Below are 144179 nucleotides of genomic sequence, written 5' to 3'. Positions count from 1 at the left end.
CTTAAAATGTCTTTAATTGTAGGCATTTTAAGACGGTTATTTGTAATAACCTTCTTAGAATGTATATATTTTAAGATGGTTATTTCTTATTAATCGTCTTAGAAAATATATATTCTAACACGGTTATTTCTAATAATTGTCTTAAAATGCCTACAATGAAAGACATTCTAAGACGGCTATTTTTTAATAACCGTCTAAAAATGCCTAAAATAAAATACATTCTAAAACGGTTATTTCTTATTAACTGTCTTAAAAAGTATATATTCTAAGACGGTTATTTTTAATAACCGTCGTAGAATGCCTACAATAAAAGACATTCTAAAACGGTTATTTTTTATTAACCGTCTTAGAATGCCTATAATGAAAGACATTCTAAGACGGTTATTTCCTAATAACCGTCTTAGATAGTACATACAAATTAAATTTATTTCTACAAGCCAACCAAATTAAAAATCCTAAAACCAGGGTGAGCTACACACTAACACAATATTATATGAAATCTAAGAATAAGAAACCTCTATTTAAAAGTAGAGCTAAATGTAAACTAAAAAAGACATGTATAGCCTTATAAATTAAGCCATTGGAACACAATTTTCAACTCAATAGCATCTTAAATATAATATAATCTAAGTAACCTATTTTTAACAACATATGATTACAACCAATGACAAGTGAAACCAATGAGATACTACATTAGTGAATTATCTGGGCAGTGATACATGCTTTCTTTCAAGTGGCATAATTGGATAAAATTTATGTGCATAAAACAAACACACTAATTCATTGAGAAATATTGCAGATTCTTACCAACTTTGCTAAGAAGACTAACGCCAACATTGTGTGCATCTTAACCAGCCATTGTAACACATGGGGCTCCCATGTATAAAGATTCACAAGTCGTGGTTGTTCCAGCATATGAAAATGTGTCCAAACTAAATGACAAAGACAGAAAAGAAAGATTACCATGGGCATAAGACAAGTTATTGAACAAACACACAATATTGCATTCTTCTTATCATCATAAGTAATACTTGATCACAAGCACTTGCCCAACATTCAGTAGTTAGAATAATTATCATATTTCATATGCATGTATGTATTATGTGCAAGAAATACAAACAATCAAAATAATAAAGTGGTAAAAATGTATAATACATGTTTAACATTCACCAAAACAACCAAGAAATAACCTAGTAATATATATTTGTAAACTATCTGGTGCTTCTGTAGATGTTATTCATATAATCTTGTTTAAAAAATAGCTAAATAACTACATAACTATGACACTGAAATACATATGAAGTTAGATTTTGACAACAAAATGTAAATTCCAAAATCTAATGTAAATTTTATTGTTTTCCTACTATGACGTGATTAGCATCACAAACAACCATCCTTAGCATAACTAGTTAATTACTAGATTTCAGGATGCAAACAAATTAGTAAGAACATTCTTTGGCTTTGCTATTTTTTTTTCATAAAATAGCTTTTCGGTAGAAGTTCTCAAGCAGTTTGACTGACAGCATTTCCAGATACAAAAATAAACTAATTCAAACACACACCAAGTTTTTAATTTACACGATGCTACTACCTACATGTCTAGTTGAGTCACTCTTTTAGCCTTTATACTAAATTGTAGTCATATCCAATAATCACCAACGGTATGGAAAAGGTTAAAACTTAATAGAGAAACAAAAAGTGGTGCCACACATAATACAACATTCATAGTCAACAAAACCAACATATGTATGAATAAATAATAACAAAGCCAGAGCCTATGCAGGACCAAAAAAAAAGGAATACAAAAATATATATTATCTTATGTCCAATAGAGAATAAGCTTGCATATGATCGTGGTTAAGAAGAATAAGTGGCAGAATATCAACTCGTAGTGGTTCCAGACCTAACTTCTCTAGTGTTGAAAGAAACCTCTGTCTCACACTATCACAACAAAATAATTTACATTTAAGCACAAGAAGAGAATTTGGAATTGCACATAGTATCTTTGGCCAGACTTGTAGTACCTTGGGTGTAATCTAAAGAAATAAAACAACATAAGTCAGGGGATACACAACTTACCTTTTACAATGTTATTGATAATCAAAATAAAATTACATGATATATTTAAGAATATTACTACCTTAGCAAGATTTTTAAAACTACCAAATGTCAAAGCCATTGCAAAGAGCAGGAGTTAGACAAACAGGACCAGCCTTAGGGGAAGGAGTGTAACAATGGAAGCTATCTGGTAATCGAACTAACTCTTCAACACGCCTGTAATTTGGGAAAGCCTCAATCCATTTAAAATAAGCATTATTAATCAAGTATTTCAATTTCTATTACAAAAAAAAATGAAAATCACATTAATTTGTAGCATAATACAACAAAAATTGAAAAAGTTGGTTAATAATATGATAGATGGGGAAAGGTGTTTGTTAGGAGATATCCTAGGATCAGCTAAAAGCCTTAGTAGTTGTCAGCTAGTTAGGACAGCTAGGATAAGTAACTGTTAGTTAGTTAAGAAACTATAAATAGTCAATTGAGGGAAATTAGTAAAGATTACAGACAGAGAATTTGGAAGTGGAGGGTGCTAAGACCTCAAAACTCATTTGTATTATGTCTTGGGTGTTGGAAGCACCATAATAATAATACACATTTTTTCCTCTATTTCTAGTCCAGTTCTATCATAATACAATGGAACCTTCAATTTTTATTACACAACATGACTAACATTAAAACTCTAGAAATTCTAGAATTGTCCAATAACATTTCCAGTGATTGTCACAATTTCCCATGACTAACATAAAAAATAATGTTGAAAATTGTTTCAAAACAATATGCATCAAAATTGTAAAATACATTTTTGTAGAAGGAAAAAATTAACTTCCAGGTTCCAATTATGACAGCAAAGCAACAATAATATGCTAGGATATCCTTATACATAAAAAAGGGCAGCAAAGTAAGATGTGGTAAAATACATACTAATCCAGCTATCTTCTTAACTACGGTAGCTGGATTAGAGTTTAATCCTCTAACTAATGCCATAATTAATTTCTTTAACATGGATAGCTTTTTATCTTTCTCTGAATCCATAAGAATGATATCAGCCTTAAAACCCTCTCCACCCAGAGCATGAAGCTCGTCCAAGGTAGGAATACAATCAAAAAGTTCCTTGAGTCTTGTCTCCTGCATGTTATCAAATTAATTAATGAAAATGCAATGAGTTAGAAAAATCATTTTAGCTACACATCAAGAACCAGGATACCATCAACAAACTCAAACAACAATACATGTCACAATCCATGAATGAGCAGAGGTAAGTGTCCTGCGTTCAATTTTATGAGTTGCATCAAGTTGATGGCCACTATCATGAAGCCATGGATCTTCGAATTAGTGCATATCGTCTATAATGCTTACATACAGCGAGGAAAACACAAGCATTTGCATTACATAAATAAGAATGTTTGCTTGCATTCGACTTCACTGACCTACGTAACTATCATAATTGAACGTTAAGTTAAGCACGTGTTTGTTTGCACATTCAATGTGTGCATCTAACAAGGGTAAATGCATAAACAACTAACTATTTGTTGCTTCAGTCAGGACGCATATCCAATTTTGTTAAACATAGAAGCAAACATGCACTAGAAAATATAACATGATTAGGGAGACATGGAATAAAAAAGAAAAGAAAAAAAGTGAATACATTCATAAATTGATTTATTGGGTGTCCCAAAGGCCAGATTCTCCATACCTAGGTCAATTGTCAAACAATGTTAATATAAAATCAATCAAGAAATGTCTATCTATCTTTTGTTGCAATTCTTAAGTCACATTTAGTCATAATTTATAAATGATGCAACAAATTTTCATGAAATCCAAAACACTAATGTTCATGACATTTTAAGAAAACTTTTTCTTGTAGAATGTATCCTAATTACATATTCTTACCCCTTTCCCCTTTTTTTTGTTATCAAAATAGGGACAATTGCACATAAATCTCACGGGACCCACCCAAATAAATACTCTCAAAAATCTAAATGGTGGGATGTTCTTTCATAGCAGTTCTTCAAATTTTAAGTATTTGAATTCAAATTTTGGTTCCTTCTGCACTATTGACATCAACGATAAACAATGAACACACACTCACACAACAACCTTTTTAAAATATGACATCACCCCAATAGATACATAAAGTCAATCTTTTGGATGGCTTCGAGAAAACAAAGGAAAGCACCGTGCAATGAAATGCTTCAAAAGTGAAAATATAGTAATCTAACAAAATAGCAGGTATCATAATAAAGTGAAGAACAATTGTTTGACACAGAATAATTTGAACCTGAAACTACCATCATAGTCATAATTGTATATTAACAAGCCTCAACTTCTGAAGTGCCTAGAATCTAGTTGAATTAGATTCATTTTATTTACACTATCACTAATTTCTCTCCATACAATTTGATGTGGATTCATTATATAGGAGAGCATAAATTTATGCTGCTTTTATATCAAACCAAATTTTTTGGAGAATTGCGTTCAGATTTTTTAAGATGAGAACATTCATATAAAAATAAAACCATAGTCAATATAAGGTTGAAATATATGTGCTTAAGCTTAACTCTGTAAATGAGTGTGGATGCAGTGGAATCAAATACTATCACAACATTCTTCATTCCACAGTTTCTAGTGGAATTAGCAGCTTAGATTGCCTTATCACCTAACAGGTAAGCATGCATCACAGCAGCCATCATAACAAACTATATCCTACTCAATTTATAGCATTAACAAAACTACTTTCCAAGTGTCCTATTATTATCACTTACATGTTATATCATATCACATCTGAAAACATCAGTAGCAAGCAGCAAACACAATAATCCACCTATATCAGATATTGATGAGATACCAAAAAAAAAGGATGCATTTGAAATTCATGCACAAACTGCATCTATGATGGTACAATCAAAATCAGGACAATTCCAAGGGAAGCAACAAACATAAGAGATCTCCCAATATCATAGTATCTTTTTGCTTCAGCAGAAGCTGTATTTATAAACCACTCCCATATTTGGAGAATATATTTCAAAGCTATTGGATACAGCAGAAGACCAAGCACAAGTCCCTACAATAATAGAAGTAGACAACTTTAATTGATCTAGCTATACCATTAATGATAAATTCGTAACTTATGGACAAATACCTGATTTATAATGCTTATCTCACTTCTACTTATTTCATATTCTGCAGTAACTAACTTTGATGACATCAATAGTCCATGTAGTTGTTCAAACAGTTTAATCACCAATTATTATGCACATACATACATATACGTAGGTCATCTGGGAACAATATCATGTTAAGAAGCCCTAACCTTTTTAATAGAAAGCAACAACATGTCACCAAAATAGAGAACAATACTGGAAATCACAAAAAATGTTTCGCTTGGTATCAGAGGCAAAAATAGGATTATTAAAAGAGTAGATGAACCAATTTCAATTGATATGACAGGTCAAGATGATCAGATTAAGCAAAATAGAAAGTGCATTCATCTTCCATAGTTAAGTGAAGGAATCCATGAACTATAAAAACAGATCAATTCTAAGCATTTCTTCCTCTTTTTTATGAAACTTTTAATCCCATATCAGTTGTGACAAAAGTAAATCCCAAACACCAAGAAGAATAGGTGACTAAGACCACAAGTATAAAATAGAAATACCAATGGAAGCACATGAGGGAAAAGTTCTAAGGTAATGCTGAATTAGTTTCACAGATGCCAATCCATGACAAAGGGCCCACACTAGCTTCAGTGCTAGGTGCAACCTTGCGAAGGAAGAGACAATGAAATTTAAGCAGAAGGTGCATCCATAACCTATATTGAATGGGTTTCATACCAACTTAGGTTGTTCCAAGGTCTAGTTCTTAAAAGATAACAACAAATTTCCCTTACGAACTATACATCTAATCCCATTTTGTACATTCCTTTTTTCTTTCAATTGAAAACCTACTTTAATATTTTTAAATATTGATATTTTTATTACATATATGTTTCAAACAATCCAAACCTTAACAACGCATCAAGCAGTCAAAATTAAGAAATAGCAACTGACCTGTTTGTAGCTAAGTCAACAATGTAGCAATTGTTGGTCACAAAGAACTCATTGATTACCTGCGTCTTCCCTGCAACGACCATTACCATATATCAGCACTAAAACAAGCTTAAATCATACCCGTGACATCTCTTCAACACTACACAAAGCTTAACCTACCTAACTAAGTAAGTGACTAACGTACCGTGGACAAAGCCCTGCTTTTCACGAACTGTCACTCCTTGATTCAAATGAACTTCGAGCCAGGAAGAGTCATCCACGTCATTGGGTTGAATGGAATAACAATGAAATGGGGCTACGAGGTTTGAAATATCTAAGTGTTCACTCAATTACGACGAAGAGGGGCTAGGGTTCAAATTGTAACGAAGAAGGGGTACGAGATTTGAAATGTCTAAGTCTTCACTCAATTATCACGAAGAGTGGCTGGGGTTCTAACGATGAGGGGCTAGGGTTCAATTGTAACAGCAATGAAGAGGCTAGCTAGCTGCTTCAATGCAAGGTGGGAGGTTCAGAGGCTATTCACGCTTTTGTTTTTTTTTTCCAATTACAACGGTCTTTAACTAAAACACGTTGTAAAGTTTATTACATATAACATTCTAAGGCGGTTTTTAATAACTGTCTTAGAATGTGCGTCGTAAAATGCAATTTTTTTACAATAATTACAAAAATGCCACCGCACCACTTTCTAAATCGGTTCTCTAAATAACCGTCGTAAAAAACGCGTCGTAAAAAGTGATTTTTTTAGTAGTGATGAAAGCAAATATGAATGTTTCAGCAGTTAAGAATATGCAATTGCAAGCAGACATTGGAATTAAGCTTTTATTATATGAAGAATCGAAGTGATGAGAGGGAGGGGGTCCTTAGATCCATCGAACACACACACACACACACACACATAAACAAGTAACAACATTTTGGATACTTTGAAAATCAGTAGGTTTTGACTATATAAAAAAAGACTTGAAATATGTCAGGAAAGCATTTTAAGTTATTTTCTATTTCTTTTGTCGGTATAAAAAAGCTTTTCTGACAATATTAACAACAATTAGTAAATAAGTTTATTTTAATAACTTGTATTTGTTTTGTGAGACATTACTTTGAGTAATGTTTTAATTTCTAAGAGTTGTAGTGATCCTTTTACATCCAATTTTGTTCATTGAAAAAGTTTGTAACATTATTTTTAATTGTATATCTTCCTTTGGTTTCTGGTCAGTCGTCATCAACTTGTAGCGTAAGAGTTATTAGTTAAAGATGTACTTAGGTCAACCAGAAGCCTTCCTTATATTAAAAGCAATAAATTCAAATCTTTAATTTGGTATTAAAAAAACATTAGACATTGCTTCTCATTTCTCTCACATAGCATACAGATGGTGGAGACATATAAATGATGTAGCTCAATCTAGTCATCAATCATGGAATAATGTATTTATATATACACTGCACAATTCTTATGTAATTGAATCTTCTGTCATTTGACTAGATATATATATAATTAATTTTCAATGTTCAATATAATTTGTAGTGACTTTTTTGTTTTCTTGTTTGATTCTTGATCACAACATTTTTTGTTGGACATTATAGTGACCATCATCACAAGTATAAATGTTTTTCATAAATTTTTTATGCTTTTTTTTGTTACCAATGCTTTTATAACTTATTGACTGTGATTAATGACTATTGTTTTATATATAAGTTATGTTCATCATGAGTGAACCTTAGATTCCCATTTGAGATTTAATACAATGATTCTTGCGGATAGTTTGTATTAATCATTGTTTTAAATCTTGAATTGTTCATTTGGATAGTTTGGGAAGAATCATTTATTTATAGTAGATTCATACGTAAAGGTTAACTTTTTTTTCTTAAATTTGATGAAATTTTGGTTAGTGCATTTTACTTTGTTCTTTGGGTGCATACTTGATTGTGGTGAAATTCATGTCACCACTTTCATGTCGTGTACTTGAAGATCAATGTGAAATACTGCTGAAATGTCATCATATCTAAGAAAATAAAGTTAACCTTTATGTATAAATATACTAAAAATAAATATCTTCCTGAATGGGATAGGGCCACACCTTCAATGAAAAAAGTGAGGTTTTTCATGCATGGAATCACTAGCTTTGTGAGTATGATAGTGTTATTAATTAGATGGATCGAAGATGGATGAATGCAAGTCACATCAGCCATGCGTATAAGGAAGGCATTGAAGAGTTCTTATAATTTGCTTCCGAAAGAAGCCGGCCGGATGAGGATGGAAAATATTTTTTTTCTGGTATAATTTGTTTGAATAGAAGACGAAAAGTACTAGACAATATACAGGAACATCGGCTGTGTGATAGGATTAAGAAGAACTATACGACATGGATATGACATGATCAATTGGCAGGCATGCAGAGGGGTCTCAAATTGAACCAGTTGATGTAGAAATGAGAGATCGCCTAGAGGAAATGATTCATGATCTTGGAAAAGAGTCTTTTCAGCAAGCACATGCCCCTATGTATAATACATTGGAAAGTGATTCTAAGAAGCCTTTGTATCCGGGGTGTAAGAAATCTTTGACCTTGTTGTCGGCGGTGTTAAGTTTGGTTAATGCCAAGGCCAAATATGGGTGGAGTAACAAAAGCTTCACTTCACTGCTTCAGGTAGGGCAGGAAATGCTTCCAGAAGAAAACACGTAACCAAAAAGTTATTATCAGGTGAAGAAGATACTGTCTCTGATAGGTATGGAGTATCAGAAAATGCATGCATACCTAATGAATGTATATTGTACATACAGAGTATGAAGAAATGCATAAATGCCCTAGGTGTGGGGTATCACGGTACAAAGTGAAGGATAATAATGAGTGTAGCAATGATGAAAGCAAAACCAAAGGCCCCCCAACGAAGGTGTTATGGTATATTATGATCATTGCAAGGTTCAAGCATTTGTTTGCTAATACAAATGGCACAAAAGACCTTAATGGCATGCACGTGGGAGAAATTGTGATGGAATGGTTTGCCATCCAACTAATTCCTCCCAATGGAAGAAGATTAATAGTCTATATCCAGATTTTGGGAAAGAGACAAGAAATCTTAGGCTTGGACTTGCCACTGATGGAATGAATCCCTATGGCAGTTTAAGCACTCAATACAGTTGTGGCCCATTTTGCTAGTAATTTACAACTTGTTTCCTTGGTTGTGCGTGAAGCGAAAATACATGATGTTATCTATGATGATGTCAGGCCAAAGACAACCAAGAAAGTTATGATGTCGGGCCAAAGACAACTTGATTGAAGACTTGACAAAGTTATAGGACAAGGGGGTTGTTGTGTTTGATGGGTATCAAAATTAGACATTCAAGTTGTGTGCAATACTATTTTTTACCATTAATGACTTTCCAACATACGAGAATTTGAGTGGATACAATGTTAAGGGTCATCGTGCATGTTCTATCTGTGAAGAAGACACAAGCTACATACAACTGAAACATGGAAGAAAAATAGTATACACTCGACATCAACGTTTTCTGAAAGCTTATTGTAACACCTCATTTTTAGTGAAATAAATTAAAAGGTGTTTTATTTAAAAATAAATAGAGTTTTAGAAAAATAATGAAGTTTTTATAATTAAATAAATCAAGAGAAACAATTTTATTAATTAAAATAATGGTTTGAAGGCAAATAAAAAAAAGATGTTTTTATTTATTCATTTGATAGGAAGTAAAATAAAGTTTCCTTTTATAAAACAATAAAATAAAATAAAAATAGAGTAAATAATAGGCTAAGAGTACCTTAGCAATAAATAGACATATTAGGTCAATTTTTACATTTTACTATACGTCTCTATTGTCCATTCCTCTCAAATTCATTTTCCCTTTTCCTTCTCCCAAAATCCTCTCTTTTTCTCGCATACACTAGAACTTATCCCAGTGAAATTTTAATCCCGGACTCGTTAACCGTTGGATCATCGTGAAATTTGAACACAGGTTCAGAACTCATTTTCTCACATCCCCACCATTGGGATTTTCAAAATAATGTATGTGCTGAGAGCAATGTCCCTCGCACAGTGCTCTATTTTTCCCACATACACCAAAACTTGTCCCATTAAAACTATGATGTTGGACTCGTTAACCGTTGGATTATCGTAAAATTTGAACACCAGGTTAGAAACTTGTTTCCACACATAACCACCATTGGGATTTGCAAAATAATGTATGCAGTAAGAGAAATATCCCTTGCACAGAGAGAGTGAAATGGAGGCTCCAATCCCTCCTCCTTCTCTCTAATGCTTGGAAACCCTAGCAGAGAAACCAAAGTAAAAGCTTGAGGAATCTTAGGGAACTGCTAGAAACGCTGCTATTGCTGTCGGACTACACACATGAGCTTGCTTATAGGTAAGGGATGAATTTATCGCAATTGGGGTTACAATTAATATGTGTAGAGATCTTTAAGGGATTAAATTAAGGTTTATTTTGGGATGTTTATTGAATTATAATTCTTCCTTTACGATTATAATTATGATATTATTGTGTTTGAAAAACCAATTGATGTCCTTGATGTGAATTGGTTGATAAAATTGAGTGCTTTTGGTGTTTTTTACCTATGATTTTGATTCCTTTGATTTTGATGTGATTATATGAAATTGTTTAAGGGGTTTTACTCCCCATGTTGTGAGAAACATTTTTGTATAACTCATTTGTGTTTTGGACAAGATTTACTAGATTAGTGTGATAAATTGTTATATTGTGATTGAGATTGAGTGTATGTGATAAATTGAGTAGTGTTGAATTGTAACATGCATGTGTATTAAGATGTTGTATCCATTGAGTTGTGAGCTATGAACTGTACAATCACATGACTATAAGACCCTTTAAGGGCGACAAGTTAATGCGCGACGAGTATTGTGATGGGAACCATTGTGGGAACCTGACGAGTTTAATCACTTTGAGGCACGATGAGATAAAATTATTTTGAGAACAATTGAGGAGTCATTTGTTTTGTACAGTTCATAGATAGAGTCTGTGTGCTAAAATGTTTTCTAGGTTGGAACTAAATCAGGAGGGAGAGGCCCTGACGGACTCTTCAGAGTGTAGGCCTCGGGGTTAAATACACTTGGTTTGAATGTTCCTTGAAGTCTATGTTGATCCCATATGATTGGAGCGTTCTCGCAAAATAGAGTAACTATGACTGGTCTCCCTATGATTTTACCTAGTGAGAAGACCTAACTTACCAGTGTATGGTCTGTCTTGTCATGTACTTCTAGGCGCCCGACGAGGTTTTTCACTGATATGGTACCACATTGCATATAGGATTGAGTCTCAATATATATGTTGCATAACACTTGTGTATGGGTCGATAATGATTGGCTGAGTGATATTGTGTTTTGATCCTTTAGTACGTGAATGATGTGAAAATATGTGAGACGTGTAGTGTTGAGATGTGATGTTACGCAATAAGTGGTGGAATAACGTGATCTATCTTTAAGTAAGTTATATTTCATTTATATGATATGCATATCTACATGTTGTCTCATTTCTCTTTATTAGTTAGGAATGTGATAACTCACTCCCATGTGTTGTTTGTGTTTGGATCCTTTGATGATCTCGAACCTTGTGTTCATGAGAGCAGATGACTTGGTGGATTGCTTTAAGGAACCTTGTGCTGGAGGATGTCGGGACACAATGCTCTGATAGGATGTGACATTGGGGCATGGGTTTCTGTTTTAATTGCATGATGTTTTGAGCTGAAAATGTTTTTGACAAGTTTTATTTGGTAATAATGAAGTGAATGTGAACCTTTTACTCACGTGAACTCTTTTATGCTTAAAATAAAATCTCATTTTATGTAATTCCGTATTTTCATATATCTTATTATATAAATATGCATATCGGGGTAAAGGGTGTCACACTTATCACCCTTACCAGCAACTGAAAAAAGCTTTTAATGGAATCCAAGAGCATGAAAATGCGTCGATACCATTAATTGGTCAGTAGGTTCTTGAGTGGGTTGAGGACATGAATACTATTGTTGGAAAGACCCAAAAGAAGGAAAAAAATTAAAACTTGCATATGGAAGAAGAGATCGATATTGTTTGATCTTCCATACTGGTTTGATCTAGATGTTAGACATTGTATTGATGTTATGCATGTGGAGAAAATGTGTGTGATAGTGTCATTGGCACGCTTCTTAACATTCAAGGCAAGACAAATGATGGTTTGAATACTCGTCAAGATCTAGTTGAGATGGGTATACAAGACCAATTACATCCAAGGTCTAATAGTAAGAAAATATACTTGCCTTCAGCTTGTCATACTTTGTCCAGAAAGGAGAAGATAATTTTTCGTTAGTGTTTGTGTCGTGTCAAAGTGTCACAAGGATACTCTTCAAATATTAAGAGTCTTGTGCAATTCAAAGATCTAAAGTTAGTTGGCTTAAAGTCTCATGATCGCCACGTCTTGATGCAACAATTGTTAGTCGTGGTGATACGAGACAAGTGTTGAATTCATAGGGACTTTGTTTGTACTTAGATTGATTCAAATCCAATTTACAAGAAATAGATAAAGAATTTAAAATAGAAGATAAAGAGAGGTAGGAGATAAGATAAAGATTTAAAATAAAAGATAAGAGATTTAAAGATAAAAAAAGTAGAAGATAAAATAAATAAGAGATTTTAATGTAAAAGATAAGAAAGGTAAAAGATAAAAATGATGATAAAAAGATAAATTCATAATTCAAATATGTTGAGCCTAGCATGCCAAAACTACTTGTGATGCAATGTTAATAATTTTCTCTATCTAATGACATCCTCATTTCCACCCACATCTATTAAGACACTCTATCTTTGGTTTCCCGCATGAAGAGCCTAATTTATCTATTATTTTCTCCCAAATTTCTTTGCAAAGATAAAAATAATAAATCGCATTAAGATTAAAGATGCATGAAATAGGCTAAACGAATATCAATCTATTTCTAGCAATGATTTCATTTAGATACTCTTTCCCAGTTCTTTAGAAAATAATCATTTTTCAATGCATTATCCCCTAAACACTATATGGATGGCCATACCATAATAAACTGTTGGACAAGTGGCCTCAATAACTTAAGAAATGGGGTGAATTAAGTTTTAAAATTTTTCCACTAACAAACTTTAACCCCCTTTTAAATGATAGGTTAAGAATGCAGAAGAAGAAGAAGAAGCAATCAATTTAACAATGTTCTCTTAAATGTGCAAGTCAAAGTGAACTGCAGTAAAATAACTGAGATAAGGGAAGAGAGAAATACAAACTCAATTTATATTGGTTCGGCCACTTCTCGTGCCTATGTCCAGTCCTCAAGCAACCCACTTGAGATTTTCCACTATCTCTGTAAATCCTTTATAGACATTGAACACACCTTCGGATCCCTCACCCTTGTGTTCAAGATTCTCACAATCCAAGAGACAAACAATCTCTTGATTACAACTGAGTTTATGAGATAAATAGAAAGATTTCTCTCCTTTAGAGTAGATGATACAAATTGAAGTTCCTAGAAGAATTCTCAATAGATTTGCAAGAGTTTGGCCAAGAGTTGTTCAGAGAGCATTTGAAAATTAAGTTATCTTAGAAAAATCTCTCTCTTTTACTTTTTGAAGTCAGACACACATATATATAGGCCCATCGTGCCTTTTCAAAATGGTTTGAAGAGATGAGTTTTTTCAAATAGTTTTTCTGAAGTTTTCTCACTCGTAATCGATTACAGGTTTCTGGTAATCGATTACACAGTTATATTTTGAAGGGTCATGACTTTTCAATTTGAATTTCAAGAGTTTTGTTACTGGTAATCGATTACAAACATCTGGTAATCGATTACAAGATTTAAAATTCAAATTTCAAAACCCTTTTTGAAAAGCCATTTGCAATCTTGTCTCTGGTAATCAATTACCAGTGCCTTTGAGTTGTTGAAAATAATTGTTCAAGGCCAAAAACTGATCCACCCGTGAGATTCTTTTAACAAATAAACTTAAGACCTTATCTTTTTCTTGATCTTGTTTGCTTGACCTTAAATTAATCTTGAAGCAACCTCTGTTTTCTTAACCTTGAATGTTTGTTGAAACAATCTTGTTTGGTTATACTTTTGGCATCATCAAAAACCTGTATTCATACATTTACATTCTCTCCCTTTTTGATAATGACAACCATTATCAAATGAATTCTTTTCAGCATCATCAAAACCTGCATGATTCACATAAACAATTAGGCACAGAAAAGAGCAATAGAAACAAAATTGCATTAAATAGATAATAAGAAAGACTTACATTACAAGAGTTGGTTTGTCAGACTCCTAACAATAGGGGTTTAGCCTATCGCCATGAGAGGCTTTACACTCTAGGGGCTGATGTGCATAGAAGAAGGAAAGAGATGGATAAAGGAAGAGAATGAGATAATGGGCATAGAAAGTGGGTTTCCTTTATTTGAGATACTCAGGCTTAGGATGTATTTATTAGATTGCTTTGAGTCACGGTCTCTTGGTGTGTAGGGATATCTTTCTCCTTTACTTCCTACTCCTTTTATAGGCCTAAGGTAGCTTAATTTCCATGCGACCTCACGCTTAGCATGGGCTCTCGTGCTAAGCGTGCCTTTAGGCTTCTTCATGGGCTTTCTACGTGCTAAGCGTGAACTGGCCGCTAAGCGACGAAATACGCTGGGTCTGTCTTGTGTGCTAAGCGAGCTGTCCCAATCTTCAACATTTTCTTCAAGGCTTTTTCTTCACGTTTTTGCATCAATTTTCCTCTAAAGCACTTAAAATTTTCTTCTTTTGATTCCTGCTGGTCAAAAATGATAATGATATTAATTTTTTTCATTATTTCATTAAAAACAATGATAAAGTGAAGAAATTGTAATCATTCTTAGCTTAAATTGACAATCAAATTAAATCAAATTTCATAGTTATCACCATAAGTAGCAAAGTCATTGATCCTCTCAAGTTAGATGAGCTGGAAAATGAGGTTGTTATTATCTTGTGTCAGTTGGAGATGTATTTTCCTCCTTCATTTTTCGACATCATGGTTCACTTAATTGTTCACCTGGTGAGGAAAATTAAATAGTGTGGGCCCGTTTACTTGCAGTAGATGTATTCGGTTGAGCGATACATGAAGATCTTAAAAGGGTATAGAAAGAATCTACATCATCCTGAAGCATCTATTGTGGAAAGGTACATTGTAGAAGAAGCTATTGAGTTTTGTTCAAAGTACATTGAAAAGGCAAAACCTGTTGGGCTTCCTAAGTCTCGACATGACGAAAGAGTAGGAGGTAAAGGTTCAAAAAGACGACATGTTATCACTCCAAGTCTAGAAAATTTGCAACAAACTCATTTGTATATACTGACTAATAGTAATGAAGTTTTGTCATACATAGTTTGTCACAAAGCTTTAGTCAAAGGAAGTAACCCAAAAATGACCAAGAATAGGGTGTTGAAAAAGCATAACAATACTTTCCTAAATTGGTTTAAAGATATAATCTTTGGTGATGATAATGCTTCTAAAACGTTAAGGAAGTTAGCAGATGGGCCTAAAAGAAATGTTATAACTTGGCAAGGATACAATATCAACAAGTATGTGTTCTACACGAAATCACAAGACAACAAGTGTACAATGCAAAACAACGGGGTTAGTCGATTTAAAGGCTAAATCTCAACACTTTGCTACTATACATGATGACAATCCCCGTGTAGCTTCCATGCCTTACTTTGGAGTCATTAAAGAAATCTAGGAGCTTAATTATGTAAAATTCAATGTTTGTGCTTTCAAGTGTAAGTGGGTTGATAGCAATATTGGTGTGCGAACCGATGATTTCGGATTTAGTTTGGTAGATATGAAGAAGCTCGCTTATCAGAGTAAATCTTTCATCATGGCAGAACAAGCTAAATAAGTGTTTTATGTTCAAGATCCTTGTGATGAAAGGTTGTCAGTGGTTCTACACGGAAAAACAATTGGTGTTAATGTTAAAGATGATGATTCAATCGTTGATACTTGTCTCAGTCCTTTCTCCACACAAATGCTACCTAACGTCACTGGAGAATAAGTTGACGACGTCCTCGCAAATCATAATGATCATGATGAAGGAGAATTAATTAACATCGTATAATGTAATTTATTTTATATTTACTTGCTTTCATAATTTCAATTACATAACTTAATATAGTTTTCAGTTGAGTTTAATTAATTTTGTTTTTTAACAGGCAGATGGCTACACCACCCAGTTGCCCTCCTCCTCGCATTTAGTGGGCAAGATATTATCTAAAAGTTAAAAATGAAACAATAGGTGTTTAAGTAATTTTAAAATTGTATAGCTATGTTAATTTAGATTATTGGGTTACAAATGATTATGTGTATTGACTTTCATTACTTTAAATATTTCTTTTAATTGATAGTAAATATTCAATTATTATGGACAAATTTGAATTGCCTGATAAAAACTGTCTGAAAACTGTTTGGATTGGTTCTGTTTTTCAATTTATAGGTTAATTTGAGGTAATTAAAAAACAAATAAGATATTAAAAAAATTCCAAAAAACAACATTAATATTTAGAAAAATCGATGTTGTTGCACAAAAACAACATTGGTTTTTAGAATCAACGTTAACATTGATTTTTGAAAACCGGTGTTAACATTGATAGTTTCAACATTAATCAATAACCGATGTTGAAAGTCCTTAATAATCAATGTTAAAAGTCTATTTTCTAGTAATGACTAGTTTTCAAACTTATTCAAAGTTAAATATTTTTTATACCCTTAATTTATTGTTAATTCTATTTACCAAATATCCACTCATTAGACTATGAGTTTTAACATTAAATGAGATCATCATTACATCATTTAAACTTAAGGGTCCTTTTGGAATAAAATTTAAATTTATGGTAGTATTAAATGTGACCACCACTTTCCTTGATCTTGATGATTTGTACTGGGTTGCTTATATATAGGATCGGGGGTAGTATTTTAAAAGAATCTTTAATTCACAAGAAACATATTAAGACTAACCAAACGTACTATACACATTTCCAGGAATCGACTTTCTCATGAATCATGTTTCCCATATATGAAAAAACTTATCCCTTACCAAACAACCCCAAGTCTTAACTTCAAAGAGTAAAAAACATGTTATAAAATAAGGTTAAATTATTTTTTTAGTCCTTTAATTTATTAATTAGTTTCAATTTGGTCCTTTAATTTTTTTTTTGTTCAATTTGATTCTCTAATTTTTAAAACTTATTCAATTTGAACTTCTAATTTTTAAAATTGATTCATTTTTTTTTGGAAAATATGTCTTTTGTGACGATTTAAAATCACTTAGTGATAGTTTTAAACATCCACATAATGTGATTTCTTATAATTTAGACTAAAGTAAATCAGTTTAAAAAATTAAAGGACCAAATTGAATCTAAAAAAATTAAAGAAAGAAATTGAATCTAAAAAATAAATTAAAAAACTAAAAAGCTAATTTAACCATAAAATAATTAGGTACATGCATCATTCTATATTTTATTATAACTAATTAACTGATCATCAATAATTCTTAATAAGTAGCTTTGATCCGCAAAAATGTTGTTCTTTAAAATGATTTTATAAAAATGGAATGATTTTCCAGACTCAGGAATATTTTTTGAAAGGAGACTCGGGAATCTATAACTTGGGATTTTAACATTTCTAAAATTTGGATTTTCAGTCAAGATTGAGTCTATGCCAATTTTGGTCCAAATCCTTCAAGAGTTCTTAGATTACTGGGCACTACATTATTTTTAGTAGCTAGCTATTTTCAGAATTTTTATTTTTATTTAAATTACTATATAATCTTAAATTCTTATGTTAAAAAAACTTAATGCTCAATCATTTTTTTTGAATTTTTATAATAAGAGAAACAATTCATTTTAATAAAATTACAATACATTTTCTTGATACACACTTTTTTTTTTTGGTGAATTCATGATACTCACTTTCAAATTAAACCATGTTTAAATTTAATTCACACACTATTCCCTTAAAATTAAAGTTGTATATTTAGTCAACTTGAAAATTCAAGCTAGTCTATCATGGATCAATACATTTTTATTGGGTTAAGTTGGTCAATTTAACATGATAAAGTAGAAATTTGCTAACTCAACTTAACTCATGGTAGACTACGGGCCAAACCATGGTTCATGAGTCACTTCTTTTTTTTAAAGTATAAAAATTAAAAATTATAAAAAAAAAACTTTTATATAACAAGTTCATAAAATATTTTTTAATAGCTTAAAATAAAAATATAGAAATAATTTATTATATTTTATATTATCTTATTACTTTAATAATAGTATCGAATAAAGATAATATATCATAATCATAATAGAATTAAAATGAAGCACATCAATTGTAACAATCAAGTGTTAGAAGTAAAAAATAATAATAAATATACATAATGGAAACTAATAATACATGTAATATTAACTTCTGATTTTACCAATCATAGTGCACATATATATATATAACCCATCAAAAGTCAGCCAGGCTCCAATCAATAAAACTTTGAACTCGACTACGTCGAGTCAAAAGAATTTTCGTAACTCTACCTAACTCAGATATTAGATTAATCAGGTTAAACCTTCCCCGCGTGAAAATTGATATTTATTGCTTTATTAGTCAATAATTCTATCATTAAATTAAAGTATTTAAGAACTACGTATTTGTTCAACTTCTAATTAACAAAAAAGACTCTTGAGGCATCATGCATGAGGGGTTCATATTAGCAAATTATAAAATATCTTGTTATTTTGTTTAAAACAAATTATAAAAAAAATCTTAGAATCACATTAGAGACATAACAAAATTTTAAAAAATGAGATAGTTGATTAAATATATCATATAAAATTTGTAACTTTAATCATTAAAAATATATAATAAAACTGATCTTTCTATTTAATCATTTTTATGGATATATGTAATATAAAGTTTTATGAGTACATTATTTTTAAAATTAAAAATCAATGGAAAGTTTATGTGTGACTTCTTGAACACATGTCATGTTTCGTATTTTACCATTTTAATTTCATCTAAAGTGCTTTGTTTAGATAATTGAAAAAAAGACTAATTTAGAATATAATTTTTACTTTAAAAAAAATATGAAGTGCAGTGTAGTTTCTTGTTTCTCATTTGGCCTTAAATCCGACGGGTAGAGCACAATTGTTATTTGTCAACGACACATCAAACTTATGTGTTTTCTTTGGCTTGTCATTTTCTCCAAAGTGTCTTGCCAATTTGTTTGTTTGTAGATATTTTGTTTCTCACATTTGTTTGTTAACTTAATTTTCCTATTTTATCATTCTCTTTCATCGATTCCACTATGTCATTATGGTGGTGTTATTGATTGAAAGAACAATGAGGATTAGGCCATGAAAATTCTTAACAAATAACTACACAACAACAAACAAATAGCAAGATCAAACATTGCATTACAAGCTCCTGTAAAACAAACTCAACACCGTAATCATGGTTACATCTTCTATTCTCATCCCTCACCAACTAATCTCTTTCACATTTCTTTCCTTCTTTAAATATTGATTGTTACCACTATGATTGCATTAATTTAATTAATCATTCTCACAACCTTTCTTTGTGGCACTGATTAATTTGCCCTTCTTTGATCTTTTTGACTCTATCATATGGGTTGTGGCATCTCAACGCTAGATGTTGAAGATGCATCCCTTAATCAACATTCAAAGGGTCGTCGCCATGCCATTGTTCCATCCATTGTAGACAAAAAGAAGAATTTTGAGAATGGTGATGAGGGTGATGGGGCATTGTTGCATACCAACAATGACAATAATAATAATAATAATAAGGATAAGGATGTTGTCTTGGTAACAAAGCCATTGGGTAGTGATGAAGGCAAGGATGGAGGATCAAACGGGAAAATGTTGAAAGAGAAAAGCTTTGTGGAAAGGAATAATATTAATAAGGAGGAAGAAAAGGTGTTTGGGAATGGACAAAAAGAAAAACATAGCGGTGGTTATAATAAATATTGTGAAAAGAATAATATTGAAGAAGAGCATGAGGATCAGGATAACAGACTCTTTGTTGGTCCAAGATCACCGAGTTTTAGGGAATATTGTAATGACTATGATTGTGGGGATCAAATTTTCATAGGAGATTCCAATGATTATGACTCTATGGAAAGCATCAAGAATGGTAGTGAGTGGCTTATTATTTATAAGTTTTGTGTTATATGATTATTTCCTGCATGCATTTTCAACATATTGGGTAATGATTATGAAAACATAATATCAATCACAATTGGCAATAAATTTTAACTACAAGTGATTGGTATATGAATTAAATTATCAATGGATTCTAAAGGTTGCTTCTTTTATAGGTGAAGACTCATCAATCAATAAGAATAAGCCAAAGAATGAGGAAAGTGCCAATTCAAAAAAGGTAATTCAGATGATCATGGTATCCTAACTTGCTTGGTTTTTATTTGTTTTGATATGTAATGTTAAATCGACTAGAATGTTTATTTTAGTTCTCTGAGCATGAATTTAACTACTGTAAAATAAGAGATTCACTAGAAAAAAGACAAAAGAAAAAAAGGGCCCGACTATTAAAAAATAAATGTATTCAATCGACTTTAAATTTATTATGTATGCATAATTTATACAAATAATCACATAGAAGAGTCGTATTCATGAATCATATAGGCAATCGATTGATGTATTCAATAAACTTTAAATTTATTATGTGTGCATAATTTATACAAATTATTACATAGAGGAGCGTATTCACGAATCATATAGGCAATCAATTTTTTTATTTATGATTAAATATGCCCTATATGAAACATTTAGAGGATCTCAAATTAACATCAAATTTTCATTAGATATAATGAACTATGAATCTACATTGGAAGATTTGTGTCTTGTTATACCTTGTTCATTAAACTTTGTTTCCGTTTCTTTTAGCAGGAAAGTGACAAGAAAGAGAGAATGGGACGAGGATTTAGGAATGTTATAAATAAGGGAAAGGTAAGAGGGAGAAGAAATTTTCTAAACTTCGCTTGCTACAATGCTAGCAATGAGTCCCATGCTGAAGCTTCTTTCAACAAAATAGTTGCAAAATCTGCTTGAGGAAATGACACATCAAATACATTCTCCAATAGGGTTAGTTAAAATTGGTCAATCATCAGGCGTAGAAGAAAAAAAAATGTCATGATTTAAAATTTTATATGTAGAAGATCTAATAGAATTTTTGAATATATTGCTAACATTAATTCCCTCATAGCTGCATTCGTGATATTTATACTTGTAAATTCTTGTTGCTTTTCACTATGTTTTTTTTCTATTATATATTTATCATTTTGGAGTGGTAGAAATATTAAACAAGTAGCAGAATATATAGTTTTTTTTCTCCTAATGAAAGGGAAATTTCTTAGAGTAATTAAAAACTCTACATACCCATTCTTCTAATTTTTTTGTCATGGTTATATGTTCAAGTTCTGTAAATAAAGCTCCGAATTCCATATTATTTGTTGAGTAAAATAGCTCTTTAGCATGCCTAATAAGTAGGACCTGAACGGAGAACCTTTCCCCTCAATCAACTTGTAATGATCCAAGCCCTTTAAGTTGGGTTTAACCCTCTATTCAAAGATAAAAACAAAAAACAAAAAACAAAGCATAATATAAATATTGTAGATTTTTTTATTTGTGAATAATATTAATTAGTTAAAACATTTATTTTTGAATTATTAGCAATATTATTTATGGAGGTTATTAATTTAATTATAACACTTAATTGATAGAATTGTACCATCTAAAGTTTTTGTTTAAATGTCCTAGAATATAGGTTGAGTCACTCATACAATGTAAGAGTATTTGGCTCGGTTGACTTTATGCTTTTCTTAATAAGAGAAACTAGGCCACGTGCTTTTTTTTTATAAAAAAAAAAAAGCTTAAAGAAAGAAGTAATTTATTTTCTTAAAACAATTTTTTAGAAAGGCTTTAATTAAGTAAGTAGGGAGAGTTTTTTTTCCTAAAGCTAACACAATGTTTATTCACACAATTTCCTTTTCAAATCCCAACCCAACCTAAAATATTACTTTTAAATTTTCATTGATTTTCGAATTGGAGTGCTTCACCGGCTCTTTACTAGATTTTAAACTCGTGTGATATACGGTTCGTATAAACTATATTTTTTATATTTGTATTTAATATTTATTTGAAAATATATATGCATAAATAAATTTAATTTTAAAACATTTAGTGGCTTATTAAATGTAATTAAATTAAAATTGAAAAATATGATTAAATATATTTTTAATTGAGCATATGTTAAAACAATATTAAGTCTAATAAAATTTATTATAATTTTTTTATCCAAGTAATTATAGTGACATAATACATATATAAAATGTATAAATTCAAAAAAAATATAATAAATATAAGTATATAATTATTTAAATTTGAGTATTCAATTTTTTTTTGAACATTCTGGTTACATGTACTTGTATTTTGTATGTTTGTAATTAATAATTTTAAATGTTTTTTATTTTTAAAATAATTTTTTAAATGATATTTTTAATCATTTTAAAGAAGTTAGTTTTCATTATGCGATATTATTGAAGTTTTAAATTAGTTAGCCTCACTACAGCTTAAATGGAACACTTTTTATAAATATAATGAAATTTGTTTATTATTATTATTATGATCATTTAATTTTAATTTAATTACTTGCTATATTTTAAAGTTATTAAACAATAATTTCTTATGAAAAGACATTTATTCATAAAGATTATCACATGATCCAAATTTTATATCTTAAAATTTAACTATTATAAATATTATTTAGCTATAAGAATTATTACTTATACAGATAATATTTTTTAATATTATTACACACACTTTTTTCTCGTTGAATAAATTTAATTATATATTTTTATATTTTTTTTAATAGTTTTTAACATATATACACATAAATAAAATTATCAATAGTTAAAATATTTAGAATTTAAAATTTTAAAATATGAAAATTAAAATTTGAAATCTAAAAATGAAAATTTAAACCTTGAAATTTAAAATCTAAAATCTAAATTTAATTTGAAAATTTAAAATGGATGGATGACTTAATGAAGCAATAATGTGGAGTAAGATGAAAGATTACCTGATTATGCACGATCACAATAACACTAAGGAAACACTGGCATTTTGAATAATTAAAAGTCATTTCTTGATAGCGTAGCATGAGTATAATTGATCTTAAAAAAATATAAAAATAAGCATAAAATATATTGCATGATTGTAGTGTTAAAGAGTAGAATAAAATTTGAGACCTCTTCATCAACAAAGATCATATTTGTACTAATTAATTCTTTGTTTTGATTAATGTTAAGAGTGTCCCACATTTACAAAAATTTTACTCTTATATTGCTTTCGTCCAAAGATTATTTAGCAAGATAAACCCATCAAAGGTTAATAAGGAAACTTTTAAACTACATTTTAAAAATGAATCATTATTTTAAAACTAATCATAAGAAATTAAAAGTAAAATATATAAAGTTGTATAAAATATAAGTTGGAGAGACAAAGTTGTATTTTTGCGCTTCAACTTTTTTTATCCTCAACAAAAGATTATTTGTTGAACTTCATACTCTCATCGCATCTTCTATCCAATTTGATTCAAATGCATCACATGGAAGCTAGCACCATGCCTGTAAATCATAATATGAATAAATATTCACACAACATGAGATAATACAAAGATAATGTAAATGAGGGGAAAAAAAAAATAAAAGCTAACCACATGCTCTGAACACTAAAATTTTCAAACATATCCATTATTTGAAATGATCAAAACGCCATATCAAATAACCCTGAAACAAAATGCATATAGTAATAGAAAGTTAACATATAGAGGCAAGCAAACTTATACTAATAAACACAAACTGGTATAGGAAGTTATAAAAATTTAATATTAAAAAATTAAATTAAACAAAGTTAAAGGAATTGTAGATTTACATGAATTTGAGAAGAAACCTAAGAAAACCAATAATACATAAAATGGGATGTGTGCTATGTGTTGATCATATACAACAATCACTTTGATCAATCAATATCTAAACAAAAAAAGCATGTTGAGCCATCGGAAAAGTATCATTCTCTAGACATTGAATTTTTCTTTAATTTTGCATACAAATATACATGTTTTTACTTCATGCTATACAAATACAATTTTTTTAAAACTTAATTTTAGATCATATTGATTTAAATTGACAGCTATTATGAAATATATATTTTGATCAATGATTGTAATAGTTTCAAGTGAATTTCAGATCAACAACTATTATGGAGTTATAACCTTGATCTAACTGTTCACGAAAGTTTAAGTTTTCTTTACATGACATATAGATAGATAGACATGTTGAACAAATGACCTCAATAACTTAAGAAATGGGTGAATTAAGTCTTAAAAAATTTTCGACTAACAAGTTTTAATCCCTTTTTTTTAAATGATATGTAATAGACTTAGAATGTAGAAGAAGAAACATCAATCAATTTAATAATATTTTTTAAATGTGCAAGACAAAACAAGTTGCAATAAAATAAACGAGATAAGGGAAGAGAGAATTGCAAACTCAATTTATATTAGTTCGGCCACTTCTCGTGCCTACGTCTAGTCCTCAAGTAACTCACTTCAAATTTTCCATTATCCTTGTAAGTTCTTTATAATCTTTGAACACACATTGGGATCCCTCACCCTTGTATTCAAGTTTCTCACACACCAAGAGACAAACAATCTCTTGATTACAACTGAGTTTTCAAAAGATGAACATAATGATTTCTCTCTTTTAGAGTAGATGATACAACTTGAAGTTCCTGGAAGAATTCTCAATAATTTGCAAGAGTTTGACCAAAATTTTAGAGAGATTTTGACAAATAAGTTCTCTGAGAATTTTCTACTTTTCGAAGTTAGGACACACATATATATAGGCCTATTGTACTTGTTCAAAAACAGCTTGAAGAGATGTGTCTTTTCAAAAAGTTTTTTTTGAAACTTTTTCACTAATAATCTATTACATGATTCTGATAATTGATTACATAGTTATGTTTTTGAAGAGTTATGACTTTTCAAAATTTTTTCTAAAATCTCTTCGCTGGTAATTGATTACACAGATCAAAATTCAAATAAGTTTGTGTCGTTATTTCACCAGTTCAAAATTTCAAAATGTCATGTTCACAATCTCTCTGGTAATCGATTACACGAACCTGGTAATCGATTACCGGTTCAAAAAGATATTATTTTGAACTGATTTAACTTTGATAAAAGAATTTTGATTGTAAAGATTTTGAGGTCAAACCATAACAATCAAATTTGAGATTCTTTTAACAAATTGACTAAGTTCTTATCTTAGATTTTCTTGATCTTTTTTGTTGACTTGATTCAATTCGTGCTCATCAAGTAAACATTTTGGCATCATCAAGACATGCATGATACACATTCACAAGACATAAATATAAATAACCAATAAATGAAATTTTACATATTTTTTTAAAACTCAGTGTTAGATCATATTGATTCAAATCAACGACTATTACGAAATATATGTTTTGATAAGTGGTTGTAGTAGTTTCAAGTGAATTTCAGATCAATGACTACTATTGAATTAAAATCTCGATCCAAAGGTTCACAAAAGTTTAAGTTCTCTTTACATATGGTATATAAATAGATAGATATAGATAATCAATAAATGAAATTTTACATAATTTTTTAAAACTCAATGTTAGATCATATTAATTCAAATCAACAACTATTACGAAGTATACATTTTGATCAATGGTTGTAATAGTTTTAAGTGAATTTCATATGGAGTTAAAATTTTGATCACAACGGCTTAAAAAAGTTCAATCGTCCTTTACATATAGTATATAGAATATAAATAGATAGATAGATAGATAGATTCTCACTTAGTTTAATATATTTTAAATTGTGTTTATTTATCATAAGGTCTTAATATATTTTTAAAATTAAAAAATATTAATTATTTTTAAAAAATTAATTATAACTACATGAAATAAAAGTGTTACTCAAATGAGTAAAAAATATATTTGAATAAAATTTTCATATTTTATATATTTTTATTTTATTTTTTAAATATAATTAAAATTTTAGATTTTGTTAAATTTTAATTTGTAGTTAAGTTTTAAAATTATTAAACACAACAATATATTTATTTAATACTTTATAGATTATTTATTAAATACTTTTTAATATATATTGACATTCTTGATTTTTTAAAATAAATGATTTTTTTATCTTCTAAAAATATTATTGAACAATATATATTGTTAATCAAGTGGTTTCAATAACTCTAGTGCAGGTGAATTGAGCTTTTAAAATCATTTCACATATAAACTTTAATCTTGATGAAAATAAATATATTTAATTATATTCAATTTAGTAAGAGAGAGAGAGTTTCTATATCCTCTAATCTTAACCATGTATACTTATAAAAGCAATAAAGCAATTTATAAAAAGGAGTAAATCAATTTAAAAGTATATCAAAAGAAAATATACCGATGTTTTTTTTACCAGTTTGATCAACCCTGACCCCCATCCAATACTCAAGTCGTAACTTGAGATTTCCCACTAAGAATAACAATTACAAAGAAAAAGTTGATTATGTTTACACTTTTGACAACCTTACAAGAACACTCCTCTTGAACCCTACACTTTGTCACCGAGTTAAGGAATACAAAAATGAAGTTGGTTATGTCTACACCATTGACAACTTCACAAGGAAACCCCTTTTTGGACCCATCCCTTAGGAATCACATACCCTAGTAAATCTAACAAAGAAGCAATAGGCTAACTATGTCTACACGTTTTACAACCTGGCTAGGACAATCTTTTCTTAATTATAAATCCTCAAGGCCCTAATACCTTTAGTAACAACTTTGCCAACAAGACTCTTAATAGTGGGAATAGCAAGTCAATTAAGAACTTTATCACACTTTTTTTTATCACTTAAGACACACATTAACTATCCAAGCTATAGGCACCAAATTTCTCTAATTTTTTTAGGCTTAGATACTAAATTCATGTTGAGCTTTCCTAGTTTGTGTGTTGTTCACTTTGCTCTTAGACAGAGACTTCTATTATAGTGTCTAAGAAATATGAATTTGAGCTTTTTAGAAGAAATATCTATTTAAAAAGTATCCCTTATCTCTTTAATTTGAGAAGTTGTTTGTTTTAAGGCAAAGATAATTTTTACATTTGTAATTCAAATATTAGATTTAATCCTAATTTGAAAGGTTCTCATATTTAAAAAAGCTACTTGATTTTGGCCTAAGATACTATATAATTTCATAATTCAAAAACCATGTTTAATTAGGGAAAGTTTTATTTTGAAAATGAGCACAAAATCATCAAATTTGGGATCACAAACTTGTAAAACTTAAGTCTACTAGGCCAAATTTGAGTTTGGCCACTCCTAGACTCGAGTCTCATATTTCATATTCGAGACTAAGCTTTTTAAACTTGAATATGAGATTTCAGACTCGACTCCTTTAGCCCATTTGACCCAATTTTGAGTATTCAGAGTTCTAGGCCCATTTTCTCATGAAAGCCTTTGTTTAGATAGATTGACATTGACCTAGATTTATTATTAAAGCCCTAGATGGATCATTGATGCTCGTTCTAGTGGTACTTTAAGAGTTTACAAGATATATCTAGGACACAAACTTTTTCTTTTCAATCTTCAATCTTAAACCTTGGCTTGTTAACTTCTTTCTTCTACTTTTGGGTTTGACTTGACTTGTGTTGAAAGTACTTTAGTTGTTGACTTTGTCTTCAAAAAAAATCATCATCAGAACTTCATTATATAGTCTTCTTGAGTGCTTTGAAGTTCCATAGCTACGGAGTCATCTTTTTTTCCTCTCTTTTAATTCTTGGGCTTAATTACACATTTTACCACTCTCCACTAAATTATCATCATTTCGTGAATTTTATCATGCAAGATTTATTTGGCACATTTTATCATCAAGTTTTATTTTATAAGCTCATAGTAGACATCTAAAAGAATAGTGTTTTCAAAGTCTGAGATATAGAAAGAAAGCCTAATTTTCCTTAATAATTTTTAAGAAGGCATATTAAATTTTATTCACCTTGAAAGGGTTTCAAAGTTCTAAAAGACAAAGGAATGGAGAAATTAATCTTACTTATAAAAAAATAGGGTATATTTGATGTAAGTATACCCATTTATTTAGGTTCTAGTCTCACACTTAGGGGATATTTAATAATTAGAATAAATTTAAGAGACCTTTTTTTCTAATTATTAATTTTCCCTTAAATAACCCTTTTTTGACTTTTGCATCTTTTGATTTTGGAAACTAAAAGTTTTCCCATGTAAATCAAATCTTTCAAATTATCGCATTATTTTTATATGCATAAAATATATACTATATCCTCTTCAAGTTGTTAAGCTTGGCCTAAGAGTAAAGCTTTGATACCACTAGTTTATCATGTAGCCTTAGTAACTCAAGAAGAGGGCAAATTGAATTCATTTAAAGTCATTTTCTGCCCAACCTTTAATCCCAAAGGAATTAAATATATCCATATTCTACTTAGTAAAAGGGAGAGTTTATATATTCCAAAATCTTGATCTTGTATACTTTGCATACATAAGTAATAACACTAATTATAAAAGTAACTTATAGTAGTAGTAGTAGTAAATCAATTTCAAGATTAAGGGTTATAAGTGAGTGCACCGGTGATTTTTATACTGGTTTGCTCTCCAGAAGTAACTTGAGATTTTTCAATAAGAATAGCAATTATAGAGATAAATCTAATTATGTTTACACTTTTGACAACTGTACAAGGACATCCTTCTCTAAACCCTACACTTACCCACCAAGTCAACGATTATAGAAACGAAGTTGAATATGTTTGCACCTTTGACAACCTCCCAAGGACACCCATTTCTAAACCCTAGACCATGGGCTTAAGGATCATATACCTTAATGAATTTGACAAAGAAGCAATGGGTTGATTATGTCTACAACTGACAACCTAACTAAAACAACATTTTCTTCTCATATATAAGCCTTCAAGGCCTCAATGAAGGGAATAAAATAACACAAGAAGGGTGAGAAAATTGTGTTTTTACAAACTTCAAGTTCTTTTTAAAAACAACAGATTATTTTTAAGTCAAATTAGAAAATGAATGTTCATGATAGATATTTGTTCTGAGCTCAAAATGAAAACTTAATGATTTATGGATTACTTCCTCATAACAAAATTTCAAACCTTTGGTTCAATTTAAGAGGTTTACTAAAAATTGTGTTTGTGTTCAAAATATTATTTTATAAATGTTTGTTTATGTAAAACAAGTAATAAGTCTTAGTTACTCAAAACAGTATAGAGGAAGGGAAGAAGAAGAAGAAGAAGCACCATAAATTTTTATATTGGTTCACCATAATCTCAGGGCTACATCCAACCTTACTCTCTTAGTGAGATTTTCACTAACACAATAACCAATGTATAGCCTCACCACAACGTCATAAAGCTTCATCCAAGCTCTTAAAGCAACAATAACACACCCTAATCAATGTACTCACACTTCTTTAAGGTTCACAACACACTGGCTCCTTCACCACAACATCACACCTGGTCTTGGCTTGGAGACTTCAACAATATAACAAAGATTTTCTATGAATAACTACACAAAACACAAATTCTCCTAACATAGGGGATTTCCACTAAGGAAATATAAATCACACCTCTTTTTTTTACAAATGAATAACACTCGTGTTTATTACAGCAGTGGCTCACTCTCAAGCAAAGAGGCTTGAAGCAAAATACACTCTTGTGAAAAATCTTCAACATAGGTGATGCTTTTCATTTTTTCTTTCTTGCTTGCTTCAAGTTATCCTCATAAGGCTCCCTTTAAGTTTAGAGCAAATTACACTTGTCTCTCCTATGTTTAGGACTTATCACACTTGCACCCCCTCTATTAAAATGCATTACTTTTGCCCTTCCTCAACAAACACCATTAAGTAATAGTGTTAATTTTTAGTAAAAAGCCCTTCTCACCTAACTAGAATCCTAGAACCTTCTCACATTTTTAACCATCCTTTTTACAATGCCATCTTACCCACCAACCTCATTGGTGTCATTCCCATTCTACTTTAAAGCACCGACCACGATGATGTCGTCGTCATTAAAATCTCCTCCTTAACTAGCAATAGCATTGTCCCCTTCTTGAAATATCATATACCCTTAAATCCATTTCTATCTCGGACATTGTCAAATGTGTTTGGGTCGAGGGTGTATGAACGGTGCTTAGATAAGATCTAACGTTGCTGGAAGCAACAATGAGGAACAACGACGTGAATGACCCTTTGGAGGGTTGGTGACAGAGGGAACCACAAACTCATGTGTCATAGGGTTTCCTACACACTTAAACCTTTTTTCTGTTGGTCTTTTTTCTTGGATAGATTCATAATCACTACTTTGTGAGGTGATTTTGGAATATTAGAAAGGTGATTGTTGATATGGTGGAATCATTGCAATGGAGGAAGTTGTTACTGATTTTGTATGTCTCGAAATCACTGTAATCTTTTTTCTTGATTTTGGAATTTTGATAATTCCATGATTTTTGCTCTATTTTGTATTTGGAATTTTTATAATTTATTGATCTGTTTGTATTTGTTCTTATTAATATCCATGTTTTTTTTTGTTGGTGTAGATGTAAGTGTTTGTTGCATAACCTCTTTCTGGGTTTGTGAGTTTTGTTTGTATAATTTTGGGTTTCCTGTTGTGTGTTTTAGAGGCTATATGGTTGAAGGTAAATTTTGATTGGTTTGCCTTTCTCTTCTTATGATGTCAAAGTTTCAAGGGTTTTTAAGTCTATTATTAGGTTGTGCTATATGTATTTGAAAATTTGGAAATTTTATAAGATTAAAGAAATTAATTTTGTAAGTTCTTGCAATATCCATCTGCTACAAAAAACTTTTTAGCTCAAGTTGCCCTGTTAAATGCATTTTCTTTTAAAAAAATTACAAGTTGTTCACGTGAATTTATTTAGGCATGTTTTGGTTCTAGTTGTTCTTCAGGTGTTCTTGGTGTTTTTTTCTTAAAAGAAAAACATCATGGTTGCTCATGAAGAATACAAGGACATTTAGGACCTAAAATTTCATTAAAATGCATCTGCATGGTACATAACCTCCTATAGTTAATGGAATAAATGACCAGTGGGTCTCTATGTAACATATTTGCAATAATAAAGGGGTTTTGTGTAGGAGTCTAATAACAAGGGGGATGCAAGTGAAATAAGTCTTAAACACAGGGGAGGTAAGTCTATTTTCCTCTTAATTTTATTTTAAAACCCCAAGAAGATAGTCAATGGAAGTGGGGTCCTTTGTTCTACAACTTCTTAAAGTGAAATTCAAAATATGCTAGTTGTACTTGATTTGACAAATTTAAATTTGTTATGAAGTACTCATTCTAATCTTCAAATTTGAGCAACTTCTGAAGGTCCATCAGAAATACATTATGATGTTGCTAAGGAAAAACCTATTTTGATGTAGGTTCCTTCTAATGAAGATTTCATGATATGACTTTGTAGATACCATACATTCATCATGCTTATCAACTTTTACAATAAGAACCATTCTAATGTAGCTTACTTCAACACTGACAACTTATGTAAGTTATTTTGGTGTTATATGTATACTATCCTTGGTAAAGGCTTCTAAACAGTCTTTATAAACTCATTTTGATGTTCCACATCAAAATCTCTCAAGGACATATCTTTGCATCAACATAATGCATATTCAATGATGCCAACTTCAAGTTTCCGATGAATCCTCATTCATTATGGTTCATATGGAAGATGTGATGTTGCTTTATGTATTTTCTATTGTTGTCAACCTGAGTTTTCTAATAAATCATCATTCATTGTGATTCGCATGAAAGACATGATGTTGCTTCATGCACCATTCTAAGTTGCCAACTCTAGTCTTCTAATGAAATCTTAATACTTGTGAATGATATGAATGACATGTTGTTGCTTCACCATTCTGATGCACCAATCTCATAGTCCTTCAAAATCTTGACTATGGTTTAACTTCAACACATCATTCTAATGTATCTATCTCAAAATCTTTCAATGTCTTGATTCTGGTTCAACTTCATTACATCTTTCTGATATTAGATTCTCAGAGTCTTTTAGTACATCATTTTGATGTTGACTTTAGTTTAGCAACATTTTGATATTGTCTTCTCATTATAGCCTTTGATATTTTTCCTCTTAATGAGACTTTCTTGATATCCTTGCAACTTGCTAAGGTTGTGGTCTTTAGAGGAAGCACTAATTTCATCATACATATGAGACTTTATTCAATCTTCTAAGACTTTTCTCTTAAAGCAGTGTTGAACATCCTTTTTGAACTTGTTTTGAACTCATCAAAACACTTGGACTTGATAGTCTCTTTATAGTTTCAATTGAAACACTTAGCATATATGTTAGCTTGCATAGCTTTCCTCATGCATCCCTATAATTTGCTTTACTAATGGTTTATCATAATTAAAACCTTTGAGTAACAATTTGCTAACAATCACTCTTAATAGTGAGAATAACAACTCAATTAAGAACATTGACAGACTCTCTTTCTCACTTTAGACACACATCAATGATTTAAGCTATAGGCACCTAGCTTCTCTAATTTCTTAGCCTTGAATACTAAATTCTTGTTGAACTTTTTTAGTTTGTGTCTTGTACACTTTGTTTTGAGATAAAATCTTCTGTTTATAATGTTTAAAATATATGTATTTAAACTTGCGACCTATCATATGCAAGAACCTATTTTGTTCTACTCGACCAACTTCTTAGGGTTTATAATGAATCATTATAATTAAGTATAAAAAAAATTTACACATAAATTTAATGATAATAAATATCCTCATTTTATTCCTTTAACATGTACACAATTTATATATTTTATATCCTACCATTACTAAAGCTCATAACAGAATTAACGGGAAAATCCTAACATAACTAACGGATTTCAAATTCATAAACTTATTTGACATTTTCCTAATTTCATAAATGATAATTTGCGAAAAAAATAGTAATTTTAGGAATTAGGAATATATATAAGTAAATGACGGAAGTGAGAGCAGAGACACGTGCGGTGAGGTGTGGAAGCGTGCGGGGTTCTGGGCTTAGGCTTGGTTGCGTGATGACGTTGGACTGATGCCTCTCTAGTTTCCCATTTCGCATCTCTCTCTCTCTCTCTCTTGCTGTCTGTCTGATCTATCTCTCTTCTTCCCTTCTTTGACCCACCCTCCTCCTTCTCCTTCAATGTCTTTTGCACTCCTCAATCCATTCCCACACTCTTTCCCCTGAGATTCTCCCCCAATTCCCACCACTCCAAACAAACCCTCTCCCTCTTTTTCCCTTCCTAGGGTGCAGAAAAGATGAAGTCCTCGCTCAGCAAGTTGAAGAAAATTGCACTTCACAAGACCGTCTCCAAGGACAAAAAGGACTTTCCCCCCACCGTTAAATTCGACGAACTCGCCCTCGCTGCCAAGGTTTCACCACTCTCTTAACCGTATTATTATCGAATCGTTCTTATCTGCCTTTTTCGATTATCGTATTTTTGTCGTGGCGATCATCGCTTGTTGTCAGTGATGGAACGTAGGGAGGGGTTTTGTTCTTGAGATGACACGTGTGTGTGTTTATGGAAAATTGGTTATTTCCTTGCTGTGAAGACTTTAATTTATTATCTCGTAGTTGTAGTCTCAGGCTTTAGGGTGTAAAAAATGTGTTTGATGATGGCGATTTTGTGGAAAATGTTGAACGATCTCATGCCCAATTTGGCAATTTGCTTTTACTTGGGCTTACTAATTATAGTGACATTAAGGGTTTCCATTTCACCGTTTAGCAGGACATGCAAGACATGAGAGATTGCTACGATAGCCTGCTTGCTGCAGCGGCTGCTACGCAAAACAGTGCTCACGGTAAACATTATTCTTCACACTTGTTCGTAAACATTGCTCATGTTGTTTCTCTGTATTCCTCACTTATAATGTATTCAAAGCTTTTGAACTGGTTGTGCGGTTTGTTTTGCTATGTTCCTCAGTTCCTCGTATATGTCTCCAAATGTTTAGGTCACAAATTAAACATGCACACTTACACACACATTTATATTTCATTTACTTGTCGTATGTAATGTCTCAAACAATTGAAGATACAAGTTTGCATTTCCAGTTGCCATAGTCCATGGCCGGCTGGTCTTCTGCACTATCCATATTAGAATATTAGAGTGTATATCTACATATTCATTTCATTTTCATTTGTAATCTTGTTTAGTTTCTCTGTAACAGAATTAGCCTTTCTGTTATTATTTAGTTTCTTGCCGACTCAGCATATAATATTCATCTCTGTAATTTTCAATCTAATACTCAGATTACATTTTCCCCTTTCTTCTCTCTTACCTAAATTCTATTAATCCATAAAGTCTAGTATTGCCGTTCATTCCCAAAATAGGGAAATAGCTCATAGTGGTGAACTTGCGCACCTGCATTGGGCATGCCTTCTTATTCTTATTGACATTGTTTGTTGTTGTGACTACCTTTCAAGTGCTGTGAGATATCAGCATCGAGGTATTTCATATCAGTCTCTACTCTATAGGGCATCCTATTTCACTGTATTATCTTTACTGGTCATTTGAATAAATAAATAAATACTTTTGTCTAGTTAGTTTCTTTAGATGAGATATACTGCCTTGAAAATATTAAAGTCAGTAGCGTATCCTTTATTGTGTTACGTGTTCCAGAATTTGCTGAGTCACTGCAGGACATGGGTACTTGCCTACTGGAGAAAACTGCCTTAAATGATGATGAAGAAAGTGGTGAGTGGGTAAACATTTCATGACTTCCCTATCCAAGTTACTTAGCCTCTTTGCTAGTTGATTTAAATTATGCATACTATATAGTCTTGTTGCTACAGTTGTTGTGGTTATGAACTGTATGCAGGTAAAGTTTTGGGGATGCTTGGAAGTGTGCAGCTTGAACTTCAGAAGCTTGTTGATAGCTATGTGAGCTTTTATTTGGGTGTAACCTTTTTTATTGCTTTGCTTTTCCTTGAGCATTGTTCATTCACAAAATGTTTATTTTGATTCCATCCTTCTGTTCCTCAGCGTTCTCACATAGTACTGACAATAACCAATCCATCAGAGTCTCTTCTTAATGAGCTAAGAACTGTTGAGGTATGTTTATGTATTTATTTTTTGTCAGATTCATTTATCTTTATAAAACACTCCTAGTGGGCTCTACAGTGCGCACATCTGTCCTCTCATTGTTTTCCACTTTTCCCTCATTTAGTTCATTACACTTTTATTTTAGTTGTTACTAGCTGTTACTAATAATGGTTATTAGAAAATGTGGTTTCCTATCAACACAGAACAGAATGCGATTAAAAGAAGATAGTGTTTCAGGACTTATAGCAATGCTTGGCATTTATAATGCGTTGGGCGGAAATGATACTAAAATCTCATCCCCATACATTAGTTTATATATGGCTGGTTATCTAATATTTATGATCTCCTATCTGGTTAAATAGGCATACTGTTAGACTAAAGATTTTGAACCTACAAATTGGATATTATTGTTGATAGAAATTCTGGATCAAATCAGAATTGTAGTGCAACTAGAACAATACACCGACCTAAGCCCCAACAGAGAGTCTCTCTCTCAAACACACTAAGTACAAACTACCCACTGAATACAGAAACTGCCATGTCATATACATATATAATAATACACCACACAGCAACTGTCACACAAATCCATAACTGCCTAAAGATGCAAATACCTCACTAACAGTAACACTAAGAATCTTTTTGGTAGAGAGGAGAAAAATAGGGTGGATGGAAATAAAAATGATTAGTGGAAATAGGTGAAAAAGAGTATAATGGGTCCACCATTTTTAATATTATTTCCACCTTATTTCTCCTCCTTCAAACACCCAAAATTATTTCCATTCATCCTAAATTGTTTTGATTCACTATACCAAACAAGGGGTAATGGTGCATCTGGATGAGAGGAAAGAAAATAGAGAGGACTGAGGAGAGAAAATACAGACAGTGATACATTTTTTTGTTTTGTTGAATAGAAAATAAAGGCAAAAAATAAGAAAAAAAAATGACTTAGCAACAAAAATTCAAATATTTCTTTCCTTCCATTTTCTCTTCAATTCAAATGCTTTCATTTTCTTTCCTCTCAAACAGAGGGTAATGTTTCAGATCCATAACTGCCTAACTGCCTAAAGAGATGTTGCATAATTGTCCTATCACTTACACATCCATTATGTGAGATGCTGAAATTATGTCATGATTTCTTCTTTTGATCTCTTCATCCCTGTTTAATGAATAATCTATTCTGGAGTGAATCTCATGAGGTTTATGTGTAGCCTCCATGAAGTGCTTAACTTTTGAAATTGTTGCAATAACATTGTTTCCTTATCTGAGATCTTGAGGGAATTGATTGTTACCTTCTAGCACAAAGCCATTGTCATATAACACACATCCATTGGTTGGTTTTGTAAATCTGACTGTTTCTTGTTCTCACACACCCAGGTATCACATATAACATTTAAGCTATCCTCACATTGAGTTTGTGGATACACTGATGTTTTCAAAAGTTGTTAGGTTGTGCTTGCTGCAAAATATTGCTGTGGAAAAACTCTAAAAAATGTTTCACTAAATCTAATGTGTTTTAAAGCTGCTGTTGATAAAAAGAATTTGCATAAACCTTTAGGTTAAAGAATTCAATCCATACGTATTAGTAAGATGTTAGGATCCAATTGCAACGAATGGGACTTGAGGCCCACATTGGAAGTATGGGATTCTAGTGTGGGCTTAATGAGGCTTCAGGCTCTCCAACTACAATGGCTAGCTTTTTTGGTGTGGTTCTCCCAATGTTATTTTCATAATCTTTTTATATTTGAGAGTTCATTAACTTGTTAAGCACATATGATTCCGTAATCGCGGATATTATTAAATAAATCCAGTAAAATAATTTGAAAACAGAGGAAACCCTCTCTACCTCAGATAAACAATGTAATCATTGAAACTTGATGAATGGACAGGGTTTTATATCTTAACTTTTTTATGACAGTATTATCAAAAGCAGATTGTGGAGAATGGCAGAAAGCCAAAAAATCCACTATATCATATAGGAGATAGGGTCACAGGCAACAAAAGAAGTTGCATAGGGGTTGAAGTTAATCAATTATATCAAAATTTAAGTTGTATGCAAACAACAATAAGCTGCATAAGAATTGACATAATATTAACTCAAAAATTCAATTGTTCAAGACAAATACTGATGAGAATATAAAGAAGTTGAACATAAAAAACAAAATGTATTCTTCTTTTCCTCTTTCCCAATATAATTACCATTCTCATTGTCGAATAGTGAGACATATCCTTCAATTTCTTCTCTTTCTAAGTCTACAAAGTCAATGTCTTCTAGCTCTTCTAATGCTTCCAAGGTTGCATCATGTTCAAATTCAGTCACTAATTTGTGTTAGGGACTGCTCTACTCCTGGAGTTGACAAGAGGATGCAGGAGGAGGTGAACAGATGCTAATGGAGTAGTAGAAGAGTCCTTCCTTTTGTGAATAGTGGTTTACATGATACATATGGGAGGAGATTAAGAGTTTCTACGTGAGAGGGACAGTGGGACTGGGGGTAAAAAGTTGTGAAGTCCCACATCTTTGTCTAAAAACATGATGCCTGTTTCTACTTTAGTGGGGGTAGTGGGACAATGGGATGTAGGGGGAAAAAGTCGTGTAGTCCCACATCTCTCTCTAATAACCGTGATGGCTGCGATGCCTGTTGAAACTGAGACATCCATTGTGGCCATGATAGCTGTTTTGTGGAAACCACACTGCAATGGAGTCCTGGTACCAGATTGTAGGATAGCTGCAACACCTGAACACCATAGTGTTATAGTGCTGTGCTGCTGTAGTGACTTATTTAACAACACTGGTTTATGGCCACAAATTTTTTTAAGGCCTCTCAGGTAGTTTCCTAAAGACTGTGTGACACTGTAAGAAAAACTTGTGATGAGAGATGCCAATATGTGGTGTTTCTGTTGAAACACTTATCAAGTTAAAGCATAAACCAACTCTTGTAATAATGTTTATAATTATCTTTTTATCTTTGCCCAATGAATAAGTTGTTTTTCCGTTAACTAACTATTCCAAAAGTTTGAAGTGGGAGATGAAGGCATATGAAATATGAATAGTTTTAAACACATGCCTACCCTATCTTAGTGGCTGAAGCGGGGTTAAAGCACAGCCTACCCTACCTTATGCTGAAATTTAATTTTATTTAGAAGAATGGAGCATCAGGGATCAAACTCCGTATCATAGGAATTGCTTCTTTTAACATGTCAAGGACCATGTCTCCCAAAAGCATAAGTTGCTAGGTGATTGACCATATGATTGGTTTTAATATCTATCACCTCATCATTCAAGAGTCCTTTGAGCTTGAAGCATGACAATTTATTCACCCATGATCTTGTGCTGAAATTAAATTTTTATTTGAAAGAAAGGGGCCAACAAGGATTGAACTCTTGACCACTTGGTAATAGAGGTTTTGATACTATCTCATGGACCAAATCACCAGTTTAAGTTGTTGAATGTTGTCTTGTGATTGATTTTTATGTCTAACAATTGATTTATATTTTCAGCAAATAACCCTGTTTGCTGCCACCAACTAAAAAAAGGGGAAAGGTTGGCAATAGAAAAATAATTTATTAGAAGTTCATCCTGAATTTTCATAGTTGGAGAATAAGTTGGATGATTGTTATTGATATAGGCAAAAATTTGCTTGGGAAATATATGGTAGAGAAACCTATCTTTGAAATTTAATATTTTTGACTCTGCTATGAAAATACTGTTAAGTTATGGATTTCATGCATTTGAAGTTGGTTAGTCATTAGTGGATGATTTGTTAGATTTTGTACTTGTATGCAAGAGATTTGAGGGTTGTTAATAATGGTGGGGATTGAAGCTGAACTGAGCAAGGTGTAGGACTGTAGGAGAAGTATTGCAAAACTTAAAGGGTGAAGGAAAAAGCAGTGTTGTTCAGTTTTTGGCCTTCTCTTATTTTAAGCCTAGCTTTCATATAAGTAAGTTTTCTTTACAAAACTCAAGTTTGAGATTTGAAAAACTATGTCCTCTTTGATGCTTTATAATACCATATAGAATGTCTTGCCTAGAACAGTGATTAATAATTTGGAACTATTGACTTTGCTGCTGTATAAATTTATATTTAATATAGAACTGTCAATTGTCTTGTTACATCTCAATGCCTACCTCTTCCTCCTCATGCAGGACATGAAGAGGCAATGTGATGAAAAAAGGTTTGTATTGACGCAGCTGCTATTGTTTTTTCTCATCACCATGTGATGTTTCCTGAATCTGTTGTATTGCCTTCAGAAATGTTTATGAATACATGATTGCCCAACAGAAAGAGAAAGGAAAGTCAAAAAGTGGTAAAGGTGAAAGTTTCACCCTACAGCAGTTGCAAGCAGCTCATGCTGAATATGAAGAGGAAGCAACACTCTGTGCCTTTCGGTTGAAATCGCTGAAGCAAGGCCAGTCTCGCAGTCTCCTAACACAAGCAGCACGCCACCATGCTGCCCAGGTTTTCTTGAACTATGACCTTTTTCGTTCAAATTTTTTATCATTTCTTCAGCTTAAGCTTGATGCACCTTTCTTCTTGTTCTTCTTTCAATGTAGTTGAATTTCTTCCGGAAAGGACTTAAATCACTAGAGGCTGTTGAGCCACATGTTAGGATGATTGCTGTGCGACAACATATTGATTACCAATTCAGCGGCCTAGAGGATGATGGTGGTGAAAGTGATAATAATGATGATGGAAATGATTTTGACATCATTGAAGGTGGTGAGTTGAGTTTTGATTACAGAGCAAATAAGCAAGGGCCATATATTGTTTCCACATCACCGAACACAGCAGAGGTTGGCAATTTGTATTACTCAAAACTTGAATGGTTTTTAAAGCCTGGGTGCATATTGAACTTTATTCTTATTGCTTGTTTGCTTTTTTATTTAAAATATTGCAAAACCTTGTCACAGTTGTCATTTTATACTTGTTGTAATCTATAGCACTCTACAAATTAAAAACATACCATCGTTGTTTTTCATAATCTGAACTAAATTCATCTCAACATAATCACTGTCAATGTTTTGCCAGGTGGAAGAATCAGGCTGTTCATATGTTCGAGCTTCAACCCCAGAAACTGCAGAGGTGCCATTCATTACTACATTACTACTTAAGATTTGTCCATTTTGAAGCTTTGGTTTAAATCTTATTTTTTTTTTGGTCAGCAAACTTAATAATATATATTAATTGAGTACCAGAGGTACTAACAGTACAAGTATCAAACCAGAATTGAGCTTAACATAGTTTGGCCAATCTGGAAAAACATTTAAATAATACAGAAACATGCACTGCTATTCTATCCTGTTCTATTTAGGAACCCTGCTCTGATGTTAGAAGACCAGTAGTTGTAGTGCATATTAAATCCCTTCTCCAAATTTGTAAGCCACGTCCATAGTAGGAAAATTGCGTCATCTAGAATTCCATTAACATTTGGTGAGCCATTTGAGAAGATAATATTATTCCTATGCTTCCAAATGGTCCATGTCAGTGCCATCCACCACCATTTCCATCTACTAGATCTCATTCCTTCTGTCATTCCATAGATGTGTTGAAGAAAGTGTTGCCTTGGTTGGTTTGGGAAAACTCCCAAAACGTTCACCCATGACAAAGATTCCCACCATATTGGGAGGATCTTGCTGCAAGAGAGGAATAAATGACCTGCACTTTCTTCCTCAATTCCGCAGAATGGACATCTTGAATCTCCAAGCTGAATGTGACGCCTCCTCAAGTTTTCTCTAGTTGGTAGTCTGTCTCTTATGAGTCTCCATGCAAATATGATAATTTTAGACGGAAGCTTGAGCTTCCACAGCTCCTCATACACTCCATCTTGTTGCTGATCAAATGAATCCCCCCTACACACTTCGTAAGCAGATTTAGCCGTGTACTGTCCATCCGGTTCCGCCTTCCACACCCATTGATCTGATTTGTGAGCTTGAATTGGGTGGCTTGTAACAGCTGATAAAAATGACACCGCCAAATCTACTTCGCTATCAAATAATGGTCTTCTCCACCTAAAGTTCCATTCCCAACCTTCTTCTTTGAAATCCCCCATCTGCTGAATTCTTTTATGCTGCTGATTAGAAATGCTGTACAGCCTAGGGAACCTTTCAAGTAAAGACTCCTCTCCCCCCGTCCATACATCCTCCCAAAATTTGAACTTATCTCCACAACCAACCCTCCATTCAGTTGTATTCTTCCATATCTCTCCATTATGCGATTGATTAAACACTAGCTTTAGGTCTCTCCACCATACCGATTCACCCTTCCCTCTAGATATTTCACTTAAACCCCTCCAACCTCCATATTTCGATTCTAGTACCCTAGCCCACAACTCCCCTTGACTATGAAATAAGTTCCACTTCCACTTGCCCAGCAGTGATGCATTAAATACATTGATGTCTTTAACTCCTAGTCCCCCATGTTCCTTTGGCAAACAAACGGTTTCCCATTTGACCCAAGCTATTTTGTGTTGCTCCTGGTCTCCTCCCCATAGAAACCTTCTTTGCATTCTGACTAACTTATCCACGACCTTGTTTGGTACCCTGAAAAAAGAGAAAAAGTAAATAGGAATGGACGTTAGCACTGACTTTATAAGAGTCACTCTCCCCCCAAAAGACAAGTGTCTTTGCTTCCATTTCGCTAACTTTCTCTCGCACTTAGAAATAATAGGGACCCATGTCTGATATGATCTCGGATTTGCTCCAATAGGAACACCAAGGTATGTGAAAGGGAATGTCAACATGCTACAATTGAGGTACTCAGCTGCCTCATGCTTCCATGAGTCCGACACCCCAAAAGCACCAAAACCACTCTTAGCAAAGTTAATTTTGAGGCCCGACATTAACTCGAAAGTCCTCAGCATTGCTTTAATTGCTCGCACATTCTCCATTGATGCCTCTCCAAAGAAAATAGTGTCGTCCGCATACTGGAGAAGACTAACTTCCACCTTGTTTTTACCAACTGAGAAGCCCTTGAAAATACCCTTCTGGAGTGCTTGTGACATAATACCATTGAGTGCCTCTGCCACTATGTTGAAGAGGAAAGGTGATAATGGATCTCCTTGTCTAAGCCCTCTCTGAGGCGTGAATTGTGCTGATGGGCTCCCATTCACGAGGACCGAAACGGATGCTGATTTTAGGCACCCCTCCACCCACTGAATCCATTTAGAGCAAAAATCCATTCTTCTCAGCATATAGCTTAAGAATCCCCAAGACACGGAATCATACGCCTTCTCATAATCCACTTTGAACACCAAGCACGATTTTTGACTCCTTTTTGCTTCATCAATTACCTCATTTGCAATCAACACGCTGTGTAACATGTGCCTTCCTTCTAAATCTTATATTGGTTGTAAAAAAAATATAGGCCAATTAGTACCTCATTCTTGCCTAGAAGGAATTTTTTTTTTTTTTGATCAGCAAAGATAAATTATATATATATATTAGAGAAGTACTAGAGGTACTGATTACAGAGTTAGTCACCATAAATATGGTTCCTCAATCCGGCAGCATAAGTCTGATTGGGAACCAAAATATGGGAAGAAAAAATACATGTGATTTGATCCCAAAGCCACCCCTACTACTGCAAAAAATTATGTTTGAAATTACTGGACCATTGATTGAAATGGATAGTAAAATCCTTCTCCAAATTATGAAGCCAAGTCCACATTAAGAAAGTGGCGTCTTCAACCAATTTGTTTCCATCGAAGGTCGCTCCAGAGAACAGAATTCTGTTTCGAAGCTGCCAAGTGGACCAAGTGATAGCCAACCACCAGTATTGCCACCTCTTATTCCTTCTACCATCATCCTGCAAAAAGGAGTACTGCATGAACAGCTGATTTGTACTCAATGGCATAGCACCTTTGAAATTTATCCAGGACATTGATTCCCACCATAAAGGTTGGATCTTACTGCAGTGGATAAAAAGGTGAGATGCGTCCTCCTCCATCCTTCCACAAAAGGGACAATTCATATCCGAAATCTGCACTTGTCTAGCCTGCAAGTTTGATTTTGTGGGTAACCTGTCCCTAAGGAGCCTCCAAGCAAAAACCGCTATCTTACTTGGAATCCTAATTTTCCATAACACCGGGAAACATTCCTCTATATTCTCCTCTGCAACCCCTTCCCATAACACTTCATAAGCACTTTGAGTAGAATAAATGCCCGACTGATCTGCTACCCAATCCCACCTATCAGCCCCATGAGTGAGAATAACTTGACCATCAACTTCAGAGAGGAAAGTGATGGCCAAATCAACTTCACTATCAAACAACGGTCTTCTCCAGATAAAACGCCACTCCCAAGTGGAGTTAATATGCTCCCCCACTTGACCAATTAGCTGCTGCTGCTGGGAAGAAATCAGATATAACCTAGGATACTTTTCAGCTAGAGATTGATCATGACAAATCCATCTATCCTCTCAAAATTTTACCTTGTCCCCAAACCTTCCATTTGAGTTGCTGTTGAAGACTTATACCATGGTGAGAGTGCTGAATGGCTCTTTTTAAGTCCCTCCACCAAATGGACTGCAGGTTGGCTCTTCCTTCTTCAAGTAAACCCCTCCAGCCCCCATATTTAGCCTCCAAAACTGCAACCCAAAGAGACCCTTGGTGCTGCATAAGGTTCCACATCCATTTACCGAGCAGGGCCAAATTAAAAGTCTGAATATCTTTGATGCCTAGAAGGAATAAAGCTCACAAATCAAGTTTAATTATGTAATATGTTTCTTGACATTTTATCCAAAAAAATATTAATTGTTAGAATAAGCACTGTAGGTATCATTTGAGATCTCATTTTAAGGACATAGGTTTTAGCATTGTAACTATGACATTTTTTTAATTCTTATTTTTGTGTTGGTCTAACAGGTCATCATTTCAGATTGATTCTTTAATTTAACTTAGGTCATCCTCTAATACTTCTATTAACTTGCCTTCTGCAGACAAGTTTAGACAAGAACCAAGGAGATTTTAAAATTTCAAATAGAGTCAGCAGTTATTCAGCTCCAATACTTGCAGAAAAGAAATTTGACCCAGCTGAAAAAGTAAGACAACTTTTAGCATCATCTGCAGCAAAGTCTAATGCATATGTTCTCCCTACACCAGTCAACATCAAAGAAACCAAAACTAGCTCAGCCCCCCACATTAGTGCAAGTGGATCTTTGCATAATTTGTGGCATTCTTCCCCTTTGGATGAAAAAAAGAATGAGAAAGATGTTGATAGTAAATTGTCAGAGCCGACTATCCCTAGAGCTCACTCTGTTCTCAAAGAAAGTAACAGTGATACTACATACACCCAGTTACCACGCCCTTCAGCTGATGGACTCTCACCTCCACAAGTTGATCTTTTCAGTGCTACTGATACTAAGAAAATAAAAAGACAAGCTTTTTCAGGTCCATTGACTAATAAACCATTATCAGTAAAACCTGTTTCTGGGGGTTTTCCACGTTTACCAGTGCCCCAGCCTTCATCTCCAAAAGCATCTCCTAATGCTTCACCTCCCCTGGTTTCTTCACCCAGGATAAGTGAGCTTCATGAACTTCCTAGACCTCCTGGTAATCAATCTAGCAAGCCACGAGTGGGTCACTCTGCTCCATTAGTATTAAAAAATCCAGAGGCTGCCATGACTAATAAATTTCCTTCAGTTGTATTTAGTGCAGCATCTCCACTTCCAACTCCACCTGTCTCTCGGAGTTTCTCTATACCTTCTAGTGGTCAGAGAGTTGTGGCATTAAATGTTTCTAATACTAAGTATTTGGATACTCCCCAAGTTTCAAAGGTTGATAAAGCCGTGTCACCTCCACTAACACCCATGTCCCAGAGAGCATCTAATATATCTGACCTGGCTTCTCACTCTAGCGAAATCCAAGGTAAGATACTATTTGTTGTAGTTCTCATTATTGGAATTTTTTTTTTTATAAATTTGAATATGCTTTTCAAATAGATAATATTCTTTATGATTGCTCCTTAACTTTATTTTAAATAGTTGGCTAAATTACAATTTTGGTCCCCCCCCCCCCTCTTTTTTTCTGCGATTTTAGTCTCCACATTTTAGAAAATCCGCAATTTTAGTCCAATCTTCAATTTTGCATACGCTTTATTTCTTGTATTTTGGTTCAATTGAACCCCAAATCTAACATTTCATTTAAGATGCTATCAAAAAAGTAATTTAATTAATTAAAATATGAAAAAATAAATGTATGAAAAATTGAGCATTGGATCAAAATTGTGGATTAAGAATTAAAGGAGGATTAGAATTGCAATTAAACCTAAATAATTTAAGTACAGGCTTTTTGTAGACTTCCAAGCATTCTTTGTCAATAATGTGGTCTATGGCATGTGTGTTTGGCGTCAACAGTTTCCATTGTTATTTGTATTATGGTTTACCTTGTCAGCTTCATCTTGATGGGAAACAAATGTGAGTATGAGGTTTTTCAGTGGATGCAGGTGGGAGCTAAATCTCTTGCGCACATACTGAGGTTGAGTTCTGCTGAATCTTAGTTTAAGTGTCTTTATTCTATGTGGGAGCTAAATCACTTGCATTGTGGAGTTATAGGGTTTTCCCAACAAAAAGGTTCAGGCTAATATATGTAAATATGCTGTTTATGTATTGTTTAGCTTCTCATCTCAATTTGTATCTATTATTTTTACTTTAACTAGTGATGATGGGAACTAAACTCTACATGATTGTCATTATAATGTGTTGTGTACATATTCGGATGAAAAATTTTGTTCACTTCCCAAGTCCAACATGACGACAATGAAAGAACTTTAGCAACGGAATGAGCTGCTTACCCCATTTATTTATTTTTTCCATTTTCCTGGTGCTCAAATTTCAAACTGATTTCTATTGGCCGTGAGATGACACTTGAATATTCATCAATATGAACTTATTAGACTTAATTTGGGTATTGACTTTTGGATTATGATTTGAGAAATACTTTCTTGTCACGACTATATTTACAATTGCCTTTTTTCCCTATGCACCCATTTCGGTGAGGCGGTCATTGGAGGTGTATAGATAGCTAATTTTGAATGTTATAGATAGCTATATTTTGGCAATAGCATATTTCAGTGAGGCGGTCGTTGAAGATAATGTAGAGTGAACGAATATGCTATTAGTTCAGTTGCAAGAAATGTGAGAAGCATAGGCTTTGGGTTATTCCATGAATGGCTTAACAAATGTTAGAAACATGGAGAGGACGCATGAACCAAGTGATGTGCAGAAAGCAATTTCATTCACTCGTTGCAATGAAGTTAAATTTTATGGGGGAATATATGGGATTTGCGTCAAACAAATCGCGAAAGACAAGTCCCTTGTCATGAGCAATGGACTCGTGGCTTAGGAATAGTCATCAATCGCACCAAAATGTTTGTAATAGGGGACAATCAGGTTATACTCTTATTTTCTTTAAATGAGTTAAATGTAACTATTTTTATTTTTAAACTTAGATTGTTAGGGTTGGTATTTGAAGAAGTTTTGTTTTAAATGGTTCTACTTAGATCCTTTATGTTTTTTTTAAATGGTTCCATGTTGGTACTTTAAGTTTCTTTTGAAAGATTTCATTTTGGTCCATCAAGTTTGCAAAATAGTACATTTTGATCCTAATAGTTACATATGATGTCAATGTCTGATGAATGTAATTGATGATATTCTACCAAAACTATCACAAAAGTTTTGCCTTAAACACCTGTACAATAACTTTAGGAAGCACTTCCTTAAACAAATGTTGTGGACATTTTGGTCACTAAGGTTTTGATTCTAACAATTACATATAATGTTTGGGTCTAGTGAATGTAATTGATGATATTTTATCAAAATTGTCGCAAAATTTGTCTTAAATACCTGTACAATGAGTTCAGGAAGCACTTTCCTAAGAAAATGTTATGAAGGGCTATCAAAGCCACATATCCTACTTGGAAAGATAGTGTCTTACCTAGAATAAAGAAGAAATTGAAGATTGAATTTGTTGCAACACAACATTCGTTTACTAGGTTTGATGTTGTAATGCATTTATTGTTTTCATTTTTTTTAGCATCACGAATGACTAATGTGCGGGTATACACATGACTAATGTGTCTAATTTCAAAATGATTTTCATATGCACACTTGCACATAAGTCAATTAGTAATGCTAAAAAAGTTATAAACAATAAATACATTATATCATCCAACACATCTAACTGGAAATAATTTTGATAGAATATCTTCAATTGCATTCACTAAACTCTGATATCATATGTAATTGTTAGGACAAAAATGTACCATTTCACAAACTTGATTGACCATAATGAAACCATTTAAAAAACTTAAAAACACCAAAATGGAATCATTTAAAAATATAAAGGATTAAAATGAAACCATTTAAAACAATGTCGTTTCAATTAACATGTCACATCATCATCTCGGTCAGTGTTAATGGACACATCACACTTTTATATTAACATATTTAACGTTTCAATAAAAAAGGACCAAAACAAAATTATTTGAAAAAAATAAAAGTCTAAAATGAGATTTTTAAATGATCTCTAGGATTCTATCTACTATCCCAAGTTTAGAGAAGTCAACAATGGTCTCTAGGATTCTATCTACTATCCTTTTACAGTCAATTTCAAAAATAACATGAGTCATATCCCAAAAAATAGCCCACCAAATGAATTTCAACAAGCCCAACGCTTCACCTTCCAAAACTCTTACACAAAGAGGTTGCCAACTAGAAAATGCCAAAACAAAATCACCTTGATTGTCTTTAGCACACGATCCCGAGTTGGATAAGTTCTGGTTGTTGTGAAAAGCCACATAAACATTGATTTTCAGATAGTCTGGTGGCGGTGGCTCCTAAGAGGTAATATTTAGGTCTAAAGAATTGAGATGACTAACATTGTAACTGATTGTCCTTGGCTTTTCCCATTCTGAGAGAAAGCGAGAGGAAAGGGAAACAATATGCGTTGGCTACATTTTTTGTTCTCCCACAAATGTCGTTGCGCCCTTTCCAAATGCCCCACATCATAGAGGCAAAAGTTACTCTTAAAGCCTCATCCAAGGCCTGGAAATATAATTTTTAAAAGAATCAACACTACACACTTTGTCATTGATTGTCTAACGAAAACCAGCCTCATTCCAATATTGAAGGCTAACTGGGCAGGTCAGGAAGACATGCCAATAGTTCTCTAAATCAGAATTGCACTGAACACAAGTGCTTAAGTAATCAATATTCTTGGTCCTTAGTCAGATTCTTGCTGGTAAACAATCTCTCAAAGCCCTCCAAACAAAAAGTTTAACCCTTGGGTGAACTTTTAACCTCCAAATGAGATCCCATTCTCCCTCAACTTTCAAATGATCACCATTAGCAACTTTAACCATAAACAATTTATAAGATGATCGAATAGAATGAGAGACATTTTTTTCAAGAACCAAATGTGCCAGTCTTCATTTACTAAAGTAAATAAGGGGTCTAAATAATAGCACTTGAGTCCTGTTGATTAAAAATCATAGCAACAAACTATGAATTCCATCTCTTCTTCCTAAGGACCATAAGCTTATGCACCACCAAGGACAATAAGTCATGGTTGGGTGAAGTAGTGGGCTTAAGGCTAGACTCACTTATGATCCAAGGTTGAGACTAAGTGTTAATCTTGGTTCCATCTCCAATCTTCCATCTGAACCCTTTATTTAACAAAACTTGTGAACTCCAAATGCTCTTCCAACTAAAGGATGGGTTGTGACCTAATGAAGCCTCCAAGAAATCCCTTTTTTGGAGAATATCTAACTTTGAAAATATGAGATACAAGAGCTTTTGGATTGGTTAATAATTTCCAACCTTGTTTCATGAGCATTGCTAAATCAAAGGCGTATAGGTTTTTGAATCCCATGCCTCCAAATTCCTTCCTCATAGAAAGTTTGCCCCAAGCCATTCGCCTAATACCTCTTCCCCTATTCCTGCATGTGCCCCACCAAAACGAGTCCATCATTCTGTTAAACTCATCACTCAATGTGACTGGAAGAAGGTAAGTACTTAGTGTACATGGATAAAGCTTGCGCCATATATTTAAGAAGGATTGTTCAACCCACCATGGATAAAGCTTTGCCTCTCCAAGAGTTGACTCACTTTCACATTTTCTCCTTGATATAATTGAATGTTGTTTTTTCTGCTTATTTCAACAATAGGTGGCACTTTTAAATATTTCCCTACGACGTGTGCCTCGCTAACTTGGAGGAACTGTAATATGACCAACTTGTCTTCTTGCTTCACATTCCTACTAAAGAAGAGTTTTGATTTATGAAGGTTAAGAGCTTGACTCGAGGCCAATTCATAAATAGAGAGAATGTTCTTCAAAATTGCACATTGATTGAGAGAGGATCTGAAAAACAAAAAGCAATCATCGACAAACAAAAGGTGGGTGATGAAGGGCGCCCTTTTGCATATTTTCACCCCATGTAGACCCCTTCCTTCTGCTTGTTTAATGAGTGCCGACAACCCCTCTGAAAAAAATGATGGACTCACCAAATCAAGAGGGTGGATGAATTGGTTTTAAAATCAAATCAAAAGAAAAATAAAGTTTTAAAAACTTTTGCTTCATAAGGATTGTATCACAACTTTCTGTTCAAAACCAATATTGAATCAATCACCCGAACATAATATCTTTTTGTTAATGTGTATCAATTTGAAATATCTTTGAACCTTAGTAAATTGATAAACAATGAATAAAGAGAAATGAGAGTCAAGAGAAGATAAGTAACTAGATTTATACTGGTTCACTCTCTCTTTCTAGAAAAGCTATTCCAATTATCTAATTCAACCTAAATTAGATTTTCACAAGGCAATGTGAGTTCTTTCAAGCAATTTCAAATTCTACCTAGAAAATGAAACTTAGGCACCTAACCCTAGGGTCCTTTGTGAATCTAAGCCTAAGAGAAACCTACTCTTAACTTCAAACTAGAAACACCTATTCTAGCATGTTGTAAAACTCATGCATATGCAGTAACAATATATAAAAACTACATGAAACAGAGTCAAGGAGATACAACCTTTACATTCAAATACAAGAACAAAAAACTTGATTGAATGGACCTCTCTTAATCTCAAAAGTATTTACAACTCATATTTCCTTTTGAAAGCTCCAAGAAACGAAAACTGAAGTTTATGGGTTGTAAAGGTTTGTTCAAAAACGTATTTTTTGAATTGCTTCAAAGTGAGAACACAAGGTGGGGTTATATAGAAAAAACAGTTATAACCACATGTAACCGATTAAAATGACAATGTGATCAATTATCTCGTGAGAGTAATAAATTATATTCTCTTTTTAATCAATTAAAGTGTTCTTCCAAAAATATGAAAAATATTCAAGAACAATATAATCGATTACAATATTGATTTAATTGATTAAAATGTTCTTGATCATTTCTAGAAATACTTTCAAGAATGATGTAATCGATTAAACCAAAGACCCACGAAAACAGACATGGTCTCAAAAAAATTGTGTAATCGATTATAGATATATGGTAATCGATTAAACTAGAACTATGATCTCTTTGCAAGTTTCTAAAAGACTTGTGTAATCAATTAAAATAGAAAGTTATATAACATTGAAGATGTTTCTCATCTAAGAAACTATCTTCTTACTTCTATATAATGATGCATGATGTACACACAAACAAACTAAGAATAAAAAACAACAAGCAATACAAATCTCACTCAATAAGGAGTTGGGCATGTAAAAGTCAAAACTCTTTAAAGCTTGATTTTCATGTTGCTCCCTCTATCTCTAACACCCTGCGCGCAGAGGATGAACAAAAGGGGAGAGATAGGGTCGCCTTGATGAAGCCCACGCTAGCGAGAAATTGGGCTAATTGAATCTTCATTGACAAGGATGGAGTATGAAATAAATTGGACAAACACCATGATCCACCTCACCCGCTTGGAATGGAACCCAATCTTGGTCATAATTGTTGAAAGGTACCCCAGTCAACCTTATCATACACCTTGTTAATGTCTATTTTCAAGGCTATCTCTCCATTGGCTCCTTTGCTTTTGCATTTAAGGTGATGAAGAACTTCTGTGGTGATGAGGGCATTGCCAATGATAGAGCAACCTTTGATAAAGGTTGACTACTCTTCTAAAATGCATTTGTCAATGATTGATATGAAATGGTTAGCCAAAGCTTTGGCAAAAATCTTATGAAGAATGTTGCAAAGGAAAATGGGTCACAAGTCTTTCATAGAGAAGGGTTGATCACACTTAGAAATTAGAACTACATTGGTAACATTGACCAAATCAGGGAGGAAGCCATCTTTAAGCCATTTTAAGTAGGCAATAGTGATATCAGGACCACAAATGTATAAATAAGTTAAAGTTATATAAATGACATTCTTGCTCTTAAAAAATATTTTTTGAGCAACATTATTTGTTTTTTATTTATTTATGGAAAGCAACATTATTTGTTAATATTATGTAATCAGAGTTTATACAATTATTTTCTTTTTTTATATCTTTAGAAATAACACTATATGAATAACATGAACAACATACATTTATAATTAAATTTTCAAGTATGCTTTTTATGCAAAAAAAATCAATAAAAATATTCAAGGAGTTATATTTAGATTGATATAAAATAAAAAAGTAAAATAATATTACCTATTACTATTGTTATTTGTATAATTTAGAATCAGATAAAATATAATATAAAAGAATTTGTTTCTTCTCATGCTACATATTACTTTTTGGCATTTTCACACATATAATACTTTTTTTTTAATTTAAAGACATAAAATGAATTGAATTTATTATTTATGAATTTCCTTGTTATTTCTTCACTTTCTAAATAATAAAATATACTTTTTTTAATCAAATTATAATATTTATATAATAGTACGATAATTTTATTATATGCTGCCTCATTTGACTTCAACCGTGTCTTATCTTTTATTTTATCTTACTCTATTTCACCACTAGTTGGATAAGAAAACATAACCAGCAACAAACAAGAATATAATTCAAGAGAAAAGCACGCAGTGGAAAAGCACAACTCAAACAGATTCACGCATGAAAGTCCAATTCAGTTCACAAAGCCGTGACATTGCCCATAGAAAATAGATGAGATGGCTACTTGGGTTGGACTTGTTATAGCCCTCATAATTTTTTAATCTTTCAACTTGTTTAGTCTTTAATATATATATATATATATATATATATATATATATATATATATATATATATATATATATATATATATATATATATATCTTTTGAAACAGTGTCTAATACCATTAACAAAATAGTTAATTTTTTTTTAGGATAAAATGAGAAGACACTCTCAATAATACCGAGTAGGTCGCCAATGATATGTTGGAGTTGCCGGATGAGACTCACCTAAAAGATTCAAACCGTCAGCCGTGTCACCCATGATTCGAACCACAACAGTTAGGTAAGTAGCCCCTAGGCATTAGGAGATCTCCCTATAAAGAGGGTTACTTACCAAGTGAGGAATGTAGTATGAAGGGATTTGAACCCTCACCCATAAAAAAGGTAAAACTTCATTTCAAATTTTTAATCACTTGTGTCAATCTGTGTCAATCTATTTTGATAAAATAGTTAATTTTCTAATTCAAGTAAAAAGGAAATAAATTTATATAACTTCAATTAATGAAAAAAATAGGTTATATAATTTCATGTTAAGAATAGCCCCACATCGGGTAATTCATGAGCATGATAAGTGCTTATATAGCTGGGTAAACCACCCCCTTATGAATCGGTTTTTAAGGGGACTTTTCGGATGCCTTTGTTGCACTATAAAATTTAATATGGTATTAAAATCATATTCTGCTTCTGTCCGGTGGATGCCACCAGCCCTCGAGGATGCCTTTGCTGCACTATAAAATTTAATATTTCATTCCATCACAAATAATCATTATCAATAACAATTACTTGTATTTATAATAAGTTTATTAATTTTTATAAAAATTATTTAATTTTTATTTAGTTGATTGTGTAAATTTATTTTAGACTATCCGTATATAATTTTTAAATTTTATTATAACTACTTTGTATCAGGATAAAATAAATACAAAACTGAACATTATCAAATCAAATCACATAAAAGGGAATCTCGAATTTTAAAAAATTAAAACTACTTCTGCGGCCAGTCATCAAACTCAAGGGTGAAAAACAAAAGCTGCAAAAGGTAACGGAAACAAAAGCAAATAACTAAACACCAAAGAAGATAAAAAAATGTACAATAAAGAAAAGAAGTTCATAATCACACCGCATGGAACACGATTACACGACGGTGTGTGGTAAAGACATGAAATATATTCACATTTTTTTTACAATGGTAGTAACAAAGTTAAAGTAGGATCTTGTCCAGACTTTCCATACCTTTACTGGGTTATATATTCACGTTGATTAATTAGTAGAGTTTAATTTTTATGCCTTATTTACTTTATAAGAGTTGTTTTAATATATTTATAACAATATATAAAGGCATGTTTTCGTATACACATTTTGCTGAATTAAATTATTCTTCAACTAGTACAGTAACTTCACACTCAAGCTTAATATTTTTACAGTTATTCCTGTATTAAATAATTTTCTCTTATCTGCAATTTTTTCAAATTTGTTGTCCTCCACTGGTAGTGTAACCACCCGTACTATTTGTCATGTGAGAAGAAAAAAACTACCCACTTCCTCACACCGTTAGTTTATTCTTTCCCTTTTATAAGCACCTTCCCAATTGCCAATTGATTTATGTATAAATGTATAAAAGGAATTTCAAATGATAAGGGATTTTATAATTGAGATTTTTAAATTAAATTTAAATTTTTTTATTTTATTTATTGATGAAAAAATACAATAACAAAATAGAAATACAAACATAATATCATGATATATAGTTGTATTTGTATTAGTATATCTAAAATTAATAAGAACATACTGTGAATATCAAATAATTGTTTTCTAAAATAATTATTATGAACATTAACAAATTTATCATATATAATATATGATATTTTTTAAATTTTATGATAATTATTTTAAAAAAATTAACAAATTTATTATATATAGTAATATATAATTTATTATAATTGAATGATGTGAAAAAAATCATATTGACAAACTACGTATCACTTTTTTTTTACTGTGACTTAGTTTTTTAAAAGAAAAAAGTATTAGATAGTCGACGGATTTTAAATAAATTTTTAAGATTAAATTACTTATTTGTCACTATATTTTCACGATTCTTTTTTTTTTTTATAGTTTGAAAGTAATTTTTTTAATTCCTATATTTATATTTTAATTTTTTTTTAATTCCTATAGTCTTGAAAGTGATTTTTTTGTCTTTATAATTTATATTTTAAATCTCTTTTAGTCTCTATAATTTAAAAATAGTATTTTTAGTTCCTATATTTTATATTTTAATTTCCTTTTAATTCTTATCATCAAAATATGAGCAATATTATCCATTATAATTAACTACAAAAATATTAGTAAGTAATTCGTAACTAATCTATTGTAAGATAATTTATAATAAAAAACTAATTGATATTTGTAGCTAATTATTTTTATATTTTTTTTGTAATAAAGACTAAAAGAGAATTAAAATATAAAGTATAGAGACTAAAAAAATTACTTTCAAACTATAGGGACTAAAAGAGAATTAAAATACAAATAATAAAAACTAAAAAATTATTTTCAAAACTTTAAGGACTGAAAGAGAATTAAAATATAAAGTATATGAATTAAAAAAATATTTTTCAAACTATAAAAATAAAAAAGGTAAGAATTATAAAACTACAAGAATCAAAACTAGATTAATCTAATCAATTTGTTATAAGAGAGAACTAATAAACTTTTGAAATAAAACTTAGATTTGATTTTATAAATTTAGTTTACCTAAATTTAAGTTTATAATACTTTAATTCAAACATGTAATAATTAACTCGATTACATTGAGTTATTTATTCTAATTGACACATAATATTCTTATTCCTAGTTTTTATTTGTTGTATATACTTGTGTAAAAAATACACCAGAGATAATTTTCACAACATTTTTCTTATAATAATAATGGTTATATAATTGCATAAATTTTTTTGATGGTAAAGCAAAGTGAATTGTTACCCTGCAGTGAGGATGATGATGATGGGGCTAATCTTTTTGTATTTTTGGTAATATAAACATAAACATGGGGTGATGCTGTTGTGGACAGACACAAACTGATGGGTCTTCCTTCAACTCCACACCCCTAATCCAACACCAACACATAACCCTTCTTCATTCTCACCTTCTTCAATTCCCACTACCTAAAAACAAAAGATCTTCTCTTTTTCATTTTTGGGGAACACCCTTTTACTTTTTTTTTTCTTCTTTTTCTCTTCTTCCTCTTGGGTTATTGTTGTTATCATTTGATCTGAAGGTTGAATTGCAGAGGGTTATTGATATGATTTATCTCTTGGACTCCTCTGTTACCAGCCTTCATTGGTGCGTTTTTTTTTTTTTTTTTTTAGTTTTTCTTCTTTGCTATCTTGATCATCTTGAATCTTCTTGGACTTGCTTTGATTTTTCTTTGGTTTTCTTTGATTTTTGTTCTTCTGGGGTTTATGGGGTATCACAAAACTGCTTCTTTGTTTTTTTTTTTTCTTTCTATTTTTTCTTGGATTTTCGGTTTTTTAAGGTTCTACTTTAGAATAGCTTAAAGGAAATAAATTTAAAAAATAAAAAAAATAACACCGTTGTTGCTTGTGGTAGATGGCAACTTAAAAGCTTTGAGGGGTTTTCGGTGAATGTGTGTCTTGCAAGTCTGCGTTTTTATTTTCTTTTAATCAACGTTTTTCTTTTTCTCTTCATGTTGATCGTTTCTGAAGAAACCTTCTGTATATGGGCATTGATTACTATAACTTCAGCTTGAAAATTGGCTCAGATGGATGGTTTATTCAACTTTTATTCCTTATTTTTTTTCTTTGAGGTATTTTCAACTTTATTACCTCATTTCCTTTTCCACCCTATTGTTGATTGATCAAAATTCAGTTCCATCCTTTCTCAAGGATTAACATCTGAAGTTAGCCTTTTTTTTTTTTAATATGAATCTTATGTTAAGTGAAAATATGTTTATCTAATGCAACCAATGAAGTGGGAAGCTTGAGAAAATTGTGAGCTATATATATGTGTTTTTATGTGCTTCTTCTTGTGGCTTGTGAACCCTGGGAATTTCATGTATTTATTCAAATGTTGTTACAGGCACTGATTTGGTTACCTACCATGAATTGTTTGGGATTCATCTGCTGCCAGTACGGAGGTCGAGAGATCTGTTCTTGTTGTCGTTCTTGGATGTATATTATCATGTCCTGGACTTTTTCTGTATGCCCTGCAAAGGAAATGATGATTGCAATGTCTCAAATGCGGATGCCACTGATGGATACATGACAGTTGGAACTTGGAAATTCTTATAGGTTTAGAATTACTTGATCAGAATGATAGCATTTCAATTGTAATTGTAGTTGCTGATAGGTAGATTGAATGGTTGAGTAGTGTAAAACTGGTAAGGGTTGGAGGCTAGGGTTGCAGTTGTAAGTTGATAGCCGTGTGTCTTAGCATTATCATCTGGTAAGCAAAAATGGTGAAATGAACATTTAAGACCTTGCCGAGGGACCACATTGGTAATTTCAAGCTAGTTTTTCATCTCCTTAGGTTGATCAAGATCAACATTGTTGAATTAAATATTAGTGATGGGCTTGCCACAGATTCCCCCAAATGAAACTGCTGAAAAGGTTGCACTTGTGGGTGCAGCTTTAACTAGCTCGCCACATTTTTCTGATGCAAGCCCCTCTGCCATAAACAGCTTGAACAGTGTAAACACTGGTGGGTTGGCTGGGTGTACTCTGGGATCTTCATTTGATGATTTCCCGAAGAATGCCTCCTTAGAAATTTCAAATGTTTCTGACGATACATTTTATAGAGGAGCCATGGAAGTCGCTTCCAATGTCCACAGTTTGAAGATTGGTTCAACAGATAAAAGTACACCTTTTGCTCCAAAAAGTGGACGCAATGTTCATATTCCTGCTTTAAGGGTTGTTGGTTTTGAATCAGGCCAAACTAATACTTCAACCGATGGTTTGGCTGATGTTTCAGTTGTAAATCTTCATTCTTCCGTTTCTACTAATTTCCCAGCCAATGACAACGAGTCAGCCAGTTCATTGGTCAGGAAGCGACTTTTATCTCCACTGAGCAGTATCCTCTCCCCAAGTCATTTCAAAGGTGATCCTCTTGACATTGGCTGCAGAAATAATGAGACTGGATCCCTTGTTAAGAATGACAATGTTAGAAATTCCATTGCACATGATAATAAGAAGGCAAATATTGGAAGTAAAAGCAGTTATACAATGTCTTCTTGGTCCTTGACAAATTGCTTGGAGCAAAGAATCGTGCCACACAGTACAGAATCCTTTTTTCAAAGTGATGGTCCTTTGAAGGAAAATAGAGGACTTCTGTCTCAGGGTAGTTCACCCACTGCTGGAATTGATCACTTTAGTGAATTGAGTCAGGTTAGGCCTCAAAGTGGCATAACATCCATATCTCCTAAAAATGTGAGCTCTCCTCTGTCCTTGTCACCTCTTGGTCGTAAATTCTCGGAAAGAATAAAAACTGCTGGAGGATGTAGGAATGTTGTTGAAGAGATAAAGAATTGCAATATAACTTCAAGGAGTATAGAACAATCACTTGACAATTCCAATTCACGCCTCATGTTAAATTATAAGGATGATGATTCCAGAGTTGTACGCAAATCTTTTGATGATGTTGAATTCTTATGCAAAGATTTCTGTCCATCTTCTCTGGATGACATTGCCGACATGAGTTGGCCACTATGTCAAGAATCAGCTCCCACTTCTCACTCGATGAGATTCACTAGAAGTTTGAGTGGGCTTTCGGTCAGGAGGTCTTTAGTTGGTTCATTTGAGGAGTCTCTTTTATCTGGCCGGTTCTTATCTGGAAACAATAGCAAGGTCTGGCTATATGCTAATTACCATACTGTCAATTGATCTTGTTCATGATTCTAAAATTCAGTGCACTGAAAACTTTTAGACAACTGACCCATGGTTGTTTGTTGCTATTCTTATTATATGTAGAAAATTGATGGTTTTCTTGCTGTGCTAAGCATTACTGGGGGGAACTTTTCTCCTAAATCTCAGAAGCTTCCATTTTCTGTTACTAGCGTGGATGGAGATTGCTATCTACTGTATTATGCATCAATAGATCTTGCAGGAAATTCCTCTTCAAACAAGTTTAGAGGCCAATTGCTTGGAAAAAATGATTCCCAAATTGTAAAAAGCCGTTTGCGTATACCAATGAAGGGACGGATTCAACTGGTATTGATATACACATTTCACTGTTATAAGTTTTAACCCTTGTATCTAAGTGCCTTCAGATGAATCTGTTAGAGCCTTCATTTTAAATGTGCAGGAGAAGTATGGTATCCTTAGCATTAAGGGACAAATGTACTGTTCATAAATAACAAATTGTGTGTCAATAAGGGGTGGGTGGGTGGGGGTGGGGTGGGGTTACACAGCCTGCAGACCAGTTCACATGACACACAAGGCTGCACAGGCTTAGGTCAGCAAAATCTTATTCCATTAGCCTATGCAGGTTAGTTCGCATAACACATGTGTTAAACGGATTTGGTTGCGGACCAAGTTGTTTATCTGTATAAATATTAAAAAAAAACCATTTTAGAAGTAAAAGAAAAATCATTTTGGCTTGTGGACTAATCCATGGACTCAATTGTTTATTAACTTACTTTTTTTTATTAAAAAAAAGCATTTTGAGAATAAAAAGGATTAGCAGTTTGTAGACTGGTCGGTCTTAAATCAGTTTGTTAAACTGTGGGCTTGTATGGCTAGTTAAATGTAGTTGCATTTAAATATGGGCTTATGCAGGTTGGTCCATTTAAATGCAGGCTCATGTAAGCTGGTGTGAACTGGGCTATAAGCTAGTCCCCACATATTTGTGCCAACAATTGTATCTTTGCTATCGAAATATATTTTTTTGGGCAAAAAATATTTTCATCAGCTCAGTTGCTGAGAATATACTGCATATCTTCATTTGTGCCAAGTGGGTGAGAATGTTTTGGGTGGAAGAAAAGGGAAAGGATTGATGTATTTGGACTGGGCTTCAGTACATACTCATCAATGCTTTGCCTTCTTTACTCTCCAAATCCCTTCTACCAAGCATATAAGCTGTGCTATGAGCATTCTTGTTCTTCTCATTTGTAATATTGGTTACATTTTTAATTTGAGTTTCTGCTCTCAAGATATTTGTGCAGATTGGCATCTTTTGTGTACAAACTCCTTACATCTGATTGCACTCTGCAGGTGCTAAGCAATCCAGAAAAGACTCCTCTTCACACTTTCTTTTGCAACTATGATTTGAGTGACATGCCAGTTGGTACCAAAGTAAGATTTGTCAGTCTGGCTGAATATATGACTCAATTGATCTGGACATTTTCATTCCTAATGGCATAATTGTTCTGACAAGGCTAAATTTAGCTTTGAACTTCATTGAAATCAGACTGTTGTGACCAGATGAGTGACTTGTAGAGGTTGTAACCCAAAAAATTGCCTTAAATATTGCTAGGCAGGGTGGCTTGGCCGTAATTTATAAAAAAAATAAAACTAGAAACCAATAACAAGATTTAATTGTAAATCAACCATCAGACACATTACAAAATATTAGCATCATTGAAATACTCAAATGAAGTGTTGAAAAACAGGAGAGCTAACACACTAATGGAAACTATATCTTAAAAAGCAAAGTACTACCAAGACATGAATAACATAAAGTAATAAGACTTTTCTCACTAACATAAAATAAAAATAAGAGACTGGAAATGGTAAGGAGTGCTAGCTACCAGTTCCTTTGGTGGCAGGAGGGTGGATGTCAAGCTTCATTTCCTCTAATAAATTTTTTTTGGTGAGTTTGATTTACAGAAATCACATTCAATCCATTTGCGGTAGGAATTTTCACATGGTCTTTTGCTTAGTATTAGTCAGGTCTTGCCTCTCATATTGTCTAAAGCTATGCACATTTAATTAATAATGGGGGATATTATTGGCAAAATATTCATTCTCTTATTGTTTATTAATCTTAGAATCAGAAATATGCCAAGATTGTAAGATCCAAATTTGGTTTTCTATGGCTTTTCTTGTGAGTTTTATTGGATCTAGTAATAGGGGGTACTGAATCAAAGCTTGCAAGTTGAAACTTAGGGGTACATAGCTTGTCCTGCCACATCTGGAGGTTCTGGTTTGAGTGCATTTGTAGGTTTGGTGGTCATGTTCTGTGAGTGCTACATAAATGTAGGAATTTGTTAATTATTTGTTGGATATGAGGATAATTTAAAATGGGAGGTTCAGGGATTATGTAGATTCAAGTTCTCCTTGTTGGCTGGGGCCCCATATAGATACTTGTGTGGTTCATAAATTGCTTCTTTTTTAAGTAGATACTTATGTCTAGTGTTTTGAAATATTATTGAACTAAATCAATATAAATGACATTAGATTTCTTTTATGTATAAATGCCTATTTTTGTCCTCCGAATGGTCATAAATGTCGTCAGTTTTATCCTTTTTGGAAGCAATTTGATAGCTTAAAATTGACACTGAAGGACTGATTTCATATATTTATAAATGGAGGGCCAACCTGATTACACATCTTTGGAGGGCTAATATTAACATTTACTGTTTCTTTCAATTATGTCGTGTAAAATGAAAAATGCTTTAGATTTGTTAATTTCAAATCAATAAGGCTTGTTTGGATTAACAAATGGGATTGGGATGGAGTTTAATGGAATTGAATGATACTACATACTATGATGGAATGGTAATTGAATGCCTTTCATTCCATTTCATCCAATACTCTCCTTCCCTTCAATTCGGTGGTATGGGATTGAACCAATATTTTTCATTCCATCATGCAAGTATCCAAATAATGACTTGGTAGAGTTATTCCATTCTTATCTTATTCCACTCACTATTATATATTCATACACAGCTCTAGGGATCTATTTAGTTTGAGAAAGTGTTTTGTTTTCCTTTCCTCTTTTTACAGAATTTCAGTATTGTTTTCACTTAGCACAGACGTTTGTCACAATTAGAATGAAAGCTTATAATAAGACCCTCAATGATGTCATCAATACCTTTTGTATAGCCTATGATGGTATTCATATTTAATACCGAAACAATAGTGTAGTCATGTATCTCCTTTTCCATTGATAAACTTACACTTATTTATTTCCAAATTTATGAGTTCTCTGAGTTACATTTTAAAATTGTGTTATTTACTTACTGTTTATCAATTTCTGATTTCTGGTTATATATCCACACAGACATTCTTGCGCCAGAAAGTCACCCTTGAATTGACTGGCTCTACTTCCCCTCAGTTGAAACAGAGATCAACAGGTTTAAACAGTGGAATTGACAAGGGGATTCCATCAATGCAAAAGAATCATGACATCTCATGTGATGGAGAAGTAATGCATACAGATGCAGCTAATGTTATAAATAAAACAAAATCTACAAATCAGGGAAATGGAAAGGGTTCTAGCTTGTTGAATTTAATAAACAAAGAGGATTCTTTGAAGCAATCTTTGAAAACAAAAACACTGGGAGCCCCTTCCTCAGTGAAGCTTGATTATGAGTGTATTACTGATAAATGTGAGAGGAATGAAAGAAAGGAGTGTTGGGATAAAACATGTCATGAATCAGGGAAACCACTAAATTCCTGTTCAAAGGTGAAGGACAATTCTAGTAGTGGGGGTCCTCTTCGTTATGCTCTCCACCTACGCTTTATTTGCCCTATTCCTAAAAAGACCATCAGATCAGCTCAAAAAAGCAAAAATAATTCACTTCAAGAAAAATCTAGATTGGACATGGAAGGGGAACGAAGATTCTACTTATGTAATGATTTGAGGGTTGTGTTCCCTCAACGTCATTCTGATGCCGATGAGGGCAAGGTATGTCCCTATGTTGTGGTTTTGTTACTGTATTGCTTTTTTCTTCAGTGTCATACTAAAACAGCCTAAAGCAATATGGCTTCAGACTGCATATCTTGAAAAAAACAATAATTTAGGGGGTGTTTGGTTTGGTTATTTTCATTTTCATTGAAAACAGAAAACAGTGATGAAAATGTGTTTGGTTGGATTTCTGAAAACATTTTCAGTGAAAATGAAAACAGGAAACAACCAGAAAATGAAAATAATAAATTCTTGTTTTCAGTGTTTTCAGTTGAGAACAGAAACCTCATTTTGGGTAAAATGAAATTGCGGTAACAATGAATGTAATTTTAAGCAAATATAAAAATACAAAAAGACAAGAAGTCAATATATCATAAATTTTCAGTATTTTTATTTCATAAAAACAAAAAACAAGAAGTCAAACCAAACATGTTTTCAAAATTTTAATCTTTTGAAAATGAAAACAGTTTTCAGAAAATGAAAACAGGAAATGAAAACAGAAAATGAAAATGCAAATCAAACACATCCTTACTTTTTCTGGTTCATTTTTATTATACTTATTTTGGTTCATTGTTATCTTTAAATTTAGTGAATGTTCTCCATGACAGTAATTAAGAGTTTGATCCTTTCCATCCTTGGATTTCTTTAGGTGCTATGTTTGATGCTCCTCACATCTGACGCTTAGAAATTACAACAAGAAAGAGTTTGTTAAGCTTTATAAATGGTTTATAAAGAAGTTAAAAAGAGCCAATAGGAGGGTCACAAGTCACTTGTGTAAGCTTAGCTTATCAAAATAAGTTTAATACTTGGGACATAAGCTCTTATTGAATGGATGTTCAATTAAGTTATGTGCCCCAAAACAGAAACCAGTGTAGTGCATTAAAGTCATAAGTTAATTCTTTTACTGATCAACGATAACCATTCTTGTTTACTAATGTGACTGGTCATGTTACTTTTCTCGGATGCATATAAATATGAATCCTTGTCCCATGATGTTGAATCCATGCTAGGATGATAAATTCATTAAAAACGTCTAGTCATTTCACTTTTATCTGAGGTTGAACAGAATGTTGTTACATGTTGGCCCTGATTCCTGCAGGTGCAGGCAGATAAGATTGATGTCTTGGTTTGTGTGTATTGTGCAATTTGGAATCTATTTGTTCGCATTTCTTGGTCCTCCTAGTCTCTGACAAAGGTCTATTGTGGTTTGTTTGGCAGTTGAACGTGGAATACCATTTCCCTGAAGATCCAAGATACTTTGACATCAACTGAAAATTCTAGTTTAACCCCTCAAAAAAAACATGCTGCTTTTGCTGACCCTCTAGTACATAATCACAAGTTTGTCTTCATGACTCATGTCCTCTGGAAAAATAGTACTAACCCTTTTCCTGATGTAAATACTTAAACAATTTCAATAATTTAATGGGTTAACTATTTTCAATTGCTGACTTAACTTAGCTATTACCATGAAAAGTGGATGTTGAAATGCATGGTGGAACTTGATTGTCCCACCCTAGTTATTTTCCAGACCCAAAGCAGCATTTTAAGGACGTGTTAACTATAAAAATTGAGTCTAAATGAAAGAAAATTGGTAAGATGAGAGGAAGTTGCTTTGTTACCCACATTATTCCTTAGTTACTATATTTTTGCTTGAATTGATATTTTCCTAGTGGAAGTCACGGATTTAAGAGATGAAACATAGGTTTAATTATAAGGTGTACTTTAAGAGATGAAACATAGGTTTAATTATTCGGTCTTATGGTTACAGTTTTTTTTCCTTTTTAGGCCCTATGTTTAAAAACATTATCTTTTAGTGTCTGTAGATACTATTTTTTATGCCTTTTAGTTCTCACCACAGGAATCAAATGACTAAGTTAATTTAAAATATAATTATATTTGTTGACTGAGAAATTAATAGAATAGTTTTAAAATTTTAATAGTTAAACATACGTATTATGGCCCCGTTTTTTTGGCGTACAATTATGATAATGAGGATCAAATCTATGTCTTCATGTATGTATCTCAAGCTCTCGTCACAAATTGACCTATCGATTGCATTATAGTCCTTCAAAATCATTTTAAAGCTTAAAACGTTATCACTTTTAAATTATTGATGTTGGTTGCTTCTAACCAAACTTAAAGTAAACTCTTGAAAGCATGTTACACTAAAAGCATACAAAATGTAATTTTTTTGTTGTGTGAAAATTTACACTTAATTATATTACAAATTTGCTGTTAAGATAAAAGTACTCACATATATGACATTATCCAAAATTCATTTTTAACTAAATTAATTTTACAATCAAGTTTTCAAATACTCACTCAACTATTATGAATTTTTCAATGAATAATTGTAATTGCACATTTTATTGTCTAAAAGGCACTTTTAATTTCAAAAGAGCCAAATTTGTTTTTAACAATACTTTAGAGCTATGTACATAGTATGTTTTAGAAAGAATGTATTAAAAAAATTTATTGTTAATATTTTTCGTTTAGTTAATAATTAATAAAGTTTAACTTGTTAAAAATTGGACACTATATTAAATACCCATAATAATTTAATTTTATATGATTAAATTTGCTCTACACATGAGTATTGTTTTCTCATATCCTTCATCAAATTTTGATATAATAAGATGGTGCTTTAATTTTATGTCTATTTTTTCTCTCTCTTGATGAGCATTAATAGGTGATACCTATTTAATATTTATCAGGGGATATATAATGTAATAATTGTCATGTGTATGAATAATCCTTTTCTGTATTGAGTAGTTTAAGCGATGATTATTCTTACACCTTTAACATTTTAATGATTTAGATTCACTCCTAAATCTTGTGGTGGGCAAAGGACAGTGGGCCAAGAATATTCGGCTACAATCTATATCTTTTTTAATTATGTAATACATGTTAAATATTCAGTTTGCTAAATAGTTGTTTTTAATGTTTAGGATTTTGAGGCTGTATTGACAAAGCTCTTTGAAACTGCCATGAGCAACCAAACTCAGTTGCAAACCATGCCCATGGTGTTTGGAGAACTCAATCTAGTTTAGCATAGAGTGTTGCTAGGTGCACCTAGCATTATTGTTGGTGCACCCAACATTCTACAAAAATGGCAAAATTGTCCTTGCTTGATTTTCCTCTTACGGATCAAGTTGATCCGGAAGTCTCTTCCGGATCAACTTGATCCGTAAGAGGAAAAATAAAAATTTTGTTAATTATACAAGAATGTATATAGATTTATTATAAATAATTAATGCTAATCAATCATAATCATAATTCATGCTAATCAATCAATCATGCTAATCAATCATAATTCCCTAAAAGAGGATATATTTATATATAATCATAATTCATGCTAATCAATCAAGTTTTTTTTTAAAAGAATTTCAACTATTTTCCTAAAATATAAACCTATTTAGTAATTATTATAAAATGTAATTCATAGGATTGTGCATTGTAGTGTAAAATTTTTATTATATTTATATGTAGAAGAATAATTTATTTAATAAAATAATGTATAATATTTATTTTTTTCCGTGAAAAGTTATTTTTAGCTAACAAAAATCACACACCACAAATAAAATTATTCTCTAAATTAATAAATTAAGAAATACAAGTGATATATAACTCAGGAACAAAAATTATTATAAAAAGATACTACAACTGAATAACTGCAAAAATTATTACATTATTCGTTCATCAGCTATACACTATTCTCTCATACTGAAATTCTGAAAAGTATCTAAATGGTTTCATGTAGTATTATATTTTGAACACGTGTTAAACCATGATTCAAGATATTTATGATGCATTAATTATGTCTAAAGAAGTAAATTGACCCAATTAATGGTGTGATGGAACGAATCATTAGCACAGTAATTTTGAACAGTGAGACACGTGGGAGATTTTGTGCGTGTGACACTGGTGGAAGATCAACTTACGGATCAACTTGATTGATTAATATGAATTATGATTATATATAGATATATCCTCTTTTAGGGAATTATGATTGATTAGCATGATTGATTGATTAACAAGAATTATGATTATGATTGATTGATTAGCATGAATTATGATTATGATTGATTGATTAACATTAATTATTTATAATAAACCTATATACAATCTTTTATAATTAACAAAATTTTTATTTTTCCTCTTACAGATCAAGTTGATCCGGAACAGAAGAGACTTCCAGATCAACTTGATCCGTAAGAGGAAAACCAAGCATGGACAATTTTGTCATTTTTTTAGAATGCTGGGTGCACCAACAATAATGCTGGGTGTACCTAGCAACACTCTTTAGCATATTGATATGCAATGTAATGTTCCTCAAATGGACACAATTTACTGAACACCCACAAAAAACACAATTTGTTCTTGTCTTTCTATGTTTATATTGATATGCAATGCACCCAAATTGAGCTCGAATTTCTTTTTTATTTATTTTTATTTAATAAAAGAGCTTGAATTTCTTCTTATCCACACCTCCACGACATGGAATTCCTTGGTCACTCTCACAAGCGATGTAAAGGATAGTCGGTGAGATCAATATCTTATAGTATTAATATTATTTGGGCATGGGTTATATCAAGCGATGCAACTCTCACAACACCTTTATTATTAATGAATCCATGCCCAACAGAAGCTATAAAGAGTAGATTTTACGTTTTTCCCAATTTCTATGAGAAAAAAATGGTGAAACTTGAGTTGGAAATGCATATCTAAATACACATTCAATATTCTTATTTCATTAGCCGCGTATTTGGTTTAACGTGTGCAAATAGGTTAGCCTCTTATGCTATTAGCTTAGATGCCCTTCACGGGTGGAATTTTACCCCAGCTTTCATATAAGTTTTTTTTTTGTTTTTTTTTTGTTTGCAAATGATAGACAAGGTTTCCCTATTACAGGTTTAGATAGCTCTCCATGCCTGGGTTTGGTGTTGCCCTCCATGACTCTTGTTTTTATGTTGCTGATTGAATGAATTTGGGCTAGGCTGTTGTTGTTGGTTGTAGTGGAGTGCTACTAGGTGCACCCAACAATTTTGCTGGTGCACCCAGCACTTGAGGTGAAAAGCCCATAATACCTCTGGTTATTTTTTTTTAAAAAAAAGCTACTCTCTCTCTCTCCCGCTACTCCGTTGTAGGTTCTTCTTCTTCTAGGTGCACCCTTTCATTCTTCTTCTTCCTCACACAACATCGTAAGCGTCGAGGGAGCCACGAACCCCTTTCATTCTTCTTCTTCTTCCTCACACAACATCGTAAGCGTCGAGGGAGCCACGAACCCCTTTCATTCTGTTTCCGCCATTGATGGCAGAGTAGGGAAGCTTGGAGTAGGCTACGGATCAGGTGATTCGTAACTTACTAAGACATGGTTTACGGATCAGGTGATCCGTAAGCTTTTTTCGGATCAACTTGATCCAGAAAAAGCTTACGGATCACCTGATCCGTAACCTCCTCCAAGCTTACGGATCAAGTGATCCGTAAGCCTTTTCCGGATCAAGTTGATCCAGAAACAGTCACAACTTCATTTTACACATTGTCAAATATTTGATTGATACATTGTGAGTTTTTTTTTAATTTGTGTAATCTGTTTGTTTTGTATTTAACAGGTTGGAGCGCCATCTGAGTCTAGGGGTGTGCGTATACAAGATCATCTAGTAGTTTATTTACATATTTTATATTGATATTCCATATATATACAGATATTGTATATGAACCCAATTGATTAGTATTGTTGGTTTTATTTATTTTAATTAGTAATGTTAGTTTTATTTATTTCCATTGATTGTGTATTCCATTTGTGTCTATATACACGCGTGTTATTAAAATGGTCTAGTTAACTTAGTTTACCAACTAATAAAAAGTAATTTGAAATATAACTTTAAATATAATTGAAATAAAGAAGTTCAAAAGAATTGTGTTGTATCAAATTAAAAAAAACAAAATTATGCAATACATGAATTCAAACAGTACATTAACTTCAACATAGTCGAACGAAATTAAATTTGCATCAAATACTACAACTAACTCATGCTAATTTTGCGACAAGGACAACTCGTCTTCCATTTGCGGTACAGGTTTACTGAAAACAACTAAAATTTCTATTGTCCTAATCTTTTTCCAATAGTTAGACTCAATGAGCACCTTCATCACGTCCTCGTTGGTTTTGAGTTCAATTATTTCAAATTTTATAACTTTTTCTGAATACTCATGCTGACTTGGTTTTCGAAAAAACAATCGCCTTACCATTTGTGTTTCATCAACACCATAAGGGGGAATCCCAGGAGACGCAACTTGTTTGATCAAATCCTTCAGTTCATCCATGGTACATCCGGTGGGAATGTCAAAGTTTTTGGGATTTTTTCCTGTGAATGAGTAACCAACAAACTCATTTTGGCGTGACATGTTTCACCTCCCATTGTAATATAGCAGGGCATCATGAGTAGGGGTCATAGTAGCTTCAAGTAAGTTTAAAATACCATCTGGGGTTCTAGCAATGCTACACAATAACTCAATCAGACCAACAAACGAAAATTCATGATTAGACATTAACATTGTGTTAACATCAGCATCATCTTTCAGTTGCATACATTGAAACCGAAATTGATTACCTGCATACGTGAAAGGCTGCCGGTAGTAAATTTCATCCAAAAATTGCTTGTCGGTTAGCTTAAGGGTATTGTGTATTCTGGTTTTTAACATTTGAAAATCACACCTGTTAGGTACTCGAATGGGAACTGGAGTGGAAGCTTGAAAGGAAACACCACTGTCGTTGTGAACAATGGATCCATTTGGAAAAATAAAATCTAATGTGGAGTTCACAACTGTCTAACTGCTTGTCTCTCCCAAGAATGCCATAGTTTTTTGTAAGACTTGGGTTGATACTGAATCTTGTGCTTTCTTACAGGGTTAGGTTGTGTCATATATATAGATGAGTTTTAATATCAGTGCTGCATTTTTTAAAGATTGAAAATACGCATGCACATGCTTTCTGTATGTGTTGTCAACTACACAAATGACATGACATGCTTTAGCTTGCATCAGATCTGCATGTGTAGTCATGCTGTGCAGGGTTCTTTCACGCGATTTATGTTAATGCAGACAACAATTTATCATACACGGTTTTCCACAATGTGTAGTCAACTCAGACAACGATATATCATACATGCTTTTTTAGAATTAAGTAATAATTTTGTTGTGGACGTAACAAATAAATTACATGTTCAAAACGATCAGCCATTTATAAATTACATGTTCAATCATCATTTATGTCAACATAGTCTCTCTTGAACATCACGAAGCTCTTGTAATGCTGCATTCTGCTAGTATATGGATTTGGCCACGACTTCGCCTGCGGATGACAATTGCTAGACCATAACAATGATACAGGCGATAAGGGACGACGTTCTTTTAAATAAACCTGTTGTGTATGCGAAAAAAAATGTTAACTCAATCCTGCAAAACTCATTGCATAATCATAAAAAAAAACACTTCATATCTACAATATACCTCAACAAAATGATTGTCATACACATGACCGATACAAATTATACGATGCAATGAAGAATTTGCCAGCAGTTGACTTCTAAGGGGAAAGAATGACATATTTTGTTGTTTAGACAAGGATACAACAATTACGTTATACCTTGATGCAATGACATGTCCCATGTCCGTTATATCCATCCACTTATTCGTTGTCACCTGAATAAAACAAATATACATGTCAAACTTAATTTCAAACTAAAGTCTTAAAAATCAAATACATAAATTACATACCTTGGTTAACCCATCAACAAGTAATGACATCCTTAATTCTTCAAATCTCTCTGTGCCACCAAAGAGCTTGATATAGTCTTCTGAGAAATTGACAAGTTCTTTAAGCAGATGGTTGCGGACCACCGACCAAGAGTCTTGACCCATACCTAATAAACCGACAACTGACCGATATCCACATTTACCATCACCTTTGACATCAACAATCTTATCAATGAAGTCGTGCATAAATGGCTGAAACTGGTCCAACATGGGCATCATCGTTCTTCAATTCGGTTGCTCAGAGGATGATGCAGTACGCCTCACCGATGAATTGCTATTTTGTTGTGATTCAAAGGCATCTACATACTCCCAGTAAGATGGATCGCGCTTTGTTGACCTTGGGTTCCTGCTCGTAGTTTTCTTCGATGCCCTCTTTGTGTTAACCTTTGCTGGAGGAGGACACATCGAATTCTGATCAGGGTGTGCAATTTTCCAAAGTTTAGTTCTTAGAGTAAACTTGCCACAAACATCAAGTTCTTCGAATTTTGGTATATTGTTTCCATTACGTCCTTGATGCCCACCTCAGGCTCAGATAACCCTTGCTCTGAAAAAATGAGTCTCCTCCAGAACATATGGATTGAATCCAGTCAGATGCAACCACCAACATATTTGGATAGCTCACAAGCACAAGGAAGATCAAGCGTGGTTCTCACCACGCAACCACAACTTGAGGGATTCTTGCCAGCATAGTCAACACGCTCTAATTCAGCAGCAATCTGATTTGAAGCATACCTTGAAACCATTCCAATCATCCTTCTGTATAAGGTTTTTTTGGAACACATGTCCAACGACATGTGTACTTGTTTCAAATGATGCTTTAATCTCTGTGTGCTGCAACGTAATCATGTTGTTCATGGCATCCCACACACTGCATAAGTCTCCAATGCTATTTTGTAATAGTCTTTTTAAAGACGAGTGAGCAGATTCAACCCTACATTTCAAATACACAAATAAAAATAAACATATACAATAATACAATTCCATAAATTTTTCAACATTAATAGAAATAGTTAAACAGTTTCATACTTGTTTGTTGTTGTGTTTCCTAAGTGCATCACCTTATTAGTCCAGGCGGAAACAAATTTTTCCTTGTGTGGTATTATCCATGTTTCCTTGACATAGTCAGCAAACATTGGCCAAGGTGTGCAAGCTATTTCGAACTTCTTTAGGCATTCATCAAACTGCTGTTCAGAAGGACAATCAGTCAGAGATCCCCAGCAATCCATGACATAATCCCAAGCATTTTTTTGCACAATTAGTGATTTACATTTGGCCTTCACATTCTTGTTTATGTGAAAGTTGCACAACAAATTTGTGCATTCAGGGAATACATCCTTCACTGCATTCATCAATGTTTGGTCTCTGTCAGTGACAATAACTCCAGGGAGGGCATCACGCTTTAAAAAAAGGCCTCGGAAGCGTTGTAAAGCCCATACCAAATTATTAACGTGTTCACCCTCCACATATGCAAAACCGGCAGAGAATGTCATTCCAATTGGTGTCACCCCAACAGAATCGAGCAATGGGAGTCTGTACCGGTTTGTTTTATAGGTGTTGTCTATCAAAAACACCAAATTACATGCGTTGACTAACTTCACTGAATCAGGATGACACCAAAAGATATCACGAACCACATCTTCATTCTTTATTCTGTGCCAATGAATATATTGATCATGTTCAAGAAGCTTCATCAGATTTTTCATTTCAAGATCGCTTCCTCTTATGGAAGAACGGAATGCACTTCTTGCATTGTATATCTGTTTAATGGTTGTATAGTTATTGGCATTGTGTTCCTTCAGAGTTAGCAGAATGTTTCTTGGCTTCACCATGGACTTCGTCATATTAGCAATAAGTGTTTTTTCAGCCTTAGTCAATCGCCCCGCATATGGATGTCCAACTAATGACTTGGCCAATTCATGATTATGCACTCCACAAATCAACTTCACCATCTAGCCTTCTCCTCCAACCACTGGCTTGTAACGAAGCTTAAAGGGACACCCATATTTCCTAGTCCCAGTGTCTCTTGTGATAAATTCTTTTTTCCTACACCTATACTCGCCACTCCTTTCACAGCCAATTAACACAAACGTAGTCCTTCCTCTACTACCTGTGTTTGTGTCCGACCTTAAAATCACCGTCACAAATCCGTTTTCATGAGCCACAGATTGAGCTTACCGCAAAACATCCTCTCTGCACTCAAACATCTACAAAATCCACATAATTTAAGTTTTCTACCAGTATTCATTTTATTAAATATGTGACAAACATTAACATTATAACCTGAGAAGTCTTGAACGCATCCGAACAATCAACATGTGGTTCATTCGCACCACATGATTCTGCATTTTCATAATCCATATCCGCTCGTTCAGACATTATTTCATACATCCACCCATCTTCGTCCATCTAACCAAATCAAACAAAAAATGGCCAGACAAAAAAATTAGTAATTTAAAAGAAAAAAGGAAAATAAATGCAAAAACAGCAAATACAAAAAAAAAATACACTTACGGATCAACTTGATCTGTAAGCTACGGATCAAGTTGATCCGTAAGAGACTTTCTGGATCAAGTTGATCCGTAAAACACTTACGGATCAACTTAATCCGGAAGTCATCCGTACATCTGCGACAGATACCACCATTTGCGTACCACGTTTGCCGCCACCGACCACCGCAACGCTCGACGCCGATACCTTTACCTTCACCGTTGCGCTCAACGCTGCTACCCTCACCAACAAGACACAATGCCGCACAAAAAAGAGAAAACGAGAGAAGCACAGCGAACAAAAATGGAGGTTCTGTGCGTTTCTAAAAAAAATTCATTTTTAAGGAAGAAAGAAGCTAGGGGCATTTTTGCCATTTAAAAACTTTGTTGGATGCACCAGCAAAAATGTTGGATGCACCTAGCAACACTCGCTGTAGTGGTGCCAACATAGTTGGAATGGCTGCATCCTTTTAACTTGGCCACCTCTTTTGCCTTAAAAAAAACTCCAAGGTAATGATTATAACTTATTAGTAAACTGAAAATTTGACGTGAAAAAATTGAAAAACACGTGTAATAAACAAGCAATCAGACATACACTAAGAAGTTTGAGATTATTTTTGTTATAAAAAGGACAAATCTTATTCAGTCACTTTTAGTTTTATCTCTCTACCTAATCTGTGACATGTACTTATAACCATCTCTATGGTTAGAAATGAGGTGTAATGTTTAATGACATCAAAATATGTAACTCCTAAGGACTACAACATCATTGTTGCCATAAGAAGAGTTTATAATACTCATGTAATGATTCATGTAATATTTTTATGGTAAGTCAATCAAATATTCTATTAAATCTTTGAGCAAATTACACTCGTTTCACTTTGAGGTTAGTGTTTATGACACTCGCATCTCTTCTTAAAATCTCATTTCTTTTACCTCTCCTGAACAGTTAGCATTATTGATGGTGTTTTTTTTTTTTTTTTTGAAATGTCCTAACAATCCTTATGACTCTTGTGCAATCACAGAACCCTCTCCTAACTCGAAAATGCATCAAACTTGTGCCAGGGTTGGCGATTTTTGAATCTCTCCAAATCTCTCCCAGTTTCAAAATGTCTCCAATAAAAAAGATCACAATAGCCCCCAAATGCACTGAAGCGCTCTCAATCGTTCCCAATATGTCCGAAACACGTTCCCAGTCGAGGTTCCCAAGCGTTCCCAATTGTTTCCAATCTTTTGCTTCTGGTTCGAAAATCAGTCGACGAGAGGTGTTGCAGTGGTTTGAAAATGCACACACACCTAACCTGTGTTTGCAGTGGTTTGAGCATAGGTTCGTCTTGCTAAGGTACAATTTCTGGTAGAAATCCAAGACTCTTATTTTATTAGGTTGATTTGATTATACTGTTTGAATTTATTATATTATAGTACCTTCACAAATCTGTGGTATATAATGTGGACTCCACAAACGACATTGAACTATTGGTGTTAGTTGGCTTTGTCATTTGTTTTCTTTTACGGGACATGGGTCAATATTAGATTAACTTGTCTGTTCTACAAAATAAGTACTTAATGTGTAGAATGTTGAATGCAGAAGATATTTAACTTGGTCCTAGTCATTGATCTTTAATCTAAATGAATACAAAAACATCATATTTTACAATTTTGCAAGGAGTCATAATATTCTAATTAAAATAAGCATGTTTTAAGTAATAACATAACCTAGGACCATAGAAGTTGCAGAAATCAAAATAAACTATTCAGTGCTACATTCAACAACTCAAGCGAAACACAAGCACTAAACTAAACATAAGAACATATCCCTAGGCACAACATGTATTAGTTAGGAGGACCCCAAGGACCATAGTTATGCCAGCCACAACTTTTTTTTTTGTGTTGGGACCACTGACAACTATTGTTTGTGTTGGGACCACTGTTTGGTTTTCCTAATTTTGAGTTTTGTTTTATTTGGTTTTTTTTCATCATGCAGGAAACACAATGGATGAATCATATTTGGCTGCAAATCCAAGAAATGTTGATGTCTTGGTCCATTTTATGGGAGTGAAAGGTGAACCATGTGAAATCCACAACATAGATCCTGACAAGTTTGGTGTTTATTGTGTGATAGACAACATCAACTCATTTGTAGAAGATTTAAGTTTGCCTCCTTGTCATCCTTTTATCATGTGGTTTCGATGTCGTAATGGTAACTATAAACTTTTGAATGAAGATAAGGATTTGGTGTCAATGTTTGCTGAGAATGAAAATTGTTGTTATATTCATTTATATGTGACAAGTAACAAATATAAGTTTTGGCATGAACCTTGACTGGCTGCACCTGTTATCAATGAACCAGTCAATAAGGGTATAAATGAATAGGTTCCTATAGTTGAGGATGATATGGGTAGCAATGGAAATTTCCCAATGCAGGTTGAGGAAGTGTATGTAAGTGAAGAAGACGTGACTTGTGGGGGGTTGAGTGAAGGATCTTCATCTAACAGTAAGTATAGTCCCTTTGATGAACATGCATAATCAATAGACGGGGATGCCTTAAGTGACTTTGATGAATCAGTGGATGTCATTGGAGTTGGAGTTGTACATTCAAATTTAGACATGGAAGAAATTTATGAGGAGAATGGATTGCATGGAAAACAATTTGAGTTGGATAGTGATGGCAAGATCCGTTTTGAGATTAGGAAATTGTTTTAAAATGTAACACATTTTAGGAAAGTGCTAAAGGAATTTGGAATACAAGAAGGATTTGAATTGCAGTAGGCTAAAAATGAAAAATGTAGGGTGACTGTTGAGTGTAAGGTTGATGACTGCATATGAAGGATCCATGCATCTCCAGCTACAGACAAAGAAACTTATCAGATAAAGCCCTATGGAGGTAGGCACACATGCATTAAAACAATGAAGAACTCTGATGCAAAATCCACTTGGATTGATAAGAAGCTTTAAAGTTTGTTTGTTGTTGATCCGCATAAGTCTTGAAAAATATGGAATTGGGCCTTCAAATAATATGCAATTGTTCTGGGCTAAGAGAAAGGTGCTTGAAACAAATAATGATATACATATTGTATCATACAATGATTTGTCGCCATGGGTAGTTGTTATTAGAAATAGCAATAAAGGAAGTATAGTGAAACTGTGTGTGAAGCCTAGGGTGTCTAAGAACCCCCAATTTAAGAGAATTTTTGTTTGCATGGATGTCACTTAAAAGGTCCTTTTGGAGGTATCTTACTTTTTTTTGTTTCACTAGATGCAAACAAGGGGATGTTCCCTATTGTTGTTGCAATGATTGAGATAGAGAATAAAGACTCATGGAGGTATTTTTTTTTTACATTACTAAAAGAAGCATTGAAATTCGTGCCTGAGTGGAAGGATGACTCCCTTACCATTATGTTTGATATGCAAAAGGTTGGTTCAGTGATGTTAACATTTAATTGTTATTTACTTCATTTAATTTTGTAATGGTTACTTTATTGTTTTTTGTTGTTGGCAAGGACTTCATGAAACAATGGTTGATGTGTTTTCCAATGTGAGGCATTGGTGAGTTGTTAATTTATTTATTTTTCACTGTTATGGACTTTTGTGATTTGTCAAGTATATGTTATTTAAATTTTGCTCATTGTTTTGGATTGTTGTGATCTGGCAAGTGTATGTTATTTAAATATTGCTCATTGTTTTGGACCATGTGTTCCAACATGTTTCTATTTCAGCTTACTCATTTGTTGTGGTTGGTCATTTCATTGATACCATTTCATTTTAATTGAAGAGAATTTCAGACTTTAAGACTTTACTGTTCCAATATTTTTATTTTTCATTCCATTTTGCTTAATTAAATTGAATGTGTTTAGTTACTTTATTGTTTCTTTTTTTGAGAGTAGGCTTTGTGCCAACCATATGCTTAACCATTTCAAACAAACATTCAAATGTTTATTGTTGACAACTCACTTTTGGAAATATGTCATGGCTTACAATGAATTCTTGTTTAACAAAACAATTGAGGGACTAAGGAAGGTGAATTCTAAAGTTGTAGATTGGTTATTGTCTGATGATAGACCCAAATGCACATGGGTCAAACATACTTTTGATCCATTAAACAAGAGTAACCATGTGAGAAACAATGTGTGTGAAATATTCAATTCTTGGGTAGGTGCTGATAGAAGGAAGCCAATGTTAGCTATGCTTAAATCCATTATTAAAAGGATGGTGGTTATCTTTTAGAAAAGGTATGCAAAGATAGTTGCAACTCATCATGATATGACTCCTATGTTTTGTGTTCTACTTGCAAAGTATTTGGTCATAATAATAGGACTTGCCAAAGGGCTCCTATAGGAAAACAAAACAACGAAAAATAGGTTATAAAGATGATTACCTTAAATAATTTTAGTGATTATTATTTTAAATGTCTTACTAATGACATGTTTTCTAATTGATTTTGTAGAAAACAAATTATGATGCTGCTACTAATGTCCAAAGTGGCAATGGCAATGTTGCCCAAACACATCCAGTTGCACCTGCACGTGCTCTAAACAATGAACCAAGTAGCACAAGAGAACCTGCACCTGCCCATGTTGAAAGCACTGAAGCAAGTAGCATAATAGAAGTTGGATTTGTGCAACTCTAAAACTCCAACACAAACCAATATGAAGTTCCTCAAACCTAACAATCCAGAATCACTTTTCAGTTATTCCCTAAACCAATCTATTTTCAAGATAAAATTCTCAACAAACTGTTAGTCGTCTTTTACGACTAACTTTTGTATAGAAAAGTTTTCCAAAATGTATATAAATCTCTCAATTTATGGTTATTTTTGGTAGGATTGTAAATATTTCTAGTTTAGTTTTCATATGTGCTCAGTAGAAGCCTTCCTTATGAATTTAATGTAAATTTCACTTCAATTTCAAGTAAAAAGGAGAAAATTATGAAGGTGAAAAAGTTGTTGTCTCACTAAGCCTGAACCATGCGCTTAGCGAGACCAAACCGCTAAGCGAGACAGCAGTGGCTTAGCGATTGAGGATAAGCCTGAAGAGAGTTCGTCCACCCCAGCACACACCTAGCGCGTATGCAGCTCGCTAAGCAAGACGGTTGTCTCTTTTGCGCTAAGCACGAGATTGGCGTTAAGCCAAATCTCACTTACTCACGCTTAGCGCGAGAATGGCGCTAAGCGCACCTTCACGGACAGAAAAGCCCTTTTTTAAGCCTGACTTGCAGAGAATGTGAGGGAGGTCTGAATAGACTGCGAATTGTGTGCAGAGAACAGAGGAAAAGCTAAGCAAGAAAGCAAAGGCCCTAACTTTTAGGTAGATTCTAGGTTAAATAGTAAGTCCTAGGTTTTTAGAGGTGGAGGAGGAATCCCCATTGCTTTGTAATCTGATATTTTCTTTGAAACCCTTCTCTTATTTATGAAAGCTGCTCCCTTGTAATGGAGGGCTAAAATCCTTTGTTGGGAATCTCTGCTGAATACTTGATGTAAATATTATTATTATCTATTTAAAGTTATTTTCATGTGTTCAATGTTTCTATCTACGCTTATTGTATGCATACTTGTGGTTTGATCACCCATTGGTGTATGCTGTTAGGAACTTTAGCATTGGAAAATGTATTGTTTCCTTAGAACTTGATGGAGTAGGGCTAGATAACTGCATTGCTAGGTATAGAGTGCAGGGTTTTGGTTTTTATTATGTTGTGACTATAATGTTGTTTAAATTAAGCTAAGTTCAACAAGAAACATCCGCGAATGAAGTTTAGTTTAAATTAGTCCAAACTCATGAGACATCGGTGTTTGGTATTTTTGTCCTCAGTATAGAACACATAAATAATTTTAAATAGAGAAAAACTCTAATTGCATCAAGTATCTCGGTAGAAGGACCCAACGCTTTTACTTATTTGTTTTCACACTCAATTGCTTACGTTTACTGTTTCTTTGATTAGAATAGAAAATACCTTTGTTTTCAATTCATGACACTTAATTCTTTTTACAAACACTTGCATTTTGAATGACACTTTTCCAAGGAAAACAAGTTCCCTGAGTTCGATACTCGGTTCATTCCGTTTTAATTATTTACTTGACGACCCGATGCACTTGCCGGTTAAATTTCACATCCACAAAAATAAGTAGTACCAAGATCTGAACATAAACTATTTGTCACTTATCTTGTTATTTCATTGTCAAGAATCACACACCAATTTCGAGGTTGCAGGCCAATCTTCCAATCAAGATGGAAATACCAACATAGTTGGAGGTGAAAAGAAGAAGAGACCAAAAACTTGAGCCAAAAGAAGAATTAAGAATTAGGATATGTAATTGACATATTCTGATGTGTTTTTTTGTACAAACTCATTTAAGTATAGGCTTATGTTTTGCCAAACAACTTCATATTTTATATTATGTAGGGGTTGTATTATGAAAAACAAGCCTAGTGTTGCTACATATGTTGGACAAGTGGTCTCAATAACTTAAGAGGGGGGGGGGTGAATTAAGTCTTACAAAATTTCCCACTAACAAATTTTAATCCTCTTTTAACTGATATATGATAGGCTCAGAATGCAGAAGAAGAAGAAGCAATCAATTTAACAATATTCTTTTAAATTCATAAGACAAAGTAAACTGCAGTAAAATAACTGAGATAAGGGAAAAGAGAAATGCAAACTCAATTTATACTGGTTCGACCACTTCCCGTGCCTACGTCCAGTCCTCAAGCAACCCACTTGAGATTTTCCACTATCTCTGTAAATCCTTTATAGACTTTGAACATACCTTGAGATCCCTCACCCTTGTGTTCAAGATTCTCCAAGAGACAACCAGTCTCTTGATTACAATGCTCACAATCCAAGAGACAACCAGTCTCTTGATTACAACTGAGTTCAAGATGAACAGAAAGATTTCTCTCCTTTAGAGTAGATGATACAAATTAAAGATCTTAGAAGAATTCTCAATAGATTTGTAAGTGTTTGCCCAAGAGTTGTTGAGAGAGCATTTGACAATTAAGTTCTCTTAGAATATCTCTCTCTTGCTTTTTAAAGTCAGACACACACACACACACACATATATAGGCCCATCGTGCCTTTTCAAAATAGTTTGAAGAGATGTGTCTTTTCAAAAAGTTTTTTTTGAAATTTTATCACCGGTAATCGATTACAGGTTTCTGGTAATCGATTACACAGTTATATTTTGAAGGGTCATGACTTTTTAAAGTATTTTCTGAAGTGTCGTTACTGGTAATCGATTACAAACATCTTATAATCGATTATAAGATTCAAAATTCAAATTTTAAAACCTTTTTAAAAGCTTATCTGCAAACTTGTCTTCTAGTAATCGATTACACTACCTAGTAATCGAATACCAGTGCCTTATGTTGAAAACAATGTGTTTTGAGACAAAAGCTGATCAACCAGTGAGATTTTTTTAACAAATAAACTAAGGCCTTATCTTTTTCTTGATCTTGTTTGCTTGACCTTGAATTAATCTTGAAGCAATCTCTTTTTGCTTAACCTTGAATGTTTGTTGAAGCAATCTTGTTTGATTATACTTTGGCATCATCAAAAACCTGTATTCATACATTCACAACATACTATACATGACTTTTTTTTTAGTTTTTTGGGAATACTGTTTTATTGAATGTAAACATGACTAGACCAATTTGATGTATGGATTCTATTTTATTTGTGTTATCAATGATCAGCTTCATATTTCAACATTACATTCCAATATTTTATGTTTTTAAGTGACTTAAATGCTACAGAAGTGGTGCAATAAAAATATAAGATAAACATGAACAACTCACTTTCAAATAAGACAATTAACATTAACATGATACTCCAATCACATATACACCACACTCCTACACTACTTTAATAATTTAACATTAGTATCTCACCTAACATCAAGATAAAACACACATTGTCAATCATATTAATGCATAATCAATGCCACAACTTAAATAAACTACTATTCTAGCCTAGTTACTTAAAGATATTATCTGCACCTAAAATAACAACAATCTCAATTAACATAGTAAATGTTTTTTTTTCTAAAACAGTCAACTTTGTCTTCATTATTGGAAATTCCTGCTTCATGTCTTCTATCTCCGCCTTCAACGTTAATACTCATCATCACCATGTTTCTCCACCCATGCAAACTTATTACAACTCATGTTCCTACACGTATAGAATAGTTGGTTTGGATTCACAACGGTCCCACTAGGGGTGTTCATGGGTATGAGTCACTCGCGAACCCGATTTGATTTAAACCGATCAAAATAATTTGGATTGGGTCATTTATGTATTTGGGTCAAAATCTAATCAAACCAATCAAAACCGTTCATGTACAGGATCGGTCACAGGTTTAAATTTATAGATCCATTGACCCTTTGAACCGATCTGAGCCCATAATTCAAATATAAATTTTATTATATATATATATATATATATTAAAAAAATAATTTGACGATTAAGGAAGGTGTGGTAATGTATTATTTACTTTAGAGCTTTTAATAAAATAGTAACAATTTAATAAGTTGGGGGGATAAATCCACCTTGTCACTGCAAGAAACCAAGAACACGTTGTGATAAATGTTTTTTTCATAATTAAAATTCATGATAAAGAACTTATATTGTGATATAAGATTAATTTTAATAATTGATAATTTTTTTTAAAAAAATATTGAAATTAAATTTTAAAAAAATGGAAAGGATAGAAAGAGATAAGAAAAATCCTTAGAAAAACGTTAGTTGAAGATTTTTTAAATAAAAATAATTTTGTTAAAAAATAACTCATAAAATTGGTCTAATTACTATCCTATTTTTTCTTTATATATAACAAGAACTAATTTTAAAATATTTTCTCGTGTTGGGATAAAATCAAAACTTTTTTTTTCCTATATAGGAAAACCTGCACTTTACTGTATTGTGTCGTGCTGCTTTGTTTCTCAGTCGACAGGTAACAATCCCTTCACTTCACGACAAACCATGTTTCATGCTTCTTTACATTCACTCCCGACTTTTGAATTCTCTTCACCAACCAACATAATTAAAAACTCTTTTTATATATCACTTATTTTTTGATTGTGTGTTGTTTGTATCACTTATTTTTATAAATATTATTAAAACTCTATGTGGTATCAAAGTAACTATTACGGTTAGATTATTGGAATTCATATTTGTTGATCTGTTTGATGCCCAGATAAAATTTGTTTAATTTTTCTAATTTACACAAATCCTAATTTAGTTTTTGAAAAAATATATTACATTGATATGAATATTTATCCAGATCAAGATTTGTTTTTTTTTATCAAGATGTAGTTATTTTATTTTTAGTGGCAACCTCCTGATTTTATATTCCAAATCAGTAGCATATTATTTTATTCTCTAGAATTGATTTATCTGGATCATGTGTTGTTTTATTTATTTTGAGTTTGATTCTTTGAATGATTCCCTCGAGGATCCAGGCATTATCTGTTAGCATGAGGTTTTGAGAATTAAATAAAAAAGTTGAAATCAATTTGAAATTCTCCAATAAAGGTGTAAAATGTGTAATGTTTTATTGTGGATAGGTTCTTTAGAATTTGCAAATGAGAAAATTGGAAAAGAAAAGTGGTACAGGGAGTGTTAATGATTCATCTCCAATTTCATAAATTAGTATTCCCTCTCCATGTCATACTCAAAGTCCATCACATCAAGGGACACAAGCTCCTTCACAACCACAAGGACATGAAACTCCACCACAACAAGGGCAAGGACAACCTGAATATGCACAAGCATAGGTAAGGAAAAAAAAAAAGTTGCTAGACCCCCTTCTAATGTTTGTGAACATTTTATTAAGAAGGAAAATGGTAGGGCTTATTGTAAGTATTGTCATGCATCATGAAAAGGAGAAGTTGAAGCATGTGTTGTCTGCAAATAAACAAATGGTTTCTCTTACTTTGAATACCTGGACGTCAATTCAAAATATGAATTACATGTGTGTGATAGCTCATTACATTGATGAAAGGTGGGGATTGAATAAAAAAATATTGAAATTTTGTTTGATTTCTAACCACAAAGGTGAAACTATAGGGATAACCATAGATAATTGTTTAAAAGAATGAGGGATTTCAAAATTTTGTTGTGTAATAGTGGATAATGCAAGTGCTAATAACTTAGCTATTTCATATTTAGATACAGCATTGAGTGTTTGGAATGGGCATACTTTGTTGAATGGAGAGTTCATGCATATGCGATGTTCTGCTCAGATTTAGAATGGTGTTGAATGGAGAGTTCATGCATATGTGAAGTGCAAAAAAATGAGTTAGATATGTATTTGGAGGATGATGTTGAAGGTGACCACGCTGAGTTTGACATTTTGAATTGGTGGAAATTGAAAGCATCCAAATATTATATTCTTTCCTGTATGGCTAGAGATGTATAGGCTATTCTTGTATCTACTGTATCATCTGAGTCTGCATTTAATACATGGGGTAGAATTTTAGATTCATTTTGTAGTTCCTTGAGTCCTACTACTGTTGAAGCTCTCATTTGTGCCCAAAATTGGCTTAGATCTACAAAGCAAAATGTTAATGACTTGCAAGTTGAAATAAATGAAGCGAAAAAGATTGAATCGGGTGTGTAATCTCTTATTTCATTTTTTATATTTGTATAAAATATCAATTAATTTTTGTGCTAACAGAGTTGTACTTAAATTTTTAGAGTTGTTTGGTTTGACTTTAAATATTGTGCGTATTGAGATTCCAAGTGTTGGGACTACTAGTGTTAGAACTTCTTAAAGTATTACTTTCAAGTACATTGTTATTTGTTTCATCTTTTTTTCATATTTATCTTTTCTACCATGTTTATAATATTAATGGATCATATTTTGTTCATCTATTTAAGCAAATTTGGTAGTAACAAATGTGGTTGTAGCAAATCTGGTTGCAAGAAAATAGTTTGTAGGAAATAATTGTGTTTCAAATTATTATAATAAATCTCGTTGAAGAATATTTTGTTTTAATTTGTATTAGTATATTTTAGAATATTATGTTGATGGTGATAAATGAATCAATTTTACTACTTTTCGACATTTGATAATATTGTGTTAATTGTATTAGATATTTGAAAGAATCATGATATAAAACAGTAGTTCTAAGAAAAAAAGACCAAATTTAAATGGGTAATCCGTTGACCCGAACTGAACAAACCGTTCATGAATGAGTTGGGTTAAAATAAAAATTGTGAAAATTGAACCAAACCGAACCAATCAAATTTGATTGGATTGAGTCCTAAATTTGATCAAAATCGGTCCAAACCGACCCGCAAACACCCCTAGGTCCTGCTACATTTGATTTCCATCGATATTTCATAACCACAACAATACTTTATTTGGTGTTTCACTTGTACTGCACTCGCACTACCACTAACACTACTAGAAGAAGCAGTCCTTGACTAAGACATTTTGTCGAACACCTTACATGCAAAAAATAACAGTAAAAAACTTTTTCACAAAAATGAAACATTTATTATTTACGAAAGAAAACAAAACATGAACACCTAACTACAATCCAACAGCTTTCATAACCTCCATAAAAACTCATCCACACACCAAAATAAACTCATAAAAACACACTTTAAGGAGATAAAAATAGCAAAATAAAAACCCAAAAATATATACCTCAACAATGGAGATATACTAATATGACAAAAATTACACACCTTGCAACTGAATCAAGAGAAGGCAAACCCACACCACCACTAGTCCTTGGTTGCACAAGCTATAAAGAGGGCTTCCAAAACCTTCAATTTCAATGGAGTTTCATGGCCTCCAATTGTTAGCAGCTTCTATAAGGAAGAAGAGGGTATAAGTGTCCAAATATTACATTAAAATTGCACACGAAACACATTGAGCCCTTTTTTTAACGGATTCAACTTTGTCACAATGTAGGGGGTGTGAGTGTAACGAGCTTTAAAAAATTAGGAGGTATTTCTGTAGGGTGAAAATATGGAGGGGGCACGAGTGTAACACTAATATTAGGGGGACGAGTGTAACTTGCTCTATCTTTTAATATGTACTCATGTGATGAAGTTGATATCTTTAATCATCAGTCTATCAATGTACTAGTCTTAATGTATTAGTAGTAGTATTGTATTGATAATGATACTTAAATAGAAACACAAACACAATATCTTAAAGACAACTATGTCCATTTCATCACTGAATCAGCCTAGTTAATTATGAAATGTGAAAAGGTCTTTCAATTTATATCTTTTGTTTTTATTTCTAAATTAAATTTCAATAAATTTTTTAATTATCTATAATTAAAAATAATCTTATATATTATAATTTATACAATTCATTATTAATCCAATATCTATTTTTATATTTAAATATTTATCTATCATATTAATTATAATATAGTTTATATTATAAAATTATTTATTTAATAGGCTTACTTTTAATCTTCTATTATTGTCAAAATTTAATTTTGGTCTTTTTATTCTTTTTTTTTGCATGAATTTCTCCCCATACTATTTTAATTGCATAATTTGCCAATTTGTTAACTTAATATCTAATGTTTAATGAAATGATAACTTGACATTGTCATGTACTATCACATCAACATTTTTGTTCAATATTAAATGTCAAGTTAAATTAGTAGATGGACTAAAATAAAATAATTAAATTCGTAAATAGCCAAATTTGCACAAAAAATTAAATACCAAAATTAAAATTTTAACAATAGTTAGAAGACCAAAAATGCAATTGATTCTATTAAAATAATTATGTAAAAATAAAAAAAATGTGTGAAAATTAATATCATTTATTTAGTAGCTTTCACTTTTAAATAATATCCTTTATTTATAGTACTTCTTTCGTTCCTATTTATAAGACATAGTTAAATAAATTACGTTTATTAAGAAAATTATTTAATTTAGGTAATAACATTAAATTTGATTTTAACTATAATATTTTCCAAAATTTCCCTTAACATTAATGAGAGTTTATTTGTCTTCTCAAATCTTCATAGGAGAAAGAAAGTGACAATACAAAGTAGATATTTAATTATTGATTAAAATAAATAAGAATATTTTAGTAAAAATAATAATTAATGTGTTAAGTCAAAAGACATTTGTGTCTTAAGACGAATCAAGATCCTTAATATTTTGATTAGATGCAAATAAATACAAATGTTAAAATTGATGTCTTATGCGATATCACACCCTGACTCATGCATATGACTTTGTATTTTCAAACGATAGTAGAGATATGCCATGATCTGGTACAACATTAAAATATGACATTCAAGACTTCATTTAATATCATGTGTCTAGGATTCATTTTGCAAAGACATTTTCCTAAGATTTGTCGAATCCTATGAAACATAAATGAAGTTCAAGATCTGAAAGTTCCCAAACAACATCAAAAGACGTGCTCTACTATAACAGACCTGCTCTGACTTAAAGCAAGTATTGTTCTACTGCAATAGTCAACACAAAAGCCAACCAAAGTGATTTTCCAGCATGAAGAAGGACATGCATTTGATGCAAATGTTAAATGCTCCAATAACCATAAACTTCATACGGAAGCTCAAGTTAAGAAATTTTTTTTCTTAGAGACAACAAACACTTGAAGATGAAGACTTATAAATACTAGAAGCTTTGAAGACAAGGGTTATGAACCTACACGCTAGCATCCAAATTCTTTTGGAACAAGCTTTTTGTATATTTTTTGTATAGTTAGAAAAATCTCTCAAAGCACCTTAAATACCTTGAGAGAAAAGGCTAAGTACTTAGATTGTACAATCGTTTGTAAGACAATTAAGATTTAGTCAATGTGCAAACAAACTATAAATATGTTGACTTATTTATAACTAGCAGTGGCTTGATAGAACAAAGAATATGTCAAGCTTGGTGTAGAGCTTGAGTTGTAAAAGCCAAAAGTGATAATGACTTATACTTATAACTTGTTGAAGTTGGTGGAACTTGGTGGTTAACCAAAAGCTAGTCTCAATGGTTGAGATGACTAGTATTTTAATCTGACTTGGGGTTTGAATTTGATTTTGTCTGAAAAACTCTTTTAGTTTTGCAAAATCTATTTCTATCGTCTAAATCTGTTTTGCGAAAATCTGTTATCTACGTTGCACAAATATACTTCAGATGATAACTTTGTTGTTTAGGAAAAAGGATTTAAAATTTCTAAAATTACAATTCAACCCATGTTCTTGGGATATTTTTCGTTTCATAATGCACAAGAGAGATGAAATAAAGTCTTATAATAAGGGACACAAAAATTTGTTGACTACATTTTATAAATAGTAAAGAGACCAAAAGTACATTTGGTTCTATTTACATAATTATGTAAAAATAAAAATATGTGCTTGTGTGCGTGCGCATGTTTGTATGCACGTGCACACGCGTTATATTGTTCCCACAACATGAAATTTCAGGATCTATCATTGACCCCTTGACATTATGAAAGAAAATAAAATTAGGATGAAATACTCTTGAGAATAAAACATGTTAATCTTGCTATTTGCATGTATCTCTTGTAAATTGTTAATTGTAATTTTTTTCCATACCTACATGCATAACTTTCACTATTAGATATTGGATATATTGCATCTAGTAATGTTTTATTACCAACATGTACATAAAATTGTTTCCAATACTAATAGAGTAAAACTATTTATGTGATTCTAGTTTTTGTGAAGCGATTCAATGTTGCATATATACACCATTCACTACCTTGAACAACGATCTTCCAGGAATTCTCCCATAGAATTTGCCAAGTGAGGCTTAGGGATGGATATGTGGATCCAGGTTCGCGGATCGGCCTGGAAACAAATCCTTTTTTTTTAAATCCTCATAATCATAGGAGATTTTAGGCACGACCCATGAAACTCGTGTGTGGACTTTGTGGCCTTAATTTGTGGGTTTACGGGCTTGTCTGTGGACTTCAAAATATAGTGTATTTGAATTTAAGAATGTTTTATGTTTTTTTTAAGACATTAACACTCTAATATTTGGTTGTTTTTGGACTTTTAAATTGTTAAGACATTAAGAATATGTTTAGTTGGTGTGTATTTGCCATTTGGACTATTGTTAAAAATATTTCGATGCTTTTAATATTGAGACTATTATAAATGTTGGTATATTTTAGTGTGGTAGATTTTACCTTAAATAATGAAGAAAAAAAATCTTCTAATTTTATAGATTTTTTATTTTTAAAAAAATATTTTTTTTTTCAAATCATTATTTGGGCCTTCAGACCGATACATTTATCCACATGTTTGATGGACCGGATACGAACTTGAACAAAAATTCATTTATTTAACAAATAGGACTTATCCGGCCCACATAAGACTTAGGCTTCACAAGTCAGGCTTTAAATAGATCGAACCGGTCCATTCACCCTCCTAAGGCTTCAAGAAGCCTCTTGTCTCCCCAATTAAGGGCCACCCCATGCTTACATGTGTCAACTTAAGTTTTTGTTGAGTAAATTGCACTCACACCCTTTGTATTTTTCTCAAATTACACTCGATACCTCTCCTTTTTTTTGCATTACTTTTATCCCTTTTTGTTAACGGCGTTAACTAATGTCAATTGAAATATAATAGTAGACGAAATTGTCATAACATCTTTGTTAAATACTCAATAACAAATTAACAATTTACCTGTGAATGAACCTTTCTTAAGATAATAACAATTTTTTCTTTAATATTTGACTATTACTTCATTGTTGCTAACACTTGAAGAAGATGCAGTTCTTGATTGAGACATTATATCAAACACCTAGCAATCAAAAATAAATATTTCAAAGAAAGGAGTTAAAAACACAAATTTGGAGCAAAACACCAAAATTTAAAGCAAAAAATCATATTCAATCAATAGGCATTCTTGGGAACACATCCAACAAAAATGCAACAACCAAACGACACAACACACACAAAAAATGAACTAAAAAAGAAGAATGAAGGGTGTTAACACATACGTACCAACAAGGTGAGTTCATGTCCAACAAAAAATTAGGTTCATGTCTAATTAAAGAAAAAAGAAAAAGAAAGAAGAATGTTAAAATATTTTCTGATTGAAAATGGTGTCATATCTTTTATGGAGTTAAGAGAAAGATGAAGATGAAAATATTTTAGACATAAATTGTCATTAAAAGTGATGTGACAAGTGATTAAGAAGAAAAGGGTATGAATGTAATGTGAACTAAATAATTAATGGATTTTTTATAGGATAAAAAAAGTATAATTTATTTTTTTAATTTTCATTCAAACGTTTTAGAACATAGAAAGAATTTATAATTTTTAATTATATTATAATAAATGAAACCGTCATTGTCGATGTATAATATATTTAAATTTTACATGAAGTATTTAATATATGGGGTGTTCTAACAATCCCAAGTAGAAATGAGATTAAACTTAAGTGATCCAATAAAATTAGAACAACTATATTATGAGTTAGATTTATTTTAGAAGTTTTTTTTTCCACAAATCTTTGACTAATTATATACCCTTTGTATTATTTTTTGCTAATTACATATTTCTCCAATATACATACGATTTTTCCATCACCGTCACCATACTCAAAGCAAAGTAGGGGTTTAGTTTTTTTTTTTTTTTTTGTTTATAAGCAAATCAAAAGGTATATTAATGAGGTACCAGCATTACCATATGGAAAACAACAAGAGTATATGAAGTCTTTACCACAACGAATCTGCAGAAGAAGAAAAAAACGATAACCAGGAAGCAATGCAACATACCACCACATCTTCCCTATATATATGGTACACAAAACAAAAATTCCCCCAGCACCCGAAAACAAAATCGCACTGCTAATACTGTTGATTATTCAAAGCAATTCAATTAGTGTAGTAATCTGACACTAGCAATGGTTGTTTTCATCCTTGTCGGTGTCTTGTTTGGTGTTCGTTCGGTCATGGCTATTTGATCGTGTGGTTTGCCAATAAAAGATGGACCAAGATTCAGTACCGGAACGAATTATATTGTTTCTCCATTAATGATTGAATAAGGTATGGAAGAAGAGAAAGTCATTTTCCATATCCACAGTATCAGACTGCAACATACATATGGTGTAGAAATAACTGCAGAAAAAAAAACCCCCCAAATTTGAAAAGTGGATGAAATTTAAAAATAAAATAAAAAATTAATGTGAAGGATATATAATTATTCAAAATGTTGTGCATAAAAAAATTTAAACAAGTGCGTGTAACTTTTAATATTGTTTTAATTTTATTGGGTCGTGTAGGATGATGTTGTTTATCTCTATTTTTAGTTATAATCAGTTAAACAAATCCCTTAATGTAGTAATATGTACAAGATTGCTATCAAATATGTTTATTTTTATATATGTACATAAGATTTTAAAAAAATTATACCCATATTTTATTTTTTAAAAATATTTTTTAGGTATATCGACAAATCCTCTTCACATAACATTTTTAATATTTTTATATAACTAATTGATTCATCAAATATATTTTTATCGCAAACTAATTTTAATTTATTTTCCATAACATCACAAATGAAATGTTTTTAATTATTCCATACATTGCATAGATACATATAAAAATATTATTCATTTTAAAATTGTAAGAGATTTAAATGTTAAATGAATATATATATATATATATATATATTACATACATTGAAGAAGAAAGTTTTCAAGAGATCTCTAATCTTTAAGTTATTGATAATAATTAGGTGTGGCTGAAAAAAATTATATAAATACATTGCAAATATATATTAAAACTTAATTTATTAAATATAGTTTTATTGGAAAATAGTTTAAAATTGTTTATTCGATAACATCATAAAAAATGTATTCTAAACTCTTTACGTGTTTCATAAGTACGCACCTCAACAGTAACAGATCTTAGATTCTTAATATTAAAACTAAAGTTCATATAAACTCATAATACACTTTCTTTACAATTAGACACCATGAGATAAATAATATAATAACAATAATTAAGATATATTGTTTTATTGAAAATTTCTGTATTGCATAAAAATAATTTCAAACACGTATTTTTCTATTTAAATTTTATATTATTTACATTTTATGGAAAAATATTATATATAAATTAATAAAATTAATTAAACCTGATAAATGCACATTAATAATATTTTTCATTTTGAAAATATAGGAGAATTAAGTTTTGTATGGAAATAATTTTTTTTTACATACATTGAGTAAGATCGCTTTTCAAACAATGCGAATTTTCACTGTTTGATGAAGTATCTCGATGGACATAACCTTGATACTAATCTGAGTTATTTGCATAGATAAATTCAGAAATGTATTAAAGGGGATTAATTTTTTTTACATAATTATTTCAATATTTAATTTTTTAATAAATCATAAATTTAAAAAATGTTTATTATGAATTTTATGGATAAAATTAAAGATATGATTTACTATTAGAAAAAATTTAAACTAATATCAATTTAAGAATTTATTTTTCTTATATATTTTATTTTTTTAATTTTTTTCATATATAAGCCAAAGCATCCAAAGGGAGAAGGTCCAAGATACTACGGGTGTTTGCGGGTCAGTTCGGGTAGGTTTTGGCCAAATTCAAAACTCAATCCAATCAAATTTGATCAGTTTGGTTCGGTTTAAGTCAACGGGTTATCTATTTAAATTTGATCTTTTTTTCTTCTTCTTAGAACTATTATTTTATATCATGATTCATCCAAATATCCTATATAATTAACACAATATTATTAAATGTTTGAAAGTAGTAAAATTAATTCATTTAATACCATCAACGTAATATTCTAAAATAGAATAATACAAATTAGAACAAAATATCCTTTAATGAGATTTACTATAATAGTGTGAATAATAACTATTTCCTACAAACTAATTCTTTGCAATAAGTTTTGCTACAACCAGATTTACTAAAATAAATGAATAAAATATGATCCATTAATATTATAAATATGACAAGAAAAAATAAATATGAAAAAAGGTAAAACAAATAACAATGTACCTAAAAGTAACACCTTAAGAAATTTCAATAGTAATAGTCCCAACACTTGCAATTCCAACACTTGTTGATAAGTGTTATGCATACGTCATTTGTTTATTTATATCACATGACAATTATCTCATTTTCTTATCTTGTATTGCTTTATTTTGTGTTAAAACAATAGGAACTTAGTTTCTTCTAAGTTTTTATCCATAAGATGATAAAGTTAATGATTTTATAGTAATTTTAGTTGAATTTTGTGTAGAGTTGTAATAGAGGCATGAAAGAGGATTGAAGAACTAAAGTATCGGGCTAGGTGTGACCTCCTCGCTCAATGAGTTAGAACTGCTTAGTGAAAGAAGTCACATTAGAAGATAACTATCACGAGCATGTGCACTAAGTGCACATCCTACGGCTTAGCACGTGACCACTTGATCCAGCTAGACATGCACGCTAAGCGTACAGGAAAGTTCTGATTGGCCCATCAGTTGGTGAAGCATATAAAAAGAAAGGTAACATTTGATTTCCAAAGCACGAAGTCACCATAGAAGAAGCAAGGAAAATCCGTTTCCGAAGCTTTGGCCAATTCGTTTCAATCCAATTCTCTTCCATTTTCTTTCCCTTCATTCCACTTTTATATTTGTAAGTCTCTCATGACAATGAGAGGCTAAAACCACCCGTTGTTGGGAGCTCTACAAACCAAACTCTCTTTGATGTAATGATTCTAAACTATCTATTAATATGATGTTGATATTATTATTTATCTCTGTGCTCATTCACATGTCTTTGGTCTGATCATCCATTTTCATGAATTGTTTTAGGATTTAGACATTGGGAAATGTTTATATGCTAAGATACATCTAGGTAATCTATGTTTAGGGATAGAGTGGTATTGTCTAGCCTATGTATGCATCTCTACTCGTAATGCAAATTATTTAATATAACTCTTAAGTAATTAGGAGTGATATTAAGTGATTTAAGCTCTTTCACTTGAGGGATCATGGTTAGAGTATGTTAAAAGGTGTGGCTAATAACCATATTTATGTTAAAAGAGAAAAATCTACTAAGATTATATCAAGAGTAGTTTTGGCAAACAGAGTCCCCAACACGTTCCTTAACTCATCACAACACCATCTCACAACATTTAAGAATTTGTTTTCTTAACCTTTCATGTTCCTTGCTTTGTGGTAAATTCACTTAGTTATATTTGTAGTTAATCAATGAATAAGATTTGATTTGAATCACTAATTACTTAATCATTAGATATATATAACTCTAAGTACAAACATAGTTCCTATGAAATTTGAAATTTGGTCTTACCGTTTTAATACTATTTGTACAACTTGGTATGCTTGCCAAGGAGTCGACAGGAGTCCCAATATTAACCGTATTTAACGTCAAACTAAACAATTCTTAAAATTTTGATCGGTTCAGTTCAGTTTTAATCAGATCTATAAATCTAAACCCCTGACCCAATTGCGTACATAAATAATTTTAATCGATTCAGTTCAATTTTGATCCAAATACATAAATGATTCAATTCAAACTCTTTGTATCGGTTTGAGTAAATTCAGATTCCTAAATGACCCATATCTATGAATATCGATATCCTGTAGGACCCTGCTTGCACCCTTAATCCGCCCCTTGTTATTGGTAATGATTAACTATTATTGTTTTGAAAGCAATAATTGTTTATTTCATTACATCATTCTAGTACACTCGTGTTACATCCACACAAATATCTTGGTTTCCTACTTTCCTTATTAGCTTCTTTGTCATCTTCCTTATTACCTAGAAAATATGATTACTTACTTTTACAAAAGAAACAATTAAGTAACGACATATATTTATTAATTAAATAATTTTTTCGTATAAAAATTTGAATATGCTTCTAAATTAATTAAAATATAAACTAATTTTATTTATTATATCTAATTTCGTACTATTACTTTTTTTTTTGAAGGAATTTCGTACTATTACTTATTGAAATTAAGTACATCACAACAGACACGCATATATGTATACAATAATTAATGCATGGGATAACCTACATCGACAGCCAATTTTTCACATGACCAAATATCGAAAAAAAAAAGTTCATATGACCACAAAAAACACCATCATTATTTACAATATTCTCAATTCCTGATTATCTTTTCATTATGTTAACTTTTTAAGTTTCGTCAAATTTTATAAAACTTTTACTAAGATATTGTTTTTTTTTTTTTTGTTTTTGCTGGCAAGGTATTGTTCTTCTATTCCTAGTTTTAATTGCATGAAAGAAAAATAATAAAATCAAATTTATTTATAGTAAGATAAAATTTTAAGCGTAGTAATTTATATATGTCTTCAATATTATTCTCGATGAAAAAAAGAGTTTTACTGTAATAAATTACACTAGCTTTCAATGTTATTTTTATTGTGAAGTCCAATTTTAATTAAAAAAGAATTAAAAAAACTATAATTATTTTGTTTATATATTAGAGTTTAATATCTTTGTACTTTTTATACTGTAAGTGTATATAACCCAATTTCTCTATGTATTAAACTTAAAATACAAGAGGTCATTACACATATGTTTGATTGTTTATTTTTTATTTTTAAAATTCATTATATAAAATAATTTGTAAAAACTGATCTTTAGAGAGTTAGAAGTGAAGGAAGAAGATGTAAACTATTAGAAAGAATAAGTAGTAAAAAGCTGAAAATAAGAAACCGAAACAGCTTAGAAATGTTTTAGTTTTTTGCTTTTAAAAACTAGAAAAACAATATATATTGGTTTTGAAAATAGTTTTCAAAAACAACTTTATCAAACAAGTGTTTTTTTTTAAAGAACAGATTTCAAATTGGAAACAAACATACAAACTCTGTGTTCTGTCTACTATTTTTTTTTTTTTAATTTTTATCGTTTGGATTTTTTGTTACTCAATCCTCATTTCTTTAATAGATCATGTTATCTCATTACTAATTGCAAAAAATTAAATGTTACAATTATAAATGCTATTTATCAATAAGTTTTTTTATGCATATATCATTATGGTAATCTCATCTTAAATAAGCTTTAGAGCATAAACGAGATTTTGCAAGAAATTAAAATTGCAAAAAGAGTTTGATCCTATTTTAATTAATGACATATAATGTTTATTGTATAATAGAACCTAGAATGTTAATTACTTAATTTATGTTTGGACTGGCGTTCATTTGGAGTGTTGTTCATTATGTGCACGACAGTGTGTGCTCTCATACGGATCCAACGGTCGATTGTAAAAGACACTTCCAAAATACTTTTTGAAATCTGATTTTGAGAACTTCAAGCAAACTCAATCATGTCCTTATTAGTTAAACAAAGACACTTATTAATTAAATAAAAAGTAAAGCAATTTCATTTATTATATCTAATTCCGTATTAACTACTTATCGAAAGTACATCACCACAACAGACATGCACATATGTACACAGTAATTAATGCAAGAGATAACCCACATCTACGCGTCTTATCTATCTGTCCTCTCTCCTAATTAAAGTTAAAAGAAAACGTGACAGCCAGATTTTCATATGACAAAAAAAAAAAAACTGCATGATGCCGTTATTTTGTACATCATCATCACGCGATTTCACACCAATAGAGAGAAAAGGTATATAGAGGGTGCAATTTGGAGGCTTAACATCATAGAACAAACCCATTAGGGAAAGCCAGTGAACATGAAACAGACCCATAGATGACATATGAGCCATCTTTGCATCAGAGAGAATGTGGCATCAAACAAAACAAAACCCACTTTGGCTTGGGACTCGCAACTCTTTAATTTTTAAACCAAAGACTGAAAAAGAGTGAAGAGTGAGTGATTGAATATTTATTTACTGCCACTCTGCGTGCACCACACCTCAAACCTCAATCACTTTGATCATTTAATCAAATGTCACCTCTCCATGACTACCCTTCCCCCATACATTAAACAATATTCCTTTCCTGTATACACTCTATTCAAACTAGAGAGGCACGATTACTACTAGTAGTAGTACGAAAAAAAAAATTGAAACAATATTTTGTTTCAATTCATTCCCTTGGTTGCATTGCACAATTTGCACTATGACCCTAGCAATATGTGATATATGTCATTTTGTGATTGGGTTTCTCTCTCGTACGTGGCTCCTAGGGGGAGAGTAACGTACCTCAAGGCATAACCGTATTGGTGTGGTGTCGAATAATGAGAGGGTGACATATTGAGAGAAAAGCGAGTGTGTGTGCTGTGTCAGAATCAGACGCAAACACTCTCATCCTAATACCTTAACTGCACTCTCACCCCTCTCTCCACTACTGCACTTCTTGTCGTTTTATCCACATCACTCACGTCACGTCCTTTGATTCCTCTTACCATTTTTCTTTTTCCCACACTACCCTTTTCCCATGTAGTAATAATCTCTTCTTCTGCCTCTTCATATTTCATCGAGTTCAAATAAAATATTAACAATAATACAGAAATGTCACTATAAAGTGTAACTTTTCAAGTAGTTGAGATTTAAGAAAATAGCATAGCACCGGTGTTCATGTCAACTATAAACTAAAGACAAATTAAGTTCAACCCATTTAAATAATGAGTGAACTAAAAAAGATGAAAGAACTAAGTGACTTTAGCTATATTAAGTCACTTTAGTTGGCACACCTTGTGCTGACTCCAGTAACAACATATTAGTTTGGCTTATTTAATTAAGTGACTTGAGCTATAATATGTGCCATAGTTTTTTCTTTGAAGAGATATGTGCCATAGTTTGTGAAGTCTTGTTTTTTTTTTTCCTTGTTCAACCAATGTTCGTGTCATTTATAAACTTAAAGACATAGTAAGTTGAATCCATTTAAATAATGAGTTAACTAATCGACTTAAGCTAAGCTATATTATGTTCCATGGTTTAAATAATGTGTTAACAAATTAAGTTGAACACCCATTTGTAAAGTCTTTTTTTTTCATTGTCTATAACGCTTCAACTTACGTTACCCTGTTAAAAAAGCCATACTTTTCGCGATCATTGTTTTGAATTTGTTTTGCATCTCAAAAGCAGGTATCAAATCGGAATATGCGCCGATGCTCGTGGTATATATTGCTAGGTTAATTTACTAGGAGTACCACTCATATATTGTGCATACAACATTGTTACCGAAGAAAAAATAGTAGCAGAAAAGAAAATTCTTTCCTTTATCTATATTTTGCTCAATGTAATATATATTCCATTATCTTTTCTAAAAAAATTCATCGTACACTATTATAACAAGTAGATTTGGCAAAGTAGATCATGTTGCAATAAACTTATTAATCATTATTTCTTACCATGTCTTTTCCTTAACCCCTATTCAAATAATATTTTCAACAAAAAAGGAAAAAAAACTAAACTGAACTCCTATCAATTAGTTTAAAAATAACTTGTCCAATTCAACTTTTAGAAAAACTAGATGAAAAAACTTATATAAAAATTAACTTTTTAACTTCTAAGACATTTTCTTCTTTTTTTTTTCTCTCCTAAAAAGTATATTTATATATAAAAAAAGAAAACTTCATCTCATAGAGAAAAAAAAGAAGAGAACTTTATTATAGATGAATTTAAGGTGAGTGATGGAGAAACACATTACACTGTCTGAACGATATTATCCATAGAAAGGGGGGTGGGGTGGGCAAATCGGTCATTTGATGTACAAACCAATCATAGCCTTCAGAAGAGAGCAATGTTGTTGCTGCTTCAATTCACATACAAGAAGAATAAACCCTTAACGCGTTACCCCACTATTCCCCTTCCATTATATAAACCCACCCTTCTCTGCTAACATTTTTTTTTTCAGTGCTAAGTATTCTTCGCTAACACACAACACACACACAGCAATGGCAGACCCAACAGTTATTTATGAGTTTTTCAAGAAGCAGCCCTCAAACAGTGGTGGTGGAAAGAGAGCAGCAGCACCCTCCTCCGCCACCGCCACCACCCGCTCCTTCCAATGCCACTTCTGCCACCGCAAGTTCTACACCTCGCAAGCCCTCGGCGGCCACCAGAACGCCCACAAGCTCGAGCGCGCCGCCGCTAGGAGATCATCCACCAACGCCAACCTCGACCTCAACGTCAACGTCGTCACTGCTGCTGCTGCTAACGGACCTCTCCGGCTTCCCGTGGAGCCCACCGAGCCCAAGCCTAGGCCCATGCTGGAGCCCACTTCCTCCCCCACCGAGCTCTTTTTCCACCACCACCCCCCTCCTTACTGGCTCGATGTGGAGCCCTTGCAGTTTCATCACCACCACACTACACCACCTCTTTCTTCGTTCCACGCTGCTGCTGCTGCTGCGGCGGCGGCGGCGGCGTCTTCCGCACCGCACCAACAAGTTGTTCTCTCCGGCCACAACGTCAACGACGCTTCTTCCGACCACGTCAACCTCGACCTCACCCTCCGCTTGTGAGCACGCTTCTCTTCTCGTTTAAGGTTTACGTTAATGTCTTTACTCGTTAGTTTTCTTCTTTATTTTTTTTTTCTTCTTAAAGGGTTACAAACGTTTTATTCTCGTTATGGGTTTGTGTCACGGAAGTGGAAGAGTCTTTCTCTCTCTCTTTTTTGTTAGGATTGGTAAGAAAGGAATTTATGACGTGGTTTAGTAATTATGAAGTGGTAGCTAGCTAGGATCAGTCCAAAATCTCAAGCTATATATACTAATGTTTTTTAAAGTAGCTCTCAGTTTTAATTAATTAATATCCTTTATTTATAGTAATTTTCTGGGTTTTTTTTCTCAATACTTTGGTGCCATTTTATTTTTTTGTTTCAGCTTCTTTGCTGTTGATGTTTAATCTCTATCTCTCTCGGGAATTAGATCTAACTTTTAATTAATATCCTTTATTTATATTATTTTTCTGGTTTTTCTTAATACGTTGGTGCCATTTTCTTAGCTTCTTTGCTGTTGATTTTTATTCTCTCTCTGTTTAGAATTAGCTACGCCGATTCATTAACATGTTTTCATTTGAATTGGAATGGTGAAGGTAGTACTATTTGAAAATGACCTTAAAAAAAGTACTATTTGAAAATGCGTGGAAAAAAAAAAATAAAAGCCATTTTTTAGCTTCTTTGCTGTTGATGTTTGTTTTTTGGACTTATTTCCTCTCTCTCTGTGGAATTAGATACGCCTATTAATTTACGCCTTATAGCATAATGTTAAATACGAGAAATAAAAAAAATAAAAGCAATTTTGCATTAACGTGTTTTCCATTTGATTTGGAATCATAAAATGGTGAGAGTACTATTTGAAAGTATGCGTAAAAAAAAAAAAGAAATTTTATTTTCTCTCTCCACACTGGAATATTTAGCTACGCCGATTCACTTAATTATTACAGCATAAAGCTAAATATGTGAAAAAATAAAATCAAAAGCAAATTTGCATCGACATATAAAATGGTGAAAGTACTATAAAATGATGGAGAATGGCTACTATTCTAATTCCATGTATCATCAATCTCTTGAGTCACCATAACACATTTTGTTACGTCCATCATTTTATTTTGGTGATTGATTTTTGAAGGGATGGAATCTGAGTTAAGGAGAGAACGGATATATTGGCGACTAGCTAAAATAATGAGTCCTCGTTTGTTGTGTGTTTAGTAGCTCTTTATATAATTCTCTTTTCTCGTAATTTCCCTTTTGGCAAAAAAAATTGGTCACCGGGGAGTGTTGTGTTTTGTTGATTAGCTGAAAGGGGAAGTGAAACCTTGGTGAAAGCCAAATATTTGGTTTGAGATCAAGCAAAGTGGATTCCTACTCAAAAAAGAGAGTGTGATGAGACCTTATTGGTGTTTTCTTTTGCAATTATTATAGCTAAAGGCCTTATAGGAGGGACCTTGTTCATGTAATTCATTCTTGAAGCCAAATTATGATGAAGCTATACCTAGACAACGATGTTCCGAAAAACATTTCTAAACGACACACTCTAGCTTTTCAATTTTCATGGGACTAAACTTTATTCATAACTTTTTGCTATATCAATCATGTCGGCCATCATTTATAATTATCATTATTATTATTGGAATTAAAAAAAACACTATCGATGATCAATGATATTTATTATAAAGGTCAAAGACTTATTATACATGTTAATTTTAATTAAATGACAGTGTTAAAATCATTTAATTGTTAATACATATAGATTATTATTATTATATGAAAATCAAAGGCGGTTATTTTGTTTTAATTGAATAATTTTTTATATACATGAAAAATAAACATAGTTTTTTTAAAAGAAAAAATAATCTATTAAAAGGTTTAGATAATAATTGTTCAGAACATGTTTTACGTAGTTGCGACAATATTGTTAAAAGGTTAATCCGTAATTGTGTGTTTGTGGGAATACTTTGAGAAAGAGAAAAAAAAAAACGAAAAAAAGAACAGGATAGAGGGACTTTATATAGGTGCCAAACTTTCTGTTTAGTGCTCCGGGGACATAGTTTTGAATACATATTTTACTGTATAGTGTGGGGTGCACTATAGACTAATAAAAACATTTTATGTTTTGCTTTATATTTATGTAAATGGGTTTTAGTAGCCCTTTAATGATTATCTTTATTGGCTGATATAAAAAAAATTACAACTAATTATATAATGCCCTTGTTCTCAAAATGGACACTAATAAACTTTATGAGCATGTTTGGTTAGTAGTTAAAAAAGTAATTTTGGATGCTGAATATACTTTTGAAAAATAAACTCATTTTATAATATGTTTGGTTATCTTTAAAGGTGTCTTTGCAAATAAAAAGTTTACCTTAAAACTCAATTTTAAAGCAGAAAGACTTATATTATTTTTGCAAACATAAGTTTAACTCAATTTTAAGTTTATAAAATTTAATCTAAGCATGCACTAAATTATTAAAGGAGGAATTGAGCACACTTACAAATTTAAATTCAAATTCATTCAATAATATATATTGTTAACTATAAATTCGAGTTATTCAGTACGAAGGAACAGTAACAACAGTTATGCAAATGAAGTCATCAAGGTATTTTTACCATATTTTTTCAAAATAATAATGCGAGATTAGAATTCATGATCAACTATGGTGATGAACTTGTCAAACATTTCCGAAAAAATAAAAAAAAAATCAATCACAATTCATCATTTCTCGTTTCATAGTTACATCACACAGGAAGAGAACCCCTCACGTGACATGATGAAATCTTTATTAATTTTATAGTTTATATATTTCTTAATTAATTTTTGTATGTTCTATATTTTTTTTATCCATCCATCTATGACTTTGTACTTGACGCAAGCATTCTATGTTCTATACTTATGAGTAATATTTATGCATAATTAGTGCAAATATTTTTTTACACATATATCAATAAATTAAAATTCACTTTAGATATAATTGTGTTATTATTACAAAAATAAAAAATATGATAATTTATGATTAGATAGTATTGTAAAATACCTTTATGTTGTAAGTGTATTCTAATTAAAATTTCCACTTATTTAATATTTAGTAAAAATAAATAAACACAAAACTTACACAATTGGATTAAGTTTAACATAGGTAGAGTATCGGTATTTGGCATGAAGAAACCCCGCTTTGGTACACTATTTTTAAATAAATGAAATAACTAAATTATACAATTAAAGATGACATAATTTATAAAACTTTAAATGTAACTCACAATAAATTTTAATTGAAATATTTTCAAATAATTTTTTTTTTATAAATTCTATTAGTTAGTGTCAGGAGTGAAAATTATGAGAGAATAAAAAAGGGACAAAAATGAGTGAAGAGTTGGATTGAATAAAAAGAATTGACCGAGTTAAAATTTCTAACAACCAATTTTATTAATTATCTTAAACGTTTTTTTGGCTTAGATAAGATCATAAGAACCAATTTTTCTTCATAATTTATTAAACATCTTATACTATATATTTAAATATCTAGTTAGTCATGTACTCAAGTATAAGAGTGGGTGACAAAATAGATTATGTTTGATGGGCTAATAAATTATCCTGATATAAAATATAGGTTAAGTTAAATAAGAAAAAAAAGTTTATGCAGCACAATATAAAATAATTTTATAATATTATTCAATCACATATTATTATATATATAATAAATTTATTAACTTTTATAATAAATATTTTAAAAGTCATATATACTAACTATAATTTATGATTTAAATAACAGTGTAAACTATTTATACTATCAGTATATATCACTATTTAACTCAAGTTAATGAAATTTAGTTTTCTTTTCTGAGTAATAAAAAAAATGCCAAATGTTGTTTCTTTATGTAGGCTTCCCGCATGTCCAGATTTTTACGCACCTTGTATTTGAGTCAGGTCTCATTTTAGTAATAATATTCAGTTTTTCCTTTAAAAATTAATAAAATTTAGGTCTAAAATCATTTTGTCCTAATCCTATACTCAGTAAAAAAATTCATTAGTTTGATGTGGGTGGTGAGTTGGGCAAATTGAATTCGCTTGCTCGAGATTTGAAAAAAAAGAAAATAAAATCTAATTATGTGGCATGATATATTTTTTATGATGGAATTCTAGATATTTTTTTTATATATCATGAGCTCTTAGGTTATTTTGTGTTGAGCTTCCTAAATATATCTGAATGTGTTACCGATAAAATAATTATATTTAATGTGTTAATTTAAAAGTACGACAATGTTATCATTAGTTATATATTAGAATAGTATAATGTACTAAAAAATAATTATTTTACATAAATATTATATGTATAATTAAAATTCAATATTATATTATTTTTGTTGTTTAAAACAGGATTGTACGTTAATTTGTATTATTGCAACGAGTTGTAGTTATTCAACTGCAGACTCATGTAGCTAATCAGTTAAATTAGTTATCTAATAGTTGTTGACGGTTGTTAGTATAGTTAGTGACAATTAGATGACAATTGTTAGTCTCTTTAATAGAACTATCTATAAATACCCTCTTGTAAACTTGGTTACTTAGGTTAATGAATATCAATTTTACTCTTTACTTTCATTTCTTAAGAACTCTCTATTTTACTAGATTAGGAATTCTATATGGTATCTAGAGTTTAGTCGATCAACAATGGCAGCAAATTCTAGTTCATCCTTTTCGGCTTTTGTTTTCCCTAGTTCGATTTCTATTATAACTGATAGGTAAAAGCAATTGAAAAGAAGAAAAATGATTCTCATTATTTTAGCTTATTATACAACGTACAATATATATAATAACAGATTCAATATTAGCCACAAAGCTTAAACATAATTATAACAAAAAAGAGAAACTGATTATCAATAACTAACTTAACTAACTAATCATAATGGACTAATTAAGCTAAGCTAACTATGGTAATAATCCTAACTAAAATTGGTTGTAATACTCCCCTTCAAGTTAGGTACATAGATGTCTAGAAAGCTCAACTTGGATAAAAAAAAAATCAGAGAATTTACCGTGAGGCAAGACCTTGGTGAAGATGTCAACAAGTTGTTGATGAGTAGGTAAGTGTACCAGCTTGATAAAACCAGAGTGCACATATTATTTTATGTAATGACAATCAATATCTATGTGCTTAAACCTATCATTTGAAGTTGGATTTTCACTCAATGCAATAGCTGATTTAAAATTTATCAAAAATAAAATTAAAATAAAAAATGTATTTAAGCCTTACAATTTCCAACAAGTTCTGAACTAAATATGAAAGCTATCTTAAATTCATTACTTCCTATATTCTATTATAAGTGTCATATAAAAAAATATATGTATTTTAAATAATATTAATATTAGACAATAAAATTTATAAATAAATTAATGATGATATAAAATTAATTTTATAAAATTATTACTCTCTTATTTATTTATTATTATTTTTTATTGTGTCAATCTAGGACTGCTATTTTAAGATGGAGGTAGTATAAATCATTCCATGACATATTTCAGTTACAATACAATATACACCCATTAAGCCGACACTTTTTAAAGCTAGATTGTGCTAGAACTTGTGAGTAACTCATTATTATGCGTTACCAACTATAATAGACGTGAAAGTAAAATTACTTTATGGTCTAGGTTTATGATTATTTTATATTGAGAAATGTTTTAGGGTCATATTCTCTCAGACATCTTTTTAAACATTTTTTTATTTGTTAAAAATCATAAAATTTAATAGGTCTCGTATAATATTTAATGATTCTCTTTTTCTTTTATAATTTTTAATATATTTTAATCAATAAAAAAATATGTATAAAGAAGTATATTAAAGAGTATGTTGCTAAACACTTTTTTATTTTTAATAAACCATGATAGTTATCTCAGCAGAAACCATGTATCCAAAGCAAAAATTTCAACAAGTTCAATGCTGATTCAGAAACATCTTATTTTTCACAATTTTTAACAAATAATGAAATGGCATGTTTACAATATTAATAGTAATAGTATTAAATTAAATAATAAATTATATCAAAAGACTAATTTTTTAATACATATATTACTTATAAAATATTATTAATAATGTTGATAATTATTATTGTTGAAAATATTTTCTTAAGTATGATTACTTAAATCTTATTAAAAAAATGTCACAATGACACATGTCCAACTTCTGAACAATTATATATATATATATATATATATATATATATATATATATATATATTAAAATTAATTATACCTACTTAAAAATATAGTTATTATTTAAGTTCTGTTAATGATTATTAATCTTTATCAAAGAAGGATGATTATTGATAATGGAATTTAATTTGTTTCCAATTATATTTTTTTTATTTGCAAGACTTAAATATCATACTTAAGAAAGTTGAGTTCTATTTCATTTGACCAATCACATATTGATAAAGTTTTAGTGTTTGAAAAAAAAAGTATAGATAAATATAAAATGTTTTATAAAATATAAAACGATAAAAATGTTTTAAACGATATATATTATAAAAAAAAACGTTTCAAAAATAAATACAAAAATGTTTTTAAATATATATAATTTAACTCATTAAAGAAAATAAAAATGCAAGTGCGGTGACAAGACAAGCTAAAAGTTGCAAAAGAAATGGCAGGGCTATAAGGCTCACCTACTCCTGGATTTACCAAATTTTGGTTCGTCCCTATACTCGAAAAATAAAACAAAATAAATTTCAGTATCTTCGTTTTTGTATGCTTTGACTGTGAGGCGAGGCCAACTTTCTTCTTCTGTCTGAGATGAATTTTGTTTGCCTCCTGTGAAGGATGTATCATTCAAAGTGAATGTTTTGCAACTGCCAGTAGTCCCACATCGACCAAATATTCTTATTACAGTGTGTTTATATAGCACCTGGAGAAGGAATGGGTTGTCCCTTCGGGGACATCCGATAAAATTGGAACGATACAGAGAAGATTAGCATGGCCCCTGCGCAAGGATGACACGCACAAATCGAGAAATGGTCCAAATTTTTTTTCCAATTTATTTCTTCTCTCTTCGCTTCACATGTCTTCCCTTTTCTGCGTTTGAATAAATATACAGCGTTCATGCATGTAAGGATTCGTAGTTTTTGTTGTTTATACTAATATATTCATTGTCTTTCTAGTTACTCTTATCAAGTGCATTTTTTAGGAGCCCTTATACTTTAGGCATGAGTATATCACCTGAGCAATTGATATCTTGTTATGTAACATTGATTAAGTTGTTGAGCACTTCCTAGTTTAATCACCAGATAATCCCTTGATATTTCTTAGGTTCATCCCCGGAATTATCATTTTGTTTCTATTATCAGTAAGCATCATTTAGTTTCTCATAAAATTATTCATGGAACTCTTTCCCCCATTGAATGTTTTTTTTTTTTTTTTTATCATGGTAAATGTTAATTATTAATTTGTTAATTTTTTATTGGCAGGATCGAACCTGCGACCTTTTCGTCCTTTCCTTCTTTCTTAACCCTCAACCTTCCTTATATTTCCTCCCCCATTGCATGTATTCCTTGGCCACTGATTCTGTGCTTCTAAACCTGTGAATGTTACAATGGCAATCTTTTCAAAAGAATACATGATTGAATCTCTGCTCATGTTGTCCTTTTTCACTCATACAAGGTATAAATGTGACTAGGGATGTTAGGCTGTGTGACAAAAAAATGAGTGCATGCATTAAACAATGAAAATCTACTTTTGTAATTGGACAACTTAACTAAACTACTTTGTTAATTGTCGGTTGATCATAGATATTCTTGGAATCATTTATGGTGAGCTGGGTTGCAATGTTCCAAATTACTTGCAGTCTTCCATTTAATCAAATTTTTATCAAGACCATCTGAGCACCTTCAAAATTCACATGCAAGTCTCGTAATTTTTCCACAGCAGACAGAAGTAGTAATAAAAGGCAACTATAGGAATAATAGGATTATTTTCTCTGCCCTGATACGTAGTTTCAAGTTTCGAGCTTTCCTTTGTTTGATGGTGAGTACTTGTACTGAACTTATAATTGATTAGCCTTTGCATGGTAAGCAGAATTATTCTTGCTAACAGAACTCTGATGCTTGGATTTGATGTTGTTAGTCATTATACATGATGAGCTTATCGAGAAATCGTTCTCAAATCTATAGTCACAAATCTACACTACTTTTTTCTTCTTTTTTATATCAATTGACCTCATAAATTATAACAGTTAACTTGTTTGTGGTTGATTTGGTTGCTTTTTTTATTCTTCCTCTAACCGCATCCAATTACACCACTAATTATACTTTACAGTGTTTGAAAGAAATTTGAATGTAACTAACAATATTGAAATTTAAATTAGGGAAGAAGTATTCTTACGTTGCAAACGAGTATGACAATGGCAAAGTATCCTTAATTTACACTGCAAGGATAACAACTTTACATAACTCGGAATTTCATATCTTTGAAATGAGGAAGCAAGGTTTTGTATTTTACAAAAGTTTATGCAAATATAATGAGGTAATTGAACTAGTTAGTTGTGTTATGTATCATACACTATTACATGGCACTGTTTGTCCGCTCATTACATGATTCAGCTTATAGATGAAAGAGTGAAGGAACTTGCTCTTAAATTATAGGACAAGTTGAACTAATTTGTTAGGTGATTGGTTGGCTGCATATAAATGATAATAATAGAATACATTGAAATATCTGTATCTTTCTGTGTATCATTCCATCTTTCATCTTGCATGTTGTTTGCCACCAATGAAGGGCTGTGCAGGACTCAAGCATTTGGCTCCAGCTAGTGATTGCAATGTGACTGTGTCTGTCTCCACAGTCCCATATCAACCAAATATGCTCCATGCACTGTGTTTATATAACACCAGGGGAATACATTAATTGTCCCTTTGGGGGCATCCTATACAAATGGAATGATACAGAGAAGATTAGCATGGCCCCCGTGCAAGGATGACACGCACAAATTGAGAAATGGTCCAAATTTTGTTTTGCATTTCTTTCTTTCGCTCTTCACTTCAGGTGTCTTCCCTTTTCCAAATTTGACATGTAGGGTTTAAGGAGGTTGAGGTTAGTTGCTACTAATTGTGAAAGATATGAGATGGTTTGAGTCAACTTTGAACATGCTGAAGTTGTTTGTAAATTTTGAATCTTTTACACGGTTTCAGCCGAGAAAACTACCTTTTTGAGATATTTATAAAATTCAATCTAGCCTTTTATGGTTTGTACTTTGAAGTGTATTTTTACCTTCAAATTTATTGTAGTTGGTAATGCATAAAATCAGAGGTTCTAGCACAATCTAGGTTTAAAGTGTTAGCTTAATGTGCTTATACTGTCTCATAGTAAATTATGTCATGGATTTGTTATGGCTTCAATTCTGTTATTAATTATTAGTAGCATTGTATGTTAGCAATATTTGCTGGTGTAGCCTATTAAGTGGTGAAGTTTTGACTTGATACACAGCTTTTAGGGTTTTGATATTATATGGGTAGATTTTTGTTCCATTGCATTGATTTGTTGGCATCCCTTGCCAAACCTGTGCAATAATGTTATAATAAACAATCAGAAGTTTGTGATAGCTTGATATATTTAAGAAATCTTTGGCCATGTGTTTTTTCCTAAATTGTCTGGGATCTTGGATTGTTGCCAAAACTGAAATTTCTCTCTCTATATATAGTAGTGTACTGTTGGAGATCATCAGGCAAGTAAATTTTTCCTCAATCCCATTTTTCCATCTTTATGTTGTGTTTGTTGGATTTTTGATGCTGAATAGAAGTTTTTCTTGCTCATATGCTCCCCGTACTTTTTTTATGTCTATTAACCTAGCTATGTTAGGTTCTTTGACCATTGTTGTAGCTCACCATATGTATTCTATGCCCCCTTATCCATACCTAGCTATTGACTATGGTACACAACTATCATTGTTTACACATCATATGTGGATTGGTGGATTTCTCATAGTCAGTGCTGCTGCGCATGCAGCTATTTTTATGGTAAGAGACTATGATCCGACTATTCAATACAACGACCTTCAACAAATGGGTACCTGTACCCGAAACCGACACAGGTGGATAGGTAGAGAATACCTAGAGGCGCGAGACCACTCTCTCTAAGTAATTCGGCAAAATAGTCCCGTAACTTCGGGAGAAGGGGTGCCTCCTCACAAAGGGGGTCGCAGTGACCAGGCCCGGACGACTGTTTACCAAAAATACAAGTGATGCAATCCTCCCTAGGAAGGGACCAATCACTAGAACCATGAGCAAGAGGCTCCAAGAAGATTGGGCTAGAGCTGCTGAAGAAGGCCCTAGGGTTCTCATGAACCTTAGGGTAGATTTCTGAGCCCATGGGCCAAGGTTGGGTCCAATTATCTTTGTACATATTAGACTAGGATGTCATTATATTTGGTCCTTGTATATAGGGCTCCATATTGTAGGTAGGGTACCCTAGAAATATAGGATTTTTCAGCCCTTGTATTTTTGGGCACCTAGACTAGTTTTTGTATTAGGGGTAGTTTTGTAATTTCACATGCACTAAGTGGATATTTGATGTGTGTGGTTGGAAATAAATTTAATTGAATTGGTAGAAGCCCAATCCAATTAAATTTTAGAGGGGGAGGTGAGCATTTGCTTACTACACCCCATTGCCACATCATATAGTCACACTTTGTGCATGTCCTTCATGCTTTTCATGCCTCATGACACCTAAGCACACTTAGTGGAGAATCTTGTAATTGATCTTGGATTAGTGGGCTGAACCATAACTAAAATTCACTAATCATAATTAGTGAAATTTTGGCTCCAAAGTTTGGCTCCACAAATTCAATTTCAAATTCAAGTGAAATTTGAATTTCCCTCCAATTCTGTGTGACACTTAGGCTATAAATAGAGGTCATGTGTGTGTATTTTTTTGAACTTTGATGATTTGAATATTAAACTTCAGATTTCAAAGCTCATTTAGAGCACAAAATTTCGTGCTCTTCTCTCCCTCTCCCTTCATTCATCTCCTTCCTCCAAGCTCTTATCCATGGTCTCCTATGGTGGTGAACTTCTTCTAGACTCATCTTCTCCTTGAAGTGGCGTCTCCTCTCTCTTTCCCTTTCTCCATTCTGCTGCCATTCATCTTCCAAGAAGCAAAGGAATCCATTGATGAAGAAGATCGTAGGCCTACAAGCTCCAATGGAGCTTGCATCAACAAGTCTCCGCAAAGTCGTAAGATCATGTATGGGGACTGACGCCTGCCCAGTGCCGGAAGGTCAAGGAAGTTGGTGACCTGATGACAGGGGAGCCGACAACCGAAGCCCCGATGAACGGCGGCCGTAACTATAACGGTCCTAAGGTAACGAAATTCCTTGTCAGGTAAGTTTGTTTGATGGGGGATGATGTTATTCATATTTAGAGTTATTCTGAAAGTGTCCTACAATGTTCAGAATTCAGATCTCTCCCTTTATCTCTGCTATTGTTGCCTCTGAAATTTACGCTTTGGATACACATTCCCAACTCAAGTCTCAGTGTCTCACTACTCTTTTCATGTCAGATTTGAAAAAACACAGAACCTACTCCTTGTGTAGCTTCTGCTTAACGTGTATCCATTATTGAAAAGCACGTTTCAAAATTCACGCATAATTGATGGAAATGATTCTTTAATTAATATGCTTATCAATTTTAGAGGATCTGTGGTTTATGACACTTTTTGAGGGTGAAAGGTTGTAAAGTAGAGGCTTGTAGTTTATCTGTAAACTAAATTTATAAAAATGTTGCAGAGTATTTAATTAAATAAAAAAATTATTGAGGCGGCAAGCTAGTAAAGTGATACAAGGTTACACAGGGGTAACTAATTCTATTTACACCACAGATAAATTTGTTTGTAAGATAAAATAAAAATTTCATCATCTTTATTTTGGTGTACTTTGACTGTTAGAGACAATTTTGTCTTCTCTCCGAAGGACAGAAGAATCTTGTTTGCCTCCAGTGAAGGCTGAATTGTATTATGCTTTGGTTGTTTAACTGTCGCTACAGTACCGCATCGACTGCATCTACCATCTGTAAAACTTCCATGGTTTATCTACAACCAGACAGACAACACATCAATTCTCCCATTGGAGACATCTAAGACAATTGGAACTATATAGAGAAGATCAGCATGCCCTATGCCCTGTGCAAGGATGACTGACAGACAAACTGAGAAATTATCCAAATTTTTACCTGATTCCTCTCTCCTTCTACATTGCAGTGTTGCAAAGATGATAAGTCATAAATCTGCATCATTGAATTGTGGTAGCATTTGTATTTGTATAAAGGTTTTAAACCTTACAAGTCAGTGTAGTGTAATGAAATATAGTCACCTTGATAGCCAATTTGTAGAAAAGGATGCTATATAACTTGTTTGTTACATTTAAATTGACAGAAGATGTACTAATAAGAAAACTCAAACTGTGAAAAGAATGACTTAACAAATTCTATACTAATCAATTATTATGTTTATACCATAAAGAATACAACGAAATGTGTCTTCCAAACGCTACAAACTGAATGTGACAGTTCTCTCAACATTTTTCCTTGTACTACAGTAATTTTGAAGGGAATCATAATCAACTGTGCCAAGACCAGACAGTTTGATGCCATAGGCAGCAAGACGATTGATATCCTTTTGAATAGGAGACTGCCATAGGCCATCCCACCACCCAGGAGGGAGAAGTGGTGTGAAAGCGCATTGGTTGGTCTGGTTATGACAACTCAACGGTCCGGCATATCTGTTCGACACATGGCCCCAAACCAACTTGATTCTTTAAACCTTCAGTCAACATTGTACTCTGGAAACTGCTCAAAAATGAAAAACTTGAACTAGACGAGTTGTTTCATGAAGAAAACAGTTTTCAGATGCTTCAGTGGTATGTTTGAAGAAATAAGTAATAACAAATAATACAGGGGGTGAGGGAAATGCATGTACCCAGATTGCGTGTTGCAGCCAATGCAGCGATTAATTGAGCATAGGTAGTTCCAACGTGCCGATGAGCTCTGGAGACAACAGTATATTTAGTGCGAGATGCAAGAAAAAAATCCACAAAAGCAACCCATCTGGGTGCTGGACCCCAGTCTTTCACTCTAAAATCTAACTTAGGCAAACCTTCAAAGATATTTCCTTTGAACTTTTCATAATCAAAATAAAGAACCTGGTAAAAAAGGCACTCAAATTTTACTTCATTTTTCTATGGTTGTCACATACATCTTGTTCAGATTGTAAGCAATTAAAAATTAGAGAATGAAGAAAATAGTAAGTTTTACTACAGCAGATACCCTGTTCTAATTTCAGAGCAGTAATTTCCATTGTTTACTAATAAAAACAATTTTTAGCATTAAGAGCGGCATATTGTTGTACTCAAAAGATTCACACCATGAACTGAAAACTTACCTGTGCAAATTTGCTTATGTTAGGCATGATACTTTTAACAAGAGAAGGTGTATCTTACACCACAACCACCTTTGGTCTAGACGTTAGGTGCTGACTCTGTATGCCTTTTTTGATGCAATGTAATGCAGCCTGTACAGCTCTTATGGACCTTAAAAAATGACAGAAATAGCGTCAATCAGTTTAAGGCATCCTGTGAGAAGGTTGAGCCACATGTGATTCAAAAAAAAAAAAAAGTAGAAAAAGTTGGGATGTCAAATATGCATGTAAGATAATATGTGCTTTTCTGAAGGATGAAAGATACCTAATGCCATTTTATTATAAGGATGAAGATACTGTTATGCCATTCAAGAGGCTAAATATCATGTTAGATAACTGTTTGAATGCCCTAACACCCAAAGTCTATGCATCTACAGTGAATAAATTGATTAAGTTAATAGTTGATGTTCTTTCATCAGACTTTTTCTTCTTATTTATCCGGTAGCTGAATTGGTACACAGAACTCCATGGTGTCAAAGTGATAGAGATATTAGCGGAAAGTAATAGAAACCTAGATTGCATAAAGTATGCTATCTGACTTGGCAATATTTTGTTTGGCTTGTTGGATGAGTTCTGTCCAGGATTAGTGGACTTGTTTGAAAAATGATTGAAAAACTACTTTAAGATTTTGATATCAGAAATCTCTTCAATTTGCCTCATAATATCAAGATTTGCCTGGTGCCAGTGATTTGGGGATAGGAGGAGAGGAGTTGAAGGCAATTATATCTCATCTAAGGCATATTTAAAATTTTGATATTTTTTCTCGTGTTGTGGTTAAAAGATACCAGGGCTCAAATGAGCACGTCAACTAAATATATCAAACCATGAGCTGTATCACGCATTCCAAGTTTTGTTTAAGAGTTTTGTCAGAGGAAACTTATCATCGTATTGAAAAGAGGTACATATATGTGTGTATGAGAAGTTGACAAAAATGTGTCTAACAAATGGTTAGGGGTCCATCTATATAAGCATTTGTGGAGACAGGAGATGTTTCAATAGGGACAAGGAGTTCCTTTTTCATCAATATATTGCATATGTTTAGAACAATTCCAGAGAAAGACAAAACAGAGGTTGCCTTGATGTAGAAATTTAATTGTCTATCATATACACTATATATAAGTCCCAGAGTGAGGGCCATAAACAAAATATAAGTGTGTTTGATGTAAAAAAGGGGAAAAAAGAAAGAAAAAGGAAGAGGTTGAGCATTATGTATACATATATATAGAGGAATTTGATGAAATTGGTGATGGGAAAAACCCACTCTATTAAATAGAAGACAAGAGTATATCAAGCAGCAAGCCAGCAAGTAAAAATGAAATAAAAGACAAATGAACAGAATCAAAATACAGTCACTATTCTCATGTAGTTATAGGGGGAAGAAACAGGAATGATGATACCAATCCCAAACCAATGCAAACCTGTTGCTATTCCTAATTATAATTTGATTCATGTCGGAATAGATAAAGCTGAGAAGGAATATCAAATGCTAGCTTAGCTTCTAACGTACTTATTGGATACTTACATGTATTTATGCTGTGTTTTTTTATCATTGTCCAATGCAAATATCAGATAGATTCTGATTTTCAATTCTCATCATTAAAGCTACCACCTAGTTCACTTGATATTTATAGAAAAGGTAAATAACTTAATAAGAAACATGACCATATAACAGTAGGCTTCACCAGCCTCATTCCTCAATCAAGCATGATAGTTCCCATTCAATGATATTAGAGTGTGATTATATATTACCTATTCATAAGTATCTGCATATGCAATGAGATGTCAGGATTCTCCTCATCACCAATAACCCAATTGACAGCTGCTTCAACTTCTTTTGAAGGAGATATGAGAACTCTCAAGAGCTCTCCAAATACATTTGGTTGAGATCCCAGAACTTGTGGATCACCAAATAAATCAAAAGCAGCAATCCTCATCTGAGAGTGTATATTTTCAAGAAAAACTGAGCTGCCACAGCATCAGTAGTTCCTTCAAACCTAAAATATAAGGTTCATAGTCATTATATGATATTCTTGAAAGACTGATAAGTAGAAAAACCATGTGACTTTACCATATGATAGGTTGCTTCCATTCCTTCCAATTGCTACAGAGGACATTTGTTTGAGCTGGCTTTTCAAAATCATCAGTCCTCATAACCAGTTGCCTCCCATATTTGCTTTCACAATCATTTTGTCTCCACAGATGTTTTACTTCATTCATGGTAAAGGTAAAGTTGGAATAACAAATGTAATCCCCAAAAGGATATTTGCCTCTGAAATGTACAACCAAGGTAATGACCAGATAATGGAAAGATAAAAATAGATGCTAAATTGCAAGATCATAGCAGTTTCACAAATCCATCAAAGGCAGACTGCTAGGTTTTCACATCTCAGTGGCTGTAAACATACGTAATGTGTCAAAAGTAGATGAATTCAAATATTGCAAAAATGTTTCTGGAACAAGATGTCAAGGTATGCTTAAAAATTAACACATTTATATAAGAGCCATAGGAAGCAGATGCTCTCAAGGTAACTAAGGTATTTTCTTAAAAATGTTTCTATAGAATTTTTGATGCAGAACTAATGCCTGAATTTGGAGCCCCCATCTTTAAAGGGATACAGCCAAACTAACCCTTAAAGAAACTACTAGTTACTAGTTAGAATTTCAGGCATCCATTAAAAAAAGAAAAAGGTTACCTCTTAAAAATGAAAAAGAAAGGCTTGGGAAAGAACCAATATGCCTGGTTTGGCCAATGATCAAGGACCGGTTTAACATTATACTCAGTGCTGCAGCAGTTAAGACCTTGTACATTTCATTCCCAAAACCTGCCTCGGCAGTCTTTCCAAGAACAAATCCATGACAACAGAACTGCTCTGGAGGCAAATCCCTGATTCTCGAAGCACCTGAAACAAAAAATTTCAATGTATTCTGATTCAAGAACTGTTTTTGCAGAAGCACATGGTTACTATTTATTCACACATTTATCATAAATCTCACTGAGAGGTGCAGAACTATGACTTTAGATTATTTTCAGAAAAACAAAACGTAAAATAGAATAATGAAAAAATAGCCTAGATCATTACCAGTCATGATCCATAAACTAGCAAAGTTCATATTTTCAGAACAGTGCAATTGTCTTGAGTGTGAACTAGATGTATAATGATTGGAAAACACTAACATGAGCCCTAAACTCTAAGCATCTAAAAAAGATTAGTTTTGTTGAAAAAGAAAGTATTCATTCCATTATACCACATAAAAAATTTATCATCTATTAGACACTTAGATATTTTAAGCAATTAAAATCAGTCCTTAACAAAGCCAACAATAATGGCTTATGAGAAAAGCTGATAACAATTATCCAAACCGAAATTGGCAAACAATAATAAAAAACACAAAATCTACTCACTATCAAAACTCTGGATAATTTGTCGTCAAAAAACAAGAGACCATCTGTTAAACATGTTAAAAGCATTCTTTTGGTTATAAATTTGACATCTTTAATCAAAAACAACAAAACAATAGAAACATGGACACAACACTTCCAAGTACCAACAAGCTCGCGTGATATTCATTTAAATAATTCATGCCTTAAAAAAGAAACTTCAAAAACAATTGCTATTCCTTAAAAGAGAGAAACTCCAAAACAGTCCCTGCAATATACTATTAAAGAAACATAAACAATGGAAATGGTAAATCAAACTCAGAACAAGTTAACTACCGTTCAGAACGAAGTGGTCCTCGATAATTCTCCTGATTCTCAGCGTCTCCTTTCCGACAACACCAGCTTCGAAATCCTTCCCCATCTACTCCACCGCCGCGCATGGTTTCTATCCGCCGCCGCCGCCGTTCAAACTAGAGCTATTCGAATCTCCGAGCTCGAATTTTTTCGGAAATTCAACCGTGATCGGAGGATCCAACGGCCTCGTCGCCAGCATCAACAATCCCAAACCTGTCATCGTCGCACACAAAACCAGAAACGGTTGCAACAGCATTCGCCTCTTCCTACCTCCGCCATATCTCATTCTCTCTCACTTCAATTTCTGTTTTTCTTCTTTTTTTGAAATTATCAACTTCAATTGATTTTTTTTTTTTTTTTTGAAGTTATGAACTTCAATTGAGCTAAGCTAAGCTAAGCTTCCTGTTATGCCGGATCTGAAGTGTTCTGCCTCAAATCTCAATCGCTCTTTCTTTAGCATCGCGCGTAGCAGGGAGATTTCCCGGGTTTGGATCCGACCCGAAACTTCGTCTTTATTATTACGACCCGAACCCGTTCGTTCGTGTGCGTGGCGCGCATTACGCACCGCCTCCGACAAACATGGCAATAATCAAAGCGCAAAGGTTTCTCTCTCTATCCATCGCTTTCAAGGAACCGTAGTTAGTGATACGCACAAACACGAGAAAAGAATAAGAAACGTCAACGGTCAACCACTCAACGCTCACAATAAAAGGACAGAAAAAAATTACTTAATTTAATATAGATATATATATAGATTTTTTATTCAAGAGAAATCAAACGGATGATTCTCCTCATTTGTCATTTCTAATACGCCTTTTCTTTTTTTTTTTTTTTCTTTCTTTCGCAGAGGAGAGAACAACATAACCGTTAACGTAACTTCTTCTTCTTCTTCCATCATGGAGAATCATGATAATAACCTTGCAGAGAATGAGAATTCGGGCACTAACGAAACCGAAGAGACGCTACCTTCTTCTTCTTCTTCGATCACCGATCATGAAGAAGCCGATCCCAAACCTGATGATGATGTTGCTGCTGCTACCACCGCCGAAGCAGAACCACCATCTCCAAAGAAAGATGATGAGGAGGCAGAGGAAGAGAAGAAAGAAGAAACTGCTGCATCTCCTGCTTCTCCTCCGCCAAGCCTCGAGAATGTTTCAGAGGAGATTGACCAGTTTCTCGTGACTCTGAAGCAGAAAAATGATGAAAATGCTGCGGAGAAGATGGATTTTGAGATTCCTGGCTTTTTTGAGAGGTACTCGGATCTGGTGGAGAAGAAGATAGCGAAATACGATGCGAAAGGGAAGGCAAAATGGGGAGAGGTGGCGGAGGAAGATTCGTGGTTGCTTGAAACCGCGAATCGGATTTCGAAGCTGATCATGTTGATGAAAGATCATCATCATGTTGAACCAGAGGAGAAAGAGATCGACGGTGGAAATGGAAATGGAAAAGACTCGCTGGTGAATCGCGTTACCTCGATTCACCAGCGTGTGATGTCGTATTTGGAGGAGGACTTCAGATTTCTAATGGAAGAATGTAGAATCCCAACCGAATTGGATCCAGGAGGCAATAATAATAACAACAACGACACCAAAGGGAAACAACAACAACAGGTGCCATCATCGGAACAAGAAGAAGTGAAAGATCAAGAAGGCGAAATCGACGAAAGTTTCCCGGGTTATTCTGATGAGACCATTGCCAGCCTGAGCAAGATCGCCGGCGAGATGATATCCGGCGGCTACGAATCGGAGTGCTGCCAGGTGTACATCATCTCGCGGAGGAACGCGTTCGAGGAGGTTCACAAGAAGCTAGGGCTGGAGAGGATCAGCATCGACGACATGGTTCTAAAGGTGCAGTGGGAGACTCTGGCCGGGAACATGATTCCAGCCTGGATCAACACGCTCAAGCAGTGCGCGGCGGTGTACTTCCCCGGCGAGCGGAAGCTCGCCGAGGCCGTGTTCGCCAGCTGCCCCTCGGTCGCGGCGGGGCTCTTCGGCAGCCTCTCCCGCGGCGTGGTGATCCAGCTCCTCAACTTCGCGGAGGGAGCCGCTATGACGAAGCGCGCCGCCGAGAAGCTCTTCAAGCTCCTCGACATGTACGAGACCCTCCGTGAGATCATCCCCAAGGTGAACGGGCTATTCCCGGAGGAGTCTGTCGAGGAGCTGAAGACGGAGATGAATATCGCCAAGTCACGACTTGGCGAGGCGGCCATCTCCATCTTCTGCGATCTGGAGAACCAGATCAAACAGGAGACCGCGAGAACCGCGGTCCCGGGTGGCGCAGTGCACCCCCTAACACGCTACATAATGAACTACCTCAGCGTGGCGGGAGATTACAAGGAAACCCTAGAGCAAGTCTTCAAAGACCACTCCAAGATCGAACGTGCAGACTCCACCAGTAGGCCACACAACGAGAACGACGGCGTGCCGGAGAAGCAAGCATCGTCGCCGTTCGCGGCGCAGGTGCTGAGAGTCATGGACTTGCTAGACTCAAGCCTAGAAGGCAAAGCTCGTTTATACAAAGACGTGGCGCAGAACAATTTCTTCATGATGAACAACGGAAGGTACATTCTGCAGAAGATAAAAGGATCAAGCGAGATGAGCCAGGTGATGGGTGACACGTGGATCAGGAAGAAATCCTCTGAGCTGAGAACATACCACAAGAACTACCAGAGAGAAACGTGGAATAGGGTTCTGGCGTGTCTGAACCCGGAAGGGTTGAACGTGAACGGGAAGGTGCAGAAGCCGGTGCTGAAGGAGAGGTTCAAGAGCTTCAACTCGTTGTTTGATGAGATACACAGGACGCAGAGCTCGTGGGTGGTGAAGGACGAGCAGCTTCAGTCGGAGCTTAGGGTTTCGATCTCGGGAGTGGTGGTTCCGGCGTACAGGGCCTTCATTGGGAGGTTTGCGCAGATCTTTGACCCGGGAAGACAGACTGAGAAGTACATAAAGTACCAACCTGAAGATATTGAGACTTACATTGATGAGTTGTTTGATGGGAAGCCTCATCAGTCCATTGCTAGGAGGAGAACATAATTAACCTTCAATCATGATCAATATCAACATCAATCAATCAATCCCGATGCATCCATGCACCACCCAGTACATATCGTTTTACCACAGTTTTTATCTTAATTCTTTAATTCTTTTTTTTATATTACTTATATTTTTTCTACTGTGAAGCAAAATAAGAAAGAGCATTATTGTGTGATGATGCACGTTGCTTGCTAGTCCTGCATAATGAATTGCATTGCTTTCGTGATCGTGTTGTTATCATTAGAAGATGAGTGGAGGTTGATCTTGTGAATTTGTTTTTGCTTTTGTTTGTACACAGGATACTAAATCAAGTTATTTGTTCAATTGAGAATGGACATCATTCCTTATTTTTTGTTGCGTTGATTTCTATGCTTTCTTTTAATTAGAGTTTGTGATACTACAAAAAGAAAATGTTGGAAATTTTGATACCATTGATTTTCTTAATCAATAAATTGGCATATCATTTATCTTTTCATTAGTTAAAAATATTGTCTTTTTATAAATAAAAAAAATTAGTTCTTGATCAATTAAAATATTTTCTTAAAATTTAAAATTACGTACAACTATTTTAAATTAAAAAACTCTGATTAAACATGGGTTAGAAAGTCTGAATCCTAGAAAATAATATATTTTACATATTCCTTACAAAGACAAGAAACGTTTAATGTAGTCACTCGCAATAAATTAATATTAAATTTTATGGAGATCTATTGTATTTCTTATGATCTATAAATGCAAAACTCTAATACTTTGCCCTATGTTTTTTCATTTAAACAAAGGGATTTTATTATTTGAATAGAAAAGATAGCAAAACAAAACAAATAGGCGCACCGCACATATAAATGTTTTAGTGTGGGTTTTTCATTAAGTATCTAGCTCAATTAAAGATGGGTAAATTTGGTATTTGCTGAATTCTTTTGGGGCTTTTATTCAATTATGAGAAACTATAAAATATTATTTTCATATATCTAAATTTTTTTAATTGTGTTGGTTAGTTAGTGATTGTTAATTAGCCATTAATTAAGTAATTTTAGCCCTCATCTTTTGTCTACTAAGAACAAGTTCTCACAAACCACTCAAAGTCCTAAATCCCCAATTCTCTAATGTCCTTGCCCTTTCTCTTCCCCTTCACCTTCGTTTACATTTTTAGCCATGGAAGCAACATTCGAGTGTTGTGCTCCAATCTTGTCCATCTGTGAAATAGTTCTAGAATCTCTAATTTCATTCACTTGTAAGCCATTTTCTGTGGAAGCATCCCGAGAACAATGAAGTCATAATCAGGAACTTAGCGCCATTGTCTCCTTTAATTAAGCGTCCCAGTTGACTCTCAGGCGTGTTGATACATTCCCTAACTTGTTAGCCCTAAATCCCAAATGTTGTTGCCCTTTCTTCCCCCATTTACTCATATTAGATTTTAGATTTGGAAGCATCTTCTGACCCTGTTTTAGCAATTGTTGTGTAATACCGACAAATGACAAAGGTTCCCAATCCCCGACCAATCTCGTGCACCTTTGAGGACTTACAAGAGCACTTCTTCACGAAAAGTTCTCCACTTTTGGTAAATTTATTAGCTTGGCTATATCAAAGGATTACAATGGGCTATTAAAGGGTTTTGCATTTGTGAACTACAAGAATCCAAATGATGCTAGAAAGGCGATGGAAGCAATGAATGGTAGTTTATTTAGCATTTTACGGGCAAGTTGTTTAAACACAAAATTTTTGTTTTCTTGATATTGATTTTGTACCTATTGTTGCCTTTTGATTTTCCATAATTAGGTTCAAAGAATATGTATGTAGCTAGGGCACAAAAGAAGGTTGTACGTGATGAATTGCCTCTTCAATTTAAGGAGAAACGTAACGAACAAATATAGACAAATATATCCATGCCATTTCTCCTACATTTTACTGGTCAATTTCAGTTTTCTTAGCATGTCTTCATTAACATCCAGGCATCTATCTTGTACATGAATAACATTGATGATGATGGTACCAATAAAGAACTGTGAGATTTATTTAGTTCATATGATACTATAACATCTGTAAAAGTTATGCGAGTTGACAAAGGGATTAGCAAGGGGTTAGGTTTTTTCTACTTCTCCAACCTAGAGGAGGCTAACAAAGTTGTGAAGTCTTTTAATGGTAAGTTTTGTTAGTGTAATCCTACAAGGTCATAGGATTTAAGTGTTACATTTTTTTGTTTTTTAGCTAGATTTGTGTTAGTACTATGAAACAAGATATATGTGCTTTCTATAACATTTGAATAATAGAATATGAGACTTGTATTAACCTGTGGGATTGAGGTTTGGATGGAGGGCTAATTAATGACTTTGAGCATCCCACTAGATTATTTTTATTATCTAGGAAGTACTATAAAAAAATTTATGGAAAAGATTTTGTTAAAAGGGATAAAACTCAGTTTAGTAATCTTTACATTTTAAGAGTTAATCTCATAATTTTCGGCTACGAAGATATCTTGTTTCCAACAAATAAATAAGAGTTTATATTGTACACCCTAGTGTAGTTGCAAAGATGTAGGGCTGATGATATATTTATTATGTTGTGTTGCATAACCTAGTGTAACTGCAAAGATTCTAGGAATGCATTTGGATACAGACAATGGAGAATTGATGCTTTTTCTAGAATGAAGAAAAACTTTCTGCATAAGTGGAAGATACCGAGTAAGTGATGTGATTATGCTTAGTTTACGTTTTTAGCCTTGAGATGATAGCTTAGATCATGACATAGTTGAAGCTTCCAAGAAATGAGATATCTGATAAATGATTTTTTACATCTATGAAGCTTACTATATATGTTGTATAGTATATTTTGTTGTTAAAAACCCAAAAAATAGTGTATTAAAGGTAAACTTCTCAATTTTTGTTTTGGATTTCGATTACATGGATAAACTTGATTCTTGTATGATTTTTCATCTTGTTAAAAGAAAAGTAAAGAAAAAGATTGTCTTTTGGTCAAGTAATTGTCAAATGCCAACCATTAGAAGTCACATTGATACCAATACAAGTCACACTCTGTTTATGTATGATTGCTCTTGTCAAATTACATATCTACTGCAAAGATTAAAATTCATGTAAATAACAATTATTAAAAAGAATTTGTTCGTCATTTGTCATTTGATAGCCCAAATTGTTGATCATTTCATTATGTTTATTGAAAGTTTGTGGTGTACCTTAACCATATAAACTAAAAAGAGACTTGCAAAATAACGTCTGTTTAGTATTTGTTTTTCCACTTGATTTTATTTTATATGATCACCATAGTTATTTTATTGTTATATGAGGAGCTAAAATTTTTGTTTATATAATAATAAATGATTGTTTATATTTTTTTTGTTAGAAGAAAATAAAAGAAAAGCTTGCCTTTTGGTCAAGTAATTCCCAATTGCCATTTGTGCAAGATAGAGGGATGTGTACTCCATTATTTAATGATAAAAGAATCTAATAAATGTGAGACAATTATAATCCTGACATATCCTCTAGTTCAAAGGAGAAGGGAGGAATATATATCTTATTTGATTTGCAAGTGAAAAGATATAAATCAAATTATTATCACATTCGTAATTATAGATAAATAAACGTATGAATAATTTAGTTAACAAAAATTTAAAGTTTTAAGTATTTTTATTTCTCTCTAAATCCTTTAGAGGAGATAACAAGTCTAATTTAGTTTTAACATATGAAAAAAACTATGATGTCAATTATCAAGGAATCAACATAATTTCCAAGATACATTACTTGAACTCTTAAGAAACAAGCTAGCCACAGCGCAAGTATGAAATGATTTAAAAGCATTAAAAAAGAAAGGAAGAGAAAACAATTTGAACAAGTAGCTAAACCATCATTAAAAAGAAAGGAAGGAAATATTGAATACCTTTATTTAAATCTCTTCAAAACAAGAAATTTTATTCAAATTAGAAGAAAGAAATACATAGAAGGAGTGAGTAATATATAGCATTCTTCTAAACAAGGAGACAAAAACAAAACAAAAAAATAAAAAATAAACCAAGCTTGTCAATATAACAATGTTATCTGCATGTCTATAAAAAAAATAGCTTGAAGGAAAAGCCATAAAACAATCCTATGTTACAACAAATTTAAATGGCAAAGATTTATGCTTGAAATTCAAAGCAAGCTAAGCTCATATAAGAATTTCATTCTTGTGTAAACATAATGATTTGAAGTTCATATAAGATCTCTAGTTCTACAACTCATTGTAAATGTTCTAATAAGGCTACTTTAATAAGTCATCAGGAATTAATATAAAATGGCATAACAAGATATAAATTAGACATTGATATTAACTGCGCAGAAATTCAATCATTAGGAATAAGTGGCAGTCCCCACCGAACAAAACATAATATCAACCTCAAAACAGTGCAAAACATAATTGTTTTTTCAAAATATGTATTAAGTGTGGTTGATATGAACATCAAAATAGCTATTGAAAATAAGGCTAAATAAACCAATAATTCAACAGTAGAATGATTCAACATATGACAAGTTTTTTCTTCTTGTTCTCAAGATGTTTCCAATTTGCAACTGCCTCCTTGATGGTTTTGTCCATATTGGTGTTGTGTGCACACAAAATAAGATCCAAAGCAAATTGCATCCTTATTGCATCATCAACCTACCACGTTTTATAGATATTTGTTAATGTCTTGCCATGTCAAAAAACAACAAATTAAAAAACTTAGGACTTAATAATGGTAAATATTCTCAAACAAATAACAAAATGATCATCTCAGCTACCCTTTTGCATCCATTTTACGACTCAAACATCATAGTCATTACTACAATAATGAACACACAATGAATACATGTGTATAAGTTACAAAATGTGGTATTTAAAATAAATATTGTGTTAGAGTATATCATGATTGAGGTTGTTGCTCCCCAGATCCTTTAGTATGACTAAATTAAATCCTAAAATTTCAAATATGTTTGTAGTGTCATCGTCCTCCAAGGAGTCTTGAAGCAACATTTATTTGACATATATAACCCACATTGTCATTAAGATATTAATTAGATTGAATAGTTTTTAATTTAGCTAATTCAATTTATTAATCTTAAAAGTATATAATATAATTATATAATATAATTTATTATATATAATCTTAAATATTTTACAAAAAAAATTATTCTAAAATCGGATAGAAAAAAGAAAATAACACTAATGATGAATTATGTTACATTTAATCTTTAAAAAAATTCTAAAATGTTCAACATTATTAATTTCCTAACATATCTCTTCCTTGTGGCATTTTTCTTAGAGTCACGTTTGGAGTCTAGCAACACCAATTTTTTCTCCCTCAAGTTAACCACAAGCAGAAACCAATAGAGTTTCTTATCATTAATGGGAACAAAGATCTATAGGCAACAAGTAAACTAAATGTATTGTAGATATCCTTAACAAATTTATAAAATAAAGAACATAACATTTAATCTGAATATTTTACCTTGAACAAATTTTCTATTTTCCAATGTAGTGCTCTTCATAGTGGTTTAACACAGTTTTTGGTAGAGTTGACCAGCCAAGACCAAATTGTTGTCATAGTTAGCAATAATTGTTTGTTAACACAAGGCAAATTAATTGTTTAGAAAAATATTTAAGAATGCATGTTCATCTTACCGTTATAGTTGTTGGTAAGTATCAAAACCGAGCAATTATAGAAAAATCTCTTTTCTTAAAAGTGGGCATAGCGTATACTAATTTAATGAATTATTTATCAAATAATGTATTTTGTTATTTATTTGAACTTCTCGTTTTAACTAAGTACTGTTATGATTAATAAATATTAAAAAATAAAAGAATATTTAACCTCTTGGTCAACCATTCCTCTTGGCAGGAGAGTCATAAGATTTTTTCTATCATGCGTGTATAATATACAATAATATTAGTAAAGATATTTGACATAAAATAATTAATGTTCTAGGTGGTTGCAAATTCATTTACTCAAAGATAATGTCATTTTTGTTGGCACAAAAAATGTAGGCATGTCACCATGGCTTGAACATCATTTATTATGAGGTAAGGAAGACGTTGCTACAACATTGAAATCCACTGAAAGTGTGGAGATAAATAAATTTTTAATGAAACAGTTTAGTGCAAATAAAACTTAAATTCAATTTTAGAGACTTAATTATAACCTATAAAGAGTTAAAAACAATAAATTTGGTATCTCAATTGAGGCTTTCAATTCATCAAATTTCACACTCTGCTTTGATATAGTTGTCCATGACTCATGGCGGCCCTCTTACCCTCAATAAGATTCAACTGATCAAAGCGAGCTTGGGCCCATTCTGATTCTTCCAACCCTGACTTGTCTAGGATTCTCAAAGAAGGAACCTCCACCTCAAACGGAAGTACAGCCTCCATCCCGTACACCAAAGAGAAAGGAGTTGCCCCTGTAGATGTGCGCACCGAAATTCGATAATCATGCAATGCAAAGGGGAGCATCTCGTGTCAATCCTTATATGACACGGTCATTTTCTGAACTATCTTCTTGATATTTTTATTAGCAGCCTCAATTGCCACATTCATCTTAGGCACGTAAGGCGTGGAATTATGGTGTTGGATTTTGAAATCCTCACACATCTTCATCATCTTGTTGTTCAGATTGGTAGCATTATTGGTGATAATTTTCCTGGGCATCCCATATCGGCAAATTATCTCCTTTTTTATGAATTTAATCACCACACTCCTAGTCACACTAGCGTATGAAGCTGCTTCGACCCATTTGGTGAAGTAGTCAATGGCAACTAAGATGAAGTGATGTTTGTTTGAAGCTTTAGGCTCAATAGCTCCGATCACATCTATGCCCCTCATAGAGAACGACCAAGGTGCTGCCAAGACGTTCAAAGGTATGGGTGGAGCATTAACATTATCAGTGAAAGCCTGCCACTTATGGCATTTCCTCACATGGATGCAACAATCGCTCTCCATAGTGAGCCAATAATACCCCGCTCTCAGAATTTTTCAGGCCATGGCATGTCCATTGGCATGTGTTCCAAAGGATCCCTCATGTACCTCCACCAACATTTGCTCAGCCTCTCTGGCATCCACACATCGAAGCAGTACCACGTCATGGTTCCTCTTGTATAGGATATTCCCACTCAGGAAGAAACCAGTCTCCAACTTCACAACGTTCTTTTGTCGTTATCAGAGGCCTCTTGCGGGTATTCCTTATCCTCGATGTATCGTTTGATATCGAGGTACCAAGGCTTACCATCCTTTTCTTCTTTTATTAAGAAGCAATGTGCAGGCTTGCCACGACATCTGAATTTGATGTACAACAAATCTTCGTGTGGGCTTAAATGGAACATGGACGCTAGCATGGCAAGAGCGTCAACCATTTGATTTTCTTCTCTAGGAACGTGATGAAAAAATATGTCTTCAAAGAATTCTATCAACTTCCTGATGTAAGCCTAGTAAGGCACCAATTTATGGTCTTTGGTCTCTCATTCACCCTTCAACTGGTGAATTACCAAGGCCGAGTCCCCATATACCTTGAGCAACTTGACCTTGAAGTCAATTGCCGCTTAGATCCCAAGGGCATACGGCTCATACTTAGCTATGTTGTTTATGTAGTTGAAACCCAACCTAGCCATGAAAGGTATATATTGTTTGTCTAGGGAAACCAATACTGCCCCAACTCTATGGCTTAGTGAATTAGACGTGCCGTCAAACCACACAATCCATTTGTCCCTGTCTTCATCCTCTATTTCTTCTTCGAACAAGGTCATGATGTCATAATCTGGGAATTCTGGATGCATAGGTTGATAGTCATTGATGGACTGTTGAGCCAGGTAATTTGCCAAGGCACTCCCCTTTATCACATTTTAAGTGACATAAACAATATCAAACTCCGAAAACAGAACCTGCCACAAAGTGATCCGTCTAGTGAGAGCGGGCTTTTCAAAAATGTACTTGACTGGATCCATTTTGGATACTAACCAAGTGGTGTAATTCAGCATGTACTGCCTTAAACGGTGAGTCGCCCACACCAAGGCACAACACGTCCTTTCTAGCAAAGAGTAGTTCATCTCGCATGCCTTGAACTTCTTGCTCAAGTAATAGACAACCCATTCCCTTTTTTCGGACTCGCCATGCTGTCCCAGCACACACCCCATTGACTTATCTAACACAATCATATACAGGATAAGGGGTCTTCTGGGCACCAGTGGCACGAGCACAAGAGGATTCATGAGGCACCGTTTAATCCTTTCGAACGTCACTTGACAATCATCGTCCCATTGGACGGATTCATTCTTACGCAATAACTTGAAGAAAGGCTCACAAGTGGCAGTTAGCTATGATATTAACCTCGCTATGTAGTTCAAACGTCCCAAGAAGCCTCGAACCTGCTTCTCAGTGTGTAGGGATGGCCTTTACCTTGTATAGGTCTACCTTTATTCCTTTCTGACTCACGATAAAATCGAGCAGCTTTCTGAATTCGACCCCGAAAGTACACTTTGCGGGATTCAACCTCAATCAATATTTACGCATCCGCTTGAACAACTTTCACAAATTGACAAGTGTTCCTCCTCGTTCTTCAATTTAGCGATCATGTCATCCACATAGACTTCGATCTCTTTATGCATCATGTCGTGGAATAATGCCACCATAGTCCGCTGGTAAGTTGCCTCAGTGTTCTTGAGCCCAAAGGACATCACCTTGTAGCAGAAAGTTCCCCATAGGGTGACAAAGGTTGTCTTTTCCATATCCTCTAGTGCCATTTTTATCTAATTATAGCCCGAGAACCCATCCATGAAAGAAAAAAGGGAAAATTGGTCGTGTTATCTACAAGGATATTGATGTGCGACAAGGGAAAGTTATCCTTTGGACTGACTCGGTTTAGATCTTGATAGTCCACGCACATTCACACATTTCCATCCTTTTTAGGGACTAGTACGATGTTGGCAACCCATTTCGGGTATCGAGATACGGCCAAGAAGCCAGCATCAAATTGCTTCTTCACTTATTCTTTTATTTTCAGGGACATCTCGGGCTTCATCTGCCTCAGCTTTTGCTTTACCGGGCAACACTCGAGATTTAGAGGTAATCTATGTTGTACGATGTCGGAACTTAAACCAGGCATATCTTGGTAGGACGAAGCAAAGATGTCTTGATAGTCTCGCAACAGAGCCACCAATTCATCTCGGACGTTCGCGGACATGCCAGTGCCAACACCTAAGTTTACAACTTCCGTTTCCTCTTGGTGTGGCTTCATTTCCCTTTCTTCTTGCTCGACCATTCTTTTCAACTCAGGAGGAAGCCCCCAATCCTCATCTTCTCCATTCTCGACTTGATTTATTAGTTGCTCAAAATCAACATCCGGGTCCTCAGTATCGCTACTTTCACAGGACTCATTGTAGAATTTGTATCAAATCATTTAATCGCAACAAAAATAAATATGCAGAAGAATGAAAATAGACAAAAGTGCAAGATTGAACTCATTAAATGAAGAGGGTGTGTATTTATAATTTGTGGAAACAAAAAAGATATGCCCAAAAAGGAAGCAAACCCTAAAGCCTAGGCCCAGCAATAGGGTTAGGACTAATGAATTACATTGAATTTGCCATGGAAATCCCGGGTCATTTGACGACTTGCCAATTCCCCAATTCAAACTCTAAAGGACACTGCCGTACCCAAATTGGTTGGTCTTGAGGGGTTTCTTCGTTTATCACGGCAACCCGTCCCTCGCACATCCACCCTGCACTGACGAAGCTTTGATCAATGTGACAAAAGGGGACTATTTCTACTTGCGGCTGAGCCGAGCTTCTCTCCCTCCTTGCTAGGGCGATTCTCCTCATGTCGGTGGGTGTAGGCTCGTATCCCAACCCAAACCTTCCGCGATTCTCCGTGAACTCCACCAGACTTGCTATGCCATTCCCGTTTCGGCCCAAACCCATTCCGGGCTCATATTCGTGCCCCAACATCACCCGAGCCACCATCAAAGCGGCACCAGATAAACGTGGTTGCACTGAGGGAGACTCCACGTAAGCATTGCTCACAACTTCCAATGCTTGGAAGGATGTTTCCAATGACTCCTCTACGGCCTCAACATAAGGTGTAGAAGATGGAAAACTTACAAGTACATCTTCTTCTCCAGAAACTATAACCAGTTGTCCCTTCACCACATAAGGTGTAGAAGACGGGACCACCCCAACCGAATAAATCCAAGGCCAGCCTAGTAAGCAGCTATAGGCAGGATTTATGTTCATTACTTGGAAGGTAATTTGGCACACGTGGGGTCCGATTTAAATCGGGAGATTGATCTCCCCCCTTACATCCCGACGATTGTTGTCGAAAGCCCGTACTACCATGGAGCTCGGTCTTAGGTCCGATACATTAAAATCCAACTTGTCCAAAGAAACCTTGGGCATGACGTTGAGGGAAGAGCCATTGTCGATAAGCACTTTGGCCACTATGTGGTCCAAACATTCGACAAACACGTGCAAGGCTCTGTTGTGTCCTCTACCCTCGACTGGTATCTCTTCGTCGGTGAAAGTGAGGTAGTTGTTGGTTATGATGTTATTGACTATACCCTGAAACCCTCCACGAATATGTCTTGAGCTACATGGGCCTCATTCAAAATCTTGACCAACAACGTCTGATGAGGCTCGGAGTTCATAAGCAGTTCCAACAGAGAAATCATGGGTGGGGTTTTGTTTAGTTGTTCAATCACTTTGAACTCACTCTGTTGGATGATTCTCAGGAACTTGGACGTTTCTTCAGCGGATATTCCCTTCTTGTTGAAGTTATTTCCTTCCTCGACAATCCTTCCAACCGGGACCTCGTCGTTCGGGGTCGGGCTCGCCTTATCGCTCTCGCCCACATCCGTCTTTGCTTTCCCTTTTGGGTCTTTGGACTGCATCGACAGTTTGGGTGTTGCGAAGATCCGCCCACTACGAGCCATGCCACTCGTACCGGATATGTTTGTGACTTTAGCAGAGGACAGATAATCTTTAACATGTACGACGGACGCATCTTTCCTTTCGCCGGGCCCTTGCGTGGCATACTTCCATGGCACCGCCTTATCACTTTTGTAAGGGAAAGGCGTAGGCATCTAAACTGTAACGAGCTGGAAACCTCGGAGCCTCTGAGTCGCGACATCCCTAGTGAAGTGGATTACCAAAGGCTTGGGCTTACTTGGTTTCTTATCATCTAACTGCATGCACACATCCCCTTCCCATTTTCTTGCACTGCAGACTTCAATTTGGCCTTTATCCATCATCCCCTGTAGCAACTCTTCCGCCATTGGGCACGTCTCCACATCGTGTGATGCCCCCGAATGCATCAAATAGGAATCTCCCTTGTTCCCATTAAGGCGAATCATACCAGCTTCGTGCAGTGCTTCCAAAATGAACCTTCTAGAGATTAACATATCTCCCATGAACTGCCTAGCCTCCATGATTGGCGAGTGGATTGGTCCTTACATTTGGACTGTCCTCTTGAAACATCAGTCATCCCGCATCAATCAAGCTTTGTACCTTGTGCTTGAAGGCCACTCACTGCTCTATAAAATGCCCCGGAATGCCACCGTGATAGGCGTAGGTTGCATTGGGATTGTACCATCGAGGGAAGGGAGATTGATATACTTTCCCGGGGTTCACCATGACTATCTACCTGCTGATCAAAGATGATAGTAGGTCAGCATAAGGCATTGGTATTAGGGTGAATTCGGAGGGCTTTCTTTCCGGGAAGTTCCTCCTCTGGTTTGTGTTGGTGTTGGGATTGGCATTTTCGGTTGGTCAAGACTATGTGGGAAACAAATTTTGTGGGTGAGGCCTTTATGGTTGAGTGGGCAACCTTTGTTGGACGGGTGCCGTATTGGGAGGGGTTTCGAAATTGGCTGAATAATTTGATTGATGTGAGGAATATTGGTAGGTGGGGTTGTGAGGGGTTTGTTGAGATTTAGGCCATGTGGGAGCTAAAGTCACGACATGGGTGTCTCCCTCCTTCTTCTTGGCTCCACCCGTTCCAGACCTCCTATTGCTTGTACTTGCTGAAGCAGCGTACTTCTTAAGCCTACTTCAATCTTCTCGCCCACAAAAACCAAATCTGTGAAACTAGAGGGCATATAACCTATCATCTTCTCATAGTAGAACACCGAAAATGTGTCTACTATCATGGTTATCATCTCTTTATCTCCATCATGGGGGTGCTACTTGGGCTGCCAAATCCCTCCACCTCTTGGCGTACTCCTTGAAAGACTCATGCTCCTTCTTGCACATGTTTTGCAATTGGGTTCTATCGGGAGCCATGTCGGTGTTGTATTGATACTGCCTGATGAAAGCAGCCATCAAGTCCTTCCAAGAACGGATCTGGGAAGCTTCCAATTTAGTATACCAAGTGATTGTCGCCCCGACCAAGCTCTCTTGGAAGACGTGAATCAAGAGTTTCTCATCTCTTGAGTATGCCCCCATCTTTCGATAATACATCTTTAAGTGGTTCTTGGGGCAGGTGGTCCCGTTGTACTTGTCGAAGTCCAACACCTTGAATTTGGGAGGGATGACGACATCGGGCACTAAGCATAGCTCCGCCATGTCGGTAAAGGGATAATCACTGATCCCCTCTATGGCCCTCAGCCTTTCCTCAATGAGATCAAACTTCTTTCTTTCTTCCATGGCCAGAGGTAGTCTCCCTATTGAGAAATGCAAAGGTTGCAACGGGTGGTGTTGAGGGGCTCCCACGTCATTGGGCTAAGGCATGCCACCAAACGCTGGTCCCTCAGCGGCATATGTAGGGTATGGCTCAAACTTGCCCAAAGTGTGATCCAAGGGCTATTCATGGGCTTCTCCCCTAGGTTGAGCAAAGGGTGCACCCCCTAACTGGGGTTGTTGGCCCTCAAGGAGAATGGGATCGGAGTGGTTGGCATTCTCGTTTGGCACATGCACTGCATCGGGTGGTGTATGGTTAAGTGGCAAGCCTATGGTGGGAACAAATTCTTACTTTGCACCTGTCATACCCTAATTTCATTCGGGGACCATTGTTTGATGGCATGCAACCTTTGTTTGACCGCTTCGAGGTACTTGGCACTCTTTGTTGCACAATACGTGAAGTTCCGAGACATGCCGGAAATCAAAAGGAAGCATTGTTACGCAATCCGTAAGTTTCCGTAACATTCCGAAAGCTAAAAAAGGAGTAATTACATGACCCGTAAGGTTTCGTAACCTTACGGAAAGAAAACAAGTATCTTACGAAATTCGTAAAGTTTCGTAACGTTACGGAAAAAGAATCACCAAAAAAGCAAAAGGTGGTGTATTTAGTAAAAAAAAAAGGGTGCAAATAGCAACCAGGCCCACTTGGGCCTTCCAGGATGTTCCTCCAGAAGGCGGTTGCTTCTGGAGGAAGCAACCTGGCTCGCCTGGGCGAGCTGGGTGGCAAACTCCTCCCCTATTTTCCTATAAATAGGGGGAGGAGTGGAGGAGAAAGGGGTTCAACCCTTCTGGTACTTCGTAATCACTTAAAATTAGTGAGGAAAATTGTTTCTGTGAAGAAAATCCAAGCCGAGGCGCTTCCATAACGTTTCCGTGGGTGATTTCGCGAAGATTTTCAACCGTTCTTCATCGTTCGTCGTTCGTTCTTCGTCGTTACTCGGTCTTCAACCGGTAAGTTCCCGAAATCGAACTTTTCAATTCATTCTATGTACCCTTGGTGGTCCCCATTTGTTTCGCATACTTTTATTCTCGTTTCATTTACTTTCCGTACCCCCTTTTGACGTGCTTTAACCATTTACTTAAGTCATTTTCTCGCCTAATCAAAAAATAAAATAAATTTCCACCGATCATTTGATTTGTAATATCCGTTAATTTCTGTTAAAATGAAATCCGACCATTCGGTCATGTCATAACCACATTGGAAACCAAAAAGAGGTAAAATAATAATATAATAATCAAAAAATATATTTTAGTAAAATAAACCAAAAAAATCAATTGGACGTTTCTCTTTGGGATTTCTCTTTCTTAATTGAATTGACTAATAAGTAAAGTGAAACTAAGGCTAAAATCAACTCGCAAAGTCAAGCTCGTCCGCAAAAAATCACTAAAAAGGATTTTAAGGTTCGATACCTCAGTTTTTCTCACCAAGTAAAAATGGGTCATTTTAAGGTCCAACGCCTTAAAAGGACCTCCTTCTAAGTAAAAAGAATCGCTTGATTTTCCCTTTAGAAAGAACTATGTAGGTCTGATTTCCTCTTCGATGGAGGGTACGTAGGAGCAAGAGCCCCGCTTTTGTCGACCTCAAAAATAAAAAAGAAATAAAAGTTTAGGTACACAATTTCACACAATTCTAAAATTAAGGCTGTTGTCGTTTGGGACAAACGTGAGAGGTGCTAATACCTTCCTCAAACGTAAATACAACTCCCGAATCTGGAATATTCTTCATGACCGGTTTCCTTCGGTTTTTCCGACGTTTTCCACAAATAAACGTTGGTGGCGACTCCGCGCATTTTCCTCCTTTGGAAGACGCACCCGTGAGCCTCGCCTCGCTCGCCCGCGAAAGGGTAGGTTGCGACAGTTGGCGACTCCACTTGGGAATGTTTTTGTGAGTTAGGCCTATTTTAGGAAAGTGTGGAATTGTGAAACTTTGTGTGTGCATTTTTTTGAACTGTGTAAATATAATAAATGTTGTTTTTTTCCACATTTGTACACTACATTCTAAGCACCCACGGGTTTGAGTAAAAAGGGGCCCTATACCCGGGTCTATGGAAATCTAAGGAGTGGAGGTGAATCTATGGTCATGCTAGGTCTCCGACTTGCTTGATAATAGTGAAACCTCGTCTAGAGCTTTCTCTCTTTATAATGTGTTGTCGTTGGTATTCCATACCGCCACAATATTATTATCTTGAGTGATGATACCTCTAGAAAACAGCCATGTGAGATATGGATCATTGGGAGTAGTTATTAGAGACCCCTAGATATTATCCTATAGGTCCCTAAAATAGGGGCACAGAGCAAACACGTTGCGTGCCATTTTAAACACTGCCATGCATGTAGTCCTAGATGTCATGTACGCCTTTACTTGTAATTATTTGTGGATATTGTCGTACTCTGTGCATCCCCGTGTTATGCTTTTATGCGTCTACATCATGTCGTTACGCACGCGTTGTATGTTGGTCTCGTCTTCTGTCATGGGAAGCCGGAAGATCCATATCACCTTCTTAAACTGCACACATGGGGCACTGCACCCCCAAATGCTCAAGTAAGAAGAGATAATTTTCCGGGCCCTCGTGTCCGTAAATGCATTCATATCATGCATCGCATAAGCATCTCTTCATGGCATCATAATGAACATAATTGTTCCTGCATTTGTCCATTATCATATTCCAGCATCACATTTTGCATGAGTCATTGCATCATCATGCATATGCGTTCAACATACTTTTTGTTCTACGAACTGCATACCTTTTGTTTTCATGTTCGCTCATGCATGATCCTTGCATTTTCCTCTACAAAACAAAAAAAAAAGGGGGAAGCGCAAAAATTCACGCTGCATTCTTAGGTGCATATATTCGGTACCATGAGCCAACCATGTTGGGATCATAAACCCGTTTCACTTAAAAACAAAATGATTGAACATGGTACCTAATGCATGGTTAACTAAGAAAAGATGTTTCTTCGGGCATCTCAATTTCATAATTACATTTTCCATGCGTAGTATACGTATTCCCAAGTCTTTCATCTCTATGAAATATTGTTGAAGTATTGGCGATCAAATTGTCATTCTTTGGATTATGGAGTTGAACCTAGCTTGTGCTTTTACGAAAAGGTTCATCAAGTCAAGTTGAAGCGTGGAAGTAACCATCTTGCAAAAAAAATTAGGGCAAAAGATGGATCGAGTTACATCGCTACTTCGTCTACTGCCAAACACATTTAGGATTGTCGATGTCCCTGTTACTTCTAGTTTCACCTTAACGAAGATGTCATGGACCATGTTGAAAATCTAAATTGATTCAACCCCATATCCTGCGTAAAAATTTGCAATACTTCAACTGTGCATTATTCGCATACATCCATGTTGTTCATTGGTTGCATTGCTCATTGCATTCTTTCCTTGAAAAAAAAAAAGAGAAAAAGAACTTAATCATTGTAATCAAAAAGAAAAGAACACGCTTTAGGCGCCCTTACCAAACTCGTGCTAGAGCTAGAGTAATGGATGAAGTAAGCTAGAGTAATGGGTGAAGTAGAGGAGGTGCAAGAGCAGATGAAGGCCGACATGGAGGCCATGTAACGGAAAATGGCCACAATGATGGAGGTCATGATGAGCATGAAGAAGATAATGGAAGCCAATGCGGTTACCATTGCGGCTACCAGCACTGTTGCTAAGGTGAACCCGATGCCCCCATCTGGCCTCAACCAAATGAATCATCCAACCTTAGCTATGGTAGGCAAAGATTTGGGAAGTACGAATGGCCCCATGATGTGCAAATTCAAAACGAGCACGCCTTCCCGCCATATGGCTTGCCTCCCAACTTACACCAGCCAATGTGGCGTACACTCCCAATGAGAATGTCAATAACTCCACTCCTATACTCATTGAGAGCCAACAACCTCAATCTGATCATGCACATGTCTCTTGACCCATGGGGGAGGCACATAAAATGCCCCACCACAATCTAGCCGACTTTGAGCCTTGCCTCGAATATGCCACTGAAGGGAAAGCAGTTGGTGATATACCCCTGCAAAACACTTTGGAGGGCCCTCAGTATCACCCACAGCCACACCCCTCACATTCCACAGCGATTAAAAACCCTCATGCTATGGCGGAAATGGGAAAGTTGGATCATCTAGAGGAAAGGCTCAGGGCCATTGAAGGAGGTAAAGATTATGCCTTTGCTAACCAAGAAGAGTTGTTCCTAGTACCCGATATCATCACCCCTCCCAAGTTCAAGGTGCTGGACTTTGACAAGTACAAGGGGACTACTTGCCCCAAGAACCATCTAAAGACGTATTGTCAGAAGATGGGGGCATACGCAAAAGATGAGAAATTGCTGATACATTCCTTCCAAGAAAGTCTTACTGGGGTAGCTGTTACTTAGTACACTAGCTTGGAACCTTCCCGAGTCCATTCTTGGAAGGACCTAATGGTTGCCTTCGTTAGGCGGTGTCAGTATAATGGCTTCGGATAGGATGCAACTACAGAACATGTGCAAAAAGGGGGCACAGATCTTTCAAAGAATACGCCCAAAGGTGGTGAGACCTGGCAGCTCAAGTGGCACCCCAATGACAAAAAGGGAGATGATAACAATGATAGTAGACACATTAACAGTGTTCTACTATGGAAAATGGTGGGTTATACACCTTCAAGTTTTACGGATTTGGTGTTCGCCAGCGAAAGGATCGATGTGGGTTCGAAAAGAGGCAAATTTAATCATCCTGCTTGGACGAATGAGAAAACTGGGGCAAGTAAAGAGGGTGAGAATGAGGGAGAAACCCATGCTGTGACTGCCATTCCTATACAACCAAGTTTCCCACCAACCCAACAATGTCATTACTCATCCAATAACAAACCTTCTCTTTCCCCACCACCCAATTATCCATAAAGGCCATCCCTAAATCAACCACAAATATTGTCTACCACACAACCAATGCTAAACACCACCTTTAGCACGAACCAAAACACCAACCAAAAAGGAATTTTGCAGCAAAAAGCCTATAGGATTCACCCCAAATTCCGGTGTCATATGCTAAACTTGCTCTCATATCTACTCGATAATTCAATGGTAGCCGTAACCCCTGCTAGGTTTCCTCAACCTCCATTTTTCGAGGATACGACTTGAACGCAACATGTGCATATCATGGAGGAGCCCTGGGGCATTCCATTGAGCACTGTATGACCCTGAAGCATAAGGTGCAAAATCTAATTGATGTGGGCTGGCTGAAATTTGAGGAGAATCGCTTGTTGAATCCTAACACTGACAAGCGACACCACACATGGGGCAATTTTGAAGGCTGTTGTTAGATGTCTCTAATGGCTCATCAGGATCTTCAAGTTTATGCCATTATGGTAAACCATAGTTACAATGCTAAATAAAATGGATAAATTTGACATCTTTGTCCTTCATCCTCTCGTAATTACATCTTTGCTTCCACTGGAATGTGGGTGCAAGCCATTGGTTTGTTTGCTCGAGCGACATGCGCTCCTGAGTGCTGACTTCCAAGACCGTTTAATCAGAAATTACTCATCTTGCACGTTGGTGGGGGTGCCGTAAAACAACGAGTCAAGTTCAAAACAAATAAGTTTCAAAAATAAAATAAAAAGTTCAAAAAGAAAAAGAAAAAAAAAAGCATTTGATTGACTGTGTTTTCAAGACGTTCATGTGACCTCATTTTTTTCATTCCGGAAAGTTTGTCTTTTTACAGAGAAGTGAGTTATCAAGAATAGCATGTTGGACAAATGACCTCAGTTATCTTAAGAAGGGAGGGTTGAATTAAGATACAAAGACTATTCCCCAATTAAACTTTCACTCTCTTTTTGGATTAACAATGCACCCTTAACATGAATTACTCAAAAGACAATTCAAAATAAACTTCTTTAAAGAAAAAGATAAATAAGAATAAATAAAAGAAGTTTAAGGGAAGAGAGGAATGCAAACTTGATTTATAGTGGTTCGACCACTTCCCGTGCCTACGTCCAGTCCTCAAGCAACCCGCTTGAGATTTTCCACTCTCTTTGTAAAACTCCTTTTACAAAGTCTGAACCACACAGGAACAACCCTTCCCTTGTGTTTAGGAATCCTCTACAACAAGAGACCCACGGTCTCTTAATCCCTTTTCAGAAATAAGAAGAAGATAAGAAGAAATCTTTCTTAAAAGAGATAGATTGTACAATGAAGATCAATCAAAATTCCTTATTGAATATGCAAGTGGTTGACCAAGGAATCTTTTTGAGAATATAAAGACATTTCAGTTCAGAAAAACTCTTAATCTTTTGAGAGGATAAAACTTTTTGGGCAATGAAAACTCTCTTTAAATTCGTGTTTCCAAGTCACCTTTGATGGCCATTCATAAACCATTTGAATAGATGTGACTCTTGGAAATTATTTTATGAAAATCCCCTCTGGTAATCGGTTACAAGACTTGTGTAATCGATTACAAGCTTTAAAATTTGAATTAAAACGTTCAATAAACTGCTGGTAATCAATTACCATCCGTGTGTAATCGATTATACATTATAAATTTTGAATTCAAATTTCTAGTGACTGTTATAAACATTTTTAGCTGCTGGTAATCGATTACTAGAGAGTAAATCTCAATTTAAAATGATTTAGATAGAATTCTTTGGACAAACCTTTTGCTTTTTCAATTTGGAAACTTCTTCCTAAGATTCTACAGATCAACTTGATCATATATCTTGATTTTCTTGGATTCTTGGATTCTTGTCTTAGAAGCACTTGATCTTTTGGCATCATCAAAACATCAAAGCATCTTGCTTCTACATAGGAGTCATTTGACTTAATCCATCAACTGAAAAAATCTTTCAACTATTTCTCGTCCTTGGAAAATTCTTTTTGCAAGAATCAATTTCTTCTTTCGTTCTTCCTCACTACGAGGTTGTGAAAACAAGACAACGATGGTTACCTTAGAGCCCTACACAGGGGCAATGAAAGGCACCATGCAAAAACCTCAAGCGAACTTAGGGGCAGATTAGAAGTTCTCACCCAATAGGTTCCCAGCTACAAGGTCATGACGAAAGATAACAATTGGTACCTCAAAGCCTTACACTGGGGCAATGAGGGGCATCGAGTGAACATAGGGGCAAATCAAAAGTTCTCACCCGTCAATGTTTTTAAACAAAAAAAAAAGGACAAACCCTGGAATTTCGATGGATTGATTAAACGTCAAATGGCTCCATTGTCGTCACTCTAAAATGGTCAAGTGACTAAATCAAACGGAACAAACACTCTGAGGGAGTTCCCGGAGAGATTTGCAAAGATAGGATAAGGTCGCATGAATTATCTCCTTTTTCAAAAGGACAGTCAATCTGTGTTTTCCAAAAAAAAATTTAAATCAAAATCAAAATCACAAAATAGGGAAAGAATGTCATGAACATTGTACAACTTTCCATTGCATGGCATTGTTTCATATGAGGTCCGCATTTACCAAATTTCACAACAAAGGTTGCATGCATCTGCATCCCTAAAAATCATGTTAACTGCATAGATTTCCTACATCTAATGTCCAATCTTTTGAATTTGGGATGATCGGCCCTCTCAATGAGTCAATCTCTTGCTTTCTCATAAGGGTGGACCCTTGGGTACACGCCCTCGCCTTCAGAGGACTAGACGTCCTCAACTTCAGAGGGTTGCACACCCTCGCCTTTAGAGGGCTATGCATCCTCACTTTCTGAGGGCTCCATATCCACACCTTCAGAGAACTCAAGGTCCTCCGCCCTTAAATGCTTAACCGAGACTTGAGCTCCCAGTTAAGGGGCCAGTAATTTCCTTTTATCAGTTCCTGGGCCACCCCCTGATATTGGAAGGCGACCAACTGTGCGAGCACAACCAGAGAGGGAGGCTATCACGAAGCTACTATGCATACCGGGGCAAGATTTCACCCGTGCCGCTGCAAAGAGACGAGTGCGGGTCATGCGCACCAACATGACCACTCTTACACAGATATGGATGACGTTGCTACTTAGCAACATTCCACCCGACGACCGCAATGCCGATCTCCCCCTACGGAAATATCAGTTGGTCTGTGTTGTTCCGACATAGGTAAGTATGCACATCGCTCAACTGATTTCTGATGTCATCTATTGTTTGCAGGGATCACGCCCACAAGACACCCAGTGGACCCGAAGAAGTCCAACATGGCCCTAGGGTTTCTAGCTCTGGTTACGGACCTCTGTCAGTCCTACAGGGTGCCTGTCCCCCCAGCAAGGTCATGCCATCGTGACATAGGTAAGTATGCACGTGGCTCAATTGATTTCTGATGTCATCTATTGTTTGCAGGGATCGCGCCCACAAGACACCCAGTGGACCCGAAGAAGTCCAACAGGGCCCTAGGGTTTCCAGCTCTGGTTACGGGCCTCTATTAGTCCTACAGGGTGCCCGTCCCCCCAGCAAGGTCATGTCATCGTGACATAGGTAAGTATACACGTGGCTCAATTGGTTTCTGATGTCATCTATTATTTGTAGGGATCGCGCCCACAAGACACCCAGTGGACCCGAAGAAGTCCAACAGGGTCCTAGGGTTTCCAGCTCTGATTACGGGCCTCTGTCAGTTCTACGGAGTGTCAATCGCCCCCAACAAGGTTATGCCATCATGACATAGGTAATTATGCACATCACTCAACTGATTTCTGATGTCATCTATTGTTTGCAGGGATCGCGCCCACAAGACACCCAGTGGACCCGAAGAAGTCCAACAGCGCCCTGGGGTTTCCAGCTCTGGTTACGGGCCTCTGTCAGTCCTATAGGGTGCCCGTCCCCCCAGCAAGGTCATGCCATCGTGACATAGGTAAGTATGCACGTGACTTAATTGATTTTTGATGTCATCTATTGTTTGCAGGGATCGCACCCACATGACACCCAGTGGACCTGAAGAAGTCCAACAGGGCCCTGGGGTTTCCAGCTCTGGTTACGGGCCCCTGTCAGTCCTACAGGGTGCCCGCCCCCCAGCAAGGTCATGCCATCGTGACATAGGTAAGTATGCGTGTGGCTCAATTGGTTTCTGATGTCATCTATTATTTGTAGGGATCGCGCCCACAAGACACCTAATGGACCCGAAGAAGTCCAACAGGGTCCTAGGGTTTCCAGCTCTGATTACGGGCCTCTGTCAGCTCTACGGAGTGCCCGTCGCCCCCAGCAAGGTCATGCCATCATGACGTAGGTAAGTATGCACATCGCTCAACTGATTTCTGATGTCATCTATTGTTTGCAGGGATCGTGCCCGTAAGACACCTAGTGGACCCGAAGAAGTCCAACAGGGTCTTGGAGTTGCCAGCTCTAATTACGGGCCTCTGTCAGTTCTGCGGAGTGTCTGTCACCCCCAGCAAGGTCATCAGGCCCCCTACTAATCGAGCTTTCATCAAGAAGTATTGCGCCCCTAGACAGGCGCAGGGCGAAACACCACAACAGCCTGGGGATGGCCAGCAGCGGGCAGCAGATGCACCGCCACCACCTCTAGAGTTCACCTCAGCTCATCCACAATAAGGTTAGAGCATTGCCTACGACACATGGCCGACCAATAGGCGACCAAGTCCGAAGCCAAAGGTGAGCAAAGTACTAGGTCCGTGACCGACAAGTCATAAGGCGTCTAGCTCACAACGTTAAAGAAGGGCTACTAGGAGGCAACCTAGTACCCTTTAAATTTCTGCTTGTTATTTGATCACCCTTTGTTTCTCAAGTCATAGTAAGACACACCTAGTTGCTCATGATCCTAGGAATTTAAATAAAACGAGCACAAGCTCGGAAGGTAGTAATACCTCACAAAATATATATGTATGTTTAGGTAGCAAGATACCTTAGATATGCATGTATATAGCAAAAATACCTTACAATATATATATATATATATATGTATGTATGTATGTATGTATGTTTAGGTAGCAAGATACCTGGGATATGCATCTATATAGCAAAAATGCCACACAAAAATATACATATGTTTAGGTAGCAAAATACCTCATAAAAAAAACAGAAAACAGAAAAGTAAAATATTATCTAGCTGAAAAGCCAACATGCTTTTGAGAAGAGATAACTTCCAGCTTTTCTTTGAAAAAATTTCACTGATCACAACCAGTTTTTGAAAGAAAATGTTTGTAATACACCTGAAGGGTGAATGCTGTGAAAATTTTCCCGAACACCCAAAATGGACTCGGATGAATGCATGAATTGATAAAAGAACATATTTTGGAAACACTGGGTTGACTTAAAATAGGGAAAATGAATCCTGAGCCCTAGTGTCACATGACCATAAAAACTTGATGCTTGAGTGTCCACATGGGTGCATGCATGACTAGTTTTGCATAAAATTTCCTAATCATCATTGTTGCGTGTGTATCATGGAAATAATGTGGGACATCCCCTTTATCCCCGAACCATTGGCCAAACCCTGACATGTATCATGACCAGCCATTCTACAAGCCTTGAGCCAAAATCTCAACTTATCATAAACCTTGACCCAGGGTGAGAATGTCAATCCTTGCCCTCAGAAGAAAACAAAAAAAAAAAGAAGAGGAAAGTTCCAATCAAAGAGGGGGAGAAAGCAAAAAAAAAGAAAGAAAATTCCCGATCAAGGATCGGAAGAAAATAGAAGAAACATATAGAAAGGTCTTTGGACCAGACAATATCTGAACAATACATAATTGTCACCAAGTAAACAAAAAAGAAAGGAAACCACGACCTAAAGTGGTCTTCTCCCTTTGATTGCCAACCAAAATCGTGTGCGTCGGTGACTTGTTTACCTCACACTAAACAAAAATAGAAAAGGAAAAGGCAAAAACACTCAAAGCCAAATTCCCCACCAAAAAACCATTCCCAATAAAAAGTCCTATTGATCCATGATCACGCATGTAATCTTTGATTTGATAGGAAATGATTTGCAAAATCAAGTCATGATATATCTATGGTTTGGAATTAGGATAAAACACTTACCTGTGTGAGATTGATACACTTTGAGTGATTTTCTCCTATTTTTGTTGGACCCAGTGTTCCTCTAAATGGTCGTTTAGAAACGAAATGCTAACATCCAAAATCTCATTTATGTTTATGAGAAAATTTCATCAGCATACTTTCCTTCCGTAGGCACATTGTTTTTCATCAAAAAATCATATGTTGCTCTGATCAGTTGGAGGTTTTGTCTCTTTACTAAAGCATGTTCGCATTTTAGTGAAGAAAACACTGAGACTATTTTTAGTCTCACAGTTATCAAGAACTACGTAGGTCTGAGTTCCTCATCACAAATTGAGGATACGTAGGAGCAAAAGCCCTGCTTTTATCGACCACCCCACCTTTTGTTACCGTGACCCAAGAGTCCGGTGGCATGTGGAGCCACTTGACCGTGGGATCCCCAAATTCGTATGTTCCATCATTTATCATTTGTATGTTATCTTGTTTCTATGACTTGAGGGACTAACGTTTGTTTTGTTTTTTCGATTGTCTCTTGTTTTGTGCATACATGTTGTTTAGACTGTTGCGTTAGTGTTTACTTCGTTATTGTCGATAATGTTTGTTGAAATTCCAGAACCGTGTAGAGTTTTCTTTTAGGAACGGCGTCCTAAAATAAAACGAACAAAAAAATCATGATAACGCCAAGAATAGAAAAAAAGAAAGAGGCGTTGTGAACAAATGTCATATCCATATATAAAGAAAAGAAAAGAGTTTTTTATATGTAAAAAAGTGTATGGAAAGATTTTGTGTGTGTGTAAATAATGTGTGAAAAGAAATTCTTGTGTGTGAGCAATGAGTGTATATAAAGAAATTTTTGTATAAACCACGAGTGTATGTTGAAAAACGAAAAAGAAATCTTTGAACAGGAACAGAGTTTTTATATAGACCGTGTTGATATAAAGAGAAAAAGTTTTTAATGCGTGTGTATACAGAAAAAGTTTGTCGTGTATAGGAATGTAGGTGTACAAAGAAAAGCTTTTCTCATAGATGGCGATGGATGTATAGTTTTTACAAACATAAAAAATGAAACAAAAAGAAAAAGAAAGAAAGACCTCGAAGGTCGGCATGTTATGGCCATAGGAAGCATAAATCATTCGTAGAGAGCAAAAATATCTTTTGGAAACAAGAGACTGACGCTAAGAGTTTATTTTCCAGAATAACCGAGATAAGAATGGATGGATTTGTTGAACCGATGAAAGAACATAATTTGGAAATATTGGGTCTACTTGTGTAAATCCCAAGCCTTAGTATCGCAATGCCATAAACTGGATGCTTGAGTACCCACCTAGCTGTAGCCATGACTAATTTTGCAAGTTGTTTCCAAATCATCATTGTTACACGTGCCTCGTGGAAATAATATGGAAATTCAACCCGAGACCGACACCTTGACACACGAGTTTGTTTTGCCCCAGATATCAAAATTGGGCTCGCACGATGAAAAGGCCCTGTTGAGACACAACCTTAAGCTACTTTGAACCTTGGCCCATGAAAAGAATCCTCATCCTTTCCCCCGAAGAAAAGGACAACAGAATCTCCTCAAGGGAGAGTGAATAACAAATGCTAAAACCCGAATTCCCAATCAAAGATCGGAAAGGAAGGAATGAAAAGAAAGAAAAGAAAAGGAAAAGAAGGATTCCCGATCGAAGATCGGAAGAAAGTAAAAAGAAAAAAGATCGAAGGAAAAACAAAATAATTCCTGATCAATACAGGAAACCAGGAAAGAGAACAGTAGATCTTCTGACCAAATAAATTTTCGGCAGGGTAAATGATTGTCGGCAAAGGAAAACCCATTTTTGAAGTAGTTCTTCCTTTGGGATTGCCATTCAAAGTCGCTCTCGACTGGCGATATCCCGCCCCACATAAACAAAGAGGAAAAGACCGAAACACGCAGCTTCCTCTCCAAAAACACTACCCTCGAGAAAATCCTATTGATCCGTGATCGTGCATGTGATCTTTTGGTTCGATAGGAAATCATGTGCAAAATAAAGTCATGGTGCAGCTATGGTTTGGGATTAGGGTAAAACACTTGCCTGTGTGAGTTTTTATACACTATGAGTGATTTTATTCCCAGTTTCAGTTTGACCCAACGTTTCCCCTAAATGTTCATTTAAAAGCTAAATGTTGACATCCTGCCCTTCATTTTTGGTTACAAGGAAAATTACTTTTGGCATGGGTATATTGTCTCTCTAAGATATGGTGCTCTCGCGAATGATTTATTTTTCCTTGCTAAAGCATGTTTGCCTTTTTTGGTGAAAAAATCGGTGGACCATTCGGTCCTGCCAACAAATCTTAT

General features: G+C 33.8%; 3 protein-coding genes, 2 non-coding genes and 3 pseudogenes across 10 annotated transcripts; 6 read left to right on the top strand and 2 right to left on the bottom strand.

Annotated features, from left to right (window-relative positions):
• Positions 1–33295: 33295 nt before the first annotated feature.
• LOC114399723 (uncharacterized protein At2g33490-like) lies at positions 33296–46168 on the top strand. Of its 4 annotated transcripts, none has more exons than XM_028361939.1 (11): positions 33296–33674; positions 34028–34103; positions 34922–34996; positions 35121–35182; positions 35285–35353; positions 39489–39517; positions 39594–39801; positions 39897–40136; positions 40372–40425; positions 44278–45205; positions 45783–46168. In XM_028361939.1, the coding sequence occupies exons 1-11, from the start codon at positions 33561–33563 to the stop codon at positions 45791–45793; spliced, it is 1866 nt and encodes a 621-aa protein (XP_028217740.1). In that variant the 5' UTR covers positions 33296–33560; the 3' UTR covers positions 45794–46168. The 4 variants fall into 4 exon arrangements, with proteins under 4 accessions (XP_028217740.1, XP_028217739.1, XP_028217738.1 ...); XM_028361938.1 differs by having other exon boundaries at positions 33297–33674; positions 34031–34103; positions 45774–46168; XM_028361937.1 differs by having other exon boundaries at positions 33297–33674; positions 45774–46168.
• A 9315-nt stretch (positions 46169–55483) lies between these two features.
• Positions 55484–63790, top strand: LOC114399465. 3 transcript variants are annotated; one of them, XM_028361662.1, is made up of 6 exons: positions 55484–55815; positions 56572–58334; positions 58458–58697; positions 59700–59780; positions 61711–62337; positions 63437–63790. In XM_028361662.1, the coding sequence occupies exons 2-6, from the start codon at positions 57060–57062 to the stop codon at positions 63518–63520; spliced, it is 2307 nt and encodes a 768-aa protein (XP_028217463.1). In that variant the 5' UTR covers positions 55484–55815; positions 56572–57059; the 3' UTR covers positions 63521–63790. The 3 variants fall into 3 exon arrangements, with proteins under 3 accessions (XP_028217463.1, XP_028217465.1, XP_028217464.1); XM_028361664.1 differs by having other exon boundaries at positions 55492–55815; positions 63556–63790; XM_028361663.1 differs by lacking the exon at positions 55484–55815 and adding an exon at positions 55856–56483.
• A 6952-nt stretch (positions 63791–70742) lies between these two features.
• On the bottom strand, positions 70743–108389 carry LOC114398770 (annotated as a pseudogene).
• Positions 104951–105053, top strand: LOC114400966. Its single transcript, XR_003664088.1, has one exon. It is a non-coding gene; the product is annotated as a U6 spliceosomal RNA (small nuclear RNA).
• On the top strand, positions 106929–107031 carry LOC114400969. The gene has a single exon (XR_003664091.1). It is a non-coding gene; the product is annotated as a U6 spliceosomal RNA (small nuclear RNA).
• A 1377-nt stretch (positions 108390–109766) lies between the features above and the next one.
• Positions 109767–114295, bottom strand: LOC114398769 (annotated as a pseudogene).
• Positions 110130–110241, top strand: LOC114400972 (annotated as a pseudogene).
• Positions 114296–116014: 1719 nt separating the features above from the next.
• LOC114399888 (exocyst complex component EXO70B1-like) lies at positions 116015–118581 on the top strand. Its single transcript, XM_028362104.1, has one exon. The coding sequence runs from the start codon at positions 116116–116118 to the stop codon at positions 118249–118251; it is 2136 nt and encodes a 711-aa protein (XP_028217905.1). The 5' UTR covers positions 116015–116115; the 3' UTR covers positions 118252–118581.
• The last annotated feature ends 25598 nt before the right edge of the window (positions 118582–144179 follow it).

This window comes from Glycine soja, chromosome 19 (genome assembly GCF_004193775.1).
Source record: "Glycine soja cultivar W05 chromosome 19, ASM419377v2, whole genome shotgun sequence".
In the NCBI taxonomy this organism is placed as follows: Eukaryota; Viridiplantae; Streptophyta; class Magnoliopsida; order Fabales; family Fabaceae; genus Glycine; species Glycine soja.
This window is presented reverse-complemented; position numbering and strand designations above follow the sequence as displayed.

Bases quoted from the DNA above. Each gene is read 5' to 3' on its own strand.
- LOC114399723 (XM_028361937.1), top strand. From the start codon at position 33,561: ATGAAGTCCTCGCTCAGCAAGTTGAAGAAAATTGCACTTCACAAGACC. The intron at 39,518-39,593 runs GTTTGTATTGAC...TATTGCCTTCAG, and splicing joins AGGCAATGTGATGAAAAAAG to AAATGTTTATGAATACATGA. The intron at 40,426-44,277 runs GTGCCATTCATT...TGCCTTCTGCAG, and splicing joins CAACCCCAGAAACTGCAGAG to ACAAGTTTAGACAAGAACCA.
- LOC114399465 (XM_028361662.1), top strand. From the start codon at position 57,060: ATGGGCTTGCCACAGATTCCCCCAAATGAAACTGCTGAAAAGGTTGCA. The intron at 58,335-58,457 runs GTCTGGCTATAT...TATTATATGTAG, and splicing joins TATCTGGAAACAATAGCAAG to AAAATTGATGGTTTTCTTGC. The intron at 59,781-61,710 runs GTAAGATTTGTC...ATATCCACACAG, and splicing joins ACATGCCAGTTGGTACCAAA to ACATTCTTGCGCCAGAAAGT.
- LOC114399888 (XM_028362104.1), top strand. From the start codon at position 116,116: ATGGAGAATCATGATAATAACCTTGCAGAGAATGAGAATTCGGGCACT.